Genomic DNA, 144,179 nt, shown 5'->3' with positions numbered 1-144,179 from the left:
GGTAGAGCTTAAACCAGGTCTTCTAAAGTCCAAGTTTAGTGCTCCTTTTACTTAGTTCCACTTTAATATTAGAATTTTTTTTTTGACCCACAGGTCAGAGAGTTTATTAGATTCTTCCTTCCTCTGTCTCCAAGAAAGAATTTATTATCAATTCTTATTTTCAGCTTTGTTTTTTTCCTCCCTTTCTATTGGAAGGTACTCTGGTGATTAGGTTAGACTGGGTACCTTGTTGCCATTGACCCTGAGCCTTGATTAACTTACTGTGATACTTTTTTTCACATTAAGTCTTGGTCATTTAGTAAATAAGGCAGCTGAATGAAGGGAGATACGAACTTGTATTCTAGTAATATAAATGTTTGGTATATTCAAAGATCTGTTAGAAATAGCTGGTAGAGTAGATGGAATTCTGCTCCTGAATTAAAAAGAACTGAGTTAAAATACAGTCTTTTGTGTGACCATGGGAAAATTATTTAACTTCTGTTTGACTTAAGTTTCCTCAGATGTAAAATGGGGATGACAATAAGGTTGTTGTGAGGATCAGTAGCACTTAGTACAGTACCTGGCACATAGTAGGCACTATATACATACTTATTCCATACACACCCATTACAGAAGCATTGTTGCCAAGGGCAGCACTTTTTTGGCATTTTGTTGGGGAATGGAAGGCTAGCAATACCTATGCCAACTTGTGCCTCAGTTTCCTCATCTGTAACTCAAGGGACTGTTTTAAGGACCAAGTGAAATAATATAATGTAAGAATTTTGAAGCATTGTGTAAATGCTGGTTATCCCAGGACAGAAATCCTTTCAACAATATATCTGGCAATGAGTCATCCAACTTGGTCTTGAAGGACCATAGTGAGGAACCCACTACCTACCAAGACTATTCATACCACTTTTGTTCAGTTCTTATTATTAGAGTATTTGTTGTTACCACAAATCTCAATTTATTTCTGTGTAATTCCTAGTTTCTTCTTCTTTTTTATAATATTAAATTCTTGATCTAGCACTAAGATACCTCTTGGCTGAGACCACAGGACTAAGGTACTCATCCCTTCCTGTTTTTTACACATCCATTTGGTTCTAATTGGATCAGGTCCCAGGAAACCTGTCTTCTTCAAAGGGGAGGGATCCTTTTTCTCATACTCATTGGCTTGTTAAATCCCTTACCCTGCCTCTTCAGGGACAATTTTAATTATGACAAGTTGTCTTTTATGTCTCATAAATCTGAGAGATTCCCCTAAACATAGGAATTTTAAAAGATATTGAATGTGCAATATGATTCAGGTATGCGATTTAGGTATAGTTAACTTATTCTTACACAGACATGAAAGACTAAGTATTAAAAAAAAAACCAACCTCCCAACCATAAATGAACAGAATAGGATTTAGTATCTTAATTTATAACTACCGGTACTATCTACTGAGAAGCTGATACTTAATCAGGATATAACTCATAAGGACATAAAGCAAATCTTCTAATTATTATTATTATTTTACTTCATCTGAACACTGCACTCATAGAAACAGTTTGTTCTGGTGATTTTTTTGTTTGTTTGTTTGTTTGTAGCTGTCCTCTCCAAAAAAGCTAGAGTGAGTCTTACTTTGATCTCCAATGGGCCCTTTGGACCTTTTGAACTCACAAGGTCCTTGGGATACTTGTTTGCTTAAAATCAAGAAAGAACAAACATAAGAATCAAATGAGCCCAGGAAGTGATGCAGAGTGAAAGGAGCAGAACCAGGAGAACACTGTACACAGAGACTGTGTACACTGTGGCACAATTGAATGTAATGGACTTCTCTACTAGCAGGAATGCAATGATCCAGGACAATTCTGAGGGACTTATGAGAAAGAACCCTATCCACATCCAGAGAAAGAACTGTGTGAGTAGAAACACAGAAGAAAAACAACTGCTTGATCACATGGACTGATGGGGATATGATTGGGGATGTAGACTCTACATGATCACTCTAGTACAAATATCAATAATATGGAAATAGGACTTGACCATTGACACATGTTAAACCCAGTGGAATTTCTCATTGGCTATTAGAGGGGGTGGGAGGAGGTGAGGGAAAGAACATGAATCATATAACCATCAAAAATATTCTGAATTAATTAAATAAATAAATAAGCTTTAAAAAAAAGAAAAAAGAATCAGATGTAGCCAAGGGCTTGGTCACAAGTTTCCCTAGTTGAGTCCATATTCTGTGTGGAGAATGTAATGAGATTGCCACAATATTAGGGTAATCTGTCTTTTCCCTCCATTCACTAGAATTGTCTCTTTTCAAAGCTCCACAGAATTATAAGCTCATCAGTCTACGGGTAACTTTGTCACCTCAGGGTACAGTTCTTTTAAAATATCTTAGTGATATAGTTCCAGAAATCAGCCCTAAAGATTCCTCTTTGAGGTCAAAACTACATATTAAAGTCTGGGCTCTGATTCTTACAGGTGTATAACCCAAGACAAGTCTCTTCATCTCTATGAGTCTAAGTTTTCTCATCTGTAAAAAGGGGATAGTAATAGAAAGGCGACCCTTGTTCCCTTTTTGAACTTAGCATCAACTGAGTTTCAGATAGTAATTAACAAAAAATAGCTCCTCAGACCCTTGACTAGGAGCATTTATTTCTCTCTGTACCAAAAAGGATGTGACTTTCTGAGCATAGAGCATAAACTTTTCCCTAAAGCAGCCAAGTTATTCCTTGTGACAGGGTTTCAAATGCATTGAGCATTCCAAGTCCAAGTTACCTAATTTCTTCCCCTAAATTTGCATTTAGTTATTTGCATGAGCCATCCTTTTGCCAAATTTTCTGTTCTATTTGGTATTATTAAAGGTCTAGAGTTCTGATTGCTTCTCACTGTGTTTCTCTTTTTTCTGTAAGTTTATCTTGGGAACTAAAATTTGAAGGAAAGGAAAGGCCTGGTTATTCCCTGGCTTTACCTTGTCCTTCTAGAATTCCACTGGCACGGGGAAAATGGAAAGCATTTAGATATATGCCAGATGAATAAAGTGCATGAGATGTAATGATGGGGAAATAGACATGCTATTTCAAAATAAGGTCCATTCTTTTCTTTTGACCTGAAAAAAACAAGGACTCTAGAAATAAGTCTAGATTTTGGCTTGGCTCTTAGCCTATGCTTTCCTCTTATCCAAAGTCTTCCATTTTTATAGTTTGTTTCAACATACCTTCTTCCCTAAGTCATTCAGTATCCTGCTTCTTGCTACTGTAGGGAGGCATATTCCTTCTGAAACAAAATCCAGGAGGCAATTGCTTTATTGCTGGTTTAGACTCCATGAAGTTCATGATTCCAAGTCTACTATTATGTGTGACTATAGACAAGTCCCATAATCTTTTTTTTTTTAACTCTTATTTTCTAAGTAACAACTCTAAGACAGATGGACCAAAGGCTTGGAAAATAAGGTCAAGTGACTTGCCCAGGGTCACACAGCTAGTAAGTATCTGAAGCCAAATTTGAACCCAGTTCCTCCCAGCTCCAGGCCTGGTATTCCATTGTGCCAGCCAGCTGATCCTAAGTCCCCTAACTTCTCTGAGCCTGTTCCTTCAAAAAACAAGAGATTTGGAGTAGATGGTTTCTAAGGTCCATTTTAGCTCAAAATCTATGATTCTATAACCAAATGACCCTCCCCAGCCCTACAGCTAGATCCTGATATTTCTTGATACTTCTCAGATCCATGGAGCAGAACAATACCAATATGGAACTTCTTAGTTCATGCTTAAATCAATCACCTCCAAATGTTTTTAATTATGTATCTGTATTAATAAAAAAATTTTGAACACATTACTAATATATGCACAATTATAAATTATTCACATGTACTAAAGTAATAATATACTATATACATTATGAAAAGAAAATAAAGTATTATTTTATCTAATAAAATAAATCTTATTGAATCCCAGTCCCCTGAGATAATTGCAGATGTTTGCTCTTCTCTTGGCATACTTTTATCCTACCCTTTGTTACAAGGGAATCACTTTAAAAGACTGATATATATTAATTTAAGGTTGCCAAGGAATTCAGCTATGTAATTCCTAAATGAAAACTCAAATCAGCAGTCAACCTTTTAAGGAGTTTAATTACAATAGGAGTAAGAAAGGAATTAGAGATAGAGAGAGAGAAAAAGGGAGAGAAGGGAATAGGGCTTAAATACCCCTTCTGTTTAGGCTGGGCCAAAAGGCCCAAGCCCTTAGATAGCTGGGGCAAAGAAAAAAGATCAGTCCCTATTACTCACGTGACCAAAATGGAGAAACAGTCTCAGAGGCCCCCACTTTCAGCTTCCTTCAGAGCAAGCTTCTCAGAGCCCACACGAACCACACCGACCAACTTCTCCACCACCCTCGAGTCTTCAGACCCCCCTGATCTTTAAGGAAACCATCCAAGTTGCCTCCCCTCAGTTCTCACATCTACCAATCACCTGTCCATCAATTTCCCTGTGCCAATGGAGGCTCTAGCTTAAACCCAGGACCGCCCAGAGGTCTCTGGCTTTTGCACATGTCTGTTGGAGGTCATATTTTCAAATAATTAAATCTTTGATCCTTTGCTACAGCCCTTTCTAAATCCTGTTAACCTGAGTAGGGTAGAGATTGGAATAATTAAATTTTGATCTAGGCTGCAGCCCTTACTCAATCCTGTTAGGACTGAATAGGGTGGAGATTTATTCCAAGTATCTCCATTGTATCAATTCTAAAATCAATCATGACTCAAAGAAATTCCTGTTCTATGCTTAAGCATAGGTCAAAGTCCTTTCCATTGTTCAGCAAAAAGTTTCTGTCCTAAAGTAATCTTAAGAAGGGAAGAGAAGGAACCTCCCATGCCAATGGGGTTCCCATTCCAATAGACTATCAGTAAGAAATTTTCCAAGTATGAAATATCCCAATGGTGAAATTTCCAACATTTATAAGTCTAAGGAATTTTGAGGTTTACACCTTCCAGCCCTAGGCATCACAAGCTTCGGTGGTAAACAGTGGAGCACATTCCTACATTCTGTCTTGGATTATTCACTGTTGTTTCATGAACTTGTTACTGCTGTTTTCCCCTCTAGGCTGTCTGCTACTTGAAGGCTCTGCTTCTTGTTTTCTGAGCTTGGAAAACTCATTCAACCTCTCTAAGCTCCAGTAATATCATCTATAAAATAGGAGGAAGTAGCCTATCTATGGAAAGGTGAAGAGCTGGACTAAATAAACCCTTGATTTATTGTTTTGTTGATTTTACTCAAGAAAGGGACAGAGAAAATGTCAATAAATGGAGATAAACAACGACACATGTAAAACCCAGTGGAATTGCTAGTTGGCTATTGGGGGGGGGGGTAGAGGGAAGGGAGGGAAAGAACATGAATCATGTAATGCTGGAAAAATATTCTAAATTAATTAAATAAAATGTTCCAAACTTTAAAAAATAAATGGAGAGAAAACTTAAAGTCTGTTTTATAAACTTTTTTTTCTTTTTTTCTGAGAATCAATTGTTAAACATTTACCAGCATTCTACTGAGGACATCCATGCTGGGAAAGGGCTTCCAGATCATGCCATATGAGGATTTACTGAAGAATTGAGAATGTTTAGCCTTGAGGAGAGAAGATAAGGGAGACCACAATAGGTATTTTCAAATATCTGAAGAGTTGGCCTGTGGAAAAGATATGGGCCATTGAAGGCAGGAGTTGGAGCAGCAGCCAGAAGTTACAAAGGGGCAAATTTAAATCAGATATAAAGAAAAAACTTCCCAACAGTTAGAAATATCCAAAAATTCGAAGGATTGCCTCAGAAGGTACTTGATTCCTCCTCACTAGAGGTCTTCAAGTAAAGGACTGACATTAATTATGCTGTAGTAACAGGCAATTCTCATTTTTTTTAAACCCTTCCCTTCCAATTTAGAATTAATACTGTGATTTGGTTCTAAGGCAAAAGAGTGATACAGGCTAGGCAATGGGGCTTAAAAGAGACTTGCCCAGACACAGTTAGGAAGTGTATGAGGCCAAATAACAGTCCTCAGATGTGGGATGGCTTATGTAGCTTCTGAGGCCCCCTCCATCTTTGAAATTCTAGAATCTCAGAGGCCAAATATACCTCTAATATCTAAGATCTCACCATCAGGGAAGCAAGTGACCACGTAATACCAGTTAGCTAGCCGTGCAGCCATACTTAAGACTCCTTCTTAGGTACCATGGAGGGAAAAGCTGGGCTAAACATTCCCAAACCCTTTTAGGTGCTTCAAATTTCCAATAAAGGAAATTCTACTCTTTGACTTCCTGTGAGTCATGCTCTCATTGAAGCCCAATGCCAAGTTCTTCTCTGAAGTTTTGGCAGAGTCTTTGCCACTTTTGAATGAGCTCAGCTGGAAAGGAAATGGCGTATTTTGTGTTTGTGAGAAGTACTTTGTTTGGAGGCAATTTTGTACTCGAATAACTCAAAAGCATCTTTGTGTCACCACTTAGAAGTTGGCAGGGCCCAGGCTCTCAGCGAGTAATGTGGACTCTGGGGAACTTGTCCCAAGCGCTTTCGTGGGCTTTGTTCACACTCCCTTAAACTGTAGATTTCTCCAGGCCAGGGGCACATTCCCGATAATGAATAATAATGGTCTAGGCCAGAATGCAGAGAACTGAACTAGTTCTGTGATTCACTCATGCCTGTATTCATCCATTCATTCAAACAGAGATGAAAACTTTACTGAATGGAGAGCCTTATGCTAGACACTAGTGGGAAGGTGGGGGGTGACTGGGACAGAGAAGATAGAAAGTTTTAAATAGAGAGCAGTTCTTGTCCTCCTGGAGCTTATAGTCTAGTAGGGGGATAAGGCGAAATAGGAAAAAACGATGATATATGGAAATAGATTATAAAGTACAAATAATGTTCTGTGTGAGGTCTAAGAGAGAGTGGGCTTTCAGAGAAGACTTCCCAGAAGAGGTGGCATTGGAGTGGGAGCATAAGGAATGTTTAGGAGAACAGAAAGGAGAGCTTAGTAAAGAGAAGTTAAATCTCTTAGAATCAGGAGGCCCTGGGCTGGGTCTTTCCCTTTTGTGTCCATTATAAAGCATCAACCCATCACTGCTATTCCTGTCTGGATCTTCTCATTTTCCTTTGTTACCATTGTAAAGTCAATCAATTGTCCCTCTCATCCTCAGTCCCCAGGTTTCACCTAGAAAAGTATTTAAGCACTCCAACTTTAATGGCTCCTCGGAGTTGTTATCTAGAGTGGTGGCACATGGTGGTTAGTGTTCAGAGTGACCAGAGTTCAATCCTCAGACTCTGTGCAGTTGTGTGTGTGGCGTAGCTCTGTGTCTAGGCCCATTATTGCATTGAACCACTTCCCCCTTGATTAAAGAGTGATTTTGACTATTAATAGTTCTGTGTTTTTTCCCAGTCAACACTCCCCACCCCCTTTCATTTTAAGGTAGATGATACTAAAAACAAACTTCCTTAACACTGCTTAATGCTTCTCCTTTTAAAAAATGCATTTGGAATATCTTATAATTTTGCGTAATGTGGAAGAGGCACGAAGAGAGGACTTACAAGACAAGACAAGCATGCAAGAAACAAAGCTGGGGACCTGATCTGTCAATCAAGGAAAGATTCAAAACAGAATGTTCCCAGGAGAGGCAGTTGGACCTGGCCAGAGGAGATGAACTGAGATTTCTTCTCTGGGGATTATGACCAAGGGAGAAACCTCTTCTCTGGGGTTCCTGACCAAGAAAGAGAGACTGGTTTTTCCTGACCTAGGCAGAGAGAGAGACCTTTGTGGTTTTTGACAGAGTCTGGACTTGAGTTATTCAAGCAGAGATTATCTGAGTAAAGGAAGAAGAAAAGAAGAAAGATACTTGTCCTCCAAACTCGCTGATTGTCCCTGAGTCGCAGCTGTGACTAGACTGACATTTCCCACACCCTCCTAATTCTCCTTGTAGACTAGGGACACCCCTATCCCTCTTACCTTCAATTTCCATCCTGTCCTATCTTTCCCAATAAACCTTTCTCAGGTAAGGACCTGAGAAAGAGAACAAGAGTATCATCTCTAAACCTCTCAGTTCACCTTTTAGTTATATAGAAAGGTGACTGACTAAGACCGGGGGAGGGGAAAGGGTGGCAGGAGGGCTTCAGGTAGAAGACTGGGAAGTGAAGGGTGGAGGGTAGGAAATAGCTTGATTTATTAGGCAGTAATAGGGATCAATAGGCAGCCCAGAGCAACACCTCTAGAGGCATCTCAGCATCTCTCTATATCTCTCCATCTATCAGAAGTACTTCTATCTCCATAACAAATAGGTATCCTGAATGTTCCCCTTAGCTGCTCTCTAGTCAGTCAGAGAATATCCAATTACCACAACCAGAAATAGTTCCACACAGATTATCTCTTTATTACAGGATGTGTTCTAGAATCTGAAATGTTAGGTTATTTTTTCACTTTAGTGTCTTTCTTATTTATTTTTGTTTTACTTTTTTTATACAAAAACACGGATAGGAAAACAAAGAACAAAGGAGAAAAGTTCTTGGAATTATTGATACCATGCTCTTCTCATTTCTAATCTTTTTTATTTTTATCTTTTGTTTTTACCATCACTTTCACTTCTCCCTTTTCTCCCTTCACTATCTGACCTTATTTTTTTGTTGCAGTGAATAAAAAAGGAAGGAAGAAAGATGTTAAGCAAAGCCAACCGACACATGCCTTTCAGTATATGCAAGATTATACACCCATAGTCTTCCACCTCTGTAAAAAAGGTTGGAAAGTACATTTGCTCAAAGCCAAGTTTCATCATTATAATGATATAGTAATAGATACCATTGCATAATTATAACTAATAGCATCAGCAAGTAATTGCATCCATATAATCAATGAGGTTAAGTTTCTTTTTTCCTTTTTATATTTTTATTGTTTTCTGATTCTGCTTTTTAAAAAAATCAGTCTTTTAATTCATTAGTTTATAAAATATTGTTGATTTGTGTAATGTTGATGTTTTAGATTGTTCTTCACAAGGAAAGTGCTCACAGGGTGGTCAGAAGAAAAGGTATAAAGACACTCTCAAGGTATCTCTGAAGAACTTCAGTTTTGACTGTGAGACATGGAAATGTACCCACATCAAAGAAGATACAGTACTCCGTGAGCAAAGCAGAACCATAGAAGCACAAAGGAAGCATGAATGGCACAAATCCAGGGTCCTTTCTACCTTCACTATTCTAACAGACCTCCTGTGCCCCAAAGGGGCAGTGACTTCTGAACTTACCTTGGTCTGATTAGCCACTGTGATGTCACTTGGCCTAGGTATTGCACCCCCAGAAAAGCAGGCAAACTATTATCAGGGAAATTTCTCTGCTCTCTTAGGCCCTTCTGACTCCAAACCTCAAAACACCTGACCTTGAGGCTTAACCTCCTAGGATTGTCCCATTGAATTGAGAAGGACAAAGAGACACACCTCATTCCTTCATCCTCCCAATCTCAAGAACCATCCCCATGCCCTGGGGCTAACCTCCTCCCCAACCCCTTCCTCTAGAGTGGTCCTCACTGCTGTAGAAGAACATAAAAACCCCAGAATGGAGGAATTCTGGGAGGTTGCTCCACTCATGCTGTCTTGCTTGTCAAAAGTTCAACGTTACTAATAAATCTCTTTCACTTTTAAGTTAAGTTCTGGAGTCTTGCGTTCTTGCAAAAGGCATCCTTCCTGAACCCCAGGGGCATACCTCAATACCCCACAACATCTGGTCTCAAAAAATGAGGAACAAAGAACAACCACAATTCCTAGTTATGTATCACAACTTGTTTGGTCATTACTCTAACCCATCTACTAATTCTTTTCCAACATATGAAGTCCTAGCCTTCTATGTAAGGGGTAAATTTAGAGTTGAGACTGAATGTAATAATTATTGGTTGCCAAGGATTTAACTTCTTAAATCCTAAATGAAACACTCAAGTCAGAATGGAATTTTATGGTGATTTAATTACAATAGGAGGATGAAATTAAGGGAAAGAGAGAAAAGAGTTAACTCAAACTGCCCCAGCTCAGGCTGAGCCAGGCAGGAGTTCAAGGCCTTGGCCAAGGGTGGCCTTCCCCTAAGAGCCAAGGGAAAGGGGAGTCAGTCCTTTCACTCATGTGACCAATTCAAGGAAGCTGTCTGAGGGAGCTCCTCCAGGCTCGAGTTCCAGGATTGAACTGGTGCCTAGCCCTCCCCACAGGAAGTGATGAGAACTCCAGAGGCAGTCCTCACTTCCTGCATCTCAAATGTGCCAATTGTGGCTCAAGCTTGGCTTAGGACAGCCCAGGGGACAGTCAGTTGTTTCCGATTTGTCATTTGCTAGTACATGCCAGTGTAGTGTGGGTGTGTACATTCCTGGGTGCTAGACTAAGCAAGATGGAGAAAATCTAGAAATCACATCTAGTACAGTGATTCCCAGACTCTTAAATTATGAGGACCTCCTCCTTAATGTCACAGTTTTTAAAGGTTTCATGTAATAGTAGCTGTACTTTATTTTTAAACCCTTCTTTACCTTCCATCTTAGAATCAATACAAGTATCAGTTCCAAGGCAGAAGAGTGGTAAGAGTTAGGCAGTGGGGATTAAGTGACTTGTCCAGAGTCACACAGCTAGGAGGTATCAGATTTGAACCCAGGATCTCCCATTCTGAGACCTGGCTCTCAGTCCATTGAGCTACCACCTAGCTGCTCCCACTTTTGATTGAGAAAATACATCCTAACAAAAAGCTCCCAGATAGCAATCATACCTTTAAATATATTTTTATTTTATTAATCACAACAGAATCTACATTCATTTGAAAACTAGTAACATACATACATGTGAGACATTCAGTCTGTCAGTCAGCTTTGCTTCCTGACAGATTTCACTACGTGCTGGTGGACACCTAGCAATAACTATTCAGTCCCCCAACAGTCTGAAATGTGAGTTCTCAGAGGATCTTTCATTTAGAGCTGGGAGGTGCCTGAGAGATTATCTATTACAATGGCCTCATTTCCTGATTAGGAAACTGATCCACAGAAGTTAAGTGATTAAGTTAAGATCAAACGGTAGCAAGTCAGGCATTAGCAGAGATTCTCTTCTAGTAGCAAATTCTCTTGATTGTTTTAAGATTTGACTGCCAGAATTGGAAGATCTGCATCCAAATCCCTCATGCCTGCTTGCTAGTGGTGTGCGCTGCCCACCCCAAACTGGACCAGAGATTCTACTCTGGGTTTGGGCACTTCTGGGAGAGAGAAATAGAAAACTGTACTTGGAGGAAGGATGTAGGTCCTACTCCTACAAAGTTAATGCCATTTACTGATATGGAACTGTGATTCAAATTCTCTGGGCTCAGGTTGTTTCATTTTCAAATAAGGAAGGAGTCCAAAAAAAGAATTGATGGAGTTTGAATGCAGATTGAAGCCTGCTTTTAAAACTTTATTACCCCCCCCCCCATTTTGGTCTATGTTTTCTTTTGCAACATGACTGATATGGAAATATTTTGCATGACTGAACTATGTTAATCTAGATAAAATTGCTTGGCTTCTCAAGGAGTGGAGAAAGAAGGGAGACAATATGGAACTCAAAATTTTAAAAAAAAATTAATTTTAAAGTGGCAGGTAGGTGGTTCCGAGGACTGGGCTTAAAGATGGGAGGTCATGGATTCAATTCTGACTTCAGAGATTTCCTAGCTGTGTGACCCTGGACAAGTCATTTAACCCCCATTGCATAAATCTTACCTCTCTTCTGCTTTGAAACTGATATTTGTATTAATTCTTTTTTAATTTTTATTTATTTGTCAATTACTTGTAATAAATTTCCATATAAATTTTTCCAGGTTATATAATTGAATTTATCTTCCTCCCTCTCTACTTCCTTTGCTCTACAGGTTATATCTATCTCGGTTATACATGTATTACCATGCAAAACTCATTTTCATATCGTTCATTTTTGTTAGTGAATAATCTTATAAAACCAAAACCCCAAGACATAAACCCAAATAACAGTTCAAAAATTCTATGTTTTCATCTGTGTTCTGACTCCAGTGTTCTTACTTGTATTAATTCTAAGACACAAGGTAAGGATTTAAAAAAAAAAAGTTAAGTTAAAAATGTTTGTTTACTTATCACTGAGAAAATGGAATAAAAATTAAATGTCATAATAAAATAAAATAGGAGATGGCTGTCTTTCCTTAAACAAGGTGTTTAAGGTCCCTTTTTGATCTTAAGATCTGTGACTGCTTCCAACTTTGTCCCATTGTCTGTGAAGTGTGGCTTTGAGAAGCTAAAAAGGGATTATTAACCCTTCCGCTCTGGCCTACAGACTCCTGGCTCCCTCATCCAAGAGCCTTCTCATAAAATAGAAAAAGACCAAAGAAGCCTCTGACCTACTAATGCTTGGGAAAGGAAGAATCATCTGGCAGGGCAGGGGAGATGGGCTAGAGCTGCTTCTGTGTTGTGTAGACTGACATAACCACCAGAGGGCAGCATTGGCCCAAGAAAAAAAATTCCTTATTCTGAAACATATAATTGGGGGAGGGGGAAGGAGGGTAAACTTTCCACAGATCACTAAAGTCTGGGGAATTAGATCAATGGGCAAGTTGCTTTTGTCTTCTCGCCTTAGTTTCTCCTCTACAAAATAGGGGTGTTAACTAATTGATCTCTAAGATCCCTTCCAGCTCTGACCTTTTATGGGTCTTTATTTGCAGTTATCTGTGCTGCTGCTCCCCCAACTTTAGTATAAAAAAACAAAAATTGGCTATATTTGATCAAACACTTTCATTTGTAGTTTGCCACTTGAAATTAGGCATTAGAAGAGTCATTCTCCAATTAATATATGGTCAAAGAATATGAATGGGCAGTTCTAAAATGAAGAAATTTAACTATTTGTTGTTCTGTCATTTTTTTAGTTATGTCCTACTCTTTGTGACCCCATTTGGGACTTTATTGGCAAAGATACTGCAGTGGTTGGCCATTTCCTTCTCCAACTGAGGAAACTGAGGCAAGCAGGGTTAAGGGATTTGCCTAGAGTCACAGGTAGTGTCTGAGGCCAAATTTGAACTCAGAAAAATGAGTCTTCCTGACTCTAGACCTGGAACTCTATCCATGGTGCCTTCCATCTTAGAGTCAATACTGTGTATTGGCTTCAAGGCAGAAGAGTGGTAAGGGCTAGGCAATGGGGGTTAAGTGACTTGCCCAGGGTGACACAGCTGGGAAGTCTCTGAGGCCAGATTTGAACCTAGGACCTTCCGGTCTCTAGACTTGGCTCTTAATCCACTGAGCCACCCAGCTGCCCCCCCCCTTTTTCCTGACCCTGAACTACCTATAGCCATATTTTAAAATGTTCCAAATCAATATGAGAGAAAATGCAAATGAAAGCAATTCTGAGGTTCTACTTTATAACCATCAGATTAATAAAGACAATAAAAAAGGTAAGCAACAATTGTTGAGCAGAAGACAGGCATACTAATGCACTTTTAATTAACAGACCATAATAATTCATATAATAGTAGTAGTCTTTCGGTAACCGAGGATGACAATTGTCTTTGTGCATTTTCATCTATGATAGATGAGTGTGCACAAAGACACTTGTGCGTGAAAGAGATTTAAGTGGAAAAGTCGATGCACAGAGACAGTCCCACTCTCTCAGTGTTGGAAGCCTGGGTCCAGTGGCACGAAAAGTTGTTACACCTGGAGGCTTCCTCAGCTGCATTGGCACGAAAAGTCATTACACCTGGAGACTTCCTCAGCTGCAGTGTTGTCTTTTGTGCTCCAACACACCCTAAGCACTCCACAGTGCTTTGCTGTGTCGCCATCTCAGTTGTTGAACCTTCTTATTGGTTTCTTCCGTCTGTTTGGCCGAAGCAGTCTTCACATGCTGGGTGAGTAAGGCCCTGGTTCACCAGTGGTCTATGACCCGATCACAAGGTTTAGCCGGTCTGTCGAAGCCATTGCCCGGGATGTGGCCGCTGCCACATGCTAGCAGCTACTAGGAGCCACAAGTGAGAGCTGGGTGTCAGGTATATATATAATTATTATATACATAACATAATGTATATAATAAATAATATAATATGATGTGATATAATATGATATAACATGATATGATAATATAATATATAACATAATATAACATATACCATAACATACCATAATATAATATATCATAATGTAATATAACATAACATAATGTAATATAACGTAAGATACCGTAACATACCATAATATAATATAATTAATATAATATACCATAATATACCATAATATAATAGGATACATGTGTAATGAACATGAATGGCAAAAAAGTAACTCACAACTCCTGGTATTTGAGCTCTTTCCTAGAACCCTCATGATGATCTCTGACTTTGTAAAGTCCTTATCTACAGACCCCACTATGAAGTTTGAAACTTCTTACTCCTACTTTTCACTTCCTAGTATTGGATATCCTTCATAGACTCCTTCATAGAGCTCCCGTTGGATAACTTTCTCTACTTGTTTGTCTGTAGCTTATCTCTCTGCTCTTAGTAGAAGTATTTTCCCTCAATGGTCCTGTCTCTTTGATAATATGGTCAGTGGAGGTAGGAAAGGAAAGAGATAGCTTCTTTTCTTACTCTCCCCAAGAATGATGCCCTCTCAGACACCCAGATTCTACTCCTGAATTCGAATCTTCAACTACCAAACTGAAATCCCCTCCTGCTGAACTGGTTTACTACTGGACTGGCCAACTGGTAAAATTTCTCCAGCTATTTAAAGTTCCCTAGGCATGATTAGCCAATCATGATTAGCCAACCCTTCTTGATCCATTCAAAGATTTTGACCTCATGAAAAGATCAAAATATAAACTATCTTTACACATTTAGAACTTTATCACATGACCACATTTTAGGATTATATTAACTAAACTGAAGGAGGAATCACATATTCCTTACCCCCATCATAACACAAGGAATCCCCAATTTAATGTTTTCACCCCATTTTCAAGGAAGAGGATATGGGAGCTTCCTTTTAGGTTGTTTTGCATAGTTGGGTTGATGCTACTCAGTCTCCTTTGGAGATTGACCATGACTTTAATTTCTTCCTTTCTTCCTTCCTGGAACATGGTTTCTTTAGTTCCATGTCTTAGATTCCTTAACCTCTCAAGGTTTCATTCAGGTGCTATATCCTATAGGAAGCTTTTCCTGATTGCCCTAGTTTTTAGTTCTTTCCTTTGCTACAAATTACCCTTTATTAAATTATTTCTGTTTCTGCCACCCTGATATAATAGAAACTCCTTGAGAGAAAGAACCTTTCAAACGTTATTATATCTCTAGGATCGTGATGGCAAACCTATGACATGTGTGTCATCAGTGACATGCATAGCCATTTTTGATGACACGTGGCCACATACAGAGAAGTATGGGGCTGCATGCCCGAAGAACATTTCATCCTCAGCTCCTGCACGGCTAGGATAAAAAAAAAAGCTGAGGATAAAACATTTGCTGTAATGTAGTGTGCTGGAGGTCTGTAGACTAAAACAAGAGAACGCTGGCACAGAGCATCTAGTTCTGGGACTTCCAGTTAGGCCGTTGGGGGATCTTTTTGACCTCACTTCTGGTCAGCAGAGCAGGGAGGGGCAGAATGCTTCGGGGGACACATCTCTGGAGGCCCTGTGACCGCCATTACCAGCAACCACATAACCACAGCAACCATCATCCAATCTACTGTTCTGGGGTGTCGTGGGTTTCTAATTGACCATCATTACTGAGATAAGTGAGGGGGAGGCTGGGAGAGGAGAGGGCCTGTGCGCTGGGTGCCATTTTCCGCCATTAGAAATAGCTGCAGCCATGGAGATTGGAACAACCTCCAGGAAGTGATGCAGAGCAAAAGGAGCAGAAAACATTATACACAGAGACTGATATACTGTGGTACAATCGAACGCAATGGACTTCTCCATTAGTGTCAATGCAATGTTCCTGAACAATCTGCAGGGACCTAGGAGAAAAAACACCATTCACAAGCAGAGGACAAACTGTGGGAGTAAAAACACCAAGGAAAAGCAAGTGCTGAACTACAGGAGTTAAGGGGACATGACTGAGGAGAGACGCTAAATGAACACCCTAATGCAGAGACCAACAACATGGAAATGGGTTCAAATCAAGAACACATGTGATATCCAGTATGGGAGGGGTGGCGGGAGACAGGGAGGAAAAGGAAATGATCTTTGTTTCCAAGAAATAATGTCTGAAAATGAACAAATAAAATAATGTTTAAAAGTAAAAAAAAAAAGAATCAAATGAGATAATGTGAGAATTATTTTGCAAACATAAAAAAAATAGTGGCAGCCATCTTAATTAATCTCAGGAACTAGACAGGTTATAGTAATAACTCATGTTTGTCAGCTGCTTTAAACATGGGCAAAGTCCTTCCCTCAAGATCACCTTGAGAAAGTATTCTTAGCCCCTCTGTCTTACCAATGAGGAAACTTAAGAAAAGAATTAAATGACCTGCTCAAGTTCTCTACAGGCAGGGTTTGAGTAGAACCCAAGTTCCCATTAAGTATTCTTTCTAATGAGTGATGCTGTTGGATATGCTGATAAGAACAAGGATGCTGTCTCTCTGGTGAGTCCATCAATAAATGATTATTATGCAACAACTACGTGCCAGTTAGTCAAAAAGCATTTATTAAATGCCTCCTATGTGCTAGGCATTGTACTAAGCAACCTGACTCTCAATTCACTAAACCACCCAACTGTGCCTAAGACCTTACATTCTTTATTTTAATTAAAATTTAATTTAAAAAATTTAAAAGCCCTCCCCTCTCCTCTTAGAATCAATCCTGTGTATCGGTTCCAAGGTAGAAGAGTGGTAAGGGCTAGGTAATGAGGGTTAAGTGACTTACCCAGGGTCACACAGCTAGGAAGTATCTGAGATCAGATGTGGATCCAGGTCCTCCTGATCCTAGACTTGGAGCTCTATTCACAGTGCTACCCTAGCTGCTTCAAAGACCTTCTATTTTATTTTATTTTAATTTTTTTTAAAGTCCTTAACTTCCATCTTAGGATCAATGCTGTGAATTGGTTCCCAGGCAGAAGGTAGGAAAAGGCTAGGCCTGTGATGGCGAACTTATGACACACGTGTCAGCACTGACACACATAGTCATTTTTGACGACACACAGCCACATGTGGGCTCAGCATACCTCGGGGCCCAGGAGCCTTGCCTGCAGTCATGGCAGTGGCCATGCCCTGACCCAGTTCTGGGGAGGAGGGCTGCTCCAAGCATTGACAAGGCAGGGAGGAGGGAGCAGCTGCAGCCTGTACTAGGAGGCTGGGGCACATGGGCCACGGGGTTGGGGAGGTGGAAGGAGTGAGGGTGGGCAGGTAAGCTTCTGGGCATCGGCAGCTGCTCTCAAGGTGTGACTAGGCCAGCTGGCTAGGGAGGGACCGGGCCTGTGAAAGACTGGGCGGGGCTCTGGCCCTCATGCAACAGAGGAGTGCCAGGAACCAATTACCAGACACTTTTAGCACCCTGAAAAATATAGCAATGGCTTTACTCACAATTTTTCCCTCTACATACTTTTGTGAGACCTTATTCCCAGTGTTAATCAAAACCAACAAAAGAAATAGATTGACAAAAAAAGTTAGTAGTGCTTGCTTGGGCTTGAAATATACCAACCTTCAATTGAAGATTTAGTCAATGAAATTCAGCAACAAAAAGTCACTAATAGGCAGGTTAGTTAAAGAATTCCCCCTCCCCCCTCACTTATCTTAATTCACAGTACCCCACACAAGTTAAATCATATCAAGACCAACAAAAGAAACCAACTGACAGATGAACAAGGAAGTCACTAAGCAGATAATTTAAATAATTAGTTTTTGGTTCATTAAATACAGTTATATATTATAATTATACACTTTTGTTATTTAAACTATAATTATCCTGAAATTATGGGGTTTTTTTCTCAAAGTGATCCACCACCAAGTTATGCTCAGTTTTTTGGCGAATTTCGACACACCAAGCTCAAAAGGTTGCCCATCACTGCTCTAGGACTTAGCATAAGTTCCTGACACATAGTAAAGTTTGTTGACTTGATTTGCATTGAATACTAATGGAAAATCATACAACCTGCACTTGCTTCAGAGAACTGTAATGATCAAATGAAATTATGTAGGCAAAAACACTGAAAAAATAATGCAAATAATTGTCCCCAACTTCTTATTGTTGGAAGTTTCAAATTTGCATGAATAGAATTCTCAGTTTGTCCCACCTGTATTTCATTACTACCAGATCTTGTGGCTTCCATGGTGTAAAATTATTTCCCATCGAGGAAGTGGCCTTTCCCTAGTATTTTTATTTATATATTTTAAATTATTTATTGTGTGCCATTAGAAAGAACACCAATTTATGTACACTTGTAATTATTCTGACTTAAAAATTAATTTGTATGCATATTATGTCTCTGAAAGTTTCAGTCCCAAAAAGACTTGTACAAAAATATTCATAGCTGCGCTCTTTGTGGTGGCCAAAAATTGGAAAATGAGGGGATGCCCTTCAATTGGGGAATGGCTGAACAAATTGTGGTATATGTTGGTGATGGAATACTATTGTGCTAAAAGGAATAATAAAGTGGAGGAATTCCATGTGAACTGGAACAACCTCCAGGAAGTGATGCAGAGCGAAAGGAGCAGAACCAGGAAAACATTATACACAGAGACTGATACATTGTGGTACAATCGAAGGTGATGGACTTCTCCATTAGTATCAATGCAATTACCCTGAACAATCTGCAGGGATCTAAAAAAAAAATACTACCCACAAGCAGAGGATAAACTGTGGGAGTAAAAACACCGATGAAAAGCAACTGCTTGACTATAGGGTTGGAGGAGATAAGACTGAGGAGAGACTCTAAATGAACACTATAATGCAAACTCCAACAACAGGGAAATGGGTTCGAGTCAAGAACACATGTGATAACCAGTGAAATCATGCGTCGGCTATGGGAGAGGGAAAGGCGGGGGGGGGGGGGGGGGGGGGGGGGAAGGGGAGGGGAGGAAAAGAAAACGATCTTTGTTTCCAGTGAATAATGTATGAAAACGACCAAATGAAATAATATTTTAAAAAAAAAGAAAAAAAAGAAAGTTTCAGTCCCTCATTTTTGCTAGATTTTGTCTTTTTAACAAACTCTTCTCATTTATCTAATTTCTCCCAATTCTCTCTGCTTGCATTGTCATACAAATGACTCCTCTATCATCTTTTGAGCATTTGAAATGCTCTACTTTGCCTACTTCTCCATTATCTGAATCCTACTTAGCCCATCTGTACTTGGAATATTTCCCTAACAACTCTGACCCACTCTAATTTCTTCCTCACTTAAGCTTCTGTTATACTTGGTATCCATATGACATGCTTGATCACATACTGGTTTATATTGTTGTGTCATGAGAATTTAAGAAGAGTCCTCTAGTCTATGACCTCTAGAGAACACAATCTCTGATGCAGATATGAGACTTAGCAAATGCTGCCAGAGAGGCAGTTTTCACTGAACTCTTTTGTTTTTAAACTCTTACCTTCTGTCTTAGGATCAATGCTGTGTATTTGTTCCAAAGCAGAAGAGTGGTAAGGGCTAGGCACTGAGGGTTGACAGAATTTACTACATACTGGTAGCAATACGTAAAGCTTATTAGTAAAGTCTAGCACTGGTGGCTAATTGCTTTGGGAAGAACTACCAGAGAAGCTCTTCCCTTGGATCTCCAGTTGTTTTGTTGAGGGGGTACAGACAAGAGCACTCTGGATCATCAACTTAATCTTGGATAATCTTATTCAATTTGATTTTAATTAAGTCGATCTCAGAATGCCATCTAGCTGTCTCCATCTCTCTATCTTGCTCAGCATTGAGGTTTTATTCTTTGTAAAGGAATGTCTGTCTCTCCAAGTATGGTTGTTTTTCTCCTCTCTATTGGCATTTCTGGGCCTGGCTCTCAATTCACTGAGTCACCTAGATGCCCCCTTTCATCAACCTTCTAACAAAGACTCATTGACTAAATCCTTTAGTGTTTTATGTACTCAAGACCTCAGGCCACTTGCAGCACAGTCTGGTGTATAAGACTTTGCCCAGGGACACCTACAACAAGGATAACATAGACAACTAGAGGAAGATTCCTGGGAACAAGACACTTTCACATTGCATAACTCACCCACAAAAATCACACCTGGCCCACTTGTTTTTTCTCCTGTTAGTAAAATCAGATGTGAAAACATATTGTATGAGAGTCTTTTGGAGGCAGCTGGGTAGTTCAGTGGATTGAAGAGCCAAGTCTAACTAGAGATGTAAGTCCTGGGTTCAGATCTGGCCTCAGACACTTCCCAGCTGCGTGACCCTGGGCAAGTCACTTCACCCCCATTACCTAGTCCTTATTGCTCTTCTGCCTAGGAACCAATACATAGTATTGATTCTAAGATGAAAGGTAAGGGTTTTTCTTTTTAGTCTTACCCTAAACCTCTATGTCTCTGCTTTTTTCTTTTTTCTATTTCCTATAGGCAATCTCAGAATGAAAGAGAGGTATTCTCATGAGGCTGTTGACAACAGCTGATGTATCTCCCTGAGAGTGATCACAGTTGTCTTATTTTTTTAAACCCTTACCTTCTGTCTTGGAGTCAATACTGTGTATTGCTTCCAAGGCAGAAGAGTGGTAAGGGCTAGGCAATGGGGGTTAAGTGACTTGCCCAGGGTCACACAGCTAGGAAGTGTCTGAGCCTAGATTTGAACCCAGGACCTCCTGTCTCTAGGCCTGACTCTCAATGTCTTATTTTCTTAACCAGACTGGGGGCCCCATGAGGGCAGAATGTGCTTGGCATCTCTTTATATTTTCTCCCACCCCTGCCAGTGTCCAGTACATTATTGGCACCTTATAGGTGTCCAATGAATATTTAGTGAATTGAATTTGCCCTGAAGGACAGTTTCAGTCCTGGGAATTATATTTTCCCATTTTTGATCAGGTTTTCATCCATAACCTGATTTCTTTAGGACTTAGTGCATCTGGTTATTTTAAGCTGCTCGATTAAATTGTTCCCAGTGTTGCTTATATTCTCTAAGTCTTCACATTGTCAGGATAGAGACTCTTTTAAGTGTTTACAAGATGGACTCTTGTTAATTGCAGGGAGAGAGGCTAAGAGAAAACCCTGAATGTCTGTTTTGATCTGAGTGTGACTGTCCCTGTGTAAGATTGTGTTTGTGCATTGACACGAGATCCTAATGGATGGCAGCGTTAATGTGAACAGGCTGGGGCAGAGCACACGTGATAGGAGCATGTCTGTGTGTATGAGAAGGATACACGTGACTGGGGGAAGGGACTGGAAGCCAAACCCAAGAAAAGGCTCATTGCACTAGGAGTTGGCAGAATTCACCATATACTGGTGGCTTATTAATAAAGTCTAGCACTGGTGGATGATTGCTTTGGGAAGAGCTATCAGGGAAGCTCCTCCCTGGGGTCCCCAGTGTTTTTTGGGGGGCACAGACAAGAGTACTCTGGGTCGCCAACTTAGTCTTGGATAATCTTTTATTCAGCTTGGTTTTAATTAAGCTGAGCCCAGAATGCCATCTTGCTGCCTGCCTCCCTGGCTCCATCTTGCTCAGCACTGAGGTTTTATTCTTTGGAACTCTCCCAGTACGGCTGCTTTCTCTTCTCTGTCTGCTTATAGGGAGAGGTGAAGAAAAGCATGACCTCATGACTTCAGGAAGTTACATGCTTCTCCTTCCTAAACCTTCCTCTCACTTTCCTCTACTTGCACATCAGGTACCGTTTCCCTGCAGTCATGCTATAGGGTAGGAAGAAAGGGAAGGATTAGAACACCAGCAGAGCTGGAGACTGCTGGGAGAAAGTGGAACCATGCTAGAATTTTACAGTTGGCAAGTATGACATGCAGAGAGAGCATGGCAGAGAGATGGTGACCCAGTCTTGGAGTCAAAAAGACCTGGGTTCAAGTACTTGCTACCTCTGACACAAACTGGGCAAGTTTTATAACGTTTTTGTTTTCTCATATTGTAAAATGAGTGGTTGGACCATATTGTTCTTCCAACACTTAATCTGCTGTCCTGGGAAATTGCAGAGAAAGCATCAACTTATACTGTTAGGAGTTTCCTTGTGCAGAGATGTTTTTACCAATGAAATCACAGACCCCTTAAGAAAAACATGCTGGAAAAAAGTCCTTAGATGAATCTTTTAGAGACTTAGATGCTGATCCTGACTTTTGCTGCTAGCTATTTATAAAGTAACAGATTTAGACCATAAGACCTCTTCTGTCCCGTCCAGCTCAGACATGCTATGATTCTGTTTTCATCTTCTCCTAAATGCCCTGCAGAGCCTGGTCTCTCCCTTTGTTTGGGAAACATCGCAGGGAAAAGGGGAGATGACAAAACTTCATTTTGTATAAATTTATTATTGCAGCATCAATCTAGAGTAGAAAGGAAACTCAGAGGTCATTTAGTCTTAACCCTCTTCTATTATACAGATAAGGAAACTGAGGCCCAAGGAGATTTGACTTCCCATAGCCATATAAATAATAAATGTCAAAAACAGAATTTGAACCCAGGTCCTTTGATGTCAAAGCTAATGCTCCCCCCCCCCCCCACTATGCTGAATAAATGAATGTAAAAAATTTCCCCTAGGGCTACTTTTTGAATCTCATTCAAATTGTGGGGCCTTAGCCCCAATGTTAATGGCTTCTTCCCTTAGGGCAGCAGGGGTAACACTGAGGTTCTGGGGCTTTTTTCCCCTAGTACCTTTGCCCACCAGAGTGCTTCCCATTATCAGCTGATGTCACTTAGTCATTCATAGTTTAGTAGCTTTTAGGTAAGGGTATTTATTGAAGTAAATAGTAAGGTAAATTAGTAGAGTGAGAACAACTGGTACAAAAAACATCCTCCTAAAAGTCTGGGGCATGCTCTTCCACAATCATATATACTGAGTCCAAGGAAAAGTGGGCTCAAATTTGATAGAAATTGTTGTCAGTGATGGTAGTACTTTGTTTTTGAAGAGGACCAGTGACATCACAGGGAGATGAATGTCTCAGCTTGTGCAGTTATTGCCTCCTGTTGCGTGGAAATCCTTTTCTCTGTTTGTGGAGTCCTCATGAAGCTCCCTCAAGCTGTATATCATTTCCTGGTGAGCCCTGAGGTTTAGGACCCTTGTAGAGTACAGCTGCTATCTGTCCTCAGTGTGTCCAATGGGCTCTCTGTTTTTGATGCAGGACCGGCTGCTTTTTTGGGGACATTGCTAATAAAGCTAATGGAAGTTCAACTCTTCCAGTCTTTTAAAGGTCACAAAATTTTCCTCTGGTCAAGAGAGTGGGGAGAAGACACACTGTTTCCTCTACCCCCATCAGTTGCATTTTAGAGGCTTGGCTAAATCTAGCCCACCACAAAGCTGGCCCAATATTGAAATACTGGATTGCCAAATGCCTTTTTTCTTTTATACAAGCCCTACGGGGCATGAATGAAACTCTTTCAACCCTAATATACTTCCTGTGGAGTCTCATATCATTTTGTCCAATGACTCAAAGGAGTTCAGTCCTTCCAAATTGATTAAGAACTCTTTCTCATCCAGTTTATGCTTTTGATTGATTTAATAAAAGCAAACGATTGTTCATATCTGTTTTAAACCTTAGATTGATTCTGTAACTCATTTTGTTAGTTAAATTAGGGTAGGTCAATTTTAAAAATAGTCTTTTATTAATATCTTTTGTTTTTACATTGCCGAGATTTCCTCCTGTATATTCCCTCTCAAACCAGAGCCGTCCTTTATAAGAAATCATTGTTTTTTAAAGAAAGAAGAGAGGAAAGAGGCAGAAAATTAGTAAATCCAATTAACACATCAAAAAAAATCTGATCTTAAATTCAGTTGACTCTGGGCACTGAACTCTGCAAAGGAATAGGAAGAGGTATCTTTTCATATCTCTTCTTGGGATCAAGCTTTAACTTTTATAATTTCCCAACATACAGTTTTTTTTTAAACCCTTGCCTTCTGTTTTAGAATAGATACTAGGTATATGTTTCAAGGCAGAAGAGCAATCAAGGCTAGCACCTGGGGTTAAATGACTTGCCCAGGGTCACACAGCTGGGAAGTGTCAGAGCCTAGATTTGTACTTACTTCCTCTAGTCTTCAAGTCTGGCTGAGCCATCCACTGAGCCACCTAGCTTCCCCTCAACATTCAATTTTGAGTGTTTTGTGTTCTTTCCATTTACATTGTTGTGGAAATTTGTTTTGAATATTTATAATGGGTTTTATTTTTCATGCCTTCTCAGTGGTTGAGGAGGGAGGAAAAATGACAATTTGGAGATGAAAATAAAATAAAATTGAACTCAAAACAAAACAAAAGCAAACTGATGACTCCTAATTTTCTCCATATGAGTGTAGGGGGAATGAGAGCCTTTGTTCATAAGATCATAGGATCATAGATTTAGAGTTGGAAGGAACCAAAGCAGAAATCTAGTCTGACCCTCTCATTTTACAAATGAGGAAACAGATCTCCAGGGTTTAAGCAGCTTCCTCAAGGTCACTTACTTGACCAATATTTGAATTTGGAAAGAGCTGTGCAAGGATGTCTCCCTGTTTTGTCCATGTAGGGGAGAGGAAAGGGAGCAGGGCTGAGAGACAGGATTTTGTTGTCTTCTCTCCAATTAGAGCTTCTGCTGTACAGACACATCACTTATTAAAAGAACAGCAGGAGAGAGACGTCTGGGCTGCCTGGCTTATAAGCAAGCAAGGAGCCAATTAAAGCAGTCCTTTTTCTCCATTCACCTTAAGCAATGGCAGACAGTTAGGGCCCTTGGCAGTTTCCCTTTGAAAGGCAGAGAACCCAGCCAGAGAATGGATCACCTCACATGGCATTTTGTGTATGTCTTAATGGACACTCAATATATGTGGGTGGGTTAGATTGGATTAAAGTGATGGGATCCAATTGCCAGAGCTGTGCTACCAGAACAATGGACCATGAATTATGGGGAGTATAGATATTTTCCATCACTGTTTTTTTAATATTTGCGGTCTCAGTGACAGGATGAAAACCTTTTAAAAAACAATTCAAAGATACTTTATTTTCCCAATTACCTGTTATTTTCAATATACAGTTTCCAAAATGATAAAATCCATTCCATCTTCTTCCTTGCCTCCCCCCCACCCCCACTTGGAGATGGTAAGCAGTTTGATCTGGACCATACATATTATAGTGCAAAACACACTTCCATGGTCATTGTTGTAAGAACACACTCACTCAGAGGAAACCAGAATCTCCAAATAAAACTAAATACACTGATGTGAAAAGATAATCTGCTTTGATCTGCACAGGATGAGAATCTTATTGCTCCTACCACAAAAGATGGATTTTAGATGGGTATCAAAACTTCATTAGAACTAATCCTGGGGGCAGCTCCATGGTCAGAGAGCCAGGCCTGGAGACAGGAAGTCCTGAATTCAAATTTGACCTCAGACACTTCCTAGTTGTGTGACCCTGGGCAAGTCACTTAACTTCTTCCATTTTCATTTTCCTCATCTGAAAAGTGAGGGATTGGCTTCCTAAGTAAACCCTTTCCAGTTCTAAAAGCAATGATCCCTAGTATGTGGGAAATGCTACCTCAAGAGACCTGCTCCCAAATCCACCCTCTCTCCCTTTCCTTCTGCTACACACTGCTTTGGGAGGACCAGTCCAGGAGCTGGAAGAGATGGCTCCTGAGACCTCAAGGACTGCAGCTCCCCAGGAATCAGTGACATTCAAGAATGTGGCTCTAGACTTCTCCTTAGAAGCTTGGGGGAAAACTGATCCTGTTTTGGAAGGACCTATACCAGGAGGTGATGCTTGAGAACTATAAGAACCTCACCAACCCACATCTTGCCATTTCCATTTCTCTGCCACTTGGAGAAAGAAGTCCCTTGAATGCCAATGGGAGATGTCCCTGTGTAGGTAAAGATTGGTCTAGAAGGTCACTAAAGTCCCAAAGAATTCTACAATTCTGTGATTATATGAAATTTCCAACCCCAAAATGCTAGAGAAGAATTCTATATGTGACAAGAATAACTGAGCAAATTGGAAAGTGGGGTGTTTGTTTAGACTAGCAACTCATATTATAGAAGCTCCAACTGGAAGAAAGAAACCTAAAAACAAAACTTCACTTAAAAAATTTAGAGACAAGAGAAGGAAAGCTGCCAATCTTTTTAACAACTGTGCTTTTGAGCATGAGTTGTGGCCTAATCAATAATAGAAGCTTATCACAAATGAATTCAAAATGGAAAATTTCCATCGTAAAAACCTGAAAATCTTTTACATGAAGCAAATCAGTGTAGTTGGAATGAGAAGAGAAATTATAGAATGAGGAAACTTCTTTTTATGAGACATCTGTGATCTCTCACTAAGATGTAATTACTAATATGCAATTTTATATTGGAAACTATCAGACTAAGAGCCATTCCACAGTAGACAAATGTAAACTGTTTTCAAAAGGATTGCAAAGGAGAGTGGCAATACTTTGGGGGCTGGATGGGAAGAGGCCAACTTTATCTAGTCCCTGTTAGCCATTTGATTGCAACCCAACAGGAGAACTTTCATCTATCCAGTGGTTGTACCCAGCGTCAGTTCCAGATCAAATTTTGTGTCAAGTTGGAGAAGATACGTGCTCTAAATCACTTTTAAGAAGGAATAAAAAATCTTGGTCTGGACTCCTCAAAAACTACAAAAGAGAGATGTTCTCCTCATTGGAAATCTTAGTTGGGGAAGCGAAGATCCCATTTACTGATAAATTTGGGCTTTACTAATACATTTGCTAAGTAATAATGATTAATTATAGAAATTGCTAATAATGATGAGAAATTTATTAATAAAATAAATATTATGGAAATAGGTATCAAGTGAAAATACATGTATAACCCAGGGGAATTGCTTGTTTATTCCTGGAGGGGGAGGGAGGAGGGGAGGGAGAGAATATAAATCATATAACCATGGAAATGTATTTTAAATAAATAAATAACAATTTTAAAATAAAATAAATATTAATGGGCAGCTAGGTGGCATAGGATGGAGTGCCAGGACTGGAGTCAGGAAGATTCATCATCCTGAATTCATATCTGGCTTCAGTTCCTTAATAGCTGTATGATTTCAGAGCAAATCACTAAATCCTGTTTGCCTCAGTTTCCTCATTTGTAAAAGGAGCTAGAAAAGGATATGGTAAACTATTCCAGTATCTTTGCCAAGTAGGGTCATGAAGACTCAGACATGATTGAAAAATTATTGAACAACAGTAAATTAATTGTGCTTGGAACGTTGTGCCTCCATCTATCTCTGACTCAGAACAGAGGAGTCAAAGACCCCTAACTCAGAATAAACAAACTACAGGAGTCAGGACCTAATTTTGTAGATCTCCAACTCAGAATAAATAAACAAGAGAAGTCAGAGGCTATAAAGTGAATTGTGTCTTTAATATGGACAGACCAAGGGAAATGCACACCAGGACACTGGAAGTACTCGAGCACAATTCCTGTTATAACAGATGATTTAATAGCTAAAAACCACAAAGGGGAAGGCAAAAATGAGTACATAAATCAAGGAGCAGATAAATGACATCACGGGATTACAAAATGATTGGTTACAGAGCTAAAACATGATTGGTTGGAAGTTTTGTAATGGGGTCTAGCAATGACCCCTCTTTTTCTCCCATGAGACAAAGAAGGGCTCATTGTTGGCATCCAGGAGCCAGATAGCAGCCCAGTAATAACTCAAAAATAGAAGTGTGAGGCTAGGCAAATGGAGTAAGGGGCTTGTCCAGAGTCCTACAGCTAAGACATGTCTAAGTTCAGATTCGAACCCAGATCCTGCCCATTCCAGCCCTGGTTCTCTATACACTTTGCCACCTAGCTGCCCCACAGCCCAGACTTTTGGAAACCAAAACCAGATGCTCTTGAAGAACAGCTTGGTGGTTAAACATATCAGACTCCCTTTCCTACTCACTCAGTTTCCCAGGTCAGCAAAATTTCCTTGAGTCAAGACAAGATCAATGATTAGCAGAACTAGATTTCTAAACAACCTATTTTAGACCAGCTGAATTCTGAACAAAGTTCAGCTACAAAGAACTACGATTTAAGCATGTAGGAATCAAGTAAGAACAAAACTTTGGTCCTCAGCTCAGGCTATGATTGGTTGGTCCAAAGCCTCTTCTTAAGGCAGGAATTCTGCTAAAAAGTGGCAGAGTTCAGTTCACTTCCACAACCTTAATTTTTAACTGTTACAAGTAGAGTATTTCTAGAATGAGAAAGCCACGGAGGAGGAGGGAATTTCCAGAGAAGATAACTAAGACATAGTGGTAAAGCCAGAGAATCAGAAGTGGAACTGGGATAGGAATGTCCAAACAGACTGATTAGAAGTTACTTGAATTGATACATGTAAAACCCAGTGGAATTGCTCATCGGCTCGGGGAGGGGGAGGGAAAGAACATAAATCATGTAACCATGGGGAAATATTCTAAGTTAATTGAATAAAATTTTTAAAAAGAAGTTACTTGAAGAACTACTAGATATCACAGTGGATAGAATGCTAGGCCTGGAGTTAGGAGAATCTGGATTCAATTAGACACTGGACAAGTCATTTAACCCTGATTTCCTGATCCTTGTTGCTCTTCTGTTCTAGAATTGATACAAAGAAAGTAAGGGTTTAAAAAGGAAAAAGGGGGGGGGGGGGGGCAGCTGGGTAGCTCAGTGGATTGAGAGCCAGACCTAGAGATGGGAGGTCCTGGGTTCAAATTTGATCTCAGACTGCCCAGCTTTGTGACCCTGGGCAAATCACTTAACCCCCATTGCCTTGCCTTTACTGCTCTTCTACCTTGGAACCAATGCACAGTATTGATTCTAAGATGAGAGGTAAGGGTTTAAAAAAATTAAAAAAAAATTTGTCTAAGAAATAAATTGAGGTTGATACAGTAGTGTATTCTGGTCATCCCTGACATGACAGTTGAACCCAGTAATATGACAAGTTAAGAACAGGAATCTAGAACCAACTTCCAAGAAAGTAACTGGAAGTGTTGATGTCTTTTAGAGCTGAAGCTGTAATCCCTTTTTCTCTGTAACAATTTTGGTACCCAAAGATCTGAGCTCTCTTCTTGGTACTATTTAATTGATATTCTTCTAGCTAACTAAAAGTGGCTTTATTATCTCCAAAGGAGAAAATACATTTTATTTACCTAGAAAATGGGAATGTGTGGAACATATAAAGATAAATATTGATGGGAAGAAGAGGGCAGAGAAATAAAAAAAGATTCATAGGATTTATTTTTATTTTTAAAATTAAAAACCCTCGACTTCCGGGTAAACATGGCTACAATCTAGACGCGAATCGATTCCTTTCCCCAGCACCGAGCGAAATAGACTATCTCAAAAGAGCATAAAAATCACCTTTGGAAGAACGGAGGGACTCTCCAGTATCCCACAGTAATGAAGGTATGTGGGGTTTGAACATTTCCACACCATAAGGAGGAAAAGTTTGCACAAAAAACGTGAGCCTTCCCCTCCCCCCACCTCCCCCACCTCCCCCACCAAACCAGAGTAGGGGATCAGAGCCCTCATTGGGACAGTGAGTGAGTGAGGAACGTCTCTGTCTGGTGGGGGGGCACACCAGGGTCCTTTGGATCTAAAGACTGCTAGGAAATGACCTCTCAGGGCGGTTCCACAGGAGAACCCTGGGAACTGGAGAGCGCACAAACAGAGCGCCCTGCAAACTGGGAACAGTGAGGAGTCTGGAGAGTCTGTAAAAACTGCCTAAGGCCAAAGCGTTGCCCCTCGCTGTAGTGAAGGGGGAGGCAAGCCAGTCTCCCTGGGAACTGACTGGGAATACCAGAGTTCCACCCCTCAGCGGTTTTACAGGAGATTCCTGTGCACTGGCGAGAAGAGATCACAGAGCATGGGGGCGGGGGCGCTGAACACAGGGGCGGTTGCGGTGAGCACAGGGGCCTTCACTCTAAGAAACCTTGGAGGCTGGGAAGAACTAGTCTGAGGCAACCTAAATTCACAGAAAACCCGCCCATATCACCCAGACCCCAGACCAAAAAGGAAAGGGGAATAAAACCACCAAAGGAATAGCTCACATGGCCCAAAATCAAGCCTCCAAGAAGAAAGGGAAAAAAGTGACTATTGAAAACTTTTATGGCGGGAGTACCCAAGGAAAAGAAGAGAAAGAGGATGAAATCCAAACAAAATCAAAACAGGCCTCCAAAAATGGAAATTATGCACAAGCTCTGGAAGAATTCAAATTGGAGCTTATCCAAAAGATGGAAACCTTCTGGAAAGAAAAATGGGAGAAAGAGATCAGCAGTCTGATAGACAAAATTAAAAACCCTCACCTTCCATCTGAGAATCAATTCTGCTCTAAGGCAGAAGAGTGGTAAGGCTAGGCAATGGAGGTTAAATGACTTACCCAAGGTCACACAGCCAGGAAGTATCTGAGGCTAGATTGAACCCCAGTCCATGTTGTTGGTATTTTCATTAAGGTGTTCATTTAGAGTCTCTCCTCAATCATATCCCCATCACCCCTGTAGTCAAGCTGTTGCCTTTCCTCAGTGTTTTTACTCCCACCGTTTGTCCTCTGCTTGAGAGTAGTGTTTTTTTCTGCTTGATTCCTGCGAATTGTTCAGGGACATTGCATTGCCCCTAATGGAGAAGTCTATTACATTCCATTGTACTACAGTGTATCAGTCTCTGTGTACAATGTTTTCCTGGTTCTGCTCCTTTCACTCTGCATCACTTCCTGGAGGTTGTTCAATCCCCATGGAATTCCTCCACTTTATTATTCCTTTTAGCACAATAGTATTCCATCACCAACATATACCATAATTTGTTCAGCCATTCCCCAATTGAAGGGCATGCTCTCACTTTCCAATTTTTGGCCACCACAAAGATCGCAGCTATGAATATTCTTGTACATGTCTTTTTCCTTATCTCTTTGGGGTACAAACCCAGCAGTGTTATGGCTGGATCAAAGGGCACAGTCTTTTATCGCCCTTTGGGCATAGTTCCAAATTGCCCTCCAGAATGGTTGGATCAATTCACAACTCCACCAGCAATGAATTAATGTCCCAACTTTGCCACATCCCCTCCAACATTCATTACTTTCCTTTGCTGTCATGTTAGCCAATCTGCTATTTGTGAGGTAACACTTCAGAGTTCTTTTGATTTGCATCTCTCTGATTATAAGAGATTTAGAACACTTTTTCATGTGCTTATTAATAGTTTTGATTTCTTTGGCTGAAAAGCCCCTGTTCATGTCCCTTGTCCATTTATCAATTGGAGAATGGCTTGATTTTTTGTACAATTGATTTAGCTCTTAATAAATTTAAATAATTAGATCTTTGTCAGCGGTTTTTGTTATGACAATTGTTTCCGAATTTGTTGCTTCCCTTCTAATTTTGGTTACATTGGTTTTGTTTGTACAAAAACTTTTTAATTTGGTGTAATCAAAATTATTTATTTTATATTTTGTGACTCTTTCTACATCTTGCTTGGTTTTAAGTCTTTCCCTTCCCAAAGGTCTGACATGTATACTATTCTGTGTTCACCTAATTTACTTATAGTTTCCTTCATTATGTTTAAGTCTGAATTTATCTTGGTGTAGGGTGTGAGATGTTGATCCAAGCCTAATCTCTCCCACACTGTCTTCCAGTTTTCCTAGCAGTTTTTTTTATCAAATAGTAGATTTTTGTTCCAAAAGCTGGGATCTTTGCGTTTGTCATAGACTGTCTTGCTGAGGTCACTTACCCCAAGTCTATTCCACTTATCCTCCTTTCTGTCTCTTATCCAATACCAAATTGTTTTGATGACTGCTGCTTTGTAATATCGTTTAAGGTCTGGGACTGCAAGGCCCCCATCATTTGTTTTTTTTTTCATTATTTCCCTGGATATCCTTGACCCTTTGTTCCCTCAAATGAACTTTGTTATGGTTTTTTCTAATTCAGTAAAAAATTTTTTGGGAAGTTCAATGAGTATGGCACTAAATAGATAGCTAAGTTTGGGTAGGATGGTCATTTTTATTATATTGGCTCGTCCTACCCATGAGCAGTTAATGTTTTTCCAATTGCTCAAGTCTAGTTTTAGTTGTGTGGAGAGTGTTTTGTAGTTGTGTTCATATAGTTCCTGTGTTTGTCTCAGCAGATAGATTACTAAGTATTTTATTTTCTCTAAGGTGATTTTGAATGGGATTTCTCTTTCTAATTCTTGCTGCTGAGCTCTGTTGGAAATATGTAGAAATGCTGATGACTTATGTGGGTTTATTTTGTATCCTGCAACTTTGCTAAAGTTGTTGATTATTTTGACTAGCTTTTTGGTTGATTTTCTAGTATTCTTTAAGTAGACCATCATATCATCCACAAAGAGTGATAACCTGGTCTCCTCATTGCTTATTTTAATGCCTTCAATTTCTTTTTCTTCTCTAATTGCTACTGCTACTGTTTCTAGTACAATGTTAAATAATAGAAGCGATAATGGGCATCCTTGTTTCACTCTTGATCTTATTGGGAAAACATCTAGTTTATCCCCATTGCAGATGATATTTTCTGATGGTTTTAGATATATACTGTTTATTATTTTTAGGAAAGACTCTTCTATTCCTATGCTTTCTAGTGTTTTCAATAGGAATGGGTGTTGTATTTTATCAAAAGCTTTTTCTGTGTCTATTGAGATAATCATGTGATTTTTGTTGGTTTGCTTGTTGATATGGTCAATTATGTAGATGGTTTTCCTAATATTGAACCAGCCCTGCATTCCTGGTATAAATCCTACATAGTGAATGACCCTCCTGATCACCAGCTGAAGTCTTTTTGCTAGTATCCTGTTTAAGATTTTTGCATCTATATTCATTAGGGAGATTGGTCTATAGTTTTCTTTCTTTGTTTTTGACCTGCCTGGCTTTGGAATTAGTACCATGTTTGTGTCATAAAAGGAATTTGGTAGAACTCCCTTTTTGTTTATTATGTTAAATAGTTTGTATAGTATTGGGATTAGCTGTTCTTTGAATGTTTGATAGAATTCATTTGTGAATCCATATGGCCCTGGGGATTTTTTCTTAGGGAGTTCTTTGATGGCCTGTTGGATTTCTTTTTCTAATATGGGATTATTTAAGAATTCTATTTTTTCTTCTGTTAGTCTAGGCAATTTGTATTTTTGTAAATATTCATCCATATCACCTAGGTTGGTATATTTATTGCCATATCGTTGGGCATAGTAGTTTTTAATGATTGCCTTGATTTCCTCTTCATTAGAGGTGAGGTCTCCCTTTTTATCTTGGATACTGTCAATTTGGTTTTTTCTTTCCTTTTTTAATTAGACTGACTAGTACTTTGTCCATTTTATTTGTTTTTTCAAAGTACCAGCTTCTAGTCTTATTTATTAGTTCAATTGTTCTATCACTTTCAATTTTATTAATTTCTCCCTTAATTTTTAGGATCTCTAGTTTGGTTTTCTTCTGGGGGTTTTTAATTTGTTCGTTCTCAAGTTTTTTGATTTGCATTTCCAATTCATTGATCTCTGCCCTCCCTAATTTGTTAATATATGCACTCATGGATATGAATTTTCCTCTAAGTACTGCTTTGGCTGCATCCCATAAGGTTTGAAAAGATGTCTCACCATTGTCATTTTCCTCAATGAAATTATTAATTGTTTCTATGATTTGTTCTCTAATTGATTTTGGAGCATCATATTATTTAATTTCCAATTGATTTTTGATTTTGCTCTCCATGTACCCTTACTGATCAATATTTTTATTGCCTTATGATCTGAAAAGCTTGCATTAATTCTGCTTTTCTGCATTTGCATGCCATGTTTTTATGACGTAGTGTATAGTCAATCTTTGTGAATGTGCCATGTGCTGCTGAAAAGAAGGTGTATTCCTTTTTGTTCCTATTTATTTTTCTCCATATGTCTATTAACTCTAATTTTTCTAAGATTTCATTTACCTCATTTACCTCTTTTTAATTTATTTTTTATTTGATTTATCTAAATTTGATAGTGGTTGGTTCAGATATCCCACTAGTATAGTTTTATTATCTATTTCCTCCTTCATTTCTAGTAGTTTCTTCTCCATTAGAAATTTGGGTACTAATCCATTTGGTGCATATATGTTGATTAGTGAAATTTCCTCGTTGTCTATATTCCCTTTTATCAGGATGTATTTACCTTCACTATTCCTTTTAATCAGGTCTATATTTGTTTTGGCCTTGTCAGATATCATGATTGCTACTCCTGCATTCTTACTGTCAGTTGAGGCCCAATAGGTCTTACTCCAACCTTTAATTCTGACCTTGTGAGTATCTACCCGCCTCATGTGTGTTTCTTGAAGACAACATATGGTAGGGTTTTGGATTCTAATCCACTCTGCTATTTTTCTATGTTTTATGGGTGAGTTCATCCCATTTACATTCAATGTTATGATTGTCATTTGTGAATTCCCCAGCACTTTGATATCCTCCCTATAATTCTGACCTTTCTTCTTTTACTATAACCTTTTAAACCAGTGACTTACTTTAAATCAGTCCCCTTAGTCCCTTCCCTTGTTATGCTTCCCTTTCTGGCCCCTCCCTTTTTGTTCCCTTCCCCTCCCCCCTCTCCTTCTCTCCCTTCCCCCAACCCCCCTTAGTTTCCCCTCTCCCTTACCGTATTGGATAAGATAAAATTCAAGATCCCAATGGATCTAGATGCTCTTCCCTCTTAGAGTTAATTTCACTGAGAGTAAGGTTTAAGTAATACCAACTAGCACTCTTTTGCTCTTCTTATAAAAGAATTCTTTCCCTCCCCTTCCCATGTGTATCTTTGTGTGACAAAGATTATTCTATTTAATTTATTTCTATTTCTTCAAGTATATCTTAGTACCCTCATTGATTTCCCCCCTCCCTTTGTCTTTCTTTTTGTTTTTTTTCCCCCTCCAAATCATGTTAATGCCCCGATCTTTCCCTATAAGTGATTCTTCTGGTTACTCTGTTATTGCATACAATCTTTGAAAGTTATACATAACATTTCCCCCATATGTTTAGTATATATAATTTGATCTAATTGTAGCCCTCATAGAAGAGAGTTTGAATAAAAGAAAAAACCACTTTTCTCCTTTTCCCTTTCATGTTTACCTTTTCATGTTTCTCTTGCTCTTTGTGTTTGGATGTCAAACTTTCCACTGAGTTCTGGTCTTTTCTTTGCAAATACTTGGAAATCTTCTATTTTGTTGAATGTCCATACTTTCCCCTGGAAGTATATAGTCAGTTTTGATGGGTAGCTGATTCTTGGTTGAAGACCCAGTTCTCTTACCTTTCTGAATATCATGTTCCAGGCTTTGCAGTCGCTTAGCATGTTCACTGCTAGGTCTTGTGTAATACTTATTGGTGCTCCTCTGTATCTGAAGTTCCTCTTTTTAGCTTCTTGTAAGATTTTTTTCCTTAGCTTGGAAGTTCTTTAATTTGGCGATTACATTCCTGGGGGGTTGTCTTTTGGGCATTTGTCTCGCCTTCCTCTGTTTTTCTGGTCTGTCACCTTGTCAGTGAAATATTTTATGTTTTATTCTAATTCATTAATTTTTTCACTTTGCTTTATTAATTCTTGCTGTTTTGTAAGATCATTGGTTTCCATTTGCTCAATTCTGGTCCTTAAGGCCTGGTTTTCTGCTTTAATCTTTTAGCATTCAGCCATAATTTTTTGGTTCTCTAATATAATTTGTTGGTTTTCTTTTTGAACCATTTCCCACTTCTCTTTCCAGAGGACTTCCATCTTTCTGATGATAAACTCCATTTTAGACTCCTACAGGGCTTGTGGACAATTTTCATTTTTTTTTTTCGGTTTTGCCTTTGTTTTAGTTTCGTCCAGTATTTCCTCTGTAGCCTGGGTTTTTCCTCCATAAAATTTTTCGAGGGTCACAGCTTTCTTTTTTTTATTTCCTGCTGGGATTTTGAGGCTCCTGTGCACAGTTAGCCATTTTTTTCTGGATGTTTTCAGTTCCCTCTTTAGTCAGAAATCAGAGTCTGCTGAGCAGGTTTTTTGTGTATGGAGTTAATGAGCAGGCTCTAGATTTTCCTCTGTCCTTTGTGGCTTTTCTCGGTACCTGCCTCCAGGGGGCGCTCAGTGTCTGCGCTCTCTTGCCCGCCTGGTTGTCCGGTTTAGGTCCCCTGCAGACCTAGTCAATTCCCAAGGAACCAAAGGAAAAAAAAAACCAACGCTCCCTGTTCGGTCCAGAGGGACTCCTGTCTCACTCCATGGCTCTGGCGGGCATGCTGGCTCTGGGCATCTGAAGTCTGCGCTTTCTCACGTCTTGAGTTTTTCTGCCTAGCTCCCTTGGGGTGGGGTCCCCCTACTGTCCTAGTCAGCTCCCAAGGGCGCAGAAATGCCGTCCTCACTTCAGAGGCGCCTCTTGCTCGTTTGTCTTGGCGTGTGATTTTCACTGCTGCTCCGCGCTCTACAGCTCCTCTGCTCCTCTGATATAGATTCTTAAGGTCTTTTGAAGTGATCCTTATAGGTGTTTGTGTGTGTCGGGGAGAGTGAGTAAGCCACGTTTAGCTGGCTGCCATGTTTACCCGGAAGTCCCAATTTATTTCTTAAAGTTAAAACAAATAAAAAGTTATTTTGTAAAAAGAATGTAAAAACCAGCAGATGACATATGAAGGTTAGAAATGTAGAAAAACATCTAAAAGTTTAGTAACTCATAAATGCATAAAATGTACATAGTGTTATATATAATTTTACAATAAGTTATTGTAAATACAGCATAGAAGAGAAAGAAAAAAGTTTAGCCTTCTTCTCTTGTATGAAGTGAGGGCCAAAACATTTTATACAGATTTTTCAGATCACAGGGATGTTCCTAACTCTCACAAGGTGGAAGGAATACTTTTATTTAGTGCCTACTATTTGCCTGTGGCTATACTAAGCTGTGGGAATTCAAATAGAGGTAAAAAACAAAAACAGGAAGACAGGTTTGAATCTAGTCTCAGATACTTTCTAGCCATATAACTGGGCAAGTCACCTCTCCTTTCTGAACATCATTTGTCTAATCTGTAAAATAAAGTGGGTAGAATTAATGGAGTCTAAAGTCTCTATGATCCCATGATCTCTCATTTTTGAATTCCTAAAAACGTAGTCACCTTTATTCCAATCACTGCAGTTCCCTTATTTAGTGACTTTTGTAGGATATTGGGGAGAAAATCAGGGAACGTAATCATTGTTTTATTTTACTCCCATCCCTAGTAGATCTCTACCATGACACTCTCTCAAAGGAAAGGTGCTCTCTAGAGGTTGAAAAAGGAAAATATTCTCAGTGAGGACATAACACTTTGGGAAATACTTCTGGAAACAATAGGAAATCTTCTCTAGAGCTTCCATAGGCCTACTTTCTTGCACAGGAGTTGTTAATGTTTGAAGTTTGTGTCAATGAGCTGATTGGATTGGCTCAGTGAGAAAAACACCAAAAGGAGTATTCAACTAGGACTGCTACTGTTTTTAAAAAATCCTTTTCTTCCATATTAGAATTAATAATGTGTATTGATTCCAGAAGTGTGGTAAGGGTGAGGCAATAGGGGTTAAGTGATTTGTCCAAGGTGACACAGCTAGGAAGATCTGAAATCAGATTTGAACTCAGGACTTCTTGTCTCTAGGCCTGACTCTCAATTCACTGAAATTGACCTGATCAGATACTTAAGGGTTACCAGTGATTCTAGGGATTAAGTCCAGTAATGGAACCATGTTTTTAACCCCCCTGCCCCATTACCTTCTGTTTAGAAATTACCTTCTGTTTTAGAAATTATATTAATTATTGCCTTCCAAGCATAAAAGAGGTAAGTGATAGGCAACTGAGGTTAAATATAATTTGCCCAGAGTCAGACAGCTAGGAAATGTCTGAGGTCAGATTTGAACCTGGGACCTCCCATCTCTAAGTTTGGCTTTCTATCTACTGAGCCACCTGGCTGCTCCTATGGAACCACATTTAAAACAGGACATTAACAAGCAGGAGAATGCTATTGAGAATGATCAATCAATCTACTAATTCATCAACAAAAATTTGCTATGAGTTTGCTGTGTGCCAGGCATTAAGTGCTGCTATAGGTACTAAGAAAGGTGTCCCTGCCTTCAAGGAGTTTACATTCTAATGGAGGAGACAACATGTATAAAAACAGGTAAATGCAAGTAGATACTCGAAGATTACATCAGAGTAACCCTAGAGAGAAATATTCTATAAGCTGGAGGTTTGGAAGTGGGCAGGAAGGAACCAGGAAAACCCTCATATAGAACATAGCTCTTGATCTGAATCTTGAAGAAAGCAGAGATGAAGAAAGGGAGAATTTTAGGAATGGGAAACAGCCAATGAAAAGCTATGGCGATGGGAGATAGACAGTTGTGTGTGATGAGCAGCAAGTAGGTTATTAGTGATGGAGGGAATTCAAACTAATGCCATGTAAGGATCTATTGGGGGAAACTGGGAATAGTTAGTCTGAAGAAAAGACTCAGAGGAAATGATAGTTATTCTTAAATATTTAGAGAAGATCTTACATGGAAGAATTTGTCTCTTTGTCCCAAGAGAGTAAACCTAGGTGTAATGAAAGTGGGTAAGATGACATTTCAGGGCAGTGGATTTCTACTGGAGACACCAAGAAAAGTATTCCTGCTTCAAGGAGCATACATTCTAATGGTGGAAACAACATGTATAAAAACAGATATATTTGAGCCATAGTCAGAGTGGCCCAAAAGGTAAATGGGGAGAAAATGAGACCTTTAGGAAAATATTGAACAGCCACTTCTCTCTATTGTTGTAGAGAAAAGTAATCTCAGGTCCAGGTTGGACTAGATTATCTTTGAGCTCCCTCCTGTCCAATTGGATTCTGGAATTCTGGAATATGGTACATACACAGTATAGAAGTCATAATCTGGCATGGGGAAACTTACCTCTTAAAGGAAATTTCGGACTTGCTAAGACCATTCAATGAAGATAAGTACAAGTAGATAAATTAAAAGACATATAAGTGACTAGGAATGAAGAAGAATGAACTAGGGGCTTGAGTTGACCACTACAATCTCATTAGAAGAGAATCATGTGACCTGGGTTAAATGATTTTCCCTCTCTGAATTTTACTTTTCTTAACTAAACTAAGGGGCCACAATAGAGGATCTTTAAGATCCCCTCTAGCTCTAAAAATTCTAAAATTTGAAGGAAAGAGTGTTTTGGAGTGTCCCCATTTGGCAGACAGGGAGATCAAAGTCCAGAAAAGACACCCATTGTCCTTGGTAGGTGACATTAAGCTGCAGAGGAGAGCAAAGAGGCTGCCCTGGTTGTCCAGTTCCCTATTTTGTGCTCCTAGGCTGAGAGATCAAATTAGGGCAGTCAGAAACAGTCAATAATAAATTTGTTTGTATTCAGCAGCACAGGATTCACATATCAGTCAGAGTATAGGAGGTAATACCTAGAAATGGACATTTAATTCAGCTTATTTCATTTCTATTTAGTAGAGGTTTATTGAACATTTGTCATGGGACAAGTGCTGTGCTTCTGCTGAATATATATATATATATTCAATTATACATAAAAACAATTTTAATATTAAAAAAACTTCTGAGTTCCTAATTCTCTCCCTCCTTCCTTCCCACCCTTTCCCCTCACTCCATCTCCCCCAGATGATAAACAATCTTATATAGATTTTACATGTACAATCATGTAAAAAAATTTTCCGTATAGTCAATTTGGGAAAGAGATCTTGGAAGAAGAAGGAAGAGGAGCAGGAAAAGAAGGAAAAAGGAAGAAGAGGAAGAAGAGGAAAAAGAAGAAGAGAGAGATAAGGAAAGGAAGGAAGGATAGAAAAAAGTGAAATACAGGATATTTTTATCTGCATTCAGACTCTATTTTTCTGGAAAGGATGGTATTTTTTTGAGCCTTTGAAAAAATTGTCTTTGATCATTGTATTTCTGAGAATAGCTAGGTCATTCGTGAGTGTTCATCATATAATATTGCTGTTACTGTGTATAATGCTCTTCTGGTTCTGATCACTTGACTTTTCATCAGTTCATGTAAGTCTTTCCAGAGTTTTCTGAAATCATCCTGCTCATCATTTCTTATATGTACTGAGAAATATTAAACAATAATATCTGGGCAGAACTTTATTTCTTCGAGTGCAAGGATCTCATTTGATCCTTCCAGAAACTATTAGATGGGCAGGACAGGGACTTTTGTTATTGAGATTTGAGGAAGTAAAGTGACTTTGTCCAATAAGACTTCAGGGGCTCTTTTGCTCTTCTCATGTTCTCTTGCCTTTTACCTAGAAAAGGAGCTAGAACCTTATCCTCTTGCCTGGGATCTTCTGAAGAGAGCAGATATTAAATGGTAGAGCTGGAATGTCAACCCAAGATTCAAAGTTTTATTTTATTCCTAATTCTACTCAAAGAAGGAAAATATCTTTTTCTCTTTCTTCCCTTAACTGAGACTTTCCACTAAATCTGAATTGTCATGTGATTTCAGCTGAATCACTCTTCCTCTTTCATATTTAGCTTCCTCAACTGTAAAATAAGATCTAAGACCCCTTCCAGCTCCAGCATTCTGTGATTCTACTATTCCCTGAGCAAAATGAATCATAGATTCATTTTGGGACCAAGTTGGGACCTTAAAGGCCATCTGGCCCAACCCCCTTATTTTATAGAGAAGAACTGAGGCCAGGGGGAAGTTAAGTGACCTCACTAAGGTCACATAAATGGTAAGTAGCAGAGAATTCAAACCTAGGTCATATACAGAGGGTCAGAAAGCTAGAACTGGAAAGGATTTTGTGTTGTGTTCCATTGTTCAGTTCTATCCAACTCCTTGTAACTCCATTAGCCATGCTTTCCATGGGTTTTTCTTGGCAAGGATATTGGAGTGGTTTGCAATTTCCTTCTCTGATAGATCCAGTGAATCATTTTTTGTCAGCCAATTGAGGGCAAGTGACTTGCTCAGAGTCACACAGCTAGGAAGTCTGAGGCCAGATTTGAACTCAGGTCTTCCTAACTCCATGGGCAGGACTCTATCCATTGAGCCACCTAGGTTCCTCCTAGGCATACATAAGTTAAATATCTTTCAGAAGGACTTAGGTTAGATTTAAATTCAAGACTTCCTGGCCTTATGACAAAGAATGCTATCCACCTTCAGAGTTGGAATTGGAATGTAGATCAAAGCATATTATTTTTCATTTTAGTTTATTTGTGTTTTTATTTTGGGGTTTGGGTTGTATATGAATATTCTCTTACAACAATGAACAATATGGAAATGTTTTGCATGATAATACAAATACAGCCCAGATCAAATTGCTTACCATCTCCAGAGCAAGGAAGGGAAGGGAGGAAGAGACAATTTGGATCTTAAAACTTCAGAAAATGTATGTGGGAAAATGTTATTATATGTAATTGGAAAAATAAAACATCTTTTAAAAAAACTCAAGTCTTCCTGACTCCAAATCCAGTGCCCTAACCACTGAACCACAGCTGCCTCTGAAAAGGATCTTAGAAGCCATCTAGTTTAACACCCTATGATTGCAATAAGGAAAATGAGACCCACGGAGGTTCCTAACTTGCCTCAAGGTCACACATGCCTCAGAGGTAGGAGCTGAGCCCATGTTCTCTGTCTCTAAAAGCAACATTCTTTTTATTCTACTTAGATGAACACTTAGCATTCATATTGTCCTCTGGATCTGAGTCCCAGGTTCTTGGTTCTATTCAGGGAGCATTTCCAAAGCTTCTTTCAAGCATCCCCTAAGGAAGAAATTTGAAGAAGGACCTCCGCTGGGCCATTTCCCTTTAGAAGAGTCAGATGGGGGCAGCTAGGTGGCTCAGTGGATAGAGAGCCAAGTCTGAAGATGGGAGGTCCTGGCCTCACATCTGGTCACAAACACTTCCTAGCTATGGGCAAGGCACTTCATCCCAATTCCCCAGCCCTTACCATTCTTCTACCTTAGAACTGATACTTAGTAATGATTCTAAGAGAGAAGGTAAGAGTTAAAAAAAAAGTCAGATGGATTGTCAGACAATGTGATCCAGTGGAAGGAACAATGGCTTTTCCACAGTGGAAGTTCAGGGAGTCCTATATGGGCATTCAGACTGGGACACTACCTGTGTAACCTTAGGTAAGACTTTCAACTTCTCTGGTCCCATCTAATCACTGAAGGGCCATAGCCAGTGGCCTCTTCCAGCTGTAAATGCTGTAAGGTGAGTCCTTGACTTTGGCAGATCTTCTAGGGAAGCTCTAGCACTTACACTGCCCCTCTCATTCCCCCAAACCCACCCTCTCTATGTGACCAAGAGGGAACTAGGTTGACTCAGTTGATGGAGTGCAGAGTAAGAACACCTCCCCTCCCCCACTCTTGCTGAAACTTGCTCAGGGTTGGGAACAGAGGGATCTGCCCATGTTCCAAAGGATGACATAAACACAAGTAGCCCTTTTATCTCTTGCATTACTTACTTATGTGTGTGGGGCAGCTTACTATGTGGGGGGGGGGGGGGGCAGCTGAGTGGCTCAGTGGATTGAGAGTCAGGCCTAGAGATGAGAGGTCCTAGGTTCAAATCTGGTCTCAGACACTTCTTAGCTGTGTGACCCTGGGCAAGTACTTAACCCCCATTGCCTAGCCCTTACTGCTCTTCTGCCTTGAAGCTACAGTATTGACCCCAAGACATAAGTTTTTTAAAAAAACCAAAAAAATCAACATATAGTATTTCTGCAACTGTTTATAGTGTTCTCCTGGTTCTGATTCCTTCACTCTGCGTCAGTTCATGTAACTCTTTCTAGATTTTTCTGAATTTATTCTGTTAGTCGTTTCTTATGGCACAGTACTCTGGATACATCTTGTATGTACATAGTTGTTTAGATGTAGTATCCTGCATTAGAATGTGAGTCCTTGGAGGGCAGAGACTGTTTTTGCTTTCCTTTGTATTCTCAGCCCTTATTGAATTGCCTCACATATTATTAGCACTTAATAACTACTTCTTGCCTAAGAAATGGATTATTATTTTTAAACTCTTATCTTCTGCCTTAGAATCATTTTTAAGATGAAAAAGCATCAAGGGCTAGGTGATAGAGGTTAAATGGCTTGCCCAACATCACACAGACAGGAAAATTCTGAGGCCAGATTTGAACACAGGACTTCCTGACTCCAGTCATGGTGTTCTATCCATGGTGCTATGTAGTAGCCCCTAAGAAATGGAATATTGATAGAATTTCAGGCTCCATGTCAGATAGGTAGGTTGTTGGGAAAATTTTTTTTCTTGGCATGGTAGGGGCTTGTCTCAGATTACATCAAATAATCATCTGCTAATGATCAAAATTACTTCTGGTCGGCACTTTCCGGGATAAACATGGCAGCAGTCTAGGCACAGGACTCTTACTCTCCTCACCACCTACCAATACAGACTACCTCAAAAAGCCAAAAAAAAAACAACCCAAATTCATATGAACGAAGGGACTCTACTATCGAGCTCAGCATTGAAGGTATGTGGTATTTGGGCATTTCCACACCTTAAGGGGGTGAAAAAGCTTCCACCAAAACTTGAGCTGATCCACCCTCTCCCACCCCACCTATGGAGCCAGAATAATAAGTGGTATAAGATGATATGGAAAAAAAAAAAGAAAATGGAGGGGGGAATCAAAGATGGCACCAAGAGAAGAAATAAATACCTGAAGAAATAAGATAAATAGGATAATCTATACCACACAAAGAGGCACATGGGAAGGGGAGGGGAAGAATACTATTATAAGAAAGAGAGGAAGAGAGTGCTAATAGGTAATACATAAACCTTACTCTCAGTGAAACCAATTCTGAGAAGGAAGAGCATCTAGATTCATTGGTGTATTAAATTCTATCTTACCCTACAGGGAAAGTGAGAAGGGAAAACTAAGGGGGGAGGGGGGAGGGAGTAGAAAAAGGGAGGGAAAGAGAGGGGGGAGGGAACTTAACAGACTCTAAAAAAATAAGAAGGGAACAAAAAGGGAGGGGGCAGAAAGGGAAGCATATTACCGGTGGGGTTGAGGGGGACTGATTAAAAGCAAACCACTGGTTTAAAAGGATATAGCAAAAGAAGAAAGGACAGAACTAGGAGAGGATATCAAAATGCTGGGGAATACACAAGTGGAAATCATAAGTTTGAATGTGAATGGGATGAATTCACTTGTAAAATGAAAACAAATAGCAGAGTGGATTAGAAATCAGAATCCTACCATAAATACTACCATATGTTGTCTACAAGAAACACACATGAGGCAGGTAGACACTCACAAAGTTAGAATTAAAGGTTGGAGTAAAATTTATTGGGCCTCAACTGTTAGAAAGAAGGCAGAATTGCAATCATGATATCTGACAAAGTTAAAGTAAAAATAGATCTGATTAAAAGGGATTGGGAAGGTAGCTACATCCTGATAAAAGGCAGTATAAACAATGAGGAAATATCAGTAATCAACATGAATGCACCAAATGGGGTAGCACCCAAGTTTCTAAAGGAGAAACTAGTGGAGTTGAAGGAGGAAATAGTAAAACTATACTAGTGGGAGACCTGAACTTACCACTATAAAATCTAGGTAAAACAAATTAAAAAAGAAATAAGAAAGAGGTAAGAGATGTGAATGAAATCTTAGAAAAATTAGAGTTAATAGATATATGAAAAATAAATAAGGACAAAAAGGAATACACCTTCTTTTCAGCAGCACATGGTACATTCACAAAGATTGACGGTGTACTAGGTCATAAAAAAAGGATAACAAATGCAGAAATAATAAATGCAACCATTTCAGATCATAATGCAATGAAAATAATAATTAGTAAGGGTGCATGGATAGCCAATTCAAAAATTAATTGGAAATTAAATAATTTGATTCTATAAAACCGATTAAAGAACAAATCATAGAAACAATTAATAATTTCATTGAAGAAAATGATGAGACATCCTTTCAAAATCTATGGGATGCAGCCAAAGCAGTACTCGAGGGGGAGGGGGGGGAATTTATATCCTTGAGTTCATTTATTAACAAATTATGGAGGGCAGAGGTCAACGAATTGGACATGCAAGTAAAAAACTTGAAAGCGAACAAATTAAAAAACCCCAGATGAAAACTAAATTAGAGATCCTAAAATTTAATGGAGAAATCAATAAAATTGAAAATGAAAGAGCTATTGAATTAATAAATAAGATTAGAAGTTGGTATTTTGAAAAAACATATAAACAGATAAAGTACTGGTCAATCTAATAAAAAAGGAAAGAAGAAAACCAAATTAACAGTATCATAGATGAAAAGGAGGCCTCACCTCTGATGAAGAGTAAATTAAGGCAATTAAAAAATATTTTGCCCAATTATATGGCAACAAATATGGTAATGGAGGTGATATGGATGAATATTTACAAAAATACAAATTGCCTAGATTAACAGAAGAAGAAACAGAATTCTTAAATAATCTCATATCATAAAAAGAAAATGAACAAGCCATCAAAGAACTCCCTATGAAAAAAATCCCCAGGGCCTGATGGATTAACAAGTGAGTTCTATCAAACATTCAAAGAACAACTAATCTAAATACTATACAAACTATTTGACATAATAAGCAAAAAGGGAGTTCTATCAAATTCCTTTTATGACACAAATATGATACTGATTCCAAAGCCAGGCAGGTCAAAAATAGAGAAAGAAAACTATAGACCAATCTCCTTAATGAACATAGATGCAAACATCTTAAATAGAATACTAGCAAAAAGACTCCAGAAAGTCATCAGGAGAGTTATTCACTATGATCAGATGGGATTTTACCAGGAATTCAAGGATGGTTCATTATTAGGAAAACCATCCACATAATTGACCATATCAACAAGTAAACCAACCAAAATCACATGATTTTCTCAATAGACTCAGAAAAAGCCTTTGACAAAATATAACACTCATTCCTACTGAAAACACTAGAAAGTATAGGAATAGAAGGGTCTTTCTTTAAAATAATAAACAGTATATATATGAAACCATCAGAAAACATCATCTGAGATGGGGATAAATGAGATGTTTTCCCAGTAAGATCAGGAGTGAAACAAGGATGCCCATTATCGCCTCTATTATTTAACATTGTACTAGAAACATGTAAAGATTAAAAATTTAGGGGAGACTGAGGCAGGTAGAAATTAGTTTCTCTCTGAAAGGAGTATTATATTTTTATGAGGTTTATTAAAGGTTAAGGATTAAAGAAAATACAGAATAAGAAAGCACATGCCTAGGCCAGAGAGGCCTAGACAAGATAACCTCACATCATTAAAGAGACGTGTCTGCTCCAAAATGGAAGTCCAAAAGAGCCTGAGCCTATTCACAACCAGGTTTAAATACCCCATCTCATTCTCGGCCCAAGTGAGAATTCAGTTAGATTAGAGGGCATTCTGGGGAAGTGGAGCAAGGATTTCTGGGGATTGAAGTCCTGGATTCGAGTCTCTTTTTAAAAACAGTAGCAATAGCAATTAGAGAAGAAAAAGAAATTGAAGGGAGTAAAATTAGCAATGAGGAGACCAAGCTATCATTCTTTGTAGATGATATGATGGTCTTAAAGAATCCTAGAGAATCAACTAAAAGGCTAGTGGAAATAATCAACAACTTTAGCAAAGTTGCAGGATACAAAATAAACCCACACAAGTCATAAGCTTTTCTATACATCTACAACACATCTCAGCAGCAAGAATTGGAAAGAGAAATTCCATTTAAAATCACCCTAGATAATATAAAATACTTTGGAATCTATCCGCTGAGACAAACACAGGAACTATATGAACACAACTACAAAACACTTTCCACATAATTAAAACTAGATCTAAACAATTGGAAAAACATCAACTGCTCATGGGTAGGATGAGCTAACATAATAAAAATGACATCCTACCCAAACTTATTTACTTATTTAGTGTCATAGCCATTGAACTACCAAAAAACTTTTTTTTACTGAATTAGAAAAAAACATAACAAAGTTCATTTGGAAGAACAAAAGATTAAGGATATCCAGGGAAATAATGAAAAAAATTCGAAGGAAGGGGGCCTTGCAGTACAAGATCTCAAACTATACTATAAAGCAGTGGTCATCAAAACAATTTGATACTGGCTAAGAGACAGAAAGAGGATCAGTGGAATAGATTTGGGGTAAGTGACCTCAGCAAGACAATCTATGACAAACCCAAAGATCCCAGCTTTTGGAACAAAAATCCACTATTTGATAAAAACTGCTGGGAAAATTGGAAGGCAGTATGGGAGAGATTGGTTTGGATCAACATCTCACACCCTACACCAAGATAAACTCAGAATGGGTGAAATGACCTGAATATAAAGAAGGAAACTATAAGTAAATTAGGCAAACACAGAATAGTATACATGTCAGATCTTTGGGAAAGGAAAGATTTTAAGACCAAGCAAGCATTAGAAAAAAAATCACAAAATGTAAAATAAATAATTTTGATTACATTAAATTAAAAAGGTTTTGTACAGACAAAACCAATGCAACCAAAATTAGAAGGGAAAGAACAAACTGGGAAACAGTCTTCATTACAAAAACCTCTGACAAAGGTCTAATTACTCAAATTTATAAAGAGCTAAATCATTTGTACAAAAAATCAAACCATTCTCCAATTGATAAATGGGCAAGGGACATGAACAGGCACTTTTCAGCCAAAGAAATCAAAACTATTAATAAGCACATGAAAAAGTGTTCTAAATCTCTGATAATCAGAGAGATGCAAATCAAAACAACTCTGAAGTGTCACCTCACACCTAGCAGATTGGCTAACATGACAGCAAAGGAAAGTAATGAATGTTGGAGGGGATGTGGCAAAGATGGGACATTAATGTATTGCTCGTGGAGTTGTGAATTGATCCAACTATTCTGAAGGGCAATTTGGAATTATGCCCAAAGGGTGCTAAAAAGACTGTTTGCCCTTTGATCCAGCGATAGCACTGCTGGGTTTGTACCCCAAAGAGATAATATGTAAAAAGGCATTTTCAAGAATATTCATAGCTGTGCTCTTTGTGGTGACAAAAAACTGGAAAATGAGAGGATGCTCTTCAATTAGGGAATGGCTGAACAAATTGTGATTATATATATGGAATTGCATGTCTGCTATGGGAAGGATGGGTGGAGGGGAGGGAGGGAAATAATATGATTCTTGTAACCAAGGAATAATGTTCTAAATTGACGAAATAAAATTAAAATTAAAAAAAATTGCTCCTGGTCCACATACCCCTGGAAGTGCCTCTTCCAGTGGTTTTGATAGCTAACCAGCTGTGATGGGACTTCTGAAGGGGGCCACTGCCAGTCTCTGAGAACAGCCTGTACCTACTAGTTGAATCCCCTTCTTCAGTTAGGGACACTCTTAATCATGAATTCCTAATCAAGTATGACTGGAGATAAGAGCTGCTTTTCCTTCCTTGCCAGAAAGCTCTTCCTTACCTGTTCCACAGGGGGATCTCAAGATATCCTTATCCAGGCATCATTCAAACCCATGGACTAGGTGCCCATCTGTCACTGGGAGCACCATCCTTGCAGAAAGTTCTAGAGCTGTCATCCATGGCTACTTTATTTGAAAAGGGAGACTGTGCCTGTTTTTGAATGAGGAAGGAACAAGAGGAACAGCATTTACCAGTTAGAAGGTTTAGTAAAATTGGGGACCATGGAGATGCTGGGGCTAGGGAGGAGGAGAGCACAGCTGGATTGGCCTAATGATTTTATCCCATGATGAACATGGGGGGAAGGAGGGATATTAGTTGAGAAAAGATGGGTGATGAATGACTAGTATTTGATGCTTGTTTAGCACTTATGTTTTCACTGTCAATCTCACAAAACCTTTGAAAGATGTCTAATTGTTCATGCTGTTGTGAGGGTGAAGAGGTACAACCCTGGAGTTCAGGAAGGATACCTTTTATAAGAATGCAAGACTCCAAAACTTAACTTAAAAATAAAAAGAGAAATTTATTAATTTAGAAAGTAAAGTTGAGAATGGTCAGGAGAATAGTATAAGTGGAACAGCAAGATGGAAGGCTGCTCCCAGAACCTATCAATTCTGGGGATTTTATACTCTTGACATAAATGCCATGTCACAGTGTGGTTGTGACTCTGGAGTGGTAGCCACTCAGGCATTGGGGGGGGGGTTGTCATCTGACTGGGGTCTGCCTGGAAACATAGGGAATGACCCTCATAAAAGATTCCTTAGTTTTAGGGAACAGATGGATGTCTGAGATGTAGCCTGATAGAATCAAGGTGTAGCCTGGAGGTGCATCTCTCTGTCCTTCTTAAATCTAAAGGAGGATAACCCTCTCAGGGTTTTATAGGAGTTATTAAATGTTTTGGATTAGGAGTCACAAGGATGTAAAGGAGCAAAGGAATTTCTCTGATAATAGTTTGCCTGAGTTTCTGGGGGTACAATGCCCATGTCAATGCCATAAGTACTATGTAGAAAATGAATGAGGTAGTCTGTTGGGGGAAAAAATCTCAGGGAATAGAGAAATGAACCTGGATTCCAAGACCATGTCTGTCACTAGTTGGCTCATGTCTTCACCCAAGTTGCTTCCTCTCTCTCAGACTTACTTCACCTCTCCATCTTTTGAATGGGGAAAATAGTTATCCTGCAGCATTACCTCCCTCAGGGTTCAAATGATATTATTCATATGAATGATCTACATAAGGAAATTGTTTTTAAAATATTCATTTTGGAGTATCAAAGAACTTGAAGCATAGCAAATATCCATTGATTGGAAAATTGTGTGGTACCACACTGCACCATGGGTAATTGTGAAAATAAGAATTCAGAGAAGCATGAGAAAACTTATATGACCTCAGTGGGAAATAAGCAGAATAAGGAAAGCAATATACATAACTTCAACAACATACATAGAATAACAACAACCCCTAAGCTCCCAGAAACTGAATGATTGTGTTATTATAATGACTCAACATGGCCCTTTCCTCTTTCTGATCCTCACGGAGGTAAGGGACTAAGGGTCTCTTTGTCACTTTGCATATACTGTCAAGTCTGATTGATATGTTGGTTAGCTTTTCTGAACTCCCTCTTGTCCTTGTTTTAGTTTTAGTTTTACTTTTTGTGCTTTTTTGGCTTTTACTTAAAAAGGAAGGCTCAATGAGTAGGGGAGGAAGGAAATAATCTTCAAAAATGAAGGTAGTGAGCCTGAATGGTGGCATATGTCTGTACTCCTTGCTACAGGGAAGGCAGATCTCTTGAGTTTGAGACTTTTTGAACTACAGAGGGCTGGTTATGCTGATTGGATATCCAAAATGAGTTTGATATTAATATGATGAGTGCCCTGGTTGTGGGAAGCTACCAGGTAGCCTAAAGAGAGACAAACTTGTGAGGCTAAAAAAACGAGCAGGTCAAAACAACTGAGCTGATCAGAGTGGGACCCCTGTAAATCGCTCCTTCACTTCCAACTTAGGCGAAAGAAAGAAAGAAAGAAAGAAAGAAAGAAAGAAAGAAAGAAAGAAAGAAAGAAAGAAGGAAGGAAGGAAGGAAGGAAGGAAGGAAGGAAGGAAGGAAGGAAGGAAGGAAGGAAGGAAGGAAGGAAGGAAGGAAGGAAGGAAGGAAGGAAGGAAGGAAGGAAGGAAGGAGAATGATGATATGAAAACAAAAGATATCAATAAAAAACAAAAACTCCAAATGTCAAAAATTAAGATTTTGAAGATGAAGAGATTGAAAGCAGTCCTAAATCTGGTGCCTGGAGGCTCTTGGGAAATAAGATGGCTTTAGTCAAAGTCTGGTCAGGGCATTTGAGTACCCTAGGCAAGGAGAACTGTCTCTGCCCTGCAAGTATAAACACAGTTGTACATATAGACACAGTTTTATATCATAAGAAAGTAGTTTATTTTAGTTTTGAAATGGAACAGAAGCAAGACAACCACAGAGTTATTCATGTACAGGCAACATTAAGCATTTCAGGGTGATCCCAGTGGCCATTTTTGTTTCTTTGGCCCTGGAGGCATTGATCACAGCCTCACAAATCAATGTACCATACTTATCTAAGGTATTATATTCAGTGATTCTGTGATTTGTACTTGCTGTTCTCCACTGAACTTCTCTCCACAGTTCTTCATTTCACACCCTCCCCACTCCCAACCCTCATAAATACATCACAACAAAGCATAATTTACAGAAGCATTTTATGGACAAAGGGAATTCTTGATAGTCTATTTTCTTTGATTGTTGTGTATCTGGGAGCATCTGTTCCTATCTGCCAGAGACTTTGAGTCTTTACCTTAATACATGAAACATGACTGATCACAGAGTAAATACTGCCTGTCACAAAAAGCAGGGTTTTCTAGCATTATAATGTGTACAAGGCATAGCATGGTATCATCAGCAGTCTCAAAGAACTGAATTCAGTGGAATTGGGAGGACCTGAGTTCAAATTCCAGATGCTTTCTAACTGTATGACTCTGGGTAAATCACTTAACCCCAATGCCCAGCGCTTGCTACCCTTCTGTCTTATAACTGCTATTAAGACAAAATAAAGGTTAAAAAAAAAACAACTGGTTTCAAATCCTTCCTTAATGTCCCAGGCTCAGTTGCAGGGCAGATGTTGATCTGCACTAGAAATTCTCTGTACTGATAAAAATACAAGTCAAATTCTTTTTAAAATATGCATAAAAAAGAAATACGTAAAAAAAAAGTCCGTTATTGGTCCCTGCAGCACTTTTCAGAGGTCTGCATTGCCTACCTTTGGCCTCAATGCTGACTTCAGGACAACTGTCTCTCTTCTTTATATGCAACTCAAAATGGTTCAAGTCAGATAGTCATTTCAGAAGGAAACCATAGAATATAGTGACTAAGAGACAAGCATTGGAGAGTTTTGTCTCCTGGACAATAGCATGTTGGGATTCAGAAGATGCCAAATCCCAAGTTTAATAGATGAAGTGAAGTGGCCTGCCAAAAGTATAGTAGTGATAGTGCCAGAATCAGTTTTCAGGTTCTCTGCTTCCAAGTTCAGACCTCTTTCTTCTTTGCCATTCTATATTGCCTTAAATATTGGTAGGACTTGATTTCCTTTGGTTCATATACGATCAGGGAAATTAGAGAAGGTTTTATTCCCAGGCAAGCAGACAGGACAAGAGGTGGGGCTTGTTCATTCACATTCAGACTTTAAAATGGGGAACAGGGGCAGTTAGGTGGCTCATTGGATTGAGTGTCAGGCCTAGAGATGGGAGGTCTTGGATTCAAATGCGACCTCAGGCACTTCCTAGTTGTGTGACCCTGGGAAAGTCACTTGACCCCCATTGCCTAGCCCTTACCACTCTTCTGCCTTGGAACCAATACACAGTATTGACTCCAAGACAGAAGGTAAGGGTTAAAAAAATAAAATAAAATGAGGAACAAGGTGTGTACAATTCAATGGTCTTAATAGTGGAGAGCAAGAGGCTGAGACTTGCTACTAATAAAAAGGATAAAAAAAACAGAAGGGAAAGGGGAAAAAAAGAAGTATTGAATTGTATTTGAATGGTGAAGGAGATTTCAGGGCCCTGGAAGAAAGGAGGATAGGTCAGGAAAGAAAACAATGAAGCTTTAGAGTTGGGGCCGAATAGAGAGGCCCAAGAAGATTACTGGGGCAACTCCAGTGGGATGTTAGCTCCCTCCTCATGAGGGTAAGAATAGAGAAGCAGGGAGGAATAAAGAATGAGGTTGGACTGAAGATTGTCGCTTTCTTTCCTTGTCTTTCCCAGGGGCATGTGTCCCTTGATGGGGGAGGGAGGGATGCTGCTTCTCCTCCCCCTCCCATCCCATATTCAAAGGTTGCTCATCTGAAATATAATGCTCTTTCCTCTGGACCATACATCCTGCCCTTGCCTTTGTGAATCCTTTAAATATGGCTGAGGAATGGAGACTGGTCACAGGATGAAGGGTTAGAAGGGACTTTAGAGCTTACCTAGTGCAAATGCTTCATTTTATTTATTTTATTTTTATTTTTTAAAAAACCTTACCTTCAGTCTTGTAATCAACACTGTGTATTGGTTCCAAGGCAGAAGAGTGGTAAGGGCTAGGCAATGAAGGTCAAGTGACTTGCCCAGGGTCACAGAGCTGGGAAGTGTCTGAGTTCAGATTTGAACCCAGGACCTCACATCTCTAGGACTGGCTCTCAATCCACTGAGCTACCCAGCCACTCCCCAAATTCTTCATTTTAGAGATAAGAACAAAGGTCCTGAAAGGGGAAGTCCAAGGGAAGGCCAGCATTCAGCTAGGTGTGGGATGGGGGGTGGGGATGGTGTGGGGCAAGACTGGATATTTAGAGTTAGAGAACCTGTGAGGCAAGGCAGTGGAATGGAAAGTGTTGAATTTGGAGTCTGAGGAGCCATACCTCTACCACCTTTGGACAAGTTACAAAAAGAGGGCTTGATTGGACAAATTTGAAAGTCCCTTCTATCTCTAAATCTACTGTCCAAGAGGCAGCTAGGTGGCTTATTGGATTGAAGGCCAGACCTAGAGGCTCCTGAGTTCAAATCTGACCTCAGATACTTCCTGGATGTGTGACCCTGGACAAGTCATTTAACTCCCATAACCTAGCACTTTTCTGCCTTACATGGTATTGATTATATTAGAGTTTATTTAAAAAAACACACACTACTATACAGTCCTTACTTTCTGCCAATTATTACATATGACATTTTTTGAGGTTCAAAAAAACCCCTTCTTTCTGAACCTCAGTTCCTTCATATGTAAAATGGACCTGGACTCCTTTTGAACCAGATCCTATGGTTTCCAAGGCCAGCACTCTTTCTACTCCTTCATTCAGTAGTATCTCTTTGTCCTAGTTTTGACACCCACTTCCCTTTTTTTAACTATGCATTTATTCTTTATTTTTAATGTCAATTAAATTTTTTAAAATTTCCATACTGTTCAATAAGCAAATTTCTGTAAGCCCCAAAACATAAACCCAAATAAACAAGTGATAAATCATATGCTTTCATCTTCATTCCTGCTCCAAGAGTTTTTTCTCTGGAGGTGGATAGTATTCTTTTTCACAAGTCCTTTGCTGGTCTGGCATTTGGTCATTCCTCAATACTGCTGTTACTATTGATATCTACTTTCTAAAGCCAGAGAGTACCCAGGAAGATCAGGAATGATTGGGGAGCCTCTCCATCTTCTTCTTCTTAAAACAAAATAAAACAAAAACAAAACCTTTACTTTCTATCTTAGAATCAATACTGTGTATTAATTCCAAGACAGAAAGTCCATAAGGTCTAGGCAATGAGAATTAAATGACTTGCTCAGGGTCATACAGCTAGGAAGTGTCTTGAAGCCAGATTTGAAGTCAGGACCTCCTATTTCTAGGTTTGGTTCTCAATCCTCTGAATCACTTAGCTGCCACAACTCTGTGTCCTCTTGATGATAGTGGTGTGTAGTGGTGGGCAAAGGGTGATTTGGGGAAGAATCTAATGGTCTCTTTCTCTCTGGCTTTGGAGAAGCAAGAATGTAGTGTTTCCGGTCTCCACACACTACCCTGAAGCTCACAGTCAGCTAATGATTGTGGCCCGTTGATAAGCACACTTCTCTTGAGGGGCCCATGGGAGAGGCTAGGAACTAATGACAGTAATTACAGCTCACATTTATGTGATGTTTTAAGGTTTACAAAGCTCCTTCCTTACAATGGACCAGTATTCTTAGTCCTCTTTTCCAGATGAAGAAAGAGACGTAGAGAAGCTAAGAGTGAGCCATCAGAGGTCATAGATATAAGCATCACATTGGGTGCCAGCTAGTAGTGGAACTTGAACTTGGATCTTGGGACAATTCCAAAACTCTTTCCATTATGCCTGGCTATGTGCAAATGGGCTGAGACTGGTGATGTCTCTAATTTCATAGAGTGGCTACAAGATTATTGTTGTTCAAGGGGTTTTATTCTTTTGATCGCGGTCCGCTTGCCTTCCCTCTGCTAGCATCTTTTTACCTCCTAGGTGATGCAGTGGCCCAATAGAAGGAGATCGGGGCCTGGTGATGGGAGTGGGTTGGGAGAGAGGGACAAATGAATTCCCTGAGGTATGGTGGAGCAGTTCTAATCTACCCCCTCTCATCCTTTCTGCTGTGAGGCTTGTGCTTGCTAGGTTCTAACAAAGGCATGTGTGCACAAACACACACACCACTGAGCAGCTGTAATGAGGACAAAGGATGGGGCAGAGAGGTGGAAAGCAGAGAAGGGGAAAAGCAACTAGAAAATAACCGAAAGACACAATTTGCTGGTAATCACTGAAATAGCTCTAGGCAAATGAATCCCATGGCCAAGCTGGGGTGAGTATCTGAGTGGTCCAACCCAGCCTTCTCTTCTTCTGGCCCACTGAATCATTTGGCTAGATGGGCAGCCAGTTTGCACACAAGCAGTTTACAAAGCTCAACAAGAAGCCTCTAAGAGTTAGGACATTTAGCTGGTGGTGCATTTGAAAGGATGAGGACTCTTTTCTGATTCCCAAACTGCATGTGTGTACCAATTTGGGATTGAGAGATTGCAGGAAAAGGAAGGAAGGAAGGAAGGAAGGAAGGAAGGAAGGAAGGAAGGAAGGAAGGAAGGAAGGAAGGAAGGAAGGAAGGAAGGAAGGAAGGAAGGAAGGAAGGAAGGAAGGAAGGAAGGAAGGAAGGAAGGAAGGAAGGAAGGAAGGAAGGAAGAAAAGATATAGAATATGTAGAAGGAAACTGCTAGACAAGATTTTAAAATAAGTTCTTTCAGTTTTTAATGTAACACCTGTTGTTGTTCAGTAATTTTCTACTCTTCCTTACCCATTTTGGATTTATTTATTTTGTTTTTGTTTTGGCAAAGATACTGGAACTGTTTACTATTTCCTTCTCCAGCTTATTTTACAGATGAGGAAACTGAGACAAGCGGGGTCATGTGAAATGCCTGGGGTGATACGGCTAGTGTCTCTGGCCAGATTTGAACTCAGAAAGACAAATCTTTTCTAGGCTTGGCATTCTATTCACTGCACCATCTAGCTGTCCAAAGTAACACCTACTCTTTGACAAAGAGCAAAATAAATACCTCCTTGTTACTGAGAAACAGGATTTTTCTGGAGTGGGTATTCATGAAGTTAATGAGAGGCATTCTTCATTGTGTTCTCTTATAAGTTGTCCCCTAGGCATCTGTTTACTTTGCTAGCTCCCATACTCTGGCTAGAGGACATTGTCTCTGAAAGAGATTTATTGATTTGTCCACCCATATGGGTCTTTTCTTCCAAGTATATACCATGAGACTTGCAAATGAACTTCATTGGTCAAAATGGTGATGGATGAAAATGTATGACTATAAATAAGTGCAAACCAAGCCCCATTCTCAAAGTATCTCCCCGCCTCCTATACAGGATAAGGATGAAGTTAGCTTTTCACGTGTGAAGAACAGTACATTACATTAGAAAGGACTCCAAGTAGGGTTTTTTTCTTCTTCTTGGAGACTTAGGGTTAGAGTTTTCTCTAGGTAGTAGTTATGCAGAAGCAGTCTTATGGAGAGGAGCTAGAAGCAACAGACTAAAAGCTGAAAGGAAAAAAGAAGAAAGGAAATAACAGAGCCTCATGAGTGAATGTTCTAAAAGCATCAGCCCCAGATGCATTTGGCTATACAGGAAAATGATGAATAATAGGACTTTTGTATCTCTGTTCTCTCCCTCCTCCTCCTCCAGCTCCTAGTCAAGCACTCAAGAAACACTTATGGAACTGAAGTGAATTATGAAGGGCTGGTGGTGGTATAATGGAAAGAGCTCTGGATTAGAAGTCAGCACCAACTAGCTGTCAGACATTAGGTGAGTTATTCTTTCTTAGATCTTATTTTCCTCTGTAAAATGCAGGAATTTGAATAGATTGGGGTTTCTTGGGCAGGGCTATATGAATTTAGATGGGAAAAAATGCATCTCTTTAATGAACATCAAACTGAAATTTTGCCTTTCCTTTGGCTATTATTTTTTTAATTCCTAGAAGAGGTACATAAACTTCAACAAATGACTATCTTACACACACACACACACACACACACACACACACACACACACACACAAGATTAAGAACTCCTTGATTAGATGGCCTGTAGGGTCTTTTCCAGCATTAACATCCTGGGCCACTAATTAGAGTTTGTGTTGATATGACAACAGGATTCTGAAATCAACCTGAAAGCATGGAGTTGCCATGCGACTTTTTACAATTTGCCCCTCTCAAAGAGTTTATAAGGAACTACTAGTCCCTTGGATTTTGCTCTTCATAATAGTAACTTATGTTCTGTAGAGCTTTAAGGTTTTACAATGCATTCTCCCTCCAATAATCTATGGGGTAGGCATTCCAGTTTTTACAAATGTGAAAACTGAGATCAGGGAAGTGATTTGTTGATAGTCACAAGCTAGTAAATGGATGTGTGGGGGCTTGACACCTTTTCTTCTGAATTTGAGACCAAGGCTTCTTTCACTGTACCCTCCTACCAACATCCCCCACCCCAATTCCTGGAGCAGAGAAGTGATCACTCCTGTGCTGCTCTGGAGGGTTATCAGCCTTTCTCCCCATAAGTTCAGTACTTGAGCAGAGAAGAGTCACAAAGGATCTTTTATTAATGACTGCACCATTGTTCTAGGATCTTATTAGGGCTCCAAATAGTTTGGTGGGCGGATTAGAGGGGTCATTTACTCCCTTCCAGGTTTCCCAAACCCTCTAGAGGCAGACTAGGACTTCAGAACCGTCTTCTACAAGAGAGAGAACCCATGAAGCATCTGTCAAACCCAGTGTCCCACTTTCCCTTTTCAAACTGTCTGAATGTCTTGGTATCAGAGGTCCCAACCAAGCTAGAGGTGGGGCCAACATGGAGAGGATGGGAAAAAGCCCCACTTTATACAAAGTAGAAATATTCTACAGGTGTCTCCCATGCTTTCTCAATCCCAGGACCCATCAAGCCTCACCTTCAACCACATGCCACACTCCCTTGAAGCTCTGGCTAGTTAAGGAGAAGACAAGTATGAACCTAGACACAGACTAAATTTACCAGAGGGAAAGAATGGCCGAAGGAGAGAAAGCAGTAGACAAATAGGAGGTCATGGAGATTCCACGACTTTGAGAGCATCTCTCCTCCAGTTCCTTTCCCTGCAGAGAACTCTCCGAGGTCTGGAGCTTCACTGGGTCCTCTAGTCCAAGGGCTTGCTCAGAGGTGGGAAATGGCCAAAGGGAACTTTCTCCTTGCTTTTGCTAGAAGCCTCCTGCACAGAAACCCCCTCATCTCTGCCTTCCGTCTCAGTGCCCCCTTCCCTCAAGGGAGTTCCCTCAGTGATGGAGGGTCTGAACAGGGAGCTGAGCCTCTGGCGATAGCGGCGTCTCACCTGGCGGGCGGTGCGGGCCAGGCTGCCCACGAAGCAATAACAGAGTGGGTTGAGGCTGGAGTTGGTGAGGCCCAGCCACTGGGCAAAAGGCCTCAGCTGCAGAACCCAGGCTGTGGTAGGCTTCCCGTGGGACCAGTCCGGTGTATGGAAGTCGATCCAGATATCCAACAGGTAGATTGGCAGCCAGGTGACAGCAAACAAGGCGACCAGAGCCATTACCATGTGAGCCACACGCTGCCTCACCTTCAGCCTGGAAGCAGGGAGGGCTGGCAGCATTGGCCAGGGCCCTTCACCCTCCTGGGATCCTCGAGCCCAGGGTCCTGGTGGATCCTGGAGTCTCTTCACTGTCAGCCAGCCCAAGGCCAGGTTGAACAACACCGGCAAGCAGTAGAGCAATCCGAAGAGAAGACAACTATAGGCTTGCTTCAGACGTGCCCCAGGCCACACCTCACGGCAAATGGGGAAGGCCAGCGGCAGCCCCTCCACCAACTCGATTTCATCTCTCCGGTTGGCAAAAGCCAAAGGCAGACAGATAGCAGCCGACACTGCCCAGACAGAGAGGATGGTGGCGAGTGCACGACCGCGGGTACAGGAAGCCCGGGCTCGCAGAGGCCGCCGGACGCCATAGTATCTGTGCAGACTGATGGCTGTGAGGCTCAGGGCACTCGCGGCCACAGTTAGCGCTTGCACGAAAGGCGCGGCACGACACAGGAAGTCCCCGAAAACCCAGGCCTTGTAGAGCACATTGCCCACCGTCAAGGGCATGCAGATGCACACCACCAAGAGGTCACACACCGCCAGGTTGGCCAACAGGCGGCGAGTGGGACTGGGGCCTTCCCGAGCTGTCCCGGAGCGTCCTGCCCTGCGCCTCTCCCCTGCCAACAGCACCCACAGGGACGCGGTGTTGCCAGCTAGCCCCACGGAAAAGGAGAGCAGGTAGAGTGCTGTGAGGCTGATGGCCACCGGCTCTTTGGCGAAAAAGAAGAGTAGTTTTTCCAGCTCCTCCCAGCTGAGCTCTCCCAAACTGTGGTTGCTGGCCATTGCCTGCAGGGTAGTGTTCTCTCCGTTAGCGGAGGAGGTAAAGTAGGTGGTATCCATAATAAAGTTGGTGTATTTAAGAGGTCCGGGCTGTCCTCCAGGGCCCAAAGAAGTTTGGTTCGAGCCTAGGAAAGGATGAAGATCAGGAATCCAGTACCCCGAGAAGCTACCCTGGCAAACCAACCCTCCAAACTCATTCTGAAGAGCTCTGGATTTTCTCGCCCCTTAACTCTTGCCTCTGGGCTGGGGATCACCTATGGATCTGGAGATAGGGTGGTGTAGATTACCAAGAGGCATGCACAAGAAGGTTTTGAGGGTGGCTGGGATATGCTGGGGGTTGTGACGTGGGAAGGAAAGGGCCTCTCCGAACGCTGACTCACTCAGGTATGTCCTCTGTCCCAGCTTCTTACTTTTCCTTCCTACTATGGAATGGTAATTCCCAACTTCTGAGGAGGATGTGGGGAAGAGTTGGGTTTTTTAAAAAATCTCTTCTCCACCCCCTTACTCTCTCCCCCCCAATTCCCATCCTGGTGTTCTTTACTCTTTCCTTGAAGGGTTTATTTTCCCATCCTTCCCTATCATTCATCATTCTGTATGGAAGTATCATCAAGTCTTCCTTTCTTCCCCCTCATCTCCTAAAGGTTGTGGCTCCAGATCCTTCCTCCCCCTACACAGGACGGAAGTATCATTCATTTCTTTCACCTACGACACTCTTTCTTTCCCTGCTGTCCCCACTATGGTATTCTCTCTTCCCGGCTGCCACAGTCTCTGACATCTCCGTCTCCTCAGGCATTCTGTCTTTTTTCCAGTCCTCCCAGACACCTAATTCGTCGACTTCCTAGAGCAGGGAGTTATTCTTTATTTACCTTTCCACCCGGGTCCTCCCAAGGATTATCAGCTCACCTATTCATTCCGGTAGCTCCTGAATAGGAACCGCGCTTTGCCTCGGAAGGCGATCCCTAGTTGAAGGCTGAGGAAGAGTGGTGAGGTGGAGACAACTTATGCTCCAGTCACCCGCAGCTTCTATGGGTGGAACCGCGTCACTGCCTTTCCCAACCTGCCAGAAAGAGGGTTACAAGGGACTGCGTCGAGAGCTCTTTTAATGCCTGGGGTTAAGGAAAGTTTCTGTCTCTTCCCACCCCCTCCACTCCCCGACTCCGGGGCATTCTCCCTGCAGCCCCAGCCATCTCCCTTGACAAAATCCACTGGCTGGCGCTGGTGTTAAACCGCAATCGCTAGTACTGAAGGGACAGCTCCCTCTCCCTTCAGTTGAGCTCCCTCTCCCTTCAGCTCCCTCCAATTCCATCCCTGCCACTGTCCCAGCTACCTCTACCTCAAAAGAGGAGATTCGTTCCTTTCTTCCGAGAGCGCTCTGAAGAATTTTCAAAGCCGATATCCAGGTTCTTCTCTTGATTGCAGAGGAGAATGGCACCTGAAGTATTACCGACCTCCCTTTGCCTGCAGCTTCTGCAGAGACTCACAACTGCTGTTGGTAACTCCCCGTGTGCCCACCAACTCCAATCACAACGTCTCCCTCCTACAAAAAAGGGGACAAGAGACAGACTTGGGAGGGAGGGGGAGAGATTCAATTTTGGACATGTTAGATTTGAGGTTGTGGAGGGAGGAGAATAACTAAATGGCGGTGTCCTATAAGCAAATTTTGAGATCAGGGGAGAGATTGAAGCTCAGTACATAGATTTGGGAAGCATTTGCATAGAGGTGATAAGTGAAGCCATAGACGAGGATGATGTTATCAAAAGAGAGAATGTGGGGAGGACTAGAAGAGGAAGACAAACCATCATAGATTGAAAGAGTGGTTATATAGGCAGGAGGGGGAATCAAGAGGACTCACAGAATGTCGAGTTGAAAGGGACATCAGAGGACATCTAGTTTAGGGAGGGAGGGCACTAACAATTCAGTGATTAGGAAAACCTTCATGTAGAAGATGGTAATGGCCTTTGCCCTGAAAAAACTGAAGTGGAGGTCAGGATTCTAGGCTTGGGGAATACAAATGGCTAGTCTATAGGATGGAAGATGGAGTGTCAAGAATAAGGGGTAGAGGGAACATCAGTTTTGCTACTGTAGTGTTTGGGACAGCCAGATAGTGCAGTGGATAGATTGCTGGGTCTGGAATTAGGAAAATTCCTCTTCCTGAGCTCAAATTCGAAACTCAAGCACTATCTATGTGACCATAGGCAAGTCACTTCACTTTGATTGCCTCAGTTTCCTCATCTTCAAAATGAACCAGACAGGAAAATGGCAAAGCATTCCAGTATCTTTGTTAAAAACAAACATGAAATGGGGTCATGAAAGTCAGACACAACTGAACAATAACAACAGCAATAACAATTCTGGGGAAGGAGGTAAAGTATAAGGAAACCAGAAAGAAAGAAGTAAGCAGTGAAAGGTTTTAGGATCAAAACAGAGAAAATTATATTTTATCCTAGAAACAATAAGGACCCAATAAAATTTATTAAGTAAGTCAGTGTGTTAGGTCTGTGTTTAAGAAAAATTCCTTTGGGAGCTATGTGAAGGATGGATTTAGGTGTGGAGAGACTTGAGGCCCAGAGACCAATTAAAAGTCCCAAGTAATAATCCATATGGAGAATTTAAGAGGGTCTAAGGTGGTAGCCCCTGGAACATAGAAGTTATATGTAGATGTGGAGATAAATAGAGAGAGATAATTTGATATAATAATTGTAAAGTTCTTAGCATAGTACCTGGTACATGGTAAGCACTACATAAAAATTGTTAATTATATCCCTGCCTTAAAGTCTTTTAATCTCCAGATTTAAACCTCTGTTTCTTCAAATGCTTTTCTTATGGATTGATCTCAAGGCCCTTTGCCACCCTGTTCAATATCCTCTGGACACTATTCAAAATATCAGACTTCTTCCTAAAATGCCATACCCTTCAATGAACAGAAAACTTCAACTGCTATCTAATGAAGGCAAAGTACAATGGAATCATTACCTCTCTTGTACAGGCCACATTATAGAGTATCTTATGTTCAAGGGAGGAGAAACTTTTCAGGAGGGGCTAGTCACTAGTATCAAGGATAACAGAAGAGAACTGAGGAAAGATCATGATATTTAACAATTAAGAAGTCAATGGTGACTTTAGAGAGAGCTATTTCAGTAGAGTAATGGGGCCAGAAGCTACAGTACAAGGGGATAAGAAGAGAGTGCATAGTAAGAAAGTAGAAGTAGCAAACGTAGCTGACTCCAGAAGTTTGGCATAAGAAGAAAGGTACAAAGAATTATCACATGATAAATTGAGGGAATAGCAGGGCCAAGGGGAGTTTTTTTTTTTTTAAGGATAGAGGAGAATTCAATATGTGTGTGGTGAATAGGACAAAAAGCAGTGGATTGGGAGAATTGAAGATGAGAGAGGAGTAATGATCAATGAAATAAATTCCTGCAGGAGACGGGAGTGTTAGTGATGCTGTCACTTAACCCAAGCTGTGAGTTCAGGACAACAATAGTAACCTGCACTTCCAGCACTCTTTCCACATCAGAAAGATCTTTTGCCTTCTTGGCAAATGAAAGAAGTAGATTGCGGAAAGTCCATTGCTAGGCTTTATGAATTCCTAGTTTTTGAAGTTACTTTCTCCTCTCTCACATGCCAGGAGAACATGCAGCTAAGTGGGAGTGGATTGAGAGTCAGACCCAGAGATAGGAGGTCCTAGGTTCAAATATGACCTCAGACACTTCCTAGCTGTGTGACCCTGGGTAAGTCACTTAACTATTGCCTGGCCCTTACCATTCTACTGCCTCAGAATCAATACACAGTATTGACACTAAGATAGAAGGTAAGGATTTAAAAAAAAAAAGAACATGCTTCAGTGGAGAAGTTCAAATACCTGAAGATTGGGGATGGAGAAGTTCAAATACCTGAAGATTGGGGATAGACGTGATCATGGTAGGGAGGAGAGTTAAAATCCATCCCAAACAAATCCACCACTTGTGTTCTACTATCACTATGCAGAAAGAAAATGGGGCCAAAGGAGGACTTCCAATATCCAGGAGTGTTTCTTGGTGTTGTGGCCTTGTATGGATCAGTTAAATGTTATATCCTAAAGGGTAGGGAATGATTCACTTATGTATTTATATTCATTGTACTTAGTACAATTCTTGGCACATAGAAGGCATTTACTGAATTTTTGTTGAATTGAGTTGGGTACTTCATGATCTTGTGTCAGGCTCATTCAGAGATCATATCAGGGATATGGATGAAGTACAGCATGTTGGGTCTGGATTCTCCTAGATTTGATGAACCCCTGAGATTAGGCAGACATATTCATTAACTGCTACTGAATGGTTGAGGTGTAGCAAGGAGTTTTAAAAGCAGTTTATTTAATTCATTTTAAAATGTCATGCATTTTATTTGCTTTCTGGAAAGGAATTGTTTGTCTGAGTTGAATTGCTCTAATTTTTGAAGTGATAAGAACACTGTACCTATTTTGTCTTTACTTGGTTTTCCCTCTGGGGGAAGAATCTAGTTCATGTTTGAAATGACTTTTTATTAATGTGTGTGGGACAACCGGGCATGAAATAATATGAGTAAAATACTTAGCAAAGTTAAAATGCTTTATAAATGTAAGCTTCTATTAGTTGCAATCCTGGGAAGCTTTCTGATTGGTTGGGTGCACATGAGGGTGAATCTCAAACATCATTTGCAGAAAATGCAAGATGGGAAAAACCATTAGGTCTGGGACCCAAAAGAGATCTAACAGCTCTGGCTTAGAAATAATCAGAATTTAATTCAATTGAATTCAACATACATTTAAAAAGGTATCTATTATACCACCCTTGCTTTGCAGGGTTGTTGTGATGAACTCATTTGATGACATTTGTAAAAACACTCAGCATGCCTGTCACATTGTAGGCACTATTGTTCAGTTGTATCTGACTGTAGATTGTAGCTTGAGCACAAGTATCATTTCATTGTCTTTGTCTCTCCAGTCCTTATACATTTTTGTTATTCACTCATTTTTCAATTGTGTCCAACTTTTGTGACCACATTTGAAGTTTTCTTAGCAAAGATAATGGAATGACTTTCCATTTCCTTCTCTAACTCACTTTACATATGAGGAAACAAGCAGGGTCAGGTGACTTGTCCAGAGTCACATAGCTAGAAAGTGTCTAAGACAATATTTGAACTCAAGTCTTCTTGTCTCCAGACCTGGTGCTCTATTCACTTTGCCCCCTAGCTTTGTTAGTCATCACATAAATACTTATTCCCTTCCCTCCCCTTTCCTGTTCCCGCCCTTCATAAATTATGGACCAGGTATCCTGCTATGTGTTAGGAATCCAGGAATGAAAAAAGAACACATTCTTCTCCCCATAGAGTTTATAATCTAATGAAGAAGAAAAGATGTCCACAAAGAAATATGATACAAAGTAGAATGTGAGAGTGGTAAAGGACCTGACAAAAGAAAAATAACTGCATTAGGATATAAGTAATGGAATCATGGAAGCCCTCATGACAGCATGAAATAATGGAGTGAAATGAGCAGAACCAAGAAAATGTATACAGCAAGAGCAATATTGTTGGAAGAATCACTATGAATGTCCACCTGCAGAGAAAGAACTAAACTGATAAATAGAACTGTGCATGATATGGTGTGTATATATTATACATATATATATATGATATATGGGGTTTATGGGGTGCTCAGGGAGGGGTAGTATCTCTGTTATGGCGCGCTTGTCATGCCCTTCTAGGGCAGCTCTCCAGCCTCTGACCCTCACCTGACACCCTGCTCTCACTTGTGGCTCCTAGTAGCTGATAGCATGTGGCGGTGGCCACACCCCAGGCAATGGCTTCGATAGGCCGGCTAAACCTTGTGAGGATAGCATCAGGTCGTCCTCCACCCCCGGTGAACCAGGGCTTTGCTCACCCAGCATGTGAAGACTGCTTTGGCCGAACAGATGGAAGAAACCAATACAAAGGTTCAATGACTGAGATGGTGATGCAGCAAAGCACTGTGGAGTGTTTAGGGCGTGTTGGAGCACAAAGGACAACATGGCCATCCAATGCAGCTGAGGAAGTCTCCAGGTGTAATGACTTTTCGTGCCACTGGACCCAGGCTTCCAATGCCCAGAGAGTGGGACTGTCTCTGTGCATCGACTTTTCCACTTAAATCTCCTTCACGCACAACACTCATCTATCATAGATAAAAACGTACAAAGACAATCATCCTCGGTTACAGAGAGACTACTACTACTATATGATATATGTGTGTAAATGTGTCAAATAGTGCCTTCTCTAGTGCAGAGTGAGGAGGAAGCGGAGATAGCTCAGAACTTGAAATGTAACAAAAAACAAACTAAATTTAAAATGTTTTAAAAGCTTCATGAAGGAACGGCAACTTGAGCTGGACCTTGAAGAAAGGGAATTTCAACACTTGGAGACAGAAAGGAATACATTCAATCCAGCTTAAAAAAGTTAGGTACTACCCAATTTGAGGTGAGGCTGATTTTAAAATTGGTAATTGTAGTTGCCTATCCTGTGCTATTATTGAACCACATCTAGGAGAAGTCTGGGAAAGAGGGGGTTTTGGAAGTGACTAGGCCCAGGAGAGAATTTTATTTCAGAGAGATTATCAAGCAGCTGGGACTGAAGAACAAAATCAGCATTCTTATTGATGATGACCATCCCACTTCTGGCCAAATCGTTTTTTTGATTATTGGAATCGTAGGTTCCTTTTGTATTATTATTTATTGTTGTCATTATCATTATTATTGGTTTCTGACTTTACTTTTTTCCCTTCTATATAAAAAAAGTGTGCTGTCATGATAGAAAATCAGCCTCAAAGCTAGGAAAATATGAGTAAAAGTTCTGCCTCTGATATAAACCTGGCTGTATGAACTTAGACACCTCATTTGACTTCATAGTGCTCTGGTCAACTTTCTAAGATTTTATCTTATTTTTTAAAACCCTCACCTTCTGTCTTGGAATCAATACTTCGTATTGGTTCCAAGGCAGAAGAGTGAATGTGGATAGTGTTCCTTTTCATAAATCCCTCAGAATTGTTCTGGATCATTGCATTCCTGCTAGTAGGGAAGTCTATTACATTCAATTGTGCCACAGTGTATCCATCTCTGTGTATAAGGTTCTCCTGGTTCTGCTCCTTTCACTCTGTATGAATTCCTGGAGGTCATTCCAATTCACATGGGATTCCTCTAGTTTATTATTCCTTTGAGCACAATAGTATTCCATCACCAAAATATACCATAATTTGTTCAGCTATTCCCCAATTGAAGGGCATCCCCTCATTTTCCAATTTTTTGCCAACACAAAGACCACAGCTATGAATATTCTTGTATAAGTCTTTTTCACTATCATCTCTTTGGGGTATAAACCCAGCAGTGGTATGACTGGATCAAAGGGCAGACAGTCTTTCAAAGTCCTTTGAGCATAGTTCTAAATTGCCTTCTAGAATGTTTAGATCAATTCACCAGCAATGCATTTATGTCCCGACTTTGCCACATCCCCTCCAGCATTCATTATTTTCCTTTGCTATCATGTTAGCCAGTCTCCTAGGTGTGTGGTGGTACCTTAGAATTGTTCTGATTTGCATTTCTCTGATTATCAGAGATTTAGAACACTTTTTCCATGTGTTTATTGATACTTTTGGTTTCTTTATCTAAAAATTGCTGATTCATGTCCCTTGCCCATTTATCAATTGGGGAATGGCTTGATTTTTTTATACAATTGATTTAGTTCCTTATATATTTGACTATTTAGACCTTTGTCAGAGTTGGGGGTTTTTTGTTATAAAGATTTATTCCCAATTTGTTGCTTCCCTTCTAATTTTGGTTGCATTGGTTTTGTTTGTGTGAAACTTTTAAAATTTAATATATTAAAAATGATCAATTATTTCATTTTCATATGGTTTTATGTGCTTTGCTTGGTCATAAACTCTTCCTTTATCCATAAGTATAACAGGTATATTTTCCCATGTTCCCCTAGTTTGTTTATGATGTCACCTTTTATTTCTAGATCAAGTATCCATTTTGACTTTATCTTCATTTATGATGTGACATGTAGGTCAATGCCTTGTATCTGCTTTAGTGCTTTCCACTTTTCCCAGCATTTTTTGTCAACTAGCAAGTTATTTTCCCTTAAAACTTGGATCTTTGGGTTTATTAAACACTCAGTTGTGTAAGAGTTAAAATTTGGGGGGAAGCTGAGGCAGGTAGAAATTAGTTTCTCTCTGCAAAGAGTATTATATTTTTAGAGGTTTGTTGAAGATTAAAATATAAAGAAAATACAAGAGAGGCACGTGTCTAGGCCCAAAGAACCTATTCATGACCACTCACATCTTGCCTACTAGGTGGAGAGCCGCGTCTGCTCCCAAGCAGAAGTAAGAAAGAGAAAAGAGCCCCAGAAACCTTTCCAATCAGGTTAAATACCCCATCTCAATCTTGGCCCAGGTGAGAATTCAGTGATATTCCAAAGCATTCTGGGGAAGTGGAGCAAGAACTTCTGGGGATTGAAATCCTGGATTCAAGTCTCCATTTTTACATCCCCCGTTTGATCCTCTGGGAAGAAGGACTTCCCCAAAGGATCATAAAAACATAATCAATTTAGAGATGACAATAATTTGAGGATAAGAGAAAAAAACAAACAAAACAAAAAGAAAAAAAACAAACCAAAAAAAGAACAAAACAAAATAACTGACTGCTGCCTAGCTCTGTCCACAGGAAGTCAGTGAATTCCAGAGGCTGTTCCCTACATCATTTCCTGTGCCTCACAAGTGCCAATGGTGGCTCAAGCTTGGCTTAGGACACAGGTGGGCAGTCAGTTATTTCTGATTTGTCATTGACTAGCACATGCCTGTGTAGTGTGGGTGTGCACAATCCTGAGTGCTAGACCAAACAAGATGGAGATTTTTAAATTCACAGTTGCTATGGACATTCATTGTCATATGTTGAATACTTCATCTATTCCATTGGTCTACCACTCTATTTCTTAGCACATACCAGATGATTGAGTATGACTATCACTTTATAGGATAGTTTGAGATCTGGTACAGCCAGGCCTCCTTCCTCCATATTTTAAAAAAAAAATTAATTCCCTTGATATTTTTGGCCTTTTTGTTTTCCAAATGAACTTTGTTATTTTTTTAGTTCTATAAAAATTTTGAGGGGTAGTTTAATTGGTAGGATACTGAATAAGCCAATAAATTTAGGTAGGATTAACATTTTTGCTATATTGGTTCAGCCAATCCATGAGCAATTAATGATTTTCCAACTGTTTAGATCTGAATTTCTTTGTGTGAAGAGTGTTTTATAATTGTGTTCAAATAGTGGCTGTTTTGGTAGGTTTACTCTGAGTATTTTATATTGTCTAGAGTTAATTTAAATGAAATTTCCTTTTTATCTTATTGATTTTATTGGTAGTAAATAAAAGTGTTGATGATATATTTTTGGTTTATTGGGTATCCTGTGATATATACCATTATATCATCTACAACTAGTGATAACTTTGTTTTCTTGTTGTCTATTCTAATTCCTTATATTTCTTTATTGACTCTCATTACTATAGCAACCATTTGTAGTACAATATTAAATTATAGTGGTGATGATGGACATCCTTGCTTTACCCCTGAATTTACTGGGAAGTGTTTTAGATTATCTCCATTAAAGATAATGCTTGTTGATAGTTTTAGATATGTGCCATTTACCACTTTGAGGAGGGTTTCATTTATTCCAGTGTTTTTATGAGGAATGCATGTTGTTTTTTGTCAAGTGCTTTTTCTGCATCTATTGAAATAATAATTTATTGCAAATTAAAACAACTCTGAGGTACTCCCTCACACCTAGCAGACTGGCCAATATGGCAGCAAAGGAAAATGTTGGAGGGGATGTAGCTGAATTGGTACACTAATACATTGCTGCTGGAGTTGTGAATTGGTCCGGCCATTCTGGAGAGCAATTTGGAGCTATGCCCAAATGGCTTTAAAAGAATGCCTACCCTTTGATCCAGTCACAACACTTTTGGGCTTATACCCCAAAGAAATAATAAGGAAAAAGACTTGTACAAAAATATTTATAGCCACGCTCTGTGTCTTGGTAAAAAAAAATTGGAAAACGAGGGATTGTCCATCAATTGGGGAATGGCTAAATAAATTGTGGTATATGATGGTGATGGAATACTACTGTGTTGAAAGGAACAATGAACTGGAGGAATTCCATGTGAACTGGAACGACCTCCAGGAATTGATGCAGAGTGAGAGGAGCAGAACCAGGAGAACATTAGTCACAAAGACTGATATATTATGGCACAATTGAATGTAATAGACTTTTCTACTAGCAGCAAGGACCCAGGACAATCCTAAAGAACTTATGAGAAACAATGCTATCCACAAAAAGAAAAAGAACTGTGGAAACAGAAATGCAGAAGAAAAACATATAATCAATCATGTAGTTCAACTGGGATATGATTAGGGTTTTGATGTTAAAAGATCACTCTACTGCAAATATGAATACAATGGAAGTAGATTTTGAATAATGATGCATTTGGAACTACTTGTCAGCTTTGGGAGGGGGTGGGAGTGAGGGGGAGGGAATCATGAATTATGTAACTGTGGGAAAATATTCTTAAAAAAAAATTCACACAGTGTCAAGCGGAGTTCCCTCAAACCTATCACTAGAGTCTTCTCTTTCCGAAGAGACATTGAACTAGTAATGACGGTCACTTGGGTCTTGGCAACCAATTTCCCATCCACATAACTGTCCTATTGTTAGTCCCATGTCTTTTCATTTTTTTCTACAATAAAAGGATGACAAATTTTTTTTGAAAAAGAAAGAAAGGAAGAAAGAAAGAAAGAAAGAAAGAAAGAAAGAAAGAAAGAAAGAAAGAAAGAAAGAAAGAAAGAAAGAAAGAAAGAAAGAAAGAAAGAAAGAAAGAAAGAAAGAAAGAAAGAAAGAAAGAAAGAAAGAAAGAAAGAAAGAAAGAGAAAGAAAGAATCATTTGTTTCTGTTGGGTTTTTTATTGATATGGTCAAGTAGGCTGATGGTTTTCCTAATATTGTACCATCCCTGCATTCCTGCTATTAAACTCACCTGATCATAGTGTATGATTCTTCTGATAAAAATGTATTCTCCTTGCTAGTAATTTGTTTAAGATTTTTGTCTTCTTTCTTGTTTATTTTTTGGTTGGATTTATCTCCTTCTGAGTGGAGATGGTTGAGGTCTCCCACTAATAACCTTTTACTATCAATTTCTCCTGTAACAGATACAACTCCTATAGGAATTTGGAAGCTATACCATTTGATGTATTTATGTTTAATGTTGATATTGCTTCATTGTCTGAAGTACCTTCTATCGTGATATAATGTCCTTCTTATCCCTTTTGATTATATTAAATTTACTTTTGTTTTATCTGAGATGGTGATTGCTACCACTACTTTTTTTTCTCACATTAGCTGAGGCCTCATAGATTTTACTCCACACTCCTACTTTTAATGTGTGTATGTCTACCTGTTTGAAATGTGTTTCTTAGAGACATCATTTAGTAGTATTCTGGGTTTTAATCTTTTTTTTTTTCACTTTATGGGTGAGTTCATCCAATTCACATTCACCATTATGACTGCTAATTGTCTTTTCCTCCATTGTCTTTTCCTCCTTTTTAGTCTTTCTCTCTTTTTAGCCTTTCCCTGATCACAGATGTTCTGTTTTTGATGCCCCCCCCATTCACCCTCTCTTTTGTCCATCTTCCCCTCCATTATTCCCCCTACCCTGCTACTTCCCTCTAGTGTAAGGTAGGTTTCTCTAGCTGAATGAGTGTGGGTATTGGTTCTACTTTGAGTGAGTTTCAATGAGAGTAGGTTTAAGCATAGCCATCCCCCTTCTCCACTGTAATTGCCATTTTTGTGCCTCTTAATGAGAGGTAATTTACCCTCTTGTATCTTTCCTTTTCTACTCTTTCCCATTCATCTTTTTTTATTTCAGCCCAGCTTAATTAGATCTCTTCCTTCTTTTTCTGTATATTCCTTTTCATTGCTCTAATAGGAATAAAGTTCTTCAGTATCTTAGGTACTTTAGACATCTTACATACTCTTAAGTACCTTATCTTTCCCAAATATCAAAGATATGTTAATTATTTCAATTATCACCTTCCAGGCTTTGAATGTATTCAACTCAACCTCCTCAAAACCCTTAGGTTTTCACTTTATCTTTTTATACTTCTGCCCAGTGTTCAATTTGCTCATCAATAGCTGTTATAATAGCAATACCAAAAACAATAGCAATTAAAATAACACAAGAAATAGTGATAGCAAGAAAATAATAATAGAAATAATAGTAGCAACAGATATCAGCCCCCCCATGCCTTAGTATGAACTGAAATCAATACTAGTTTGTCCAGGGGGTTTTCTTTCACTATCCCTGAGAATGGAAGGAAATGATTTTTTTTTAAAAGCATTTCAGGAACTGATGAATGGGATAGAGGGGCAGGGAAGGTTGTATTCCTGAGATTATATATCCTTAGTGTCTGCCTGGTTGAAAGATAGCAGTGTCCTGTAAAGGATACTGCATGTGGAGTTAGGAGACCTGGGTTCTTATTAACTGTGTGATAAAAATCACTTCACTTATGTGCCTCAGTTTCCTCAGTCTTTAAAATAGGAATAAGAGCTTCTAGGTATTCTATGATGATATAAAAAATATAATATAATAAATTATATATAATAATATAATACAAATAATAACTGTACTCTCAGTATTATATAAATGCTAGTTAACTGACTGACTATAGTACCTATCTCACAGAGTTGTTATGAAAAGCTATAAATTACTGCATAAGCATAAACTCTTATTATTGTGTGTATAGAGATTGCCTGTGGATGGGAAAAGAAACAGCTGGCTTCTGTCTCAAATCCCTTTCCCTTTCCAAGGTGAGCCTCAAAAATTAATCTTGGGAGCTGGAAGGAATTTGGACCCCTGAGATTTCCTCTTAGAAAAAAAAGAACCAAATTACGTAAAGACTTTCCTGATCTCCCCAGGTATTTTGCCCTTCAACATTACTTAATATTTATTTTGTATAAAAACACACATGAACATGAACATACACACAATCTCCCCTCTAAAGGACAAGGACATTTCCATCTTGATTTTGTACTCTCAGTGTCTAGAGGGGGGCCTGAAGACACTCACGTGTTCCCAGGCCACTTACTTGTTTTTTTTTTCTCAGTTTCTCCATCTGTAAAATGGGGATGATAATGACACCTATCTTCCAGGATTTTTTTGAGGATCACATGAATTAATATAACACTTTTCAAACCTTAAAGTGTTATATAAATGCTTATTTTTATTAATGATGATAGTTTCCAGTTAGAAACAAAACAAAACCACATTGCTAAAGGAAAATCCAGAAAGCTGTGTTTGGAGTGCCCTCTGCTGATTTTGTTGCTCTCTGCAGACCAAAGGAAATTGAGAGATTTCTCTCAAGAGGTATCAGTAATTTGGATAAGATAAGAGGCCAGAAGCTGAACCATCCTCTAGAGTGCAGCAGCCGTGAGATCTCTGAGACAAATCCAGACAGAAATGTCAAGGGCATGATGCCCACAGGAGAGAATGGGCATAAAATAAGGAAGAGGGAGCATGATATAATGGAACGATTACTGGTCCTGGGGTTGGAGCAACTGGATTTGAAACCCAGCTCTGCTCTTACCCATGTGAACTCAAGCAAATCATTCTGCCTTTCTGGGCCTCAGTGTTCTCTTCTGTGAGGTGAGAAGGCTGGCAAATTTGAATACAGACAGTGTTGAGAAAATGTCCCTCCCTCTCTTGTCTGCAGAGATAGGGACCATGGTTATAGATTATAACATCGAAAATATTGTCAGATGCACAGGACAGCTGGGATGATTGGATTAGCTAAGCTGCTTTCTTTTTTGTTCTTTTGAAGTTGTTTTTAACATGAGATTCTTTGCTAAACAAGCGTGAAGGGAAATATATGTTCTGGAGGAAGGAGAGATACATGAGGCAAGTGGATGATAGAATGGAGAGGAGGCTGGCTGGACTCAGTGTCAAGAAGTGTTCCAGGGGAAGCTAGGTGCTCAGTGAATTGAGAGCCAGGTCTAGAGATGGGAGGTGCTGGGTTCAAATAGGGTCTAAGACACTTCCTAGTTGTGTGACCCTGGGCAAATCACTTAACTCTTACTGTGTAGCCCTTCCTACTCTTCTGCCTTGGAAACAATATATAATATTGATTCTAAAATGGAAGGTAAGGGGTAAAAAAAAAGGCCTTAATTAAAATGTCTCACATACTTTCCTGGGCAAGTAATTTTACTTCTCTGTAGGTTTCCTTATTTGTAAAATGGGAATTATTAGAATACTTACCTTATAGGATTGTTGGAAAAATCAAATAAGAAGACATATGTAAAATACTTTGCAAATCTTACATAGTAATCTATATAAATGTATAGCTATTATTATTATTCAAAAATAAAGATGATATAAAAATAAAAGATGCCAATAAGTATTTTAAAATAAGTGGGGGAGTGGGAGTCAAGATGGTGGCCTAGAAGGAGCAGAAGTTCAGACCTCTGAATACCCTTCCTAACCAATCACAAAGTGAATGCTCCTAGGGGACTCTTCTACAGTACCACAAACAGGGTAAGAATCAGAATCCCCAAAGAAATAAAAAACAAACAAAAAACCCAAGCTATGGATGTGGTGGAGAATCATGTTTCCATATGCAATTTTCTTTTTGTATTCTTTGTATACAGAAATGTTCGATTATTACTATTTGTCAAGTCCATAATAGTAAAAAGCAATTTTTAATTAAAAATTTTTTTCCAGATTACATGCAAAAAATTTCATTCCTCAATACTCTGAATTCCAAATTCTTCCTTTCTCTCCCTCCCGCCTTCCCTGAGACAAAACAATTTTACATGTTATCTGTGTATGAACATGCAAATCATGTTTCCATAGTAATCATGTTGTAGAGGTACAGAAAAAACATGAAAAACATGAAAAATAGTATAGTTCTATTGGAAATTTGTTTTAATTAAAAATTGAAGTTGTGGTAGAGGAAAGGGTCAATCCTTTATAATGCTTGTAAGTTCTATGAAGGCAAGGACTCTATCTTTTCTAAACTGTTAATTTCTCCCAGAGATACACTAAAACCAACCCAAACTTTGAAAATTTGTGATGATCAATCTTCACTTTGAAACACAGATGAGACAATAGACCTCTGACCTTTCAAAGTGGGGTAGGGACTATGGCTGGAGGACTATGGGTACTAAATATTGCATACCCTATCTAGCCTGGCATCTAGGGTGATTGCTTTTGTTGAACTGTTTTTGTTCGTTCTCGTTAGGTGGTAGTGGGATGGAGGCATATATTGAAATGACTGTGGCACTCTGTCACTGTATGTGTCAGAGGCTGGACCTGAGCTCTAGCCTTCAGGGCCCAGAGGCCAGCCTTTTTTCTCACATCTTGCTTATATTAAGTGATTAGTAACACTTGTTGGATTGAACATAACATCCCTTCCAGTTCTAAATACTGTGACACCAATTATGTTTTCCTTGATAGCTATCCTAATTAGCCATCATATCAAACTTATATTTAAGAGAGATAGAGAGTAGGAAGGGGGAGGAGAGGAGAGGGAGAGACAAATAGAGAGAGGAAAGATAGAAAGAGGAGAGAAACAAAGTCAGAGAGGGAAAAGGAGAGGGAGAGAGGAGAGAAAGAGGGGCATAAAGAAAGAAACAGAGAGAAGGAGGATAGGAAGAGAGAGGGGAAAGAGAAGAGAAGAGACAGAGAAGGAAAAGAGGTAAGAGACAAATAGAAAGAGACAGAGAGAGGAGAAAGACAAGTGAGAGAGGGAAGAGAAGAGACAGAGACGGGGAGAGAGAGAGAGAGAGAGAGAGAGAGAGAGAGAGAGAGAGAGAGAGAGAGAGAGAGAGAGAGAGAGAGAGAGAGAGAGAGAGAGAGAGAGAGAGAGAAACTGCTTGGCTATAAGCTTTTAGCCTGAGCCTCTCTTGCTACCAGGTTGGCCTTTGCTCTCTGTGATGGATATTGGCAGAAGAGCCAGCTGCCCAGGGTCTACTTCCATTTTGCTGATGATTTAGACTTAGACACGGACTTTAACAAGCTCAGCAAAAGCCAGGGAATACTGAGAACATTCTGGAGCTCTTTTAGCCTTTTGCAACTCTGAGCTAGGGAACTTTATTCTCTCCTGTTCTGCCCTTTCCAGGAACCAAATCTCTCCTCACCTTTGTAGTTCCAAGTTCCAAGGAAATTATTGTCTGTGCCTTCCTTACACATTATCTCTTTGTATTCTTTAATATTCTCAATTTTACTTGAGCTCCCCAATAGCTTTGGGGTTATAAGCAAAATCAAATGTTGGCAAAAAGATCTAGATATTTTAAACTTAAGAAAACTGAGGACTCGGGAGGTTGAGTCATCTGGGCAGAATGGCCTAGATGTTCAGGCCCTGAAGTCAGGCAGACAGTGCTGCTTGCTCAACTCCCTCCTCTATTAGAGATGACATGTAAGACTGGACAGTTTGTAAAATGGAGTGCCCATCTCGAAGATTTGCTGTGAGGTTCAAACGAGATAATACACATCTCATTGGTACAGTGGATAGAATACTGGACTCAGAAAGGCCTGACACTCATTAGATGGATGACCTTATACAATTCACTTAGTCTCTATTTACCTCAGTTTCCTAATATGCAAAATGGGGATGTGGCAGTTAGGTGGCACAGTGCCATGCATGCCATGTTTGGAGTTGGGAAAATTCACCTTCCTAAGTTCAAATCTAGCTATGTTAATTGACTGCTCAAGTCACTTAACCTTGTTTGCCTTCATTTCCCCATCTGTCAAATGAGCTGAAGAAGGGAATGGCAAACAACGCCTGTATCTTTGCAAGGAAAAGGCCAATGGGGTCATGAGGAGTCAGAAACTACTGAAAAATGACTGAACAAAAACAACAAAAATAAGAATAGTAATAGCACCTACCTCCCAAGATTGTTATAAGGACAAAATGAGATAATGTTTGTAATGTACTTTGCAGACTCAAAAGCGATGTATAAATGCTAACGTTTATTATGTTTAATATTGTTTTTATTGACAAATTTTATTTTTAAATCATCTTTATTTCTAAATATAAGCTTCCTCCCTCCTCTCCCCAACCACTCATCCTTTCATAACAAAGCTTTTAAGAGAGAAAGAAGATCCAGCAATATTAATTTACAAAGCATGTCTGACAGTACATTCACTATTCCACATCCACAGTTCTCCATCCTGGTAATGTCTTTACAAAGGTGTAATCTGTTATTATTACCAAGAAAAAGTAACTTTTTTCTCATAGTTTTTCTCATAGCTAATTTTTTTTATTAAAGAGAAATTGATACCATATAATCCCTACCCTTTTCACCAAAGGGAAAGAACCCATGAATGTTCATTAAATATCTCCAAAGTTCAGACAACTTCTATAGGATAGATAGTAATAAGAATTAATCATTTCCTCACCAAAGAAATAAAAATTCATCACCATTCCCACAGGCTTAAAACAATCTTATCTTCTTTCTTAGAATCAATACTGAGTATCAGTTCCAAGACAGAAGGGCAGTAAGTGTTAAGCAATTGAGATTAAGTGACTTGCCCAGGGTTACCCATCTAGGAAGTTTCTGAATCCATATTTGAACCCAGAACCCCTCATCCTTAGGCCTAGCTCTCCATCCATTCAAGCTACCTAGCTGCCCATCCCTATTGACTTTTAATCTCCCAAAGTACATCCCAAATCCAGAATGGCAGAACAACCCCAATCTCCAACCCTTCCCTGCCTGACAATAACCACATCTCATGTCAGGAAAAGAGATTTTAGAGTCTAAAGCCCTGGATTCAAAGCCTGGCTCTTTTATTTATTATCTGTATGGATTTGGCTTTGGGGGGCCACTTAGCTTTTGGAGACCTCAGTCTCCCTCTGTAAAATGGGGTGGTTAGACTCTCATGGGTTCTTAACCTGGGGCCTGTGAACTTTAAAAAAAATCCAATAACTTGATTCAGTGTATTTTACTTTACAAATTAAAAAAAACATTACATTAAAAAACATTTAAAAAACATACAAAAAGTTAAGAATTTCAGTGCTAAGTAATTTCTAAGGTTCCTTTCAATTCTGACATCCCCTTGCCAAAACTAAAGCATCTGTCACCTGGGGAGTTATTCTTTCCAATTGAGCTCAGGGTTAATCACAGAGTGAATGGTCTCTCATACCTGTGCTCAAGGATGGACACAGAAGGAGAAGATGCCAAGGGTCATTCACTTTTTCCTGAACCACCTTTAGTTGTCCTGATGCTTCTCTTACGGGGACTTCAATAACTCTGGGAGAGAGAGTGAGGCTGATGACTTTACAATTCTGCCTCACTTAAATCTAATTCATGTGCAAGTCATAATATCCCACTATGATGTTATTGGTCCTTTTCTAAAATGAAGGACAACCAACTGCAGATGGGGAAACTGAAGAGGCCCTCTGGCTATGTGGTTGTTCTCACCTGGAATTGATGCTTCCCTGACTTTGTCAATTACCTCTTGTGACCTTGAATAAGACAACCTTTAGCTCTCTGGATTTCAGTTTCCTCATCTGCAAAATGGAGAAGGAAATGTTTGTGCTAATCACCTTCTAGTGTTCTTGTTAATAAAATACTGTGTAGAATAGTATACATGTCAGACCTTTGGGAGGAGAAAGACTTTAAAACCAAGCAAGACATAGAATCACAAAATGTAAAATAATAAATAAAATAATTTTGACTACATCAAATTAAAAAGCTTTTGCACAAACAAAACCAATGTAACTAAAATCAGAAGGGAAACAACAAACTGGGAAAAAATCTTCATAGAAACCTCTGACAAAGATTTAATTACTCAAATTTATAAAGAGCTAAATCAACTGTACAAAAAAATCAAGCCATTCTCCAATTGATAAATGGGCAAGGGACATGGATAGGCAGTTCTCAGATAAAGAAATCAAAACTATTAATAAGCACATGAAGAAGTGTTCTAAATCTCTTATAATCAGAGAGATGCAAATCAAAACAACTCTGAGGTATCACCTCACACCTAGCAGATTGGCTAACATGACAGCAAAGGAAAGTAATGAATGCTGGAGGGGATGTGGCAAAGTAGGGACATTAATTCATTGCTGGTGGAGTTGTGAACTCATCCAACCATTCTGGAGGGCAATGTGGAACTATGCCCAAAGGGGGACAAAAGAATATCTACCCTTTGATCCAGCGATAGCACTGCTGGGTCTGTACCCCAAAGAGATAATGGACAAAAAGACTTGTACAAAAATATTCATAGCTGCGCTCTTTGTGGTGGCCAAAAACTGGAAAACGAGGGGAAGCCCATCAACTGGAGAATGGCTGAGCAAATTGTGGTATATGTTGGTGATGGAATACTATTGTGCTAAAAGAAATAATAAAGTGGAGGAGTTCCATGGAGACTGGAACAACCTCCAGGAAGTGATGCAGAGCGAGAGGAGCAGAACCAGGAGAACATTGTACACAGAGAACATTATACACTGTGGTATAATCGAATGTAATGGACTTCTCCATTAGTGGCGGTGTAATGTCCCTGAACAATTTGCAGGGATCTAGGAGAAAAAAAACACCATTCATAAACAGAGGATAAACTGTGGGAGTAGAAACACAGAGGAAAAGCAACTGCCTGAATACAGCGGTTGAGGGGACATGACAGAAGAGAGACTCTAAATGAACACTCTAATGCAAATATTATCAACATAGCAATGGGTTCAAATCAAGAAAACATGTAATGCCCAGTGGATTTATGCATCAGCTATGGGGGGGTGGGGGGAGGAAAAGAAAATGATCTTTGTCTTTAATGAATAATGCTTGGAAATGATCAAATAAAATATTTAAAAAAAGTTGCTATGGAAAAATAAAATAAAATACTGTGTAAGCCTTTGAGTCCCATAAAAATGTGAGCAATAATAATGCTGATTCTCCCACTGTATGAAATCCCTATCTATTCTTCTAACCCCATTTCAGGTAAAAACATATGGTATTCTAGGCATATTGCTATTAGGTCTATTCTCCAAAGATATCAAAGAAACAAGAAAAGGACCCATGTGAACAAACATGCTAACAAAAGCACTTTTTGTTTTGACATAAACCCCTGGAAATTGATGGAATTACTCATCAATTGAAGAATGGCTCACCAAATTGTTATGTATAACGGAATATTATTGTGATGTAAGAAATGATGACATGGACAGAGAAACTTAAGACTTGTGTGAACTAACACAGAATAGAGTGAGAAGAACCAGATGAACAAATTATAGAATAATAACAATGCTAGGAAGAAAAAAAAACTTTTAAAACCCCTTAAGAACGCTGATCAATACAATAAGCAATCATAATTCTATGGGATCAATGATGACAAATGCTACTTGTGATGAAACAAGCTGATCTTGTAGGTGTGATTGATATAAATTATGCAGAATGAGCTAGTTTTTGGACATGACCAATGTGGAAATTTGTATTGCTTGATTAAACATATTTGTTAAAAGGTTTTTGTTATTGTTTTTCTTTTTTTTTTCAGTTATTAGGAGGTAAGAGAAAGAGAAACTAAAATTTTGTCAAATGTAAAAACAAAAGAAAAGAAAATGAAAATGTAGTATAGTAGAAAGAGCTGTGGCTCTATTCAGTCATTTCAGGCATGTCTGATTTTTCATTACCCCATTTGGGTTTTCTTGGTAAAGATAATGGAGCAATTTGCTATTTCCTTATCCAGTTCATTTTACAGATGAGCAAACTGAGGTAAAGAGGGTTAAGTGAAATTCCCAGAGTCACACAGCTGCATCTATCTAAGGTTGGATTTGAACTCAGATCTTCCTGTCTCCAGGTCTGGCACTCTATCCACTATGCCACCTAGCTGCCTGGATTTAAATCCCAGCATTAAAGCTCATTACCTGCATGATGTAGGGCAGTGATGGCAAGCCAAAAGACTGTATGCCATGCCCCCCCCACCCAGATCAAGTGCTGCCCTGACCCCTTACCCCAGGCAGGGGAGGGAGACAGTGCTTCCATTGGACTGCTGGGCAGAGGGGTAGGTGAAGTGAAAAAAATTTCCCAGGGTTATAAACAAATTTAGGATTAGCGTTAGAAATAAATTTAGAGTTAGAGTTAAGGATAGAAATGAAAAGAATTTAGGGTTAGAATTTAGGGTTATGGAGGTGAGTAGCCCCAGACATTTACTGTGTGACCCTGGGCAAGTCTCGTAACTCTTTGCCTCAGTTTCCTCATCTGTAAAATGAGTTGGAGAAGGAAATGCATCTTTGCCAAGAAAACTCCAAATGGGGTCATGAAGAGTCAGATGCAACTGAAACAATTGAACACCACCACCACCACCACCACCAAAAAAAACCTGTCCTCACCCAGAATGGTTCCTCAGAGACCTGGCTACCTGGTGGCTAGTCTTGATCCCTATTCAGAGGGGAAGTTTTCTCCTTTTCCATGGCCCTTGCTGGCCTTTGTTTTCTCTATGGACTTGGACTATTTTAGATGGATGATGACAGATTGTGACTACCTAAGCCCCTTATTTGCTGCTGGGACACTTGTCCAAGCCAATTAGCTCTAAGTGGCTGAGACAGAGTCTTGGGGGAGGTGGGAAAGAGGGAAAACTCATCTGGCACAGAATCCACTCTTCCTCTGGAGCTGGGGATAAAGAGGGCATCAAGACTATTTCATTGTTGTGTACAGCATATGAGAAATAGGATATCTCCACTCCAAAAGGAAGAGGCTCATTTACAGCAGAGATGGGTACCATCCTGAGGGCCTAAGCACATTTGCTAAGACCACAACAAACCTAGACTTTCAGGCCTAGGATTAATGTGTCAGAAAAGATAAGGTGCAATGGTGAAATGTGCTTCCATTAGCTATTTTCTGGGCTATTAACTCAGTGTTTTTATCCTGAAAACATCCTATATTCATTCGTGGTTCCTGTAGATCCCTATGTAGAGAGTAAAATAATAAACAGAAAGGATAATCCTTCCAGGATGCTTTCTCTGACAGAGCAAAGCCCAACTCGACTTTCCCCCTAAATAGGCTGTCTAGGAATTTATACTTTGTGTGCATAAACACGGATGGATAGATAGTAGGGTTTGGGCATCAGCCACCTTTATATGTACCCTATAAGAAAATGACGATGACTTTTCTGGCATGAACTCTATATGTATTATTTTATTATAACCTCCTAAAAACATGGTGAGTGTGATTATTCCCATTTTCCAGATGAAGAGAATATGTGTATAAATACATATATATGCACACATGATTGGATGGAGTGATTGGTGATTGGATGGAGTAGCTAGGAGAGCCCTAGATTGGGGGAAGGTGCTGGGAGACATTATTGACTTAACCAGAGGCAGACAGAAGTTCTGACAGAAATCAAGGACTGAAGTACTGAATAGATGGAGAGATAAGGTTGAGTGTAGATGGAGTAGCTGAGGAGGCCCTGCCTAAGGGGTGGGCTGAAGCAAGGCAAAGGGTTGAGTGTAATAGGTGACAAGGAAATGGGAATAGCTGGTTTTCAGTCAAGCAACTGGACACTGAGGAGAAGCAGTCTAGTGACACAAGCAGAGCTAAATTGTTGGAATGAGTGGAGAAATCTCTAACCAATGTGGGCTGGGGAATTAAAATAGCTATATTTAGGATTTTCCAAAATGCGGATTTGGTTATAGAGATAATAGAGGGGGCATCTAGGTAGCTCAATGGATAGAGAACCAGGCCTAGAGATGGGAGGTCCTGGGTTCAAATGTGACCTCAGACATGTCCTAACTATGTCACCCTGGCAAGTCACTTACCCCCCATTACTTAGCCCTTATCACTCTTCTGCCTTGGTACCAATACACAGTATATAAGATGGAAGGTGAGGGTATTATTTAAATAAATAAATATATTGGTTTGGGGGCAGGTTGATGGCTCAGTGGATAGAGCCTGAAGTCTAGAGTCTAGTCTGGATTCAAAACTGGTCTCAGACTCTTCCTGAAGCTGTGAGACTCTGAGCAGGTCACTTAAACCCACTTTCCTAGCCCTTGCCCTTTGGTCTTTAGAGTTGTTACTAAGACAGAAAGTAAGGGTTTAAAATACATATATATATACATATATGGCAAAAGTAATTGGCATTGGGCATACCAACAACTTGCAAGTAACAAACAACAAAAGACAAGATAAAAAAGGGCAAAGCAAAACTAACAAGACAAAACAGAGAAAGCAAATTTGGAAGAATCTAAGGGAATCATTAAATGTTATAGTTAGAAATCAATAACTACACTTCACTAACCCTAAATTCCCCCCCCCCCCCGTTTGATAGTGATGGAGGTAATAAGGTTGGAAGTGTTAATTTTATATGGTTGGTTGGTAGTGGTAGTCTCTCGGTGATTGAGAATGACTATATGGTTGGTTGGACTGAATAATTAATTGGTGGTTGCCAGGAATTTAATTTCTAAATCCCAAAATGAATTATTAAAGTAAATGGAATTTATGGTAGTTTATTTACAATAGAAGGAAGAGATAAAAGAGGAGAGAGAAAGCTCTGGCTTCCTCTGAGCCAAGTAGAATTTCTAAGCCCCAGCCAGGGGAAAGGAGTTTCAGGATGGTGGACCTTTCTTGGAGGTTAACACCTCCAGAAAGGCAGGGAACTAAGTCAGCCTTTACACTCACCATGGTGACCATCTAAAAGGAAAGCAGTTTGAGGTCTCCAGCACGAGCTCCTCCTGGGGTTCAGTTCCTCAGCCAAGTGTCTTCCATCCTAACTCAAAGTGACTAAATGATCTCTTCGTGTCTCTGTTTCTACTATTTAAAGACCTTTTGCTCTTGTGTCACCTCCCCTAAATTTTATATCTACCAATCACAACAGACACTCCTCTCTAGGCCTGCCCAGTCAATGTATGAAATGTGTGTTCACACCTTTGTAGTCAGTTAACACCTTTTTGTTTAGTTAACACCTTTTTGTAGTTAGTTAAAACCTTTTTGTAGTTAACATGGGTAGATCTACTTTAAAGACTGTTTAACACTTTGGGGATTAAAATCTAAAGATAGATAGAGGATTACAATTTTATCTTCACTATCAAGGAAGGAGTAGTATCTCTGGTATGGAGGGCTTGTCGTGCCCTCCTAGGGCAGCTCTCCAACCTCTGACCCCCACCTGACACTCAGCTCTCACTTGTGGCTCCTAGTAGCTGCTAGCATGCAGCAGCGGCCACACCCTGGGCAACGGCTTCGACGAAACTGGCTAAACCTTGTTAGGGTAGCCATCGGGTTGTTGTGTACCCCTGGTGAACTAGGGCTTTGCTCACCCAGCATGTGAAGACTGCTTTGGCCAAACAGATGGAAGAAACCAATAAGAAGGTTCAACGGCTGAGAGGGCAATGCAGCAAAGCACTGTGGAATGCTCAGGGCGTGTTGGGGCACAAAGGACAACACGGCCATCCAATGCAGCTGAGGAAGTCTCCAGGTGTAATGATTTTTCATGCCACTGGACCCAGGCTTCCAATGCCAAGAGAGTGGGACTATCTTTGTGCATCGACTTTTCCACTTAAATCTCCTTCACGCACAAGTGTTTTTGGGCACACTCATCTATATCACAGATGAAAGCGCACAAAGACAATTGAGACAAACGTCATCCTTGGTTACCGAGAGACTAGTCCAACCCATTGATATCTTTTCTATAACACACCCCTCTAGTAGTCACCCATTCAGTTTCCACTCAAAAACTTTGAATGAAGGGAAAGCCATTACCTCCAGAGGCATCCTAGTCTGACTTTTTTATTTTTTTGCCTCTTTTAAATTTCAAAATTCATTTTTGATTCATGACTTCTGGTTTAGACAAACAGAATAAAACTCATGTCTCTTATTCATGATTGTCTTTCAAACTCACACACACACACACACACACATTCTCATGGAGTGACTGATAGAGGGATAGATACCAAATCTTAAAGAAGTGATTAGGGAACATGGCTCAAAGCAATTATTGCTGTGATTATTGTTTTTTTTTTTAAATGAACCCTTACCTTCGCAGAAGAGTGGTATGGGCTGGACAATGGGAGTTAAGTGACTTGCTTAGGGTCACATAATTAGGAAGTGTCTGAGGGCAGATTTGAAGGTAGGACCTCTTGTCTCTAGGCCTGGCTCTCAATCCACTGAGCTACCCAGCTGCCCCCCCTTGTGATTATTTTTTAATGTATATGTTGTTTAAAAATGTGTAACTATATGCGAACACAGTTTAAATAAGTTGGGTTTTGTTGATTTTAGTATTTACTGTAATTATTAAATTTGTGATAAATATTTATTTACAAAAAGAGAAAAGAAGTCATTGAGCTTTATTCAGGATTTGCCTAGAGAGTCAAAGAGATGGTCAATCTGACAGGTGAGGACAGTAGGAGTGAGAAACTGGTAGGAGAGATTTGAAACGTGGAAGCTAAAAAAAGGCAATAGTTATTCTTTCCCATGGAACAGGTGTCTTGATTTCTCATGCCTTTGAAAAGGAACCTACTCATTCTTCTGTCATGCTTAGAAGCCTAAATGCTAAAGCACCTGGCAGAGAGTAATGAGAACTTGAACATCCATCATTCCTTCCAAGGCCCAACAAACTACTACTATCAATTTTTTTCATGTCCAAGGAAGGAAATCTTCACAAAGAGCTCTGCCTTCAAATCAACTTTTTTAAAAAATAAATTAAGTTGGGGAAAGAGTATGAAAAACTTGGTACACACTAGGACTATTCTGCAAAATGAGAAGATGAGCTCATCTGGGATGAAGTAACCAGAGTGAGGAAAACCTTTTGGCTACTTTCTGTTAACTATTCTTCCTACCTATATGCCACGTTCAGTTTCTTCTACTAGCTGTAGTAATATAAAAACTGTTAGCACGCTTTAAATATCAGAACCCTGAGGCAAAGTCCAGATCAACCTGTCCAAGTTATGACTGCAGAGGTGACATCTTGATATCTAAATACAAGAGAAATGTTAATTGCAGGTCCCAATCCAATCCAATGCAACAAGTATTAAATGTCTGTTTACAAGGCCCTGAAGTAGGTTCTAGGAGTGCAAAGACAAAACAAATAATAATAATAATCTCTGCGCTCTAGGAATTATATTCTTCTATGGGCATAAAACTTGTGAAAAAAAAAAGTTGTACATATATAATTTGAGGAAAGAGAGAATACTGACAAGAAAAGGATCAGTAAAGGCTTCCTATAGGCAATGATAGCATTTAAATAGGACTTTAAGATTTTCAAAGCAATCAACATGTTTTATCTCATTTGATCTCAGTAAGTTAGATACTACTATTATTCTCATTTTATAGATGGGTAAACTGAGACTAAAGAAGGTTAAGTGACTTACCCAGATTTCACAGTGAGGTAAAAGTTTAAGGTGGGGTTTCAATTTAATTAGATTTGGCTTAAATCTAGCCCTTGATTTACAGGAACTGAGTCTTGAAGGAAGCTAAGAATTTTAGTGGTTGGAAGTGAGAATGTATTCCAGACCTGAAGGATAGCCTGGGCAGACATATTGTTATTATTCATCCTTCTATTTTCTTTGTTTTCTTTCTGCTTCCCTTCCTTCCTCCTCTTTCTTTCTTTCTGTTTTTCTTTCTGTTTTTCTTTCTGTTTTTCTTTCTTTCCTTCTTTCTTTCCCTCTTTCTTTCCTTCTTTCTTTCTTTCTTTCTTTCTCTTCCCTTCTTTTTTCCTTCCTTCATTCCTTCTTTCTTTTTCTTTTTTCTTTCTGTCTTTCTTTTTCTTCCATTCTTTTTCCCTTCCTTCATTCCTTCTTTCTTTTTCTTTTTTCTTTCTGTCTTTCTGTCTGTCTGTCTTTCTTTCTTTCTTTCTTTCTTTCTTTCTTTCTTTCTTTCTTTCTTTCTTTCTTTCTTTCTTTCCCTTCCTTCCTTTCTTTATAACCTTTATCTCTAGTTTTATATATAAAATATAACCTCTATATTCTGTTTAGATACTAAGTATCAGTTCCAAGGCAGAAAAGCAGTGAAAGCTAGACAGTTGGGGTTAAGTGACTTGCCCAGGGTCACACAGCATTGGAAATGTTTGCAGTCACATTTGAGCACAGGACCTCCCATCTCCAGGCGGGGCTCTCAATCCACAGAACCACCTCCCTATCCTGGAATTAATCATTCTTTAGGTCAGACGTGAAACTTGGTGGTTGTTTTTTTTTTTTCAGTCATATGACCAGGTCCTTGAGGACAAAATCCACTTACTTCCCTGAATTTTGTGAAAATCAGATATTTCTAAAGTGCTTAGAACAGTACCTGGCACATAGTAGGTGCTTAGTAAATGTTGGTTTCCTTCCTTTCCTCCATACAGAATACTCTGTGTTTGTGAGCCTCTTTGTTGGGTACCATATGTATAGGATACTAGGGCCCTGTCATAAGAACTTGCTGAAGACCATATTATAGGCGAAACCAACTTAAATGAAGTATTTCAGGTACATGTCTCTTTTGACAAGATGGTTTACTGAGGAGAATATTGACCTTGAAATTGGGAGACTGTTCTGACTCCACTGTTTGTCAATCATGTAGCCTGTCATGACCTTTATGTTTATAAAAATTCATCTATAAAATGAGTTTAGCATTCCTTGTACTACTATCTTCATAAGGTTGTTCCTGAGTTCAAGTCTAGTATCAGACAATTTCCCACTGTGTGAGCCTGTCTAATTACCCCAATTGCCTAGCTCTTCAATGCTATAATCCAGGACAATTCTGAGGGACTTATGAGAAAGTCCGCTATCCACATCCAGAGAAAGAACTGTGGGAGTGGAAATGAAAAAGAAAAACAACTGCTTGATCACATGGTCAATGGTGACATGATTGGGGTGTAGACTCTAAAGGATCACCCTAGTGCAAATATCAATAATTGGGGAAAAGGTCTTGCTCAATGACACATGTAAAACCCAGTGGAATTGGTTGGCTACAGGGAGTGGGGGGAGGAAGGAGGGGAGGGAAAGAACAAGAATCATGGAACTGTGGAAAAATATTCTAAATTAATTAATTAAATAAAAATTTTCTTTTCAATTAAAAGAAAGAAAAATGAAAAAACAAAATAAAACAAAACATTTGCCTAGTTCTTACTGCTCTTCTGTCTTAGAATTGTTACTCAATACTAAGACAGAAAGTAATGACTTTTATTTTCAAAATGAACTGAAGGGGGCAGCTGAGCAGCATAGGACTGAGAGTCAGGCCTGGAGATAGAAGTCCTAAGTTCAAATCTGCTCTCAGGCACTTGTTGGCTGTGTCCCCTTGGGAAAGTCACTTATCCACCATTGCCTAGCCCTTACCACCCTTTTGCCTTGGAACCAATATACAGTATTGATTCTAAGGTGGAAGGTGAGGGTTTAAAAAAATAAATAAAATGAATTGGAGAAAGAAATATCAAATTATTCTAGCATCTTTGCCAAGAAAACTCCAAATGGAGCCATGAAGAGGCAGACACAACTGAAACAACTGAATGACAACAAAATGTTTTGTACTCTGAATGTATATACTTCAAGAATTTAGAGTCTCTGCCTCTTTGGGACTCTTACCGAGTAACTTCACCTCTAGGAGATTTTATTTCCTCATCTGTAGCCTGGATATAATAATTCTTGTACCATGTACCTCATACAAGGTTGGTGTGAGGCTCAAATGATAAGACCATGCATATGGAGTATATGTGAACATTAAAACACTCCATGATCTTCATCTCTTCCAATTTTTCACAAGTTCAACAGTGCAGTCCTTCTGCAAGGTGGAGGTTCCATAAATGTTTGAATGAATAATGGCAGTGGAGTCTGGCTTAAGCTAGACAGCCTTTTCCCAGGGGATCAGGTGACTGGCCAGTGTTTCTCAGGGCTTAGACCACTGTTGTTTCCTTCTATCCCCCCAAGGCAGAGTTAAAAAAAGACAAGAGCAGGGTTCTAAGGGGATGAGGATCAAAGGCGCCAGGGAGCTGAATTCCTCACCCAGCTGAACATCCCCGCCCTTTCACCCCCCCACCCCACCCCATAACAGCTCACCATCCACTTTCACAAGAGTCATTTCAGTTTTTATTGGTGAAGCCAATAGCAAAGGTGCCTCTCCTGGGAAGAAAAGCACATGCGCGCGCGAGCACGCACACACTCACTCACACACACACACATACACACACACACACACACACACACACACACACACACACACACATTCATCTGTCTCTGGTGGGCACCACTGCTCCCTAGAATCTTTGGAGAGCTATTGGGATTTTTAGAACGTCCAGGCAAGGGCTTGAATCTCCTTCCAACATCAAGGATTTTCAGCAGAAGGTTAGAGCCCCCTATCTCTGTGTCAAAAGGTATAACTTTTGTATAGTTAGAAAATCTTGAACCCCTAAAACTACATTACCCAGAATGCTTTTCCCTTTGTGCATGTTTACATCTTCAGCATTGTTTTATAAGTTCTGTAGCTCCTTTCTCTCTCTTTCTCTCTCTCTCTCCTTTCATAAGTGTGATGGGTGGCAGCTTTTACTCTAGTTATTAATAAACTTTATAAAATATAATACTTTAGTTATTGTATATTAATTTAAAAACCCACATTATACAATTAGCCCCAAAATCCTTATAATGTTTGAAAGAAGGGGGCATGAGAGAAGACTAGGTGTGCTCAGGTCCAGGTAGTCTGTATCAATAGTAGTCAGTAGAGTCCAAAGAGCAGTGGCCTAGTTCAAAAAACCCCAGTTCTAGTCTCAGCTGTGTCATCATTTACTAGCTAGGTGGTCTTGGCGAATAGTTTACATAACTTAGCCTCTCTGGTACTGTTTCTTTATCTGTAAAATGGGGATGTTACTTCCCCTCTCTTTTTCTCCCTTTTTCTCAAAGGGTTATTGTGAGGATCCAATGAGATACATTGTAAATTTACTTTGTAAATTGGAAAGTGCTACATAAAGCCTAGAATCAGCTAGGTGGTACCATGGATTAGACCCTGGGCCTGGTGTCAGAAAAACTTCTGAGTTCAAATGCAACCTCACCCATTTACTAACTGTGTGACTTATGGCAAGTCATTTAACCTCTGCCTCAGTTTCCTTATCAAATAGAGTTGATGTAAGTATTAAATGAAATAATTATAAAGTGTTTGGTGCAGTATTTGGCAAATATACTATTGTAACAAGGGAATCACTTTAAAAGACTGATATATATTAAATTAAGGTCGCCAAGGAATCAGCTATGTAATTCCTAAATGAAAAACTCAAGTCAGCCGTCAGCCTTTTTTGGAGTTTAATTACAATAGGAGTAAGAAAGGAATTAGAGATAGAGAGAGAGAAAAAGGGAGAGAAGGGAATAGGGCTTAAATACCCCTTCTGTTTAGGCTGGGCCAAAAGGGTTATTGTGAGAATCCAATGAGATACATGATAATACTTTGTAAATTGGAAAGTGCTACATAAAGCCTAGAATCAGCTAGGTGGTACCATGGATTAGCTGGGGCAAAGAAAAGAGATCAGTCCCTATTACTCACGTGTCCAAAATGGAGAAACAGTCTCAGAGGCCCCCACCTTCAGCTTCCTTCAGAGCAAGCCTCTCAGAGCCCACAGGAACCACACTGACCAAGACTCCACTCCCTTCCCGAGTCTTCAGACCCCCTATCTTTAAGGAAACCCTCCAAGTTGCCTCCCCTCAGTCCTCACATCTACCAATCACTGTTCATCAATTTCCCTGTCAATGGAGGCTCTAGCTTAACCCAGGACCGCCCAGAGGTTTCTGGCTTTTGCACATGTCTGTTGAAGGTCATATTTTCAAATGATTAAATCTTTACTCCTTTGCTACAGCCCTTTCTAAATCCTGCTAACCTGAGTAGGGTAGAGATTGGAATAATTAAATTTTGATCTAGGCTGCAGCCCTTACTCAATCCTATTAGGACTGAATAGGGTGGAGATTTATTCCAAGTATCTCCATTGTATCAATTCTAAAATCAATCATGACTCAAAGAAATTCCTGTTCTATGCTTAAGCATAGGTCAAAGTCCTTTCCATTGTTCAGCAAAGGGTTTCTGTCCTAAAGTAATCTTAAGAAGGGAAGAGAAGGAACCTCCCATGCCAATGGGGTTCCCATTCCAATAGACTATCAGTAAGAAATTTTCCAAGTATGAAATATCCCAATGGTGAAATTTCCAACATTTATAAGTCTAAGGAAATTTGAGGTTTACACTATATAAATGTTAGCTGCAAATATACTATATAAATGTTAGCTATTATTATTGTTAGATCTGTAAAGCACTTAGCACAGTGTCATAATGGATGTTTATTCTCCCCATTCCCCCACAAAGGTCTGGGATTGTGATGATTGGGCTATTTGAGCTGGTGGTGCTGCTAGTGTGACATAATGCTAGTGTGACTTAATGGCACAAGTGATCCAGGATGGTTCTGATGCCCTTCTTGCTCTGGATGGGAGGGGCAGGAGGACCTGGATACATTCTATCAGATCTGATAATTTATGGCATAAGTCCCCAAACTACAGCCCCCTGAGGCCATGTATCTGGCCCCCACCGCACTTCTGGAAGGGGCTCCTCTTTCATTGGTGGTCAGTGAGAGGAGCACTGTATGTGGCAGTGCTGCAAAGTGTGGTATCACTCACATACAGTACTACTTCCAGTTTCATAATCCTTTGCCTGGTGCCTTCTTCTGAGAGTAACTGCATGAAAATGAGGAGCCACGAAAAGGATTATGTGACTGCACAATGGAAGATGTCAGCATGGTGAGCGGTGATCTGGGGGAGGAGCACTGTGTATACTGTTGCCCAGGATAGTGGTGGCAGTGATGGGCCTGTGCAAGGTGCCCATCACAGCCAGCGCTGCAGCCTTCACTATCCCAGAAGCAGTATACAAATTTGTTCACAGTTTTGTTTTGTTTTTATAATCTGGCCCTCCAATGGTCTGAAGGACAGTAAACTGGCTCCCTGTGTAAAAAGGTTGGGGTTTATGTAGTGGAGAGAGAACTGACTCTGGAGTCAGAGGATACAAGTGCAAAGCCCACTCTTGATATACGGGGGTAGAATGGTCCAGTGGAAATAATGCTGTTTCAAATCTCAGCTTTGCTACCTATGTGACTTCGGTGACAAGATTTATTTCTAATATTGTATCTTTTTTTTATTTTGAAATAATCATTATCTCAACCTGAGGCTTGGTCCATGTTTCAAGCCTCTTTCTTCATTCCTTTGTCCTGACAGTCTCTTATATTCCCTGCACCAGAGCATCTTCTAAACTGGAGTGATTAAAGTTGAGATTGTGACCCCCTTCTTGTTTGGCAAACAAGAATTAGCTTAAACCAAGCATATGTCTGGAGGGCAGCAGGGCAGTGTCCTGGGGTCCCCCTTTGAAATGAGCTATGAAGACCAATAACCACAACACACCCAACTCAATCTTATGACCAAACATGATTCCTCCCCTCCCCGCCCCCGCCTCCACATGAAGGAATCAGGAAGGGACTGTAAAAAACCAGCCTTTCTCATTAGATGTTCACTAATTAGAGCTGTCTAGGGAAGAGTTGAATAATGAGTTTCCAAATTTGTATTTAATGACTCAAGATGATGAATGTCTTTGTCTTTGATCATTGGCAGATCACTGACCAATTGATTTATTGGTTGTTGCTAGCCTGATCAATAAATTGATTTTCTTACCCAGTACCCAGTCTCTTGAAATTTTTAATTGTCACATTGGGAAAATTGTTTAAATTCTCTAAACTTCGGTTTCCACATCTATGAGGTGAAGGGAGTTGGACTTTTTGGTCTCTGAGGTTCCCCTCCATTTCTAAATCTATGATCTAGCTTATTGATTGAGGCGATGATGTTTCTCATTTACAGGGCGCTTCTATAAAGGCGCTTCTTGGAAAGCTCCACCAGGGGGAATCTGAGGTCGTTCAACACTTGCACCTTGTTGATGGAGGCCAATGGTTTGTGTCGGTGCTCGTACTGTGCCACCTTGTTCTCTTGGATGAAGACATGGAAATATTCTGAATCTGAAAAGATTTCAATCTGAAAGACAAGCAAATCAGTGCAGGCTCCTAGCAGCAAAAGCATTATCTTTCCCTTCCCTATCTCAACAATCTTCTCTCTCTTATTGACATGCAAGCACAATGCCTGGCATTTCATAGGGGCTTTAAAAATGCTAGTTGAATGAATGAATGCACAAACAAATGCTACTTTTCCCCAACCAGACCACAAAAGGACAATGGAAACGGGTTTGAATCTCGCTTCTGACAAACACTGCCTATATAACCCTGAGCAAATCTTTAGCTTTTCAGTGCCTCAGGAAGGACTTTAAAACTACAAATTGCAGAGTAGTTGTCAATCTTCACCAGTAGAAGGATTTTCTGGGGAGGAGAATTTAAGGAAGGGAGTTCCCCTATACCAATAAAATCACAGATATCAACCAAAACAACAAGAAAATGAGATTAGAAGCTCCTTATTCAGTTGTTTCAATCATGTCTGACTCTTTGTGACCCCATTTAGGTTTCTTTTTTTCTTATTGTACTTTGGTTTACTAATGCATAGAATTGTATTTACTCATGATGCCTCTTGAGAGAAGGGATCTTTTACTTCTTTGTATCCTCAGAGGTTGAGACAGCTAAGTGACTTAAATCCAGAAAGATTCATCTTCCTGCATTTATATCAGACATTTATTTGCCTGGTGACCTTGGGCAAGTCACTTAATCCTACTTGTCTCAGTTTCCTCATCTGTCAAATGAGAAGGAAATGACAAACCACTCCAGTATCTTTGCCAAAAAAATCCTAAATAAAATCACGAAGAATCAGATATGATTGAAACAACTGAACAAAAACAAAATTCCCATTACTTAACATATTGTCATACTTGTAGTAGGAGCTCAATAAATGTTGGTTCATCAACATAATGAATAATAAGATTAGAACCTGTTGGTTCATCCTTTCCTCACAGGACAGGTACCCAAAGTCATATTAAGTGTTCAGTTTTACAAATGGGGAGACCAAGGCACTAGGAAGTTAAGGAACTGAGTCCAAGATGAAGGGGAAGACAGCAATCAATTCAGCAATGGTGGTCAAACCTTCAGATCTCTCACCATTAGCCTTGAAATCTTCCCAGGCTAACTTCACCTAATGACTTACTCTCTCCTTTTGGACACTTAAAGACCCAAGTCAGTTTTCTGCCTACCAAGATAAGCAGAGGGATACCATTAACCATATATACTGAGCTAGGCACCTTTCTAGTATCAGGAGGTAGGAAGAAACAATGGTTTCTAAGATAAGAAGAGGAAGAAGATAAGAGAAAGATTTCCAACCACACTGAATGACACTCTACATCTTTCCACTATGTACACTGTAGATAACTATTTAGAGAGAGGAGCATGCTATAGAGGGGAATGTGCTGGGCTTATGTTGGATTTCTGCTTCTGTCCCTTTCCAAGTGGTGTGAGTGGGAAAATAACTTTAACACACTGAGCCTCTTGAGGTCTCCTTATCTGGGAATGGATAGCAATTGTTGTGCCACCCATTTTACAGGGTTTACAAGTGTATATATGTATATAAAATATTTTACAGGATTTACAAGTGTATATATGTATATGTATATATGTATATAAAATACATATAATTGCTATATGAATTTGAATGATTATTACAGTACTCCCTGGGCTCCCCTCCTGCCCACTTGTTACCTATGGGAAGTTTTCCTGGAACCTTGTCTTAAGAACTCTCTTGGGACCCTAGTGAGGATGACAAGAATTGTTTAGGCAAAATTTGTGAAGTCCTTACCCAGTTGGCTTTGAGAAAGCTCTGTGGGATCTTGAAGGGCACTGTTACTCTCTGAGAAACCATCTTTGTTTATCACCACCCCATTCTGTTGACAGGGAGGAAGGGAACCTGTTCTTACCTCAAAGGGTTCTTTTAGTTCCAGAGGGAAGACATTGAAAACTTCCTCTTCACCCCAATGACTGGTCTGGAAGGAGTTGCAGACCAAGGTGGCATTGGAGAACCGGGGTTTGAAGTGGAAAGCGATGTCACCTGACTCAGAGAGGAAGTTTATTTCAAACCTATTGGAGAGGAAAGAAAGCTACCAAGAGGAAGGTACTTGACACCCCTTCCCCTCCCAACTTCCCTTGGTTTCCTAGACCCTACATCCCATTCAGTCCTAGAGTATGTCTGAGGTCCTCCCAAAGACAGTCTCAATTTGCAATGGCAGCACTTGGCACCCTGCCATTGTCCCTTGTTTCCTCTTGGACATTTATGTGGGGAGGCAGGAGGGAGAGGCATGAGGAAAGAAATTTCTCTTACTCATCATCTTTGGAGTTGGTCTGACCCTGGACCATCAGACTCCAGCCTGGGACCAGGCCACCTGAGCAAAAGGCTTCAAACTGTGAATGGAAAGAGAAAGAGGGAAGAGCTGGAGTACTGATGGGATCCTTCTCCCCATTCCCCAATAAATTCATCAATAATCGATAAACATCTAGTAAGTGATTATGATATGCAAGTGATGAATCAGATGGGAAAGAAAGCCAGAAACAGCCTTTGTCCTAGAAGCATACATCCTGATGGGTCAGACAACACACATAAATAAATACATACAAAATAAATACAGACTATATACAAAAATGCCTTACTGGGGAAGGCACTGGCAGTGGGGGAAGTGCAAAGGCTTCATTCATCATTCAACAAACATTTATTAAGGGTGCACCATTTGCTGGGCATTGGATACATAATAAACAGCTCACATTATGGTTTGTATTATAATTATGTTGATGTGTGTGTCTGCTTCTATTCTTCCAGTCAGTAAAATTGCAATAAAATGTCAAGAATAAATTTAATTGACATTCCTAGATGTGTCATGCTGGTTCATTCTTTGAAAGGGATCTCCCTTGTGGTCCAAAAGGCCTTCCAATTCATCATCCAGGTTCTTGAAGGTTCTGTCAATGGAACACAAATTTTGGCCTTCTTTGCTTTTGGACCCTGTCAACAGTGTCATTCAAAAACTAGCCTAAGAAAGGTTGATGGAAAAACTCATCACCAGAAAGTTGGCCACCAAATTATGACTTCCCCCAAATAATAACCCCCAAAAGATTCTAGATCTTTGCTTTGATAGCTCTATGAAAATGAAGTCAAGGGTTTCCCAGCTTTGTTACTCTCTTCATAACCTTGAGCATACTGCTATTCCTCTCCAAGTCTCAGTTTCCTCAACTACACAATGGGTATGATACTTTTTCTTTTTCACAGAATAGTTGCACATGATTTTTGAAGTGCATTTATTATTTAATGTATTATTTAATATTTAAATTTAATTTCCAAGTTAAATTCATTATGATTTAAAGCTAATGTTATTTGTAGAACAGTAATTAATATAGGGCTTTACAAGTTTTCAAAGAGGTTCATGCTGACACTGGGTTCTGCCATTTTCTATGACATCATGGGCAATTCACTTAACCTCTGAGCTTCAGGCCCTCAAGAATATATATATATATATATATATATATATATATGTATATGTATATATGTTAATATATAGATTTAAAAACCCTTACCTTCTGTCTTAGAATCAATCAAAGTATTGGTTGTAAGGCAGAAGAGCAATAAAGTGACTTGCCCAGGGTCACACAGCTAGGAAATAGACTCAATATTCTTTGAAAAATGTTGGAAACTTTTTACATGTAATTAGGGGGAAATTTTTAAAAAATTTAAAACCCAAAGAAGTTTCCATTAATCACGTGGTCCTTGGCAAGTCAGGGAGTTTCTCTGAGCCTGAGATAGCCAGCTTTAAACCCCAAGTTATTCATTGGTTGGAATCTGCATCAGTGGCTCGCTTAGGAAAGTGAAGGTCTTCTTAGTGCATACTAATATTATATATTAATATTGTCATCCATTCCTTCTCACCCAACACACACTCACAAACCGCTTCACACACACACAACGTAGGTGCACACATCCCTTTGTATTTCTTAGGAGAGCACATCCTCTCCCCCCACCCCCGACCCCAGCTCTCCCTTTATCCATGGGTGCTGCCTCTAATGACTCAGGGGGTGGAGTGAAGGGTGGTGGGAATGAGGGGCCAGAGCGACCAAAAGGCCCAGCCCTGTTCCCGCGAGGAGGGCCGGCCGGGCATGTGCCCGCGAATTCTAGCGTAGACCTGTGAAATGCCAGCTAAAGTGTTGGCCTCGGGTTCTCACGCGGCCAGGGGTCGGAAGTGCGAGTAGGGGTCTAGCTGGGACTGGTCAGGCTGAGCGGCTGCAGGATTTGGGCCTTAGAGAGACGGCCGGAACCAAGTCCACGATGGCGCCCAAATCGCCAAGTTTGGCCACGGTCCTCGGGTCAAAGTAAGAGGCGCCCAGACCTCCCTTCTCCCCTTCTCTTTCCCCGAGGGGTTATGGTAGGAGCGGACGCCCAGACGCCCAAGCCGCCGGCCTTGCCCTAGCTCCCTGCCCCCGCCCCAACCTCCTCGTGGGGGCCTCCTTTCCCACACTCCGGCTTCACTGCAGCTCGGGGGCAAGGACCAAACGCTGCCCCGCCTGCCTGTCACAGCTGCCTCCCAGGCGCCGGGGGCCAACAGGCACGTGTGCTTGCTACTGAGTACCAGCCCAAAAGGCAGCTTTCAAGTCCGAAATTTGGTCCCTCCACCAGCGTGAGGACTCCCCCTAATCTTGACTGATAGCGACATAGGAGAGCTAGAAGGGCCCTTAGTGGTGCCACCTCTCTCATTTGGCCAAAGGCAGACAAACCAGTCATATACAACAGCTCATATTTCTATAGCACTTACTATATTTGTGAGTCACTTTACATACACTCCTACATTTGAAACTCGCACAGAGCTCCATGAGAGAGGCAGTGCAAGTAATCTCCATTTTACTACTAAAGAAACTGAGGTTTGGATAGAAGTGACTTGCCCAAGGTTACACAAACAGTAAAGCTAAGAGTTTTTGAAACCATCTTCAAATCCAGAGCTCTTAAAAGAGACACAACAATGACTCTTCGACAAACACCGGCTGGCACACAAATACTCAGCATAGCTTAGAGCCTAGCGGGGAGCGGGGAGAAGCCCCTTTGTAGTTAAAAGTCATTGAATTCTCAGGAGCCTGGGGACCTGGCCCTCACCTGCACAGGCATCTTCCAGTGGTCCCGGTTCTCAGTGGAAGAGATTGGGAGGTGCCTGGCAGCTGATATAGGCGACCAGAGGGATGGGAGGAGGACCCAGGGGTGGCCCTCCCTTACGGGAATGCATGACCCCGCCTTGCCTCCCCCAAACGATTCACGTTAGGAAATGCTGCCTCAGATGCTTCCCTGGCAAGGCTATCCATCAGTGCTGCAGAGAGAAAAGGTAGGATGTTGGAGGAATGGAGCAGACTCAGCACCCCGTTACATTCTAGGGGCCCTGGGGAGGCAATGCTGAAAAAGACCTATTCTCTACCTTATTATTTAGAAGAACGTACAGGACGTACGTGCAAATAACCACAAAAATCCCTTCTTCCTGCCCTCCCGCCAATTTTAAATTCTTTTATTCGGGATATAATTAAGATGCCTCCCTCCCCCACCCCTCCTGTCTGCCATCAGTAACATAAAGGAAAGAATTCAAGGCTCCCTAAATTACATTTTTAATGAGAGAAACCCTGGAGCTCCAAATTCTTATGCAAATATTAAATATGAGCATCCCGACCCCCTTTTTCCTGTCCCCCATGCCCCTTCCCAGGGCCTGGCTGATTCCAGCTTGGCCACATTTCCCACTCTTCTCTCCAGCCAATTCTGATCAGTTATGTGCTACAAAGCCTGGATTGTTGACAGCGGATTAGGAATTAAAGTGCCGCAGCCGCCCCTGCTGCTGTCAGCACATTCCTGGGCCTGGGCTCTCTCTCTGGCTCTGCTTCCATGGGCTCTGTTGGGGGTGGTCAGCCTTTTCCCACAGCCCTGAAGCACGGAGGCCCCAAGAGCACAATCTCTGCCTCTTCCCCGCCCCCAACACCACACACATCAGTTTTAACCCCCTTGGGATGGAGTGGGAGAGCGCTAGAGTTTACAGTCCTTTTCACCCCAGATGAAGTGTGGTGTGTGGCATGCTGTAAAGAACAGGGGACCAGAAGACCTTCCCACTTGTCAGTTGTGTGGCAGCTAAACTAGGTGGTGAAATGGATGGAGAGCTAGGCTTGGAGTCAGAAAGACTCATCTTCATGAGTCAAAATTCAGTCTCAGCTTTGTGACTCTGGGCAAGTCATTTAACATTGTTTGCCTCAGTTTCCTCATCTTTAAATTGAGCTGGAGAAGGAAATGGCAAACCACTTCAGTGTCTTTGCCAAGAAAACCCCAAATGGAGTCAAGAAGAGCAATCAAATGTGACTGAAATGACTGAACAATAAGAATCTGACCTTAATTGGGTCACCTAGCTTTCCCGAAACTGTTTCCAAATTTGTAAAATGATGAGATTCTACACCAGGCTGCACTCTGACTCTCTTGATTTCCTCTGCTCCTGTGACACTGGAGGCAGGGTGCACTACTAATTTCCCTATCTCTCCTTTAAGCTTCCTTTTATATCTGCTCTCGCCCACTTAGAATGCAAACTCCCTGAGGACAGGGACTATCTTTCTGCTTATAGTTATATTCCCAGCATTTAGCAGGGTTGGGTCAATAGGTGGTGGTGGTGGATAAGGCATTGGACTTAGAATCAGTAGACTCTTCCTGAATTCAGATTTGGTCTCAGACTCTAGTTGTTTCATCCTGGGCAAGGCACTTAACTTGGTTTGCCTCAGTTTCCTCCTCCATAAAATGAGTTGTCAGACAGCTTCAGTATCTTTGCCAAGAAAAATCCAAAAATGGGATCATCAAGAGGTGGAAATGACTGTAACATCTGAATAACAAAAACCTTTTAGCATAGTGCCTAACACTAAATAAATGTTTGTTGACTTAGCTCATTTGCAAAATGATGGGACTATACAAGATAATAATAGAATCATAGATCTAGGATCAAGAGACCTCAGAGACCTATCTCCCTCCTTTTACAAATAGGAAAATTAAGGCCATGATGTATTTTTATTTAAAAAAAAATGAAAGGTCTTTTGCATCATGTTTTTTTCCTCCATTGAAGACAGATTTAATTAAGTATCATGGATATTAATTTTTTTCCCTTCTGCTTTTCTCTCCTTGTTTTCTCCTTTCCCAGAATATACCTACTGGTAGAATCACAGAAAGGACTGGAGATGACTGCAAACAATGTAATTTTAATTTTTTAATAACCTAGTACTTTGCAGTTCTGGACACATTCTTTACTCCATTGCCCGTGTTCTTTGAATTACTTTGTTAATATTGTTTTAATAGATTCCAGATATTTAATATGAAATATGGAAAATGAAATAGAGTAAACTATCATGTTAATTTTAAAAATTTAAGGCCATGATGTCGAGTGAATTGCCTAAGGTCACAGAGGAATTCCTCAGAAGCAGGATTTCAACTTAACATTCTCTACCAGCAGAGTCAAGGTTTTCTTCCACTGTACCAAGACACTTTAAAGTTTTCTAAGCCTTTTACGTCTATCTTCTCATTTCAGCCTTATGATGACCCTATAAGGTAGGTTATTCATGCAGTCATCCATATTTCACATATGATGACATTGAGGCTCGGGTTAAGGAACTTTTCCTTAGTTATGCTGCTTGTGACTGGATTTGTGACTGCAGAGACTGGATTTGAACTCAGTTCTCTCCTGACTTGAAGTCCAGTGCTATTTACACTATACCACCATTGTGTTTCTCTATTGGATAATTTAGATTCTCCAGAGTCTTCCATGTCTAGCATCCTATGATTTTGTGGTCACCATGAGTAACAAGTGGGTGGAGTTAGATGGGAGTAGCTGGTGGCATAGAGGAAAATCCTGGGAAAAGTATGTTTTCTGTAGGCGGTGGAGTGGGGTGGCTGGAAGGAAGCTCTTGACCATCAGCCATGCGTTTTGGGCTGATGACCAAGTTCACAGGGAGAAGGGGGCTGGGATAATTTGGGGGAAAGCTCTTTGGTTCTCTGAGATGATATGAGCTCATAATAACCACTTTGGTTGGCTTGTATGTAGGATCAAATCCAAACCCCATCACAATATATTCCTTACCCTCATTCCTTCACAATATGTTGCTAATCTTGTTATTCAATTTTGCCTGCCACTCTTCCCTATTGTGAGCCCTCAGCTATAATCAGACCAGCGTCTCTTTATTGCTTCCTAATCATATATATATTTCCTCATTCCTTCCTTTGCATCTTTTGGGTTCTTGGGTTGCCTTCTTCCCTGTCTTTCCAAACACCACCCATTTTTATGACCTTGCTTTGACCTTGCTCTCATCTATGGAGTATTCTCTGAGTACTTCTATCCATGATTTATTTTTCCTTTCTCTGACCTTCTATAGTATTTTCTTTCTTTTCCCTTGGTGATCTCATCCATTCCCACAGCTATGACCATTGCCTCTATATAAATTGCTCTCAAAGCTATCTTTCCAGCCCTAACTCTAGTCCTACATTACTATCTTTCTTCAGAACATCTCTCCCTGAGGATCTTACCATTATTTCAAATTCAGTAGGTCCAAAGTGGAACTTATTTTAAAAAAATAAATTTTTTATGTTCTTTTTAAAACATTGCTATCATTTCCTAATGATTCTTTCCATACCCAACAGAACTGTCTCTTGTAACTAGGTACAGTTAAGCAAAAAACAAGCAAAAATCCCAACAAAACAAAACAAAAGAACCACATTGATTATGTCTGATGATGTATGTTTCATTCTGCACCTATAATTCCACAATCTTCCTATAGTTGATGTGATGGATCATTAAGTTGATCAGATATCTGAAATCTGTCAAAGTTACGGAAATTATTATCTTCCTCCCCATCCCCAAAGTATTTCCTCTTCAACATTTCTTTATTTCTGGTGATGGAACCACCATTCTTATAGTCAATCAGACAGACTAGAATCTTCAGTGCCATCTTGACCTTCCTCCCTCTTCCTCGTCTCCATTTCCCTACTGCCTCGTCTCCATTTCCCTACTGCCTTTTCTAGCAATGAGTGGTCAAATCCTGTTGATTCTAGCTCTACAATATATTTGGTGGCCATCATTTCTTTTCTTTTCCCATTACTACCACCTTAGTTCAAGCTCTTATTACCTCTTCCTAGATTATTATAACAGCCTCAACTAATTGCCCAGCCTATATGCTCTTCCCCTCCAATCTATGCACATCTTTGTCAAAGTCATCTTAAAGCACAGCTCTGACCATTCACTGCCTTGCATTGTCTACCCAGAAAAAAATCATATTCCTCAGCTTGACAGTCAGGGCCCTTCCCCAATTTGGCTTCAAGCTGCTTTCTCAATGTATTAGATAACCTCAAGACCTGGAAAACAAAAAAGCCTCTGAAGAATCCAAAACTAATATTACACAGAGCTCCTGGGAAAGTGTGAGCAGGTTGAGGAACTTTGAGGGACAGGAGTAAAAGATATCAGTGAAACATGATAGAAAAATTATATAGACTAATCATGTGGTGAAGGTGAGAGGCCAAGGCTGAGGGGAACATAGGTCAAGTGCTCCCCAAATCATACCCTTTCCATGTCAGGAGAAAATCAGGAAAGCCTCTGGTATACTGGTTATGGCTAACTTTTGGGAGAATAATAAAAAGAGTAATATTGGATGGGTAGGAATGTGTGAGCTTCCATTTCCACCTGTGGTAGGAACTTCCAAACAGAAGAGATCACAGAGCATTTAAATATCTTAATTGTTTCAAACCTTTTTCTTTTCAAAACATTTTTTCCTAGAACAGTCCTGGGAAGTGTGTCATCATTACCCTTTGACTTCAGTCATTTCATTTGTATACGATTCTGTTATGGCCGATTCTTCATGACCACATTTGCGGTTTTCTTGGCAAAGATATTAGAGTGGTTTGCCATTTCCTTCTCTAGCTCATTTGATGGATGAGGACCTGAGGCAAACAAGGTAAAATGACTAGCTCAGGATCACGTAGCTATTAAGTACCTGAAGCCAGATCTGAACTCAATTCCAAGTCCAGGGCACCACCTATCTGTCCCAATTCTTTCTATTCACTACTTCTCTAATTGCCTCCTGAAGTTTCTTTCCTATGGATCTTTCCTCCTGTTACTCCTTATTTCTGCAGTGTTGTCCCCCATCTCTTATGGAAATCCTATGCATTTCTTTGTGGACTGTGTAAAATACTTTATTTTCCATGAAGACTTCCCAGATTTCTTTGCCAGTGAGATTAGTCTTTCCTTCTTCTGGAATTTCCTAACTCTTTATCTAGTCCCTTAATGTAATTAGTCCCTTAACACACTCTAATTTGTATTTTAATTGTACACATGTCTTCCTGTAGATGAAGAATTCTTAACTTAGGGTCTTGTGAACATATAAAAAATATTTTGATAACTATATTTCAATATAGTTGTATTCCTCTGTTATCTTATATATGTTATATACATTTGAAATATTTATTCTGAAAAGGGGTTCTTCACCCGACAGCCAAAGGAATCCATGACACATAAAGAAGTTGAAGAGCCCTGTTCTTAGACTGTAAACCTCTGGAGGGCATAGGAACATTGTCCAATTTATTTCTCTATTCATGAATAACCTAAGGCATTCGTTTTATTTTTGTTGAATGAATGAACCATTCATTTTCAATACTTGATTTATTAACATTGACTTAATTGTTTCAAACCTTTTTCTTTTCAAAACATTTTTTCCTAGAACAGTCCTGGGAAGTGTGTCATCATTACCCTTTGACTTCAGTCATTTCATTTGTATATGATTCCAAATTCAGTCCTCTATCCATTACATAATACTGCCACTTGTTACCCTCTTTAGAGAGGAGAGAATAATTATTCTCAATTAAATATCCTGTCTGGTCTTTTCTGTTTTTGACAGATTAAGAAGTTGAGGCTCAGGAAGATTGAAGGGACATGTCCAGGATCTTCCAACTAGTAAATATCAGGGCTTAATTAAATTCAGGTCTCTTGGCTCAATCAATTATTCAAAATGTTTAATCTGTGCTTAAGCACAAGGAATATGAAAGTTCTTGCCTGTAAGGAGCCTACACTCAAATACCTACAGGATACATGCAAAGGTGACTTTAGAAGAGAAGGCTGAAAATCTGGTGATCTTATCACTGACCCCTCTCTGAGTCTTACTTTTCAACTGTTTGTTCTGCCTTCCTTTGAGATTGACTTCTCTTATCTTGACATCCTCCATAGAAAATGTTTGATAATAAGTATTTGTTGAATTTGATTAACAAGTTTATTTTCCCATGTTATAGCATTAAATCATTATCTGTCTTTTCCTCACTTGGTACTTTTTCATTATTTTTGATGTCTCAGAAGTATATGATTATTTTACATAAAAGAGGTGGATTGGCACCCCAGAACACTCCAATTCATCCTCAGATACTTACTAGCGGTGAGACCTTAATTTCTTTCAGCCTTGGTGTCCTTATCTGTAAAATGAAGGGGTTGGATTAGATGGCCTCTAAGGCCCCTTTGTAACACTAAAATTATGACCTTATGAAATTTAATCCTATGATCTCTAATAAGTATGTATTGAATTGAATTCCTCATAAATAGCCATCTAGTGGCATGGAAATCCCTTCATCCCAAGGCAGACCATCCCACTTTTTTTTTAAGCCTGTATCTTCCATCTTGGAATCAATACCAAGTATTAGTTCCAAGGCATAAGAGTAGTAAGCGCTAGACAATGAAGGTTAAGAGACTTGCCTAGGGTCACCAAGCTAGAAAGTGTCTGAGGTCAAATTTGAACCCAGGACCTCCCATCTCTAGGTCTGACTCTCAGTCCACTGAACCAACCAGCTGCCCCCCATCCTACTTTTCAATGGTTCAAGCTATTCAGAAGATTTTGCTTATATTGAGCCCAACAACATCATTCCCAAGCAGTTCCTATCATCATTATCACTCTGACCCTAGGAGAGATCTCAAGACCCATGCTTCAAGCTTCTAAAAGAGCTTTCATAGGTAACAGATGGGCAGAAGAAGAGCCCAAGAACAGGTTTTGGGGGCAGGAGTACAGTAATAATCACTCACATTCATATAGCACTCTATCATTCACATGCTAGCTGTATGATGCTGGGCAAGTGACTTAATCGCTCTGAGCCTCAGTTTCCTTATCTGTAAAATGAGGGGGTTGGACTGAATGTCCTCTACAAGTCCCTTTCAGTTCTAATATACAATGCTATGATTGGAGGAATGGATAAGGTGTTCTATTGAAAGGAGCCTTGGACTGGATGTCAAGAGACCTGGGTTCTAGAGAACTATTGACTGTGTAATCTTGGATAAGTCACTAACTCTCTGGAGCTGTCTTCTTTTCTATAAAATGACAAGTCTTAACTAGAGGATCTCTAAAAGTCATTTCAAAGCTAACATCCTTCTACTGTGTTTCTAAGCTCTAGGAAATCTATAAAAGATAAGGGAATAGGCCCAGCTCGTTGGCTCAGGGGATAGAGAGCCATGCTTGGATAAAGGAGGTCTTAGGTTCAAATGTGACCTCAGATAGCTTTGTGACCCTGAACTAGTCCTTTCACCCCAATTCCTTAACCCTTCCTGCTCTTCTGCCTTGGAACCAAAGCTTAGTATGGTTTTTAAAAAGGCAATGCCATCAGGCACCAAGAGATGGCAGCATCAGGCCAAAGATGGTGGTAGGAGAAGCTGGAGACAGAAAACAGAAATGGGTCACAGTTCCCTAGCTCTGGAAGCACATGCCCACATGCTAAACAATAGTTGCGGTTCACCGTAGGATTAAGAACTGGAGGGGGTTTTAGAGATCATTTAATTCAATTGTTCCCCCTTTAATAAGGGAAACTGAGGCTTAGAGTTGGAGGGGGGAAGCTAACACAAGTCCTTGGATTTTCACATTCATTGTTCTTCCCTCTAGGTCACCCTACTACTTGCTAACAGAACAGGGGACCTTAACCATAACCAACTCAAAAAAAAAAAAAGGTTTGGTAACTGTATTGCAATATAGTTGGTTTAGAATTTTTGTAATCTGTATTTTGTGTCTTTGAAAGCATTATTCTGAGAAGGGCTCACCTTTGCCAGATCACCAAAAGGAACCAAGAAAAAAAATGTAAAAGCCAAACTAACAAGGTCACCTAAAGGTAGGTTGATGCTTCCACCAAAGAGACCTTCACAGAGCCACAGACAGTTAGAACCTGGGGTGATCTTAAGTATTTTCTGGGCTTCTTCCTCCCTCACCATCTTCTGGGACTGTTTTTGGGATTGCTTTGGTTTAATAAACTCTCTTTTCTGGAATCCCCTTTACCATTTTATCAGTTTTCAGTCATTTCAATCATTTGCCTGTTCCTGACTCCATTTAGGGTTTTCTTGGCAAAGATACTGGAGTGGTTTGCTATTTCCTTCTCCAGCTCAATTTATAGGTGAGGAAACTGAGGCAAACCGGATTAAGTGGCATGTCTAGGATCACACAGTAAGGGTCTGAGGCCAGATTTGATTTCAAGCCTTCCTGATTCTAGGCTTGGAATTCTAACTACCCATATTCCCTCTACCAATGCAGATGGGCATTTTCTCTGCAACTTATTAGAAAGTGAAGACTGAGGGGCTGTCTTCTCTAAACTTTCTTCCCCCAGCTACTAGCCTAGTGTCCTAAAGCTAGTAAATATTCAGTAAATACTTGTCAATGGGGCAGTTAGGTGGCATAATGGATAGAGCACCAGGTGTGGAGTTGGGAGGATTTGGGTTCCAATGTGGCCTCAGACACTTTCTAGCTCTGTGACCCTGGGCAAGTCACTTACCCCTAATTGCCCAGCCTTTGCCCTTCTGCCTTAGAGTTGTACTAAAACAGAAATTAAGTGTTTAAAAAAAAGAGAGAAGGTTGCTTAGAGCACCAAGAGAACTTGCTCTGAATCACTCAGCCATTATTTTATTCCAAGAAAGAAGCAAAAGATATCCCTGCCCTCCAGGAACTTGCAATTTAATGGGGAAAGGAGGCCACATGCAAACAAATCTATACAAAGTAAGTATCATACAGGATAAATAGGAGATGATTAACAGGGTGAAGGCACTCGAATTAAGAAAGGAGGCCAGATTTTAGTTGGGACTTAAAGGCAACCAGGGAGGTCAGTCGTTGGAGTGGAGGAGGGACAGAATTCCAGGCATGGAAACCAGTCAGAGAGAATGCTGGGAGCAAGAAAAAAAAAAGCGTCTTATTTGTCTAACAACCATGAAGCCAGTGTCACTGGATCCAAGTGTTGGAGAGTAAGGTGAAACAAGACTGGGAAGGTAGGAAGGGAGTAGATCAAAAAGATCCTTGAATGCCAAACAGAAAATTGTGTGTTTGCTTCTGGTGGCAATAGGGAGCCAATGGAATTTACTCATTAGAGATCACCATGATCAAACCTGTGTTTTAGGAAAAATCACTCTAGTGACAATGGAGGATGGATTGGAGTCAGGAGAGATGGATGAGGTGGGCAGATTCGCCAGCACGCTATTGCAGTAATTAAGGCCTGAGGCAATGAGGGCCTGGCCTAGAGTGGTGGCAGTATCAGAGGAGAGGAAACACATTCAAGAGCTGCTACAAGGGTGAATATGTTGAGACACCAGCGCTTTCAGATTCTGACACCAGCTACTTCTTATTCTTACCCTCTCATTTCACAGAGGAGGAAACAGGCTTGAGCAGGGAATAAGAGAAATGACTTGTCCAAAGTCATATAGGTAACAAGGATAGAATTTGATTCCAAGTCCTCTGACTCTAAATAAGTTTTCTCTCCACTATCACTCTTAGTTTTCCTATCTGAAAACAGGGTAGCTATGAGAGAATGGATTTTAAAATGCTTGGGAAATATGTTATCAATACCTATTTCCAGCCCTGGGACCAAGGGTGGCCTTGGAGGCTAGGGAGAAAAGACACGTCTGTCTTCAGAGATCACCACCTGCTTTCTCCTTTTCCATCACATGAGCTTGGACAAATATTTACTCTCTTCACCCTTCTTTGGTTAAAGAGTTGCCAAACTATTGAGCCATAAATGGTGTCTAGAGCTGAGACAAGGATAGCCTGCATTTGGGTCTCTCTCTGCTCAGAGGTCTCAGCAGGTGTTAGAGGTCTGTTTGTGGTTCCAGGCAGTGGAAGGGAGCGTGATTGCTCAGAGGGTTATCTGGGAGCTTTGATAAACCTGGAAAAAGCCAAGAGAAGTCTTTAAAATATCTGCCAGGCCTCCCTTCTGGGTTGTGGGAGTTCAAGGATTATGATTCTTTGCTTTTCTCCTCTATATGGAATCCTAGGTATCTCTCAGGCCATCGGAGGAGGGAATTTTCCCCTCAGCATTCTGCCTGTGCCACATTTAGTGACAGCTCCATACTGGTCTCTATGAGAATCTGTCTTGTCCCCTCAGGGAGTCCATCACTCACTCAAGGATAGGGATGATGTCATTTGCCTCTCCGTATCCCTTACAACCTCCAGCACAGAGCAGGGTCCAAAAAACAAGCTAGAAACTTGAAAAATTAAATTAGAAAAGGATGTATGAATCACAGACTGAGAGCTGGAAGGGTCCCTAGAAGTCGTCTTTTTTGCCAAATCTTTCATTTCTTGGGTGAGGAATCAAAGATCTGGAGAGGGAAACACACTTGTCTAAGGTCATGAAGGTAGTGACACAGACAGAATTTGAACCCCAAACCCCTGACTTAAAATTTCAGAGTTGGATGGGACTTTGAGAGTTTTCCATGCTGATCCTATTGCTAATAAGGATCTCTTCTACCAAAAAAAATCCAAGTAGTAATACATGGTGGGATAGGAGAGGGGAAGGGAGGAGAGGAGAGGGGAGGAAAGTGTAGAGCAGGATAGGATAAGACAGGACAGGATAAGATTGGAAAGGATAGGAAAAGACAAGACTGAACAGGATATAAGATAGGATAGAAGAGGATCATATAAGATAGGACAAGACAGGACAGATTAGGACAAGATAAGATTATACAAGATAGGATAGGATAGATAGGCTTGGATTGGATAATGGACATGGAGAGGACCTCAGTGTGTATCTCCTTCAACGTCTTCATTTTCCAGAAGGGGAAACTGAGCCTCATAAGGAAAAGTGAATTGCTCAAGGTCTAGCACTAAGGGCAGAAGTGGTTTGGCAAAATACATGATCTTGGACAAATCACTTTTTCCTTTTGGTTCTCAACTTGTCCATCTATAAAGAGAGGGAAAGTTGACCTAATTGCTCTCTAGAATGCATCTCAGTGCGCACATTCTATGATTCCTAAAGTTCTAACCCCTTTCCTATTTTATTTTTTGTATGGGTCTGAGTATATTTGGGTGTCAGGGAGTCCTTCCCACTTGAATTTATAAGTTGGGCCTGAGTATAAATCAGCTGCTAACATACTCGGCTTGCAGAGGACAAGAGCTGACTGTCAACCCTCAACTATTACAAGGGACAGAGTGACTAGTGTCAACTCATTCCTGTGGATTTTGACTGTGGGCCAGGGCAAACTGTGCCCTTCGTCCCCCTAATCATTTGCACCTAGATTTCCAGTGCTGGTTGTGGATTGGTGATGCACAAATGCTTATTGAATGGATGTGATGTGATCCAGAGAGCACATTGGGAATGCTTCACTGGTTTCCAATCATTTCTTCCTGGGAAAGCTCAGGAGGTCAGGATGGGCTCCTCCTATCCTTAGGAGACTAAGAGCTTGGGACATTCCCATGTTCCAGAGCTCAACCCTGAGTTTACCTCTGTCTAGACAAAGCAGAAGAAATTCTTACTTCCTATCTAGATTTGATTTGACCCATAATCATATACCATCAGCATCAGAAAGAACATTAAAGTTCTTTTAGTTCCATCTACTCATTTTGCATGGGATGGGGGCCTTCTCCCTAACTTCCCATGAAGAATACTCAGTCATCATTCCTGGTTCCAACCTACCACATAGAAGCTGAGGAATTCTTTTTAAATAGATTCTTCAAGTCTTTGTTAATAAAATTTTGGGAATTAAGTTTCTATCATCCTTATTCAGAGTAAAATTTCATATTTTAATATTAATAATTAATAAGAAGAACCATCTATTTATTGATGCTTTTTTACAATAAATTATTTCTAGAATCTCATTGAAACTTCTTTCCTGTAACAATGAAAAATGGACAAATTTAACTTAAATAATTACCTAAGTCATAATGTATGAAGCATTCATCACATGTTTTTCAGAATCCATACTAGACTTGACATTTGATCTGAATTCTTTATAGGGTTATTTTCAAGAGAGGACTTATTTTGGTTACATATGACTCATTCCTGAGAGATTGTACAAAGATGAAGAATCTCCTTTTTGTCCAATGAGTTGGATCTACCAAGTGGTAGATAACAAAAGGAGTGAGCCTCTCCTTTTGCCTCTCTCCCTTTCTAGCCTTGAAGCATGTGAATTCTTCTTATTTTTTAGTTCAAGTAATATTTCCCCAATTATACAAAAAACAACTTTAAGCATTTGTTTTCTAACATCTTGAATTCTAAATTCTCTTCCTCCCTTCCTCCTTTCCACTCCCTTCTTCCTGAGACAGTAAGCAAACTGATACAGCTTATACATGTGCTACATGAGAATTATTCCGAACTTTATCGTGAAAGACAGGTGGAGGTAAGAACAGCTGCCTTACCTCCCGTCTGGCCCCATGAGTCTGTGAGCAGATGGACTGCCCAAAGGTTTGCCTAACCTATGCCTAGGAGAAGGCTACCTGCCTTATTGTTTCCTTTCATGAAGTAAGTGGACTTGTGAGTTTCAAAAGATCTGGAAGTTTATGGTTACAATGGCAGCACCCTCCCCTTAGCATGGTGATGGAAGCAGAATCCATTGGTGGGTGTGCCAGCCCTTGAAAGGAGCCTCGGTTTCACCATCAGTGTTCAGGCAGTGATCGGTATAAGAAAGGAGAATAATAAAGTGGCTAATTAGTAACCTTCAAACTGAATTCTGTCTAACATATTAGCCTCCCTGCCAATTGGATGAGTTAAATAAGTTAAATTTTAGAGTCATAGGTTAATGGAGACTGTGATTATTTCATGGTCATCATTGCTTTGTGTTTCCATATTTTCTATGCTATAATCAATTCATGTTATCATCTGAGTCCTTCTTTTCCTTTGGGGGAGGGGGAAAACTTAGGCTTGGGCCAAAGTCTAACATTGTGTCCAGGATGCCAGGGTAGGGATTCATTAGTGAGCCAACTAGTGCCTAATCCCCTTAATTAGAGGAAGGCTTCTCCAACAATGAACTGGGTTCAGGACTGCATGTCTGCATACAGAAACAGGGAGTTGTATATCCTCTCTGAGTCCTAGAAGTGATGTCTCTCTACTAGATAAGATGGAATTATCAAGATATCCCGAAAGGTGCAGTGACTTCTAAGAAGGCATGCTTAATAAGGGGCAAAGCCTAAACTTGAATGTAAGTCTTTTGACTACAGTCTCTAGTTTCCATCTTGCTTCCACTTCCCTTCTCAGTCTATGAGGGGTGGGGTGGCTGATCTACTGATATTACAGGAAGGTAGGGTTATCAGACATTCTGACCTTTACTTGCATTCCACCTTTCTGTGAACCAGCCCTCTCTTCTTCTGGAGTCTTTGTCTACAGTTGATCCATCAGGTCTCCATCAGAGGCGTAGTTTTCTTTTCAAATCAGGCCAAGAGGGGCAAATAGTGGAAACCTGTCTCACCGCCCAGCCCATCTGTTTAGCTAGCCACAGCCACTGCCTTTGTCTAATTTGTCTGAAAAACAAATAGCAACCTGGTATTCTCTCTGCCCTGGGAAGCTGTGAAAATGAATTACAAACCATTTTCTGGCTTGGATCCCCAGCTAGAGAACATGCTCTGGCAAAATACGACAGGGTTAAACTTCTTTCCTTTCTGGTTTCTCCCCGATTGCCTTTCCTTGTTGCATTCAAACAATAATATTCAGTTTAGCAATCCTGGCTGTTACCAGTTTTATCAAAATATGCTGACTTGAGAGATAAAACTAACATTTAAATAAAAAAAGGATAAACAATCTTTTTTTTTTTTTTTAAACCCTTACTGTGTATTGGCTCCAAGGCAGAAGAGTGGTAAGGGCTAGGCAATGGGGGTCAAGTGACTTGCCCAGAGTCACACAGCTGGGAAGTGTCTGAGGCCAGATTTGAACCTAGGACCTCCCATCTCTAGGGCTAGCTCTCAATCCACTGAGCTACCCAGCTGCCCCCTATAAACAATCTTTTAATTTTTTTGTTTAAAAATCTTTATTTAAAAAATCTTTATTAGTGTAGTTTTATTTTTTGTAAAGATATTTTATTAATTATATGTGATAACAAATGAACACATAACTTTTCTGTAGTTACATGATCCAAATTATCTCCCTCCATCCCTTCCTTCTCTCCTCCTTCCTGGAGATGGTAAGCAGTTAGATCTGGGTTGTACATGTATTATGCAAAACGTATTTCCATATTGCTCATTTTTGTGCAAGAATACTCATAAAGAATCAAAACCCCAAAATAAAAACCGAAATAAGCTATAGTGAAAAATTGTGTTCTTTGATTTGCATATCGACTCCAACAGATCTTTCTCTGGAGGTGGAGAACATTCTCTGTCCTAAGTCCTTCAGAACTGTCCTTAACAGACTTTTTAGAAGCAAGAATAAGCCTCTAAACAATTTAAGGGGAAACATGAGGTCCTTGCTCATTCCAGAGAGAGGAGGTCTTGTGTTCATTCTACCTTGGGTTTGGAGTCTGGTGCAGGTGATCTCATCACTGTAGTCCCTTCTACTATTTCCAGGGTGGCCATAGAGCCCTCTGTGGCTGCCATTGTACACACTGCTTCAGCTATACTTCTTCCTACAATCCCTTAGGATGAAAGAGGCCAATAGGGTCACATCATCCCCTTCCCCTAGTCCCAGGGTCAGGCAAAATTCCCCAGTTTGATCTAGGAGAGGAAAACTGGATGGCTTCTGCTCTAAACAAGTAGGAATTTATCTTTTTTCTTTTTAAAAATCTTACTTTCCATCTTAGAATCAATGTTGTATATTGTTTCTAAGGCAGAGAAGAGCAGTTAAGGGCTAGGAAATGGGGGTGAAGTGACTTGCCCAAGGTCATCCAGCTAGGAAGTATCTGAGGGCAAATCTGAACCCAGGACTTCCTACCTCCAGGCCTGACTCTCAATTCATTGAATGACCTAGCTGCCCCTGAGCAGGCATTCATCTTTAGTATCCTGATCTCCTTGGTGATGGAGTCAATGTAGCCAAGACTGTGTTACATTAATTTATTGTGTTCTTAACTTGAATATGGCTTGGTACATTCAGTGTGTATGTAGACCATTGTATTTTTGATCCTGCCTGGGACATGCAGATACTATAGGCAGTGGTGTACTGGAAAATGTTTAACAACTGGCTCTCCAAAATATATCTAAGATATACACACATAATAATTAAAAAAAACCCCAAACACTTTGAATTTCTGCCCTACAATTGATACCAATTATCAGTTCCAAGGCATTTGAGGCTAAGTGACTTGCCTAGGGTCACACAGCTAAGAAATGTCAGAGGCCAAATTTGAATCCAGGACCTCTCTGGTCTTGATGCTTTATCCAGCAAAGTCACCTAGCTGCCCCTTACAAAACACTTTTAAATTTAATCTCCATTATTAACTTTTTTCATTACTTCCTTAAGTCTAGACAGTCAACCAAACAATAAATCAATTCCCAGTTTGTAGTATTTGCTTACTTCTGAGGCATAAATTTAACAATGGAGCCAGAATGGCGTGGCCCCAGCACACCTCTGACTACAGGTCATGTCCCTTGGGAGGATTTGGGGAAACTGACTTTAGGAATGTTCAAGGGTGGCTGGGAGGGGTGGGAAGATAAGGATCAAGTACAAACCTCATGTTTTTGTCCTAAATAGAACTCAGTTGGGAGTAGGACTGTCTAGACCAGCCAGAATGGCTCAGATTGGCCGAGTGATTGGCAGAGATCTCAGTTGCTAGACAAAGGAGCAGTCAATTTAAATCAACACATTCATTTCTGCAAATAGATATTAAGCTATTGATTACAAGGGCACTCTTTCAGCACTGCAGCTGGAATATGGTGGGTCTGGCAGCAGAGAACAATCATAGATATGAAAGTTCATGTACACACTTTCTGTCCCTGGTAGGCCTGAAACTGAGCAGGTATGGCAAGATGTCAGTTCTGAAAGAATAAAAATAAGGACTACAGGAGATGAGAGAGAAAGAAGGAGACAGACAGAGCTAGAGCCAGAGAGCCAGAGAGATAGACACAGAGACACAGAGACAGAGACAGACAAAGAGAGACAGTGAGAGAGAGAGAGAGAGAGAGAGAGAGAGAGAGAGAGAGAGAGAGAGAGAGAGAGGAGAAAGGAAATATTCAACTCTTGGAAATAGGGTATAAGTAAGTTTAGGGCAAGAAGGGCCCAAATCATGAGTACCATAATGCAGAGAGGCAGCCTAGTATAGTAGATACAAGATGGGAAATCAGAAAAACCTTAGTTCAAATCTTACCACTGCCACTTAATAGTTGTGGGACTATGGGTAAAACTCCAAGACTTAGTTTCCTCATCTTTAAAATGGGAATTATACCTATAGTTCTTACCTCACAAGGCTGTTGAGACTTGGATGAGATAATGTATGTCGGTAAGATAGTTTACAAACTTTAAAGTGCGAATGTTGTTCAATTGTTTCAGTTGTGCCCATCTCTTTGTGACCTTATTTGGAGTTTTCTTGGCAAAGATACGGGAGTGTTTCACCATTTTCTTCTCTAGCTCATTTTATAGATGAGGAAATGGAAAGCAAACAGGGTGAAGTGACTTTTCCCAGGCTCACACAGCTAGTAAATGTCTTAGGAGGGGATTTGAACTCACGAAGATGAATCTTCCTGGTTCTAGGTTTGGTCCTCTATCCATTGTGACATCTAGCTGCCCAAAGTGCTAAATAAATATCAGTTATTACTCAAAACAGTGCTAGTATTAAGACTCTTAATCTGGCTTTTAACTCAGAGCTACAGTCCTAAGGTTCACAGGAACCTGTAAAGTACCTCAGAGGCCATCTAGTCCATCATTTTGCCCCTCATTCATTTTTAACCCTTACCTTCCATCTTGGAATCAATACTGTGTATGGGTTCCAAGGCAGAAGAGTGGTGGGGGCTAGGCAATGGGGGTTTAGTGACTTGCCCAGGGTCACACAGCTGGGAAGTGTCTGAGGCCAGATTTGACCCTCATTTTAAGGATGAGGAATTTGAGGCCCAGGGAAATTATGTGACCTGTCTAAGGCTACACAGGTAATAAATTTCAAAGATAAGACTTGAACTTACATCTTTGGACTCTAAAGTCAGTCGTCTTTCTGCTACATAAGCCTTTTCCTTTATGTATCTTCAATTCCCCTGGCAAAGGCTAGGTGGGAGTTTAGCTAAACTTACAGAGCAAAATTAAGTGGTTCTAATTGTGCAGATAATATAGATAGGGTCATTTCTAGAAGGATCATAAGGCAGTGTCTCAAAGGACAGTCCAACTCTAGGTCCAATTGTACCGGAAAACAAGCAGCTAGATGGCTCAGTAGATTGAAAGCCAGCTCTAGAGATGGAAGTTGTGGGTTCCTCTGGCTGTGAACCTCCTGATTCCAGATCTGGCTCTTTATCCACTGTACCACCTAGCTGCCTGTCCTCTGTGTTCTTATTGCTTGCCTTGTCTCTGTTCTTATTCCTAGATCTCTTACAGAATATTTAAACTTGGTCTTCTTCCACCCCACCTGAATGGATCAACAGATATCAAGCAATGAAATGTGTTATCTGAAGAAATGGTGGGCTCCCTGGCTCGAGATCTGCAATGAAATCAAGATTAAGCCTGCTAATAACCCCCTTTTGAAACCCTTACCCTTCTGCCTCAGTAACAATTCTAAGACAGAAAGGCAAGGGAAATTAGAAGGATAAGGGCTAGGCTCTTGGGATTAAGTTACATGCCCAGGGTCACACATCTAGGAAGTTCCTAAAGCCAGATTTGAACTCAAATCCTCTTAACTCAAGGCCTGACACTCTAACCACGGTGCCACCTCACTGCCCCTAAGAACCATTTTTTAAAGCTCCTGCTACATGCCGGGCATTGTTCTAAGCTCTGGAGATATAAAGAAGGATAAAAGAACATCTCTATTCTCAAGGAGTTAAACAGTTTAATGGTTGCACTAAATAACCTTTGAGGTCTCTTCCAATTCTCTTAGTCCTTGATTTCATAATTTAATATGATGACTTTAACACTTAAAAGCGGTGTGATGATGGGCGAGCCACTTCATTTCCCATTTTGCTAGTCTGTAAAATAGGAACAATATTTATACTTCCTCTGAAGAAAGCGTTCAAATTCTGAGTAAATATGATTAATATTTTTATGCTAGAAAGACACCTCTTTAACTTGATGGCCTCTGAATCTGCTGTGGTTTTCTTCTTGCTGATTCATACCTGACCAAGTTGCCAGGAAGTTCTGAAGCCTCAGAAGTGGCCCTAAGGTCACGCTGTCAAAGAATCTTGGGCAGATGCTTGGGGTTGCATCTGGGGAGAACTTATTAGGTAGAAGGTATCTCTGGATGAAGAGTCATGGCCCCACTCTAAGCAGTGGCAATAAGTCATCAACTATAAACATTTATTAAGCTCTTACCCTATGCCAGGCACTGTGCTAAACTCTGGGAATACAGAAAAAAGCAAAAGATCATCCCTACCCTCAAAGAGCTTACAATCCAATGGGAGAAACAACATGTAAACATATATACGAAGCAAGCTATAGATAGGTTAAATAGGAAATAATTAAAAGAGGTAAAACACTAGAATAAAGAGGGGTTAGAGAAGGCTTTCCTTAGGAGGTGGAATTTTAATGGAGACTTTAAAAAAGCTGGAGGGGTAGCTGGGTGGCTTAGTAGACAGAGAGACAGCCCTGGAGATAGGAGGTCCTGGGTTCAAATTTGACCTCATAGGGCAGCTAGGTGGCTCATTGGATAGAGAGCTAGGCCCAGAGACAGGAGGTTCTGGGTTCAAATTTGACCTCAGATGCTTTCTAGTCACACACTAGGTGTGACAGCTGGGCAAGTCAGTTAATCCCCATTGCCAAGCCCTTAAAATTCTTCTCCTTTAGAACCAATACAATAGTATTGATTCTAAGAAAGATGGTTAAAAAAAAAAGATGGAAGGTAAGAGTTTAAAAAAAAGACAGAATGTAAGAGTTAAAAAAACCCCAGAAAGTAAGGGTTAAAAAAAGCAAAGTAAGGACTTAAAACAGAATTTAAGAATTTAACAGGGAGCAGCTGAATAGCTCAGTGGATTGAGAGCCAGCCCTATAGACGGGAGGTCCTAGGTTCAAATCTGACCTCAGATATTTCCCAGCTGTGTGACCCTGGGCAAGTCACTTGACCCCCATTGCCTAGCCCTTACCACTCTTCTGCCTTGGAGCCAATACACAGTATTGACCCCAAGACAGAAGGTAAGGGTTTAAAAAAAAAAAGAATTAAACAACAACAAAAACATAAGGTAAGTGTTAAAAAAAAATAAGGTAAGGGCTTAAAAAAGAATGTAAGAAGTAAACAATAACAAAAACAGAAGGTAGGGGTTTTTAAAAAGTCAGGAAGGTCAGTGGGTGAGCATGCCTCCTATACAGTCTCAGACACAAGAGGGCCAGGCCCCTGAAAAAGGGCAATGTAGTGGAAACAACTCTAGGATCATCTCATTCCAGTCTCAGACACTGGAAATAGGCCTGTAAGATGCAGTCACAAAACTGTGTCCTGATGGTTGTGTTTTTGAGACTTGCTCTCTCCATTCAGAGAAGTCAGATCCAGCATACAGAGACAATGACAGGCATTATTTCCATATTGTAATGAGACAGGCTCACATAAATAGTCACCAAGTATTTTATTGGATTTTGCTATATACCTGGCCCTGTGCAAAGCTCTTGGGGATATGAAGAAAAGGGTGGGAATTTTAAAACACAGTCCCTGCCCTCAAGGAGCTTCCTCTTTAAGGGGTAGCCAGTATAAGGAGGAATTTAATAAAATACGTGCAGAACAGATAAAAGTAATCTGGGTAGGGAAGGCACTAGAAGGGATGGGAGGACCTCCTACAGAAGTTGAGATTTGAGCTGAATCTTGGAAGGAAGAAGCAGAAATAAGGAGGGAAATCATTCCAGGCATGGGTGATAGCCAGTGCAAAAACTGGGAGAACAGTAGTAAGAACTGTTTGAGAAACTAACCTGAAAGAGGCCAGCATTATAAATTATTATATGGATATTATTATATATTATAATATAGAATTATATCTTATATTATATTGATATATTATTATATTAATATTATATAATATATGCTATAGATAACATTCTCTATCACGGGCATGTCATATAATAGTAATAAAGCATAGATTATAGAGTGTATGAGGAAAGTGGGGAGAAAAGAATAGGAAGGCTAGAAAGGTAGGAAGTGGCAAAGATGTGCACAGATATAATTGTCCAACATGGTATTTTAGTTTGATCCTGGAGTCATAGGGAGCCAGCAGCTTATTGCTAGCAGAGTTGGAGGTGACATGGTTATACCTGTGTTACTTGGATAACAAAGGAAAGGTTGGATTGGAATAAGGAGAGCAATTGTGAGGCAATCATCATAGTCCTGACAAGAGGTGATGACAGACTGAGCTAGGGCAAAGGTCATGAGAATGGAAAGAAGAGACATATGTGAGATGTTGTAAAAGAAGACATGATAAGATTTGGACAGACTGGACATGCGGGCTGAGTGGGAGTGAAGAGTCAAGGATGATACAGAGATTGGGGACTTGGAAGTGACTAGAAAGATGGCACTACCCTACTCAGCAAGGTGGCTGGTGTGTTATCCTCATTTTACAGGTGGGTAAACTGAGGACAAGTCAAGTGACTGGTTCAGAAGGAAGTTCAAAAAGGGTGAGTTCCTATGCTCACAGTGGTCTTGGTTGTCCACAGTTGGGGTGGCTTTTTCCTGTGGAAATCGGAGCCCCCAGGAATCTCTGGTTGTGAACCTATTAGTCCTATTTGTCTGACCCTGGGCAGTGTGAGCAAGCTGGAGGGTCTGTTTTTTTCAGCTCACACCAGGAATTAGCCCTAGGCTCTGCTGACTCAGGGCATCCTGAGAAGCCAATCTGGGCCTTTCAATAGAAGGGAATATTCTACATTGGGGAATTGGGGGTCAGGTGTTTGGGAGTAAGGATAATAATATGTGAATTCAATTATTCAGTCTCTTGACTTCAGTATTGGATCTATTTCTGACAAAGGCACCAAGAATTTGGATGGGAAGAAAATTATATCTTTATTTTCACTTACTTGTAACTGCAACTGAACACTTCTTTCAATTATTTAAAAACATTAGTCTGTAAAGGGCTTCACCAGATAGTCATTGGGATACATGGCACAAAAAGGGTTACTATTCCCCTGATCTAGTCCAAAATATCATTTTATTTTTAAAATATTTATTTAATTACCAATTCAAAATCTCATTTTAACTGAGGAAATTAAGTGCTCTAGAGGTGAGGGGATCTGTCCAGGCAATGTCAGCAGTCAGAGGTTGTATACCGTATAGGGCAGTGATGATGAATCCTCTAGAGGGGTCGGTGATGTGAGAAATGTCCTTAGGGGAGGGGGAGGGCTGAAGCCCAGCCCCATGCCCCTCTGGCTTTCTAATAATGAATTCTGGTGAACTCTGTGCTGGGGGGACAGTGTGCTTTCCCACAAAAGGTGCTCTGAGTGCCCCTTCTGGCACCTATGCCATAGATTTGCCACCACCAGTATAGGGTGTGGAGTCAAGAAAAATCTGAATTCAAATCCTACCTTTGCCCTTACCAGAAGTGTGACCCTGGGGGAATTAATTTAACCCTTCTTAGACTCAACTTCCTCATCTGAAAAATGGGATAATAATAGTTCCTGTCTTTTTTTTTAACCTTTACCTTCAGACTCAGAATCAATGCTATGTATTGGTTCCAAGACAGGGTAGAAAAGGGTTAGCCAATGGAACTTAAGTGACTTGCCCAGGGTTACACAGCTAGGAAGTGACTGAGGCCAGACTTGAAACCAAGACCTCCCATCTCCAGGCCTAGTTCTCAATCCACTGAGCCCCAACAGTATCTATCTTACAGAATTATTGTAAAGATTAAATGAGATAATGAATATAAGGCATTTTGTAAACCTTAAAGTTATAAAAATACTAGTATTGGTATAGTTGTAATAATTATTACTGTTATTAGTATCCCAGGTCACAAAGATTTGGAACAGCAGTACAGGGATCTCTGACTCCAAATCCAGTATTCTTTCTACTGTCAAGTAGGGAAGAGGAGGGCAATCACCCTCCAAATCCCTAACTTCCCCTAAATAACTCTTCTGACTCTATTATCATCTTTGAAATAAATTACCTAGATCCTTCTTGAATTTTCAGCCTATTATTTATTTCTACCCTCTGCAGGTAATTAAATAACCTACCCCAACCAAAGTTAGGTCACACTGCCCCGCTCGATTGGGCAGTGGCTGAGCCTTGTGTCTTAGAGAAAATTGCTGGGCATTTTAGGGGTGCTCCTATGATAGGTGGGCAAAAATACTTCTCAACTGAATGAAGCTCATACATCATTAAAATGATAGAAACTGCATTTCCTTCATTCATCCCACAGGTCATTGTCCCCAGTGTGTGGATGGATGCCCAACCTAGGAGAGACCATCTAAGAGCCGTAGAGCTTTCCTGTTTGGAAGCACCAAAGGAAGCCCAATCTGTTTCAGATGAGAGCTCTGTGGCATGAGGGTCAAACATCAAGGACAGCTCTAAGGCCCTTCCTGGGCTCTCATTTCCTCATGGTTTCTACCTGGAGGCAGGTGTGGGTCTAGCTGCCAGAATGGATTGAATACAAATATTGACTTAGACTGATGGGTTGTTTGAGCTGAGCTCTTTTCCCAGCCTCCCCACCCTTTCCCCCCAGGTACCCTCAGGTCTTTAGCTCTTGAGTGGGTGGGCCCTACAGTACCTATAACAGTCTCCTGGCAAATGGGATGACCTGTCAACAGAGCTGGGCTGTCAATGCCTAGAACTCCGGCCAGACAGCTTGGGTCCCACCCCAGCCCTAGTACCAGGATATGCGGTTTGGGCACTGGTAACCAGGATACACGGCTTTGCCCAAGGGGGCCAGCTCAGACAGGGCACATTATCCCCAACCAGGAGGTACTAGAACTAAGGCTGTTGACTTTCTCAGGACCTGAGAAAGTAGATGGGCATCCCCACCCAGCTGAGCCTGGAAGAAGTCACTGATGTGGGTCACAGGAGGACGAAGGGGATCCAAAGGGCCAAGTTTCTGAGATGGGGAGGCCTGGAGTCTACAGAGAAGAGAACAAGTAGAACAATTCTCACAAAGAAGAATGGGTCCATCCCCAGGAGAGGAGAGTTCCTGGGAATCCTGGCCAAAGACATTCTTTTCCTTATTAGAAGACTAGATGATGGATGATAGGATTATAGACCTAGAACTGAAAGATACCTCAGAGGACATCTGCTCCAGGCCCTTCCTTTTATGGGGAAACTGAGTAGGACTGAGATTTGAACCCAGTTCTTCCAAATCCAACACTCTTTCCACTATAATAGAGTTTATATCTATATCTATATCTATAAAATATGGAGTAAAGAAATCTAGGTTTGAGTCCTGCTTTAATCCTTTGGGGGCACTCATGAGGACTGACTTTAGTAAAGTTTAAGAGTGGCCAGGACTAAACCTGGACAGAAAGATATGATCCAAGTATAGACCTTATCCTAATCATTGTGAAGGACCCTCAGGAGACAAGTAAACTGAGGCCCAGAGAAATTAAATTCTCATTTGAAATCACTTGCAAATAGTAACAGAGCAACATTTCTTCTTAAGGCTCCAGAATCTATCCAAGAGTCTTTCCTTAACACTAGTCAAATGAGCTTGGGTAAGGCAGTTCCCTAAACCTCAGTTTCCTCTACTGTATAACAAAAGAGCTATAATAGAGGTTGAACAGGGACCCCGCAAACTCCTTGGTGCCTCAGAGTGCTATCTGCTCCTTCTCACCATCCCTTGCCCAGACTGGGTGGAGAGCCTGCTCAGAGCATCCCAGCCATCACTATCTCCTCCTGATGAATTCTGCCAGTGATCAAGAGGCTGGGTCACAGCTAATTTTTTTAAATGCTTTAGTATAAGCATCTTGGCAATCTCAACAAGTACAAATAAATAAACAGAACAGGGAGATGAAACTCAAGTAAAACTTGTAACTTTGAATTATTTACATTCTGTTCTTTAAAATATTAATAGCACAACATGAGAATTCACAAAATAATAACAATTACTAAGGATTTATCACCAGCCTTCTTTTTCCTTTTGTCTTTAGCTGTGTTTATAGCACAATGCTGGAAATATAATAAATCTTTGATATACAAATAATAGATACATCCACTAGGGCTGGTCATGCAATGGATTCTAAAACAGAATTTCTTTTCTGGGCTATACATGCATTATCATGTAAACTACACTTCCATATTGGTCATAGTTGTATGAGCACACTCACAGAAAACCAAAATCCTAAAATAAAACCTTAAATATACTGATGTGAAAGTCTGCTTTGATCTGCATCCATCTGGCTCAACAGTTCTTCCTCTGGAGATGGACAGCATTCCCCATCATAAGTCCTTCAGAATTGTCCCACATCATTGCAATGCTGAGAGTAGCCATGTTTTCACAGCTGATTTTGCTTATTTCTCTCTACATCAGTTCACAGAAATCTTTCCAGCCTTTTCTAAAATTGTCCTGCTTGTCATTTCTTTTAGCACAAAAGTATTCCATCACCATCATATCCCTCAATTTGTTCTGCCATTCTCCATTTGATGGGCATCCCCTCAATTTCCGATTCTTTATCTCTACCTAAAGGATAACAACGAATTTTAAAATAATAGAAAGAGGGGACATCTAGGTGGTTCAGTGGATTAAGAGTCAGGCGCAGAAATGGGAGGCCCTAGGTTCAAATCTGGCCTCAGACACTTCCTAGCTGGTTGACTTTGGACAAGTCATTTAACCCCCATTGCTTAGCTCTTACTGCTCTTCTGCTTTAGAACCAACACACAGTATTTATTCCAAGACAGAAGGTAAGGGTTAAAAAAAAAAGTTGGATATGACTGAAAAAAATGACTGAACAACTCAACTCCTAATTTAGAGGGCTTTTCTCTAGGATTAGGGATTATCCAGTATTTGGCAAGCTCAAAGAGGCTACTTTGGAGTAATGAATAAATGCTGAACTTGAAATCCGGAAAAACTGGCTTCAAATCCTGTCTCAGACAGTTGCTAACTGGGTGACCCTGGGCAAGTCACTGCTCTGGGTCTTATTTTTAAAATGAAGTTAATTGTGACGTCTGCCTCATGGGGACATTGTGAGGACTGAATGAAATAAAGTATGTAAAGTTCTTGGCAGACCTTAACATCCAATAGAAATATTTGTTGTTATATTATCATAGAAAGTAAAAAAACTGGGACATCCTTTCTGAGGTGTTCTATTGGTCTGGTTTGAGTTTTGGAATTTGGGGGTTTTCTTCCATTTTGATTTTGGTAATCCTGATTCTCACTAGAGTGGCACATAATAATAAATGCTTGTTGACTGACTGATTGGTTGGTTGACTGATTTATTGAAGTGGGAAACTGACGATGAACTTACTTCATGGCTTTGCAGGAGTCCTGGGGTCTCACTCTTGGCCAGAGCTTCTCCTTTCCCCCAGTCCTGGCTTGGATTCCTTCTGCCCTAAGGCACATTTCCAAAGGATTCTGGCAGCTGGGAACATACCTCAGCCCTGGCTGGCTCCATTGGAACATTTTTCAGGAGTTTGTACTCGAAACAAGAGGTGCTTCCCCCACATCTGGAAAAGCTCCTGGCCCGGGAGTGAGGTCAGTTCTTGACCCAAGGAAATCATCAGGGCCCAAGGTTCCATGGGGGAGGTGTGTAAGGCAAATTCCAGGGCTAAGGAGTCTCCCTGGACCCAGGACAGACTCAGCCAGCAAAGTGAGAGTCAAAAAATGAATAGGATAAATGTTGAAGAGGTGGGAATAGGGAGGGTTGGTTACTTCTCTCCTACCTCTGTGCTTTGTGACCTTAGATATGTGGCTTCACTTTTCTGTGCCTTCTTCCCTTTACTATCCTTTTCCTTCTTCCCAATGGCAGAAGATATAACTAATTCGATTGCAAAATGGATTGAACCATTTCCCTAGATTGTGACAGGTGAGGAAAATATTAGGCAAAACACGAAGGGCTAGAAGTATGCTCATCCATCTGGAAATGTGGACTCGGTGAAAAAAAAAGTAGCTATGTTTTGTGAAAATTCATTAGAATCCATTTTTCCTTATGACCAATTCACTAGCATTCATCAGAACTGGAAAGGTAAGTCTGTGGTTAATCTGGCAAGCTTCCCTAACCCAGACACAGGAACCAAGAGATTAATTATCCTGCACCCTTCTGCTCTAGATTTCAGGAAAACAAGGGGTTTGAGGTAAAGGATGGAGATGGGAGATATTCATTCATTCATTCATTCATTCATTCATTCATTCATTCATTCATTCATTCATTCCTATGTCCATTCCACAGTCAGTAAGAGCTGCTTGTATCCAGAACACCAAGCTAGGCATGCAAAGGGAAGCACAGTTTGGATAGCCCTTGCCCTGGTGTTTGTCTTTGGGCTTTCCTGCCCTCAATCAATCAAGCCAATCAAAAGTGCAGCTATGGGCAAGGGGCCTGTGTTCCGCCATTCCTTTGATGCTCTCATTCTACTTCTGACCTCTGACAGAATTTGGGGAATTTCTTAGTGCACCCCAGTTTGGTGACCCTGCCTGCCTGATCATCTCGCCCTTCCTCCTTTCTTGCTCAAGGTTTGCACATGCAGGATCTTTTTTCTCTAGGAGGATGCCTCCTGCTAGGAAAGAGTTGGCTAATCAGATGGCTTTGTCCCTGATAATATGACAGTGAGGGCTAATGGACTAATTTAACTGGAGGGTTTGGGGGAGCTCAAAAGTACAGTGGAAAGAGGGGACAGATATTTGGAATTAAAAAGCCTTGGTTCAAACACTCTCTAATAGGATCTGTGTGACCCACAGATAAGTCATTTATTTTCTCTTGACCTCAGTTTCCTCATCTATAAAACAAAGGGATCAACTAGATGACCTCTAAAGCCCTTTTCAACTTTAAATCTATGAATCCTGTGATCCCGAAGAGTGAGAGGAAGAGTCAAATATCAGAAGCTCAGAGATAAGGTTTCTTGTCCTAGCTTTGGAGTGAAGCAGAGTCTTCCTGAGTCCAGGATCAACACTCTGTACTGTGGTGCAGCCCAACTCCCCTGGGTCTCAGTTTACTCATCTGTAAAATGAGGAGATTGACCTAGGATAGCTCTAAGACTTTATGATTCTAATAGTGGAATGTTAGTCATCATGGCAGATTATGAGAAGAGATGTTTGGGGACAGATAGTCCTCTCTCTCATTTTTAAACCCTTACCTTCTGTCTTAGAATTGATACTAAATGTTGGTTTCAATGTAGAAGAAGGGCTATGACTAGGCAATTTTGGTTAAATGACTTCTCTGGAGTCACAAAGATAGGTCACACTTGAACTCAGCTCCTCATCTCTGGGCCTGGTGCTCTCCATAGGACTACCTAGCTGCTGGGCTAGACCTCTTAATGGAATTTGCATCATTCCTCACAGTTTGCTCCAACTAGATACAGTCTGTCCCCAAAATGTTAGTGCAGCTTTAAGTTTGAATAACTTCAGAAGTATAAATGATATAAACTTACAGAAAGTTTCAGTTGAATATTTAAACACTCAAATTTCATTTACACTCATTTAAACTGGTGAATTTTGAATAACATTTTTAAAATTTAGTTCCTTTAAATGGCACACCCTGTCATTATACATTTCCCATGTGAAAATTTCTGGATGATAGAAAGGTGTGTTGGTGCCTGGCCAACTCAGACACCTGATCTCTCTCCACTAGCCTTTTTCTTGTGGGGATCACATTCAAACTCTTGTATGTGCAGCAAAATCTTTCTCAGGATCATCTTAAGGCCAGGATACAAATGCAATCCTCAGTCACTGAGCAGCCTCTCATGAAAGTTTTTACAAAGTTTGGAAATGGACTAGAATAGTGTGTAGAACACAAGATGAAGCTTCTGTCGAATTTTATAAGGAATATGTTAACATTTTTAATTTCAAGTAATTCACCTTTTGAATTTTGTTTTCTTAAAATTTGTAGAATTTATAGCTTCTGAAGTTATTAAGGTTTAAAACTGCACTAAGATTTTTGGAACAAATAGTATATAAGGCACTGAGTCATTACCACATTAGCAAGGATTGATGAATCAGCAGATGATAGGACTGTTACCTGCCAGAGAACAATGCCTTAGGGAAAAGGAATACAGGATGGGTAAATCTATAATGGAAAGGGAAGAAATACTAGATTATGGAGCAGATAGTCATGCCTTGGATTTTGGAGTCCTTCAGGGACTTGGAGAAGAAGACTAAGATTGGCCAACTTCTATTGAGCAGGCCATGGAGATTCCTATGATGCTAGAGCATTGAGCCAAGGTTCCATCTTGCAGAGATGGGACAGATTGGGCAGAGCTTTGATATTGCCTTGCATAACATCATGGGTGGATATTATGAGACACAGGAAAAAGGAACAAAGAATCCTGGTGGTAATGGACAAATGACTGAGTAACTTCTGGTCTAGTCCAGTTATGCCCTCAAGACCCTCCAGAGTAAGACCTCCAGAGATATGATACAGGGCTAATGCAGCTGGGGAACACAAGAACAGAATTTGGAGAGCTACAACATCAAACTTTTTTTATAATTCTTACTTTCTGTCTTAAAATTGATACTGAATATCACTTCCAAGGTAGAAGAGTTTTAAAGGCTAGGCAATTGGGGGTAATGGCTTGCCTGAACTAAACAGGTAGGAAGAGACTATGGTCAAATTTAAACCCAGGACCTCCCATCTCCAGTCCTGGAGCCATCTAGCTACCCCACAAGCAAGCTACGACATTAATTTCACAGGCTACATGGATTCAAGGAGAAGACAGAGGAATAAAGAAGTAAATTAGAGAATGTAATCTCAATCTCTGTGGGAGAGGTCCTGAAGGCAAGACAGGAGGGGCAGCAAAGTAGGAAACATATTGGGCTGGGTTCTAATTCTAACACTACCTTGAAGATCCTTCATGAACCTGGGTCTTAATTTTCTGATCCTATAGGCAATTAGGAGATGGTATAGATAGAGCCTGGGGGTCAGGAAGGCCTTAGTTCAAACCTAGTCTCAGAGTTCATCTTTTTCTGACTTTGTTTCTTCACCTGTAAAATGGAGAGAACAGTAACACCCAGAGTTATTTTAAGGGCAAAACATGATAATATTTGCAAAGTGCTTTGTAAACTTCAATAATGTAGTAAACCTATATAAATGTTCCTGTTGTTGCTGCTACTATTACTTCTACTTCTACTACCACTACTAGCAGAGGTTCTTATGGTTCTTATCATGATTTTGTAAGTTTTTTGTTTTTAACTTTTACCTTCTAGCTTAGAACCAATACTAAGTATTGGTTTCAAGGCAGAAGAGCTATAAAGACTAGGCAATGGGGGGTTAAGTGACTTGCCCAGGGTCTCACAGTTAGGAAGTTGTCTCCATGCTTGGCTCTCCATCCTCTGGACCACCCACTTAATGATTTAAAAAGATATATTTTGATACCCATATTTCAGTAAAAAAATATTACTTCTACTTCCACTACCACTACTAGCAGAGGTTCTTATGGTTCTTATCATGATTTTGTAAGTTTTTTGTTTTTAACTTTTACCTTCTAGCTTAGAACCAATACTAAGTATTGGTTTCAAGGAAGAAGAGCTATAAAGACTAGGCAATGGGGGGTTAAGTGACTTGCCCAGGGTCTCACAGTTAGGAAGTTGTCTCCATGCTTGGCTCTCCATCCTCTGGACCACCCACTTAATGATTTAAAAAGATATATTTTGATACCCATATTTCAGTAAAATTGGTTTCCTTTTTAATCCTATGTATTTTATTTTGTGCAGTGAAAAACATTCTGAGAAGGGGCCCATAGGTTTCATCAGACTATTTAGGGGTCTATGACACAAAAAGTTAAAGAAGCCCTGGACTATCTCTAAAATCCCTTCTAACTCTAATTATCTATGAGAGATTAGCAAAATGAGCTCCAGATGCTGGTGGGCAGGGAAGCATTAGTGCAAACTGGACAGTGAGGAGGAAGAGTGTTCTTTCCAGCTTCTTGGATTCTGATTCTTCCTCTCTCATGTTTTCCCCAGGATGTTCCTAATTTTTAAGGATGATTATAATGATAACGCCTCACATGTGGTCAGTATAGTTCTATGTACAAAGTACTTTCATATGTTAACACCTCACATAGTCCCATAGCATTCCTCTTCAGGACACAGGGCAGGGATTATTTTTCCCATTTAAGATTAAAAAATGGAGGTTTTGAGGAATTGTTCTCCTGATTGATGACTCCTCTGAGACTATCATTTTTTGGAGGGACCACAGTCACATTCTCTTCACCTGATGCTTGGCCTCCCTTCTCAACTCGCCCCTCTCTTACCTCTGTGCCCTAGATGTATTGTCTTCATCCATTTGAAGGTAAAATTCTGGAGGATAGGAACTGTCTTATATTTGTGTCCCCAGCCAGTTCAGTGCCAAGAACATGGTAATCTCTCTCTCTCTCTCTCTCTCTCTCTCTCTCTCTCTCTCTCTCCCTATCTATCTATCTCTGTCCTTCTGTCCTATCTATCTACCTATATCTATCCATCAGTCCATTCTTCTGTCTGTCCATCCATCCATCTTTTGTCTCCCTTCCTTCCTCCCTCCCTTCCTCTCTCCCTCCCTTCCCTCCTTCCCTCCCTCTTTCTCTCCTTCCCTTCCTTCCTCCCGCCCTTCCCTTCCCTTCCCTCCCTCCTTCCTGTCTTTCCTTTCCCTCCCTCCCTTCCCTCCCTTCCTTCCCTTCCCACTCCCCTCCCTCCTTCCCTCCTCCCCTCCCTCCCTTCCCTTCTCCCTCCCTTCCCTTCTCCCTCCCTTCCCTTCTCCCTCCTTTCCCTTCTCCCTCATTTCCCTCTTTTCCCTCTGTCTCCTTCCTCTCTCCTTCTCTCCCTTCCTTTCTTCCTTCCTTCTTTACTGCTTGCCTTCCTGCCATCTATCTTTTCTGCTGTCTATCTATCGATCTATCGTCTATTTTTTATCATTTATTTATCCATCTATCATCTGTATCATCTGACTGTATTTCTATCATCTATCATCACTTTCCATATCATCTATTTATTACCTTGCTGCCATCTATTATCCATCTATCATCTATGTATCTATGTGTCTATGGATCTAAAATATTATTTGACAAAGGCTGTTTGATGTGGTCAAATTGCTAGATTTGGTCTCTAGATAAGTGGATCTCAGGGCTTACCTCTGTCATTATCCAATTATGTGATCTTAGACAGATCATTTAGTCTCTCTAGGCTTTAGTCTCCTCCTCAGTAAAATGAGGTGGTTGGGCACCATCAGAGGATATAGTCCTGGAGGAGATTATGGTGCAGTATATGAAGATGGAATTAACTATCCCCAGCCCATTTTTAGATTTAATCACCAGAAGTGTGCTGAAAGTGGATGACAAATCATAAGTAGTTAACTGACCCCTGGGCAGTCCTAAGTAAATTTACAGACTATAATTGGTCCACGTAAAAGCAGAGGAAGCCACAGGAAGTGGCGCAAAGAAGCATCTTTAAAAGAAGTTACAACTTCCTGTGAAGGAGTTCTTTGTTCTTTCGAGTTCTGAGTTCGAGTTGGAGGCAGGTGAAAAATCTGCCTACTGGACCTGAGATCTTGGACTTGATGACACTATTTTAAAATCTGTGACAAGATCTGTTTTGTTATATCTTTATGGACTTTGTGAAGTATTTCCCAATTGCATTTTAATCTGAGTTGGGCTGTATTTCAGAGAAGTTGTGGGCTCCTATGGCCAGGAGTTTTTGGCTCCTCAGTACTATGCCAAGCAGCTTCCTAGCATATACTCAAATAACAATAATAAGAATTCATAAATTCTTTCAAATTTCCAACATGGTATATCTATGTGTATTGTAAAAAATAGACTCGAATACAGGACTACAATCCCCATGAGCCTTTGCTCCACTTCCCCAGAATGCCTTGTAATCTCACCCGGGCCGAGATCGAGAAGGTATTTAAGCTGACTGAAAGGCTTTGGGGGGCTCTTGGCTCTTGGACTTCCATTTTGGGGCAGGCCTGGTTTTTTTTTCATAATGTAGGTGAGGTTGTGTCTAGGCCACTCTATGGCCTGGACACATGTTTCTTATCCTGTATTTTCTTTAATACTTAATCTTCAATAAACCTCTAAAAAATATAATACTCCTTGCAGAGAGAAACTAATTTCTACCTGCCTCAGATGCCTCAATCACCCCAGTCTCCCCTAAATTTTAATCTTTACAGTATCTAGAGATCACAGAAATATACAAAACACACATGCACATGTGTTGTATACACATACATACATACACACAATGCATATGGTACATATCTATGTCTATTTTCATATGTATATGTATATACATAGATGTATTCTATATGCATGTATACATGCACATATATTTTATGTTTGTCTCAGGCATACTTGTACATATATATTCTAATTAGGAAATTTACATGTATATTTTAGTACATATATTTATATATAAAACATTAAAATTTCTGTTGAAAGGACAATATAAATTATTATTGTTTTATGTATACATATATACAAATATATACATGACCTATTCAAGGAGTAGGTCAGTAGTATATATAGAAGGGTTGATTACGTGTAGGAGAATCTGATACCTGTAGGTGAATAGTGTGAAGATTAAAATTAACTCTCCCCTGATTGTTAAGATTAAAATAGTAACCCCTGCCTACTTTTAGATTTAATCACCAAAAGTATAAATACCCTACTTAAAAGTTGAATACGGAGATCTGCCCATTTTTAGATCTAATCACCAAAAGTGTAGACATTCCACTTAATCATTAAGTGGGAGGTCTGTGACCCACGTGTGCAATAGTGGGTGACAAATCAGAATTAAACTGCCTCTGGGAAGTCTTAAAGCAAAGCTTCAACTGTGATTGGTAGACGTAAAATTAAGGGAAGACACAGGAAGTAACACAAAAGATGAGTCTTTAAAAGGAGCTGTCACTTCCTATGAGGGACAATTCTTCATTCTTTGGATTGGAGGCTGGACCTGAGACCCTGTTCCTGGTGAGGCTGTTCTAAAATCTCTTCCTTTGAATTGACACATGGTGAGTGAAAAACTGACTCTTAACTACTGGATTTTCTAAAAAAACTAACCTCAGGAGACACTTTCCTCTTGAGAGAGTCTTAGATATCTTACCTTATCCTCTGTCTGATTTTCTTACTTCACTCTTTCTACATTTTGTAAATAAATTGTAAATAAATCTCTTTGGAATAAATAAAATTCCTGGTGACCACACTCTTAAATAATCCATTCCAACCCTTTTAAAATTAACCTCTTTCCCCCCTTACAATAGAATGTAAGAAACTAGGAAAAAAATAGAAAGGTGCCAGTTTGTGGAGAGCATTTATTGTTGTTGTGGAGTCATTTCAGTTGTATCTGACTCTTTGTGGCCCTATTTGGGGTTTTCTTGCCAAAGATACTGGAATGGTTTACCATTTCTTTCTCCAGCTCATTTGACAGATGAGGAAACTGAGGGGCCAATATGATGAAGTGACTTGCCCTGGTGATACAGCTAGTATCTGAGGCTAGATTTGAACTCAGGAGGAGGAGTCTTCCTGTCTCCAGGCCTGGCCCCCTATTTCCTATCTCCTATGCCACCTAACTGCCCACAGTGAAGAGCATTAAATGGCCAATAGAGGGCTTGATATTTAATTTGAAGGAGAATAGAGCCATTATCTCCCAATTGCAGGTAAGTCCCTTGAGAGCAGAGACTGTTGGAGTCTGTCGGTCAACAAGCATTTATGAAGCCCCCAAGAGGTGCTGGGTACAGAAATAGAAGGAAAAGAAACAGTCTTTGCTCTCAAGGAGCTTATACTCTAACAGGAAACACCATGCAAACAACTATGAACAAAAAAGCTGTGGGAAGTATAATTGGAGAGAATCAAGCAACAGAGAGAAGGCACGAGTATTTCATAAAAGCTGGGACGTTACATGGGGCTTGAAGCCAGGAGGCAGAGATGAGGAGGGAGAGAATTCCCGGCATGATGGGATGAGGGTTGGGGTTGGGGGAACAGAGAAAATGCCTGGAGTCAGGAGACAGTGTCTTGTGAGAGGAAAGCTGAAGTCACTGAATATGTGATAAGAAGACCATCTTTGTATCCTCAATGTCCAGCACAGTACCTTACATATAATAGGAGCTTAATAAATGCTTAACTAAAACTTTTCACTGAAAAATGCACACATTCCTTTCTTTGCAAAGTTGGGGTCTTGCTTATACTGTCTTACCGTTAATGTAATGGTTTCCCCTTTTCCTTTCCTCATGTCCTGTCCTGTCCTGTCCTGTACTGTACTGTCCTCTCCTTTCCTTCCTTCCTCTTAGAATTGCAAGGCAAAAGGGCCCTAAGGGTCAAGCAATTGGGGTCAAGTGACTTGCCCAGGGTCACACAGCAAAGAAGTGTCTGAGGTCACATTTGAACCCAGCTCTCTATCCACTAAGCCACCTTAGATGCCTCCTCCTGGTTTTTCTTGGAATTCCTTCTCATAGGAGATGACCTCATAGATGGGACAGGGGGCAGAGATTCCAAAAGGAAGGGGGCAAGCACAAAAGGTATCAATCACACTTTATGACAAGGTTGGTCTAATTGAATTGTATCGATTTGCATCTTGGGTTCCATCTCCCTTTCTTTTCTTTCCGAAGTGAGCAGTGTAAAACCCCAATGGGCAGTACCCCTAGCACTAAGCTGGGGAGGGGGGGGATACGGGAAGAGCCTTTTGCTTTTGCTCCTTGGGATTCCAGTACAAGAGTTCCACTTCAGGCCCCCTAGCCCTAGTTGAACTGGGAGGTTCCCATCATCCAGAGGGATTTGGGAGGAGGAAGGGGAGGCATATTCCCTGAAGAGGAAGCCTTCAATTAGGGTGACTCAGTGAATATTTGGCAGGCCACCCCAGTGGTAGAGGGGACACCCCCACTCCGCTCCCCCCCCCTCACCCCCTTACCCCCGCCTCCGTCTCTCGGCTACTTGGCCCTCAGCCAGACCTAGCCCTGGGCACTGGCCACTCTTTCCCTTTATTAACACTCTGGTCAGTCATTGTTTATGGAAGGAGCTGCTTAAGAGGGCCAGGACCATTGTGTTTCCACTGGAGTTTCCTCTATTTGAATCCCTTATCGCTGAGTAGCCCCAGGATATGTGCTCAGGGGGGTGTTTTAGGAGCTGATAAGGTTTTATTGGAGTCTGGGCTGATTAGGGATCTGAATCCAGGCCCTGCCAGGGTTTGACCCCATTCTCTTTTTTTTTGGGGGGGGGGGGGGAAGCTTGGTTTTACAGGATGTCTGGGAAGGCAACTGAGTCTCAGCCTCATCAGTGGGCTAAGGGAAAACTATGAAGTTGGTCTTCTGCCTTCAGTTCAATTAAGAAAAATTTTATTATAGCACTAGTCAAGGGGCAGCTAAGTAGCCCAGTGGATAGAGCACCAGGCCTGGAGTTGGGAGGACCTGGGTTCAAATGTGGCCTTAGACACTCCCTACCCCTGTGATCCTGGGTAAGTCACTTAACCTTGATTGTGGAGTCCTTGCCATTCTTCTGTCTTAGACCAGATACCAAGACAGAAGGTACGGGTTTTAAAAAAAGCACATGCTAGAGGGCAGCTGGGTAGCTCAGTGGATTGAGAGTCAGACCTAGAGATAGGAGGTCCTAGGTTCAAATCTGGCCTCAGACACTTCCCAGCTGTGTGACTCTGGGCAAGTCACTTGACCCCCATTGCCTAGCCCTTACTACTCTTCTGCCTTGGAGCCAATACACAGTATTGACTCCAAGACGGAAGGTAAGGGTTTAAAATTAAAAAAAAAAAATAATAAAAATTTTAAAAAGCACATGCTGAGTGCAGAGCACTGAGGCAAACACAGAGAATGTAAAGAAGAAAAATGGTGCACTCCTTGCCCTCAAGTAGCTAATACTCTACTCTGGAGGCACAGTCTAGGTCAGCATTGGCAAACCTTTTCAGAGTTCGAGTGCCCAGAGGTCAAATCCAAGCCCTCTGTGAGCCTCCTCTGTACAGGAGAGAGCTAAGGGAGGAAGTGCTTGTTTTGGGCAGCTAGACAGAGGGTGGGGCAGGCAGGCAGGATGCTGGGAAGAGGGGGAGCAGAGTAGCTCCCCAAGTACTCGCTCTGCCCACATGGCATATCTTTGTCAACCCTAACATAGATAGAAGCCCGATACTAGGTACTCTCTGCTGGGATCAGGGAAATCTTATCTCTGATGCTTGAACTAAGCATTGGAGGAGAATATTTCAGTGCCCTTCCCAGTTTTCAAGCATTGAATATTTGAATATTCCCGAACTTCCATTGGGGAATTCCCTCCTCATCTGACTTTCTTTTCCCTATTTAGTATCCCAATAAAATGTACTTTCCTGGGGCCCAGTACTTACCTAACCTGTTAATAATAGACTTTGTGAATTGGAAATAATTAAGGATAGATATGCAGAATATTCACCCTATTCAGATCTAGTCAGGAGATCTGGATTCAAATCCTCACTTTCCATTCATGAGGTGTGAGACCATTAGTACATCTGGATTTCAGCTTCTTTTTCTAGAAAAGAATTGTATCACCTACCTCATGGGGTAGTTGTGATGGATGAAATTATATATAAGATATATATAAAACATATAAATAGTAAAATAAATATAATAGAAATAAGTTATATACAAATATAATAGAAATATATAATATGTAAGTATATTGACTTATAAATAATATATTTTATGTAAAATGTATTAGTATAAATATATATTTATACATAAAATAAAATATATAAACTAACTATAAGATAGTACATAATACATTATATAAATATTCATCATACAGTCATTTTTCAATTATATCCAAGTAGTTCAAGACCCTTTTTGAGGTTTTCTTGGTAAAGACACTGGAGTGGTTTGCCATTTCCTTCTCCAGTTTATTTTACAGAAGAGGAAACTGAGGCCCAGGGTCCCAGAGCTAAGAAGTTTCTAAGGCCAGATTTGAACTCAAGAAGATGAGTATTCATCTTCAAGGTCTGCATCACCTAACGGATCATATTTATAATGACCTAAGTATTACCTGTTAATAAATTCAAACGGACACATAGCAATTGATCAATGAGTATTTTATTAAGGGACAACTGTACCATGCATTGAGTTAAGTGCTGGAGATGCAAAGACCAGTCTTGCCATTAAGAAGCTTATGCTCTAATTGAGGGAGGTGATATGCACCCACATAGCTGTATGGATGTTAATTATGGTCCAAGAAGATGCTCTCTCTCACAAGTCTAGACTCAGGTAAGCTGGATTCAGTCCTGGAGTAACCTGATGTCAGTGAGAAGAATCAGACTTTGCATTAGAACTCAAGAGGGTCTCCTAAAACAAAGCTTAGGTGTGGTTCGTATCTGGGGTGTCCTTTAATAGAGTTCCTTTTCTAAGAAAGCCAACATTCCAAGTAGATCCATGGCACAGTTCTTTATTTCCTTTAACACAAAAGAAACACTTAAAAGATAAAGGTCTTATGTTGTTCTTATTCAATCATTTCCTTTTATCTTCCCCATTGATTTCATGATGCTGGTGGGTCCTGCTCTCTCTGTTGCTTCCCAGTTCTCTCTATAGCCACCAGTAAGTAGATGACCTCTGAGGAGGGACTACTTCTTTTATGCTGTTGTGGTTGTTTTTCAGTTGTGTCTGACTCTCCATGGCCTCAATTGGGGTTTTCTTGGCCAAGATAGTAAAGTGGTTTGCCATTTCCTTCTGTAGCTAATTTTACAGATGAGGAAATAGAGACAAATATGGTTAAGTGACTTGCCCAAGGTCACAAAGCTATTAAGTCAGATTTGAACTTAAGATGAGTCTTTCTGATTTCAGGCCCAACACTCTGTCTACTTAGTTGCCCCTAAAGTATTAATAAACTCACAGAAATAAATACATAAAATATAAAATAATAACTCATACTACCTATTATACTCTCTGGAGGTAAAGCCAGCTTTGTGGGATTGCTGAATAGAGCTTCCTATTTATCTCAGATCTGAATTTTCCGGTAACCCAAACAGTCTAGATCAATAATGGCAAACCTTTTAGAAGCTGAGTGCCCAAACTGCAACCCTCACACATATGAGCCATCCTCTTACCCCAGACAGGGGAGGGAGGCAGTGCCCCCATTGGGCTGCTAGGCAGAGGGACAGGTCATGTGAGAAATGTCCTCAGGTGCACCTGGAGAGGGGGAGGAGAGCAGTCCCCTCTGGCATGGGTGCCAGAGGTTGTCCAACACAGGTCTGACTCCTTGTCATTTAAGCATATGGAACTTAAGCTTGGACATGGACAGAGCCCAGCATGGCTGATGAAATTTCTCCATGTGGCAAGAACACCAGGGAGTTTGCTTCAGAGAGAATCTAGATGATGTGTAAGGGAAAAAACCTTGGAGAGACTGGAGCACAAACAGATGTTTTGAACTGGTTCTGGTTGGCCAAGATGTTCTCCTCTCTGTGCCTCAGTTTTTCCATTTATAAAATGAAGCATTAGGCTAGCTGGTACTAAAATCTCTTCAGCCCTGAAACCTATGAGTCCTCAGTTTTAGTTCCAGTTTTGCCTCTGATCAACCATGAAACATTGGACAAATCATTCAGTTTTTCAGGGCTCTGTTCCCTTTCCTGTAAAGTGAGAGGTTTGGGTTGGGTGACACTTCAACTAAAGTTCCCCTTGAATGCTAAAGCCCTATGCTTCTTTGCAGGGGAGTGCTGTTAAATATTTGGCTGTTGGTTTGGGCAGCTAAGTAGCTCAGTGGATAAACAGCAGGGTTGGAGACAGAAGGTACTGAGTTCAAATTTGACCTCAGACACTTCCTAGTTGTGTGACCCTAGGCAAGTCACTTAACCCTCATGGCCTGGACCTTACTGATTCTAAGATGGAAAGTAAGCGTTTAAAAAAAATTTTTTTTTAAGGCTATCCCTGTTGGGAAATATCCTGCACTTAGATCATGTAACCCCGAAAACTTAGGTGTGTATTTGAGTGTGTGTGCATATGTTGGTATATATGTTTCAGTGGAGATTAAGGCAAACAGACAAGGGGGACAGTAAGAGGAGAACTTCAGGTGGGTGGGAGATAGGGGAGAGGTCAACCCTTTGATCTAGTAGTTCCCAAAGCATTGTTTATTTTTCTAATCAGATTTTTTTCCTATGAACAAAAATCTATTTTTTTGTTCCTTCCTCTCCTCTCAGTTCAAAAAAAGAGGAAAGCAAAGGCTCAAGCTGTTCTGTTTATGTGTGGCTCAAAACTTTTCTTCCCAACAACCTAGTCTTGTATTATTATCCCCATTTCTGAAGATGGAGAAACTGAGGCAGAGACAATCAGTGAATGATCAAGGATCCCATAGCTAGCAAGAGTCAGAAACAAGACTCTAAGGTCACATTAAGCTCTCAATCTGTGATCCTGGTCTTTGGACTTCAAGGCCAATGTTCTTTCCACAATTTGGCACAGTCTCTCATTAACCATGAACAAGGGAACCAGAAAGAGCCCAGAGGTGTCCCTGGGAGGCTCTGAAGAATAGTATTAATGGAGGCCGAATTAGGGGCAAAGAGAATTCAGAGAAATGTTAACCATCTTTGTCAAATTGGAGGGATAAAGCGGCTTGGTGGCCAGGAAATACATATATGTGTCTGTGCTAGTTCAAATATTAGCTTTTTGGGCAAGTTTTCTTGCTGCCCTTTTTGGGTCTCTGAGTAAATTCGTGTGTGTGTGTGTGTGTGTGTGTGTGTGTGTGTGTGTGTGTGTGTGTGTGTGTGTGTGAGAGAGAGAGAGAGAGAGAGAGAGAGAGAGAGAGAGATTGAGAGAGAGAAAGGGGAGAGAGAAGGAGAGAGAGAGAGGAGAGAGATGGGGAGAGAGAAGAAAAAAGAGGGCTCGAGAGGAGAGAGGGAGAGGAGAGAGAGAAGGAGAGAGAGAGGGAGAGAGAGATTAAAAGCTGGAGGTCTTCCCTCTTTCCTTGATACCTCCTGTCTTGCCTCTTCTTTTTTTCTGGTTCCTTAGAGTCCAGATTCTCAGGCTCAGCTTCTGTTCCTAGGACAAAGCATGGTCAAGTAAGGACCTGTGTTCAAATCTTGATTCTAGAACTTAGTACTGTGAACATTTGGGCAAATCCATTAACATCTTTGTCCTCAGTTTCCTCATTGGAAAATGAAGGGACTGGACTAAATGGCTGGAGTTATGATCCCAGCGGTATTCAGGTAGCTGGCAGGGCCTTGAATAACTTTCAGCAGACTGAACCAAAGGAATGGTCATTAGTCCCATGTGAGGAAAACAACAGAATGTAGAGTGTTAATTAACTTCCTGGCCATTATTCTGGGCAGTGGCAAAAATCCTAACAATTAAGAGATGTCTCTGAATTTCCTTAGGGATGACCTGTTTGAAGCAATAACCAGGAGGGACAATTCTCTCTTGTTTGTTGTTCAGTACTTTTTCTTCTGACTCCTCATGACCCCATTTGGTTTTTTTTTTGTTGTTGTTCTTGGTCTTGCCTTCAGCAGAACAAATCTCTTGCCTTCAGCAGAACAAATCTAATCTTGTCTTTGCGTGGCAGCCCTTTTGATACTTAAAGACACCCCTGATGTCTCCCTTGAGTCTTCTCTAGGCTAACCTTCAACTGATCCCTATATGACTTGAACTTATGGCTCCTGAAGTAGTTAAGTGGCATTGTGGATAAACCACTGGGCCTGAATTCAGAAAGATCTGAGTTTAAATCTAACCTTGGACACTTAGTAGCTGTGTGACCTTGGACAAATCATTTAATCCTAGTTGCTTCAATTTCCTCATATGTCAATTGACCTGGAGAAGAAGATGGCAAAGGGCCCCAGTTTTCTTTCTTTCTTTTCTTCCTTCCTTCCTTCCTTCCTTCCTTCCTTCCTTCCTTCCTTCCTTCCTTCCTTCCTTCCTTCCTTCCTTCCTTCCTTCCTTCCTTCCTTCCTCCCTCCCTCCCTCCTTCTTTCTTCTTTCTTTCTTTCTTTCTTTCTTTCTTTCTTTCTTTCTTTCTTTCTTTCTTTCTTTCTTTCTTTCTTTCTTTCTTTCTTTCTTTCTTTCTTTCTTTCTTTCTTTCTTTCTTTCTTTCTTTCTTTCTTTCTTTCTTTCTTTCTTTCTTTCTTTCTTTCTTTCTTTCTTTCTTTCTCTTCTTTCTTTCTTTCTTTCTTTCTTTCTTTCTTTCTTTCTTTCTTTCTTTCTTTCTTTCTTTCTTTCTTTCTTTCTTTCTTTCTTTCTTTCTTTCTTTCTCAAAACATATTTTTGAATATTCCTTCCAATTTTCTAAATAGAATTGGAGATGGGGTTAGGGGACTGTGGATAAATGACAGCAGTTTTACGCTTTGCTAAGAAAACCCCAAATTGGGTCAAGAATGAAACACAATTGAATGACAAATTGCCCTTGACAGCTCATCAACATTCTTTTCAAACCAAGGCATTCAGACCTGAACACAGGGCATCTGACCTGGGAGGAGGACCCTGAACCTACCACTTCCCGATTCCTGGAAACTACTCCCCTTTTAATGCACCTTGTATAAGGCTACATCAGTGCTACCCAATCCAAAAGGGAAAAAAATGGATCTGGGAAAGGGCAATCAATTCAGTTTGGCTGAAAATCGGCCTATTGAGTAGAAAGTGCCATAAACAGGGAAAACCAGATTATGTTTGGCCTTGAATGTCAAGCTAAGAGGTTGGAACTCCCTCCTTGGTAAATGGAGATCAATGGAAGACAGTGGAGTAGGAGAGTAATATGAGCACATCTCTGCATTAGAAGATTAATCTGGCACCCTGGTGGAGGAGAGTAGGACAGTGGTTCCCAGCCTTCCAGAGGAGGGGGATTTTTTTCCCCTGACATCTGGCAAGCTGAGACATAATGGCTTCTCCAGATGGGAGGTGAAGCTCTCAGGTTGCGGCCTTGGGGCAGGGAGTCTTCACTGGTGTTTATAAACAGAGGCTGGGTGATTAAGGAAATAAAGGGGCCAATAATTAAATTAGATGAAAGATCTGGAAGTTATTTGAGGATTTTGGAGGCCCTGGGATTCCACTAAACAAAAGAGAAAGGACAGTGGGATCTACTGTTGAGGGAACTCTTGGAAAAGGGGGATACCCCACACCAGAAGTAAGCTTTGTTCCCACCCAACTCTTCCATTTGAGTGCAAATGATGTGGGGAAGAGAAAAGAAAGCCCTAACCCAGATGCTGAGGCCCCTGAAGGTCTCTGAAATAACCAGCCAATGAGGGTGAAATAGTTTCATGGTGAAACAGAGGATTCCAGGATTCCAAAGGGTCAAGCTACTATCATTTCTCCACAGTCCCCTGATCTCACCTCCAAGTCTATTTAGAAAAGTGGGAAAGAATCCATAGAAATTAGGAAATCCTAGATGAGGAGACTCTTCTCTACTCTATTCTACATGTTGGCCTACATGTAGGCCAACACTCATCCTCTTCTAGACTTGCCTTGAACACTGAGTACTTAAGTGACTTTTTCAGGGTCACAAGACCCTAAGTTGTCTTTATTTTGTATTTATTCTGTACTTATGTTGTCGGTTGTCCTTCATTTTCAAAGAGGACCCAGGACATCACACTATGGATAATGTCTTCACTTGTGTGTGAGTTGGATTTAAGTGAGACAGAATCTCCCAAAGTCAGCTTCAGTCCTCCAGAGACATTGAAGTCCATTGGCAAGAAAAAAGCCAAGATGGCCAGTGATGGCCTGGGATGCAGTGAATGACCTTGTCTTACCAAGCTCCAAGCACCCTACAAGGGTTGGAATGAATTGTTGTCACCTACCCATCGTCACATGTCCCTGACTCACTGATGGCATTATGGTCTATCAACCTGGTTTTGTTCACCTGCCAAGATGGTTTCCTGAGACATGGCCGCTGTTCATGTTACAGCTTCTTGGAGCCACAGGTGAGGACTAGGAGGCAGGTAGACACCAAAGGTGAATGAGTCGTCCCCCAGAGGTACTGGTCTTCCCTGAACACCCTAGACACCCCAATGGATCAACAGACTTCTTGTGACAAAGAAATGAGATAAGATCTCCTAAACTTAAGCACGTGGAACATTTCCATTATTATTAGTTACTCTCCTTATTTATTCTGATTATATGGAGGAATTGGGATGGTCAATGATTTTCCCAAGGGCACACAGGTAATAAAAAGCCAAGCAAGGGTTTGGATGTGAGTCTTTTGAATCTGATGCTACAGGCACAAATCATCCCTCTGAGGCTGCTTTACAGCTAGTCCTGGAACCCTCAGACATTATTAGATGTCAAGGTAAGACCTTTGTGATGTGCTGGCCACTCAGAACCCCCAGTCCCAGGGGATGTCAGACAACGAGAAACAGCTAACAGGACTCAAATCAGCCCATCAACCAGCAAGTGTTTATTCAGTCCTGACTATGACAGGCTGGCAACAAAGAGCATGAATGCTTTTCAACAGTTTCGATTCAGTTGACTTATCAGGTTAAACTGAACAATTACAGTTACATTGTGTGGGGACCACTTGAGCTTAGGTGTGAGCTGGGAATGTCGGGGTTGTCAGATACATTATATAAACACAGATATATGTAGTATACGTTAGACATACACAGTCAGATGCACTATATATACAGATAGATACATACACGTTAGGCATATAGAGATGTTGTCAGATATATTATATATACCTACAGGTTGTATACATTATATATATACATGCTCTCGGATACATTTTTATATATATACACATATGTACATACATATGAGAGAGAGAGAGAGAGAGAGAGAGAGAGAGAGAGAGAGAGAGAGAGAGAGAGAGAGAGAGAGAGAGTAGTACTGGGGCACTGGATAGAGTGCTGACCAGACCTGGAGTTAGGAAGACTCATCTTCCTGAATTCAAATCTGGCCTTAGACACTAACTGTGTGACCTTGGGCAAATCATGTAACCCTGTTTACCTCAGTTTTCTTATCTGTAAAATGAACTAAAGAAGGAAATGGTAAACCACCCCAGTATCTTTGCCAAGAAAACCCCAAATGAGGTCACAAAGAGTCAGATGTGGCTGAAATAACTGAGCAGCAACTGTATACACACACATATATACACTCTATGTATATATATTTATATACATATATGAAATATGGAGTGTCTGGGGAAGGAACAAATAACAGGGAATCAGAAAAGTTCTCTTAACTGAACTTTAAAGGGAACTAGGGAGTTTCAAGAGGTAATTTGGTTAGAATTTACCATTATTACCACCATCAGCAGCAAACATCATCATTGGCATCAGCATTGTCATAGATATCACCCATCAGTAAGGAGCATCACCATCACTGTATGATACAGATGTAGGTTGCTATTATTAATCTTTTTCTCTGAGGTTCATATTGTCCACATAATTTTGCCCAACCCAGATTCTAGTAGCTTTTATCTACTAACTCCCAGAATGCTATCTTGCCTTTCTCAGGGAGTTAATTCAGTGCCTGGATTTCTAAATGTCTTTCTTTCTGCCCCAACTCCTGCCCTTCTCCTAGGGTTCTAGGATACTTCCTCAAACACCCTAACTTCTCAGTATCTCAATCTACTCAATACCCATGATCTATTTCTTCACTCTAACTCAACAACATCCAGATATTGTCATTCCCTTTATCTTGTCATCATCCACAAATATTCCACTTACATGTTCCTTTTTTTTTTTTAACCCTTACCTCCTGTTTTAGTAACAACTCTAAGACAGAAGGATAAGAAGGGTTAGGCAATGCAGTTAAGTGTCTTGTCCAGGGTCACACAGCTTGTCTGAGGTCAAATTTGAATCCAGGTCCTTCTGACTTTGGGTCTAGCTCTCTATCCACTGTGCCACCTAGTTGCCCCATGTTCATTACCTCTTAAGTTGCTTTATCTGATCATACTATTTTATAAGCCTTCGTTCCTTCGTTCCTTCGTTCCTTCGTTCCTTCATTCCTTTGTTCCTTCATTCCTTCGTTCGTTCGTTCCTTCGTTCCTTTGTTCATTTGTTCCTTCGTTCCTTCGTTCCTTCCTTCGTTCCTTCCTTCGTTCCTTCCTTCCTTCCTTCGTTCCTTCCTTCCTTCCTTCCTTCCTTCCTTCCTTCCTTCCTTCCTTCCTTCCTTCCTTTCTTCCCCTCCCCCTCCTCCTCCAACCTGTCCCCTGTCCTCCTTCCCCCTCTTCCTCTTCCTCCTCTTCTTCCTTCTTCTATATTTTAGATTATTCTTTCTATTTGTATTTGTATGTATTTAAATTTTATTCTAAGAAAATTTTCATAGGCTTCACAAGACTTCCAAAGGGATCTGTGACTATAAAAAGGTTTATGAACCTTTAACCTATGAAAGTTAGCTGTTCCAGTCAATGCAATGATCCAAGACAATTCAGAAGGATCATGATAACGAATGCTATCACTTTCAGAGAACTGATAAACTCTGACTGCAAATTGAAGTATACATTTTTTGTTGCCCTTTTTTTCTTGTTTTTTTTGAGTAACATGGCTAATATGGAAATGTGTTTTACATGGCCACATGTGTATAATTTATATTGCTGGTGGGAGGGAGGAAAAGAACCTGGAAGTCAAAAAAACATTTTAATGAATGTTAAAAATAAATTTAAAAAATAATAAATAAAGTGTACCCTAATCTAGAGACTGTTTGCTCCTTCCTAAGGAACTGGTATTCTTCTTCTCATTCTCAGGAGACTCTACCAGATTCTTCCTCTCTCTATCTCCAGGAGAAGCAACATGTCTTATCCTCAGTTTTTGCTTTTGGTCCAGTCTTCTTTCTCCTTGTGTTATCTGAGAACACCAGGGACATTTTCTGTTCAGCTAACTTTGTCTCTGATCTTCCTCTCTGTCTCCTAGCCAAGTTTCCTAGATCCTTCCTTTAAGAGCCACTTTTGTTTTCTAAATTAATAATTAACCTTTAATAATGGAATTGTTGAACACACATACTTGGAACATCAATCACCTTCTCTAATTCTTGGTTTCTTTAATTAGATCAAGGGTTCTTAACCTTTTTTTTGCATCATGTACTCCTTTGGCAATTGAGTAACACCTATGGAGCCCTTCACTCAATAATGTTTTTAAATGCATAAAATGAAATATATAGAATTACCAAGAAAACTAATTATATTAAAATATTTTAAAATGTATCGTGGATCCCAGACTAATAACCCTTGAATGAGATGATTGACCTCCACAGTCCTATCTAGTCCTCAGTCCTATGATTGGTTCTCAGGACAAATATTTGAACCCGAGTCATAAGGGAAATGTCATTCATTCACAAGAGGCCCCGTGAAGGTAGGAGAGATCATGAACCCTACAGAAAGGAATGATCTAGGATGCTGGATTTGAGAGTCCCTGAGATGCTAGATGCTTGTGGTTCAGGAGTCTGTCTTATGACTTTCCAAATAGACTTTGATCTTCCTTTCTCCCAGGCTAAGTAAGCCATGTCACGTTCTCTTGAGCCAGGCTGAGAAGCTCAGCATCATCACCAGAGCAAGTATGGATAACTTAGTCTCTGTGACCTCCTTGCCCCATCACACACACTCTTTTAATAGTTTTTACTGCTCCGTCATGCCTGTTGGGAGTACAAAGGCCTCAAGGTAACTTGATTCTCTCCAATGATCTTCTGTAGGGGCCCCTTGTCCACTGGG

General features: G+C 40.3%; 2 protein-coding genes and 2 long non-coding RNA genes across 7 annotated transcripts; 1 reads left to right on the top strand and 3 right to left on the bottom strand.

The window, feature by feature from the left end:
- Positions 1–29,261: 29,261 nt before the first annotated feature.
- Positions 29,262–95,133, top strand: LOC103098470 (uncharacterized). Its single transcript, XR_008913697.1, has 3 exons — positions 29,262–29,402; positions 56,585–56,704; positions 92,147–95,133. It is a non-coding gene; the product is annotated as an uncharacterized LOC103098470 (long non-coding RNA).
- LOC103097851 (neuropeptide FF receptor 1-like) lies at positions 57,096–77,642 on the bottom strand. 4 transcript variants are annotated; one of them, XM_056806486.1, is made up of 6 exons: positions 77,527–77,636; positions 65,047–65,462; positions 60,627–60,830; positions 60,197–60,350; positions 58,256–59,418; positions 57,096–57,628 (listed from the first exon to the last, which is right to left on the bottom strand). In XM_056806486.1, the coding sequence occupies exons 5-6, from the start codon at positions 59,351–59,353 to the stop codon at positions 57,608–57,610; spliced, it is 1,119 nt and encodes a 372-aa protein (XP_056662464.1). In that variant the 5' UTR covers positions 59,354–59,418; positions 60,197–60,350; positions 60,627–60,830; positions 65,047–65,462; positions 77,527–77,636; the 3' UTR covers positions 57,096–57,607. The 4 variants fall into 4 exon arrangements, with proteins under 4 accessions (XP_056662464.1, XP_056662462.1, XP_056662463.1 ...); XM_056806484.1 differs by having other exon boundaries at positions 57,098–59,418; XM_056806485.1 differs by having other exon boundaries at positions 57,098–59,418; positions 65,196–65,462.
- GRIFIN (galectin-related inter-fiber protein) lies at positions 89,467–97,431 on the bottom strand. The gene is made up of 4 exons (XM_007498386.3): positions 97,397–97,431; positions 94,592–94,671; positions 94,191–94,350; positions 89,467–92,317 (listed from the first exon to the last, which is right to left on the bottom strand). Exons 1-4 carry the CDS (start codon positions 97,406–97,408, stop codon positions 92,141–92,143), a joined length of 429 nt encoding a protein of 142 aa, XP_007498448.1. The 5' UTR covers positions 97,409–97,431; the 3' UTR covers positions 89,467–92,140.
- Positions 97,432–134,588: 37,157 nt separating this feature from the next.
- On the bottom strand, positions 134,589–140,679 carry LOC103097210 (uncharacterized). The gene is made up of 3 exons (XR_469894.3): positions 140,394–140,679; positions 137,524–137,590; positions 134,589–135,018 (listed from the first exon to the last, which is right to left on the bottom strand). It is a non-coding gene; the product is annotated as an uncharacterized LOC103097210 (long non-coding RNA).
- Between the last annotated feature and the right edge of the window lie 3,500 nt (positions 140,680–144,179).

Source organism: Monodelphis domestica, chromosome 7 (genome assembly GCF_027887165.1).
Source record: "Monodelphis domestica isolate mMonDom1 chromosome 7, mMonDom1.pri, whole genome shotgun sequence".
Classification (NCBI taxonomy): Eukaryota; Metazoa; Chordata; class Mammalia; order Didelphimorphia; family Didelphidae; genus Monodelphis; species Monodelphis domestica.
The sequence above is the reverse complement of the archived record's forward strand: the minus strand, read 5'-3'. Positions and strand labels throughout refer to the sequence as shown.

Coding starts and splice junctions, on each gene's coding strand:
- GRIFIN (XM_007498386.3), bottom strand. Junction 94,351..94,591: donor ACCAACTCCAAAGATGATGA/GTAAGAGAAATT, acceptor CCTCTCCAATAG/GTTTGAAATAAACTTCCTCT. Junction 92,318..94,190: donor AACTAAAAGAACCCTTTGAG/GTAAGAACAGGT, acceptor CTTGTCTTTCAG/ATTGAAATCTTTTCAGATTC.
- LOC103097851 (XM_007498388.2), bottom strand. CDS start 59,353: ATGGATACCACCTACTTTACCTCCTCCGCTAACGGAGAGAACACTACC.